This window comes from Alosa sapidissima, chromosome 12 (assembly GCF_018492685.1).
Source record: "Alosa sapidissima isolate fAloSap1 chromosome 12, fAloSap1.pri, whole genome shotgun sequence".
NCBI lineage: Eukaryota > Metazoa > Chordata > Actinopteri > Clupeiformes > Clupeidae > Alosa > Alosa sapidissima.
Genome location: NC_055968.1, coordinates 25,365,457 through 25,507,154, shown reverse-complemented (window position 1 = coordinate 25,507,154; position 141,698 = coordinate 25,365,457). Strand labels below are relative to the sequence as shown.

At 44.3% G+C, this 141,698-nt stretch overlaps 8 protein-coding genes, 1 long non-coding RNA gene and 2 other non-coding genes across 18 annotated transcripts in view; 5 read left to right on the top strand and 6 right to left on the bottom strand.

The window, feature by feature from the left end:
* fbn2b (fibrillin 2b) overlaps positions 1-17,119 on the bottom strand; it is a 64,655-nt gene extending 47,536 nt beyond the window's left edge. Inside the window, exons 1-6 of the mRNA XM_042056593.1 lie at positions 17,034-17,119; positions 14,980-15,387; positions 9,340-9,422; positions 8,520-8,621; positions 4,818-4,913; positions 4,212-4,307 (exon numbers count right to left, since the gene is read on the bottom strand). Coding sequence (XP_041912527.1) covers positions 4,212-4,307; positions 4,818-4,913; positions 8,520-8,621; positions 9,340-9,422; positions 14,980-15,194 — 592 coding nt within the window. The 5' untranslated portion in view covers positions 15,195-15,387; positions 17,034-17,119. The remainder of the gene's footprint in view (positions 1-4,211; positions 4,308-4,817; positions 4,914-8,519; positions 8,622-9,339; positions 9,423-14,979; positions 15,388-17,033) is intronic.
* Positions 17,120-38,340: 21,221 nt separating this feature from the next.
* Positions 38,341-50,699, top strand: cers4a (ceramide synthase 4a). Of its 4 annotated transcripts, none has more exons than XM_042057062.1 (11): positions 38,341-38,450; positions 40,519-40,704; positions 41,760-41,880; positions 42,982-43,100; positions 44,333-44,390; positions 44,603-44,653; positions 46,139-46,231; positions 47,550-47,678; positions 49,219-49,325; positions 49,713-49,869; positions 49,962-50,699. In XM_042057062.1, exons 1-11 carry the CDS (start codon positions 38,401-38,403, stop codon positions 50,151-50,153), a joined length of 1,263 nt encoding a protein of 420 aa, XP_041912996.1. In that variant the 5' UTR covers positions 38,341-38,400; the 3' UTR covers positions 50,154-50,699. The 4 variants fall into 4 exon arrangements, with proteins under 4 accessions (XP_041912996.1, XP_041912997.1, XP_041912998.1 ...); XM_042057063.1 differs by lacking the exon at positions 38,341-38,450 and adding an exon at positions 39,416-39,553; XM_042057061.1 differs by lacking the exon at positions 38,341-38,450 and adding an exon at positions 40,130-40,291.
* Positions 50,700-51,247: 548 nt separating this feature from the next.
* On the bottom strand, positions 51,248-60,711 carry LOC121677914 (kelch-like protein 23). The gene is made up of 3 exons (XM_042057066.1): positions 60,671-60,711; positions 52,544-52,952; positions 51,248-52,188 (listed from the first exon to the last, which is right to left on the bottom strand). The coding sequence occupies exons 2-3, from the start codon at positions 52,882-52,884 to the stop codon at positions 51,885-51,887; spliced, it is 645 nt and encodes a 214-aa protein (XP_041913000.1). The 5' UTR covers positions 52,885-52,952; positions 60,671-60,711; the 3' UTR covers positions 51,248-51,884.
* On the top strand, positions 54,285-56,560 carry lsm7 (LSM7 homolog, U6 small nuclear RNA and mRNA degradation associated). 3 transcript variants are annotated; one of them, XM_042057067.1, is made up of 4 exons: positions 54,285-54,419; positions 55,233-55,323; positions 55,653-55,724; positions 56,078-56,560. In XM_042057067.1, the coding sequence occupies exons 1-4, from the start codon at positions 54,300-54,302 to the stop codon at positions 56,218-56,220; spliced, it is 426 nt and encodes a 141-aa protein (XP_041913001.1). In that variant the 5' UTR covers positions 54,285-54,299; the 3' UTR covers positions 56,221-56,560. The 3 variants fall into 3 exon arrangements, with proteins under 3 accessions (XP_041913001.1, XP_041913002.1, XP_041913003.1); XM_042057068.1 differs by lacking the exon at positions 54,285-54,419 and adding an exon at positions 54,857-54,958; XM_042057069.1 differs by lacking the exon at positions 54,285-54,419 and adding an exon at positions 55,001-55,135.
* Positions 60,712-61,007: 296 nt separating the features above from the next.
* tmprss9 (transmembrane serine protease 9) lies at positions 61,008-69,018 on the top strand. The gene is made up of 16 exons (XM_042057636.1): positions 61,008-61,141; positions 61,737-61,869; positions 61,976-62,103; positions 62,205-62,272; positions 62,441-62,616; positions 62,725-62,766; positions 62,851-62,964; positions 63,327-63,492; positions 63,580-63,854; positions 64,052-64,194; positions 66,030-66,279; positions 66,610-66,723; positions 67,052-67,220; positions 67,677-67,942; positions 68,076-68,212; positions 68,522-69,018. Exons 2-16 carry the CDS (start codon positions 61,743-61,745, stop codon positions 68,681-68,683), a joined length of 2,337 nt encoding a protein of 778 aa, XP_041913570.1. The 5' UTR covers positions 61,008-61,141; positions 61,737-61,742; the 3' UTR covers positions 68,684-69,018.
* trnal-aag lies at positions 64,445-64,526 on the bottom strand. The gene has a single exon. It is a non-coding gene; the product is annotated as a tRNA-Leu (tRNA).
* trnal-aag lies at positions 65,508-65,589 on the bottom strand. The gene has a single exon. It is a non-coding gene; the product is annotated as a tRNA-Leu (tRNA).
* A 191-nt stretch (positions 69,019-69,209) lies between the features above and the next one.
* Positions 69,210-71,493, bottom strand: timm13 (translocase of inner mitochondrial membrane 13 homolog (yeast)). The gene is made up of 3 exons (XM_042057637.1): positions 71,268-71,493; positions 70,631-70,699; positions 69,210-70,163 (listed from the first exon to the last, which is right to left on the bottom strand). Exons 1-3 carry the CDS (start codon positions 71,385-71,387, stop codon positions 70,065-70,067), a joined length of 288 nt encoding a protein of 95 aa, XP_041913571.1. The 5' UTR covers positions 71,388-71,493; the 3' UTR covers positions 69,210-70,064.
* A 6,844-nt stretch (positions 71,494-78,337) lies between these two features.
* enc3 (ectodermal-neural cortex 3) lies at positions 78,338-85,962 on the top strand. Its single transcript, XM_042057453.1, has 3 exons — positions 78,338-78,534; positions 79,670-81,467; positions 85,858-85,962. The coding sequence occupies exon 2, from the start codon at positions 79,677-79,679 to the stop codon at positions 81,444-81,446; it is 1,770 nt and encodes a 589-aa protein (XP_041913387.1). The 5' UTR covers positions 78,338-78,534; positions 79,670-79,676; the 3' UTR covers positions 81,447-81,467; positions 85,858-85,962.
* Positions 85,963-96,613: 10,651 nt separating this feature from the next.
* arhgef18b (rho/rac guanine nucleotide exchange factor (GEF) 18b) lies at positions 96,614-140,494 on the bottom strand. 3 transcript variants are annotated; one of them, XM_042057421.1, is made up of 31 exons: positions 138,988-140,494; positions 135,560-135,681; positions 134,753-135,261; positions 133,799-133,922; positions 133,430-133,556; positions 132,883-132,934; positions 132,398-132,442; positions 131,929-132,003; positions 131,691-131,799; positions 131,199-131,400; positions 123,208-123,275; positions 122,850-122,886; positions 119,685-119,904; positions 119,347-119,450; positions 118,960-119,100; positions 114,814-115,055; positions 114,411-114,536; positions 113,962-114,079; positions 113,459-113,713; positions 112,417-112,493; positions 111,798-111,976; positions 111,538-111,611; positions 110,602-110,787; positions 110,247-110,387; positions 109,846-109,961; positions 109,170-109,247; positions 108,880-108,957; positions 107,996-108,481; positions 100,319-100,634; positions 99,772-99,885; positions 96,614-99,588 (listed from the first exon to the last, which is right to left on the bottom strand). In XM_042057421.1, exons 1-31 carry the CDS (start codon positions 139,061-139,063, stop codon positions 99,425-99,427), a joined length of 4,761 nt encoding a protein of 1,586 aa, XP_041913355.1. In that variant the 5' UTR covers positions 139,064-140,494; the 3' UTR covers positions 96,614-99,424. The 3 variants fall into 3 exon arrangements, with proteins under 3 accessions (XP_041913355.1, XP_041913357.1, XP_041913356.1); XM_042057423.1 differs by having other exon boundaries at positions 108,880-108,927; XM_042057422.1 differs by having other exon boundaries at positions 108,880-108,930; positions 138,988-140,493.
* On the top strand, positions 127,233-130,152 carry LOC121678154. Its single transcript, XR_006021172.1, has 3 exons — positions 127,233-127,352; positions 129,296-129,417; positions 129,738-130,152. It is a non-coding gene; the product is annotated as an uncharacterized LOC121678154 (long non-coding RNA).
* Positions 140,495-141,698: the final 1,204 nt, after the last annotated feature.

Sequence of the window (141,698 nt, the reverse complement as noted above, 5' to 3'; positions counted from 1 at the left end):
TCCAAGTCCCAATCTCTGATCACCGCCAGCGTCTTTTTTTTTTGTTTTTATTCCTCCACACCGCTGCTCCTCTTCATGCTCTCAGAGACTCCACTCACACTGTCCCATCAAGCTATGACAATCGTGTAGACAGGTCTGGCAGACAGGTCATTATTTCCCATCCATCATATCTCAATGGGGTGGGTTTCTTTGATCCATTGAGCAATAGCTGAGCAACAGAAACTCAACCGTGATCAGGGCAAAGCAACACTTTGCAATCACTTTTTTCCCCTCCCTCTCTCTCACTCTCTCTTCATTTTTCACCTTAATTGCTGATATGAACTTGGCCCAGTGGAGGCCGGAGGAAGTCGTTCATGCGGAAGGAATCGGTGAGAAAGCTCGACTGCAGGAGAGCGTTTTTTTGGGAGGCGCTCCAGCCTTGCACCGACAGCACCGCTTTGATGTTGCGGAGGGGGCCCTTGCAACTCGAGCGTCGGATCGCGGCCTTGGCAAAAATCGTTCAGGAGCCCGTGAGCCTCGCTTCTCTCCCGCACGGCGAGCCAAGTTCAGCAAGGACCGTCTGTGTGTGCAGCTCACGCCGGAGGGAAAACACTGCAGCGTACGAGAGAGGGGCCAAACTAAAGACTGGAGACATCACCCAGCACTTTTAATGGACTAAATAACACAGCACATGTAGAGCGATGGCCCCCTGGCTGGTAAGGTGACAGCCCTCACAAATAAAGACATTTGGAGTATGAGAAGCATGTGGTCGGTTTGGGCAGAGACTTTCTAATGAGGAGACACAGCACTCAAAAAACCCTCCATAGAAATGCATGGGGTTAGTTTGTAACGCCAAAAGGGCAGTTGTCTGCACCTATCCCACCCCTTCCACGGCAAAACGTCGACATGTGAATACATTGAGCCAATCATGTAGTATGTTGTGAATACATTGAGCCAATAATGTGGTGTGTTGTGAAGACATCATGCCAATCATGTGTTTTGATCTCACTACTGGAGCAAGATTGGTGTCGTGAAGCCTTGTGCACGCACATTTCTGCCGAAATAGATGCCCGATAAGTGCCCAAAAAGCGTTGCATTATGGCCGCCGAGTGCCTAAAAGGACTTTGGTTTGGGTCTCAAAATGTTGAGTGTTTGTGCTCTGTTACAGTATGTCTAATTTTGACTTGAATTTTGAAATGCTAAGCAGCACTCTCTCACAGCCTCCTGGCCTCCAGTATTCCTGTGAGAGAATGCAAAATGGGATGTCAGAACTAGTCAGCCCTTCCATCAATAAACAATTTTCGGGCCGTTGTGTGTGCAAATGCTGCATTGTGCTCTCACACTGGGAAAGTAGGCTAAGTGAGTTGGCAAGTCTTTGTCTGCATGATATCACAGTGGCCAAACGTGATGTGTTGCTATTGTGAGGATTGTTCTCCAAGAAAGAGACGATGAAAAATCAGCACGGTGATAGAGTGTGCCTAATCTTGTCTGGAATGCTCTTCCTTTGAGGAAACAGAGCAGAACCCAGATGAATTGTTAGCAGGGGAGAGGGTTGAGTCTGACCCATATTTATTCTATAGTCAATGATGGGGAAAACCGCTCTAATGTGAGCCAAACTTTAAGCGATAAATCAGCTCACAATGAGCATAAAGAAACACTGATGAAAAATATAATCTAAGCGACTCAAGCAGCTTGTTAAAAAAAGGTCAGCGTGCTCTCCTGACAACGAGGTCAAAAAAGACACCCCTGCTTTCCTGTCAAGAGGTTTGATATTTCCTGAATGGAAAAGCTGCAGGCGTTTTTGTGACTTACAGTAATTTTCAGATAGCACAGTTACAGTAAATAGCCCACTCCGCACCTCCTCATTCTCCACCTCTCATCCAGCTGGCCCTCACAGGACTCCTCCAGGCCCAGGTCCAACCATTCTTGCGTCCGTTTCAGCGGCTCTGCGTTTTGCATTGACGGGGACAGTGTCCAATAAATCACGCGTCAGCAAGGCTAGACCCTATCCAGCGGAGAGGAGACCTTACAATCGAACGCTTTCACAGTGGCGTTCAAAAGACATCATACGCTTTATCCATTTTCAACGAGTTTGCTTAGGTATGTTTAGAGAGTCGTAGAAATGCATGAAAGAGCAACGAGTCGGACAATACACCGCAGTCACGTGCCGAATTGGCACCAGAGACCTTTGCCTGCTAAATTAATAGGCAACGTTTCCTCAGCTGGAAACCACTGAGGACAATTATGCAGAGTGCACATGTCTGCTCAGAAAATGAACTTAACAGTCCTGCAGAGTGCACACTGTATTTTTAACCCTATATGGGCGCTACGTTGGGGAATAAACACTATGTTGTCTGGGAAGCGGCCCACATTTCAAGAGCTCCTCCTGCATTTTACCCTCTCTCCATTTTTTCGCACTTCATTAAAATGTCAAACTTCAGTTCCACTTCTAAATCCACTTAATGGCACATATAGCAAAACACAATCAAACTGTAGCTCCAGAGAAGAAATCATGGTGTCAGTGCTGTTTAAATCTATACTCAAAATGTCACGATTGGCCAGTCACATGATGGATAATTCCCCCAAACAGGATGCGCTGCTAGGAGAGCGGAGGAGGGCTGTGAAAGAGCAGAAACGGCTCGCTGTCAATCCCACCCTTCCACCAGAGAATTCGTTTTCACTGAAATAGCAGCATTCCCCTGTTTCCATCACCTCAATGTGGCCATTGTTGCCAGAGCTCTCACGCGTGACTCTGTTACTACTAACCTGGAAAATTGGTTTGGCCAACGCTGCTGGGCCCTCGAGCCATTCCTTGTACAACAGACATAAAACAGTGGACAAACAGACTTAAATCTCACTTCTTCCCACAACTTCTTTGTCCCAGTTGATACCGTAAGGATTTGGGGGTCATGTTAATATGTAGTGCTGACATGTACCAAGAGGAGACCTCCTGACACTAAGGATATCTGGGACCTTAGTACTGGATGCAAAGGTTTTGCTCCCTAAAGGTTAAACTAACCAAAAACCCAAGCAGCACTGCCTGTTCTTTATGAGCAACAGGTCCTCTCATTTGAGTGATGCCTCTTTATTTTGCTTAACACCACGTTGTTCGACAAATGCAGCGTGAGTGATTGGGGGGATCTGTGGAGAGGCATTTTTATTGCTCTCTCCAGACAAGGGGGCAGGGAGGTAAATCCCCCGACCGGTCCCCATCCAACTCCCCACCTCCCCAGCCCCGGTCCTGAGCTGTTTCTTGGGCACTGGAGGGGGGGGGGGGGGCGCTGGACAGGAAAGGGGGGGTGGGTGGAGGATTGGGGCTGGTGGGGTCCGGTGGCCAGCGCAGCCCCGGCCCTTAGCACGGAGAGCAGACTGTTTGTGCTAGCCTGGGCCTGGCTCTGTGTACACAGCTGTGGAGTCCATTTTTTACCCCCTCTCCCCAGCCACCCCTGCCTTTGCTTTTGCCCCACTCTCCTCTCCTGTCTCCTGTCTCCTCTCCTCTGCTCTGCTCCTCTCTGCTCTGCTCCGAGCTCCACTCCTCATCAGGAAATGTCCACTGTTCCACAAAGAAACGCTGTCATTCTGAAGGAGCTTTATTTATTGCCAGATGTCTCCCAGCCCAGCTCCCCCAGTGCTGTTGTGTTTTCGAAGAAAACAAGCCCAGAATTGTGTGTGTGTGTGTGTGTGTGTGTGTGTGTGTGTGTGTGTGCGTGTGTGTGTGTGTGTGTGTGTTTTGGGGTGGTGGTGGTCCAGGACAGAGCGGGTGGAGAGAGAGTGAGAGGAGGGTTAGTTAAGGGAAAAGGGTCAAGCTTCCTCTCTCTCTCTCTCTCTCTCTCTCTCTCTCTTTCTCTCTCTCTCTCCTGAGGCCTAATCTAAGCCCAGGCCCATTGAAAGCTCTGCTTATACTCACACATTCAGTCCCAGTGTCTAGTTTCTCAACCAGGCACTTTGCCCCTGTCAGAGTATTTAATTTTAAAATGATTACACTGTTGCTAGCACAACATGAAGAAAAATACCCTCTGCATGAAACAGCACTATAAAAACATTACAACTTAACGTGTGGAGAGGTTTTGGCCCACTTCATGTCCTGACTCCATAGCCCACATCCTAGTGTTAGTTGTTTGTGCCCATAAACACACAGTAGGTTGTTATTGCCATGGTGTATTGCAAACTTTGCAAACTCCATATGCTATGATCTAGACAAATAAATTGCAACAAGAAACAATAAGTCTTACCTCTCTCACACTGTGGACCAGTGAAACCGTAGACGCAAGCACATCTGTTGGGGCCGATGCATCGTCCTCCGTTCTGACAGCCACTCTCACACACGGCTGTGGACAGACCAGAGTGTGATATGAGAAAAAGAATAAGTCTGGTGTCTCAGCTCAGTTGTTTTTCAAAAATGAACCTGTTCTTTGTTAGAATTGGTCTGTCCCGTTCATCTTACAAATCAAGTTCTAAAAGCTGCTAGCAGAGCATTCACAAATGGATTTCATAAAGTGTCCTTCATAGGACGCATCTAAGTAGGACCTGGAAGGATTCCTCTATTCAAGCAGGCCAAAGTATCCTTAAGCGCTCTAGACTGACTCATTTCTTATATGAGCACAGAGTGGAGCTGGGTTGTGTACACTCACATCTCCCCCCTGTGTCCCATGTTACAAGCAGCATCTGCTAGGAATGAGTAATGACTAAGCTAAGTGTGTGTGTGTGTGTGTGTGTGTGTGTGTGTGTGTGTGTGTGCGTGCGTGTGCATGCGTGCGTGTGTGTGTGTGCATGCGTGCGTGTCTGCGTGTGTGTTTGAGTGTGCGTTGGGAGTTGGGGTTGCCGGGGGGAGTACTTACGCTGTCCACAGTGCATGCCTGTGTAGCCTTTCTGACATGAACAGGAATCCTCTTGGCAGCTGCCTCCGTTCATACACCTGACATTACAGGACTGCACTGTGGGAGACAGACAGACGAGTTCAATGCAACGTATAGACAGAACAAGCTATTCACACACGCGCACACACACACACACACACACACACACACACACACACACACACACACACACACAGATATGATACACATCACACAAACACACACACACACACACACACAGATATGATACACATCACACACACAAACACACACTAAGACAACACATGTACTAGCGCAGGAGGCCAACCATATGTGTCCTACAGCCAAGAATGTTTCCTGTCTGTTGGAATAGATGAGTCCTAACCATACATTTCATACAGACAGAAAACAACCCCAAAACCACACACACACACACACACTGAATACCCAATGCCATATCTGCCAGAGCCACCCACAACCTCACTCCTAATGTGTGTATGTGGGGAGGCTTTATCCCCCCTCTTAAATGCTCACTTCATAAGTGATCTAATTACACCTGGCAGAACCTCAGTCCAAGGAGACAGATTGCTGGACGGGCTTGAAATGACGCCCAAGACCTTGGAACACCCTCCATTCACTGCTGTCTTAAATCTTTTCAACATGCTACGGGAATTATAGATCGTCGTGGGGATGTGACTAGACTTGCTGGAATTTCGTCCTCAATTCAGTCCCTGTTCTGTGTTAAGTGTGTGTAATGCTCTCCCTGCAAGACCTACAGTAAGTGTAAACAACCCTTATCTTACTCACTGTTCCAGGAAACTGATGGTTTTAGGGTCTATTTCAATGGTTTCTGATTGCCTGTGTGTTTAAAGTATACAATCAGTTGAAGGCTTCTCTTCTTGTGCCTGGTCTGGCGTACCAAGCCAAAAAACATACAAACGCAGGGGAAAAGTTTCTCTTTGGCCAACAGAGAGAACTACAGCATAATATTCGTTTTGATGGATTTCACCCCTGTCTTTCGCTTAAATTGGATCAAATGCTCATCAAAGAAAATGTAAGTCTGCTGCAGATTAATCACATTTTTCCATTTTTCATTTTGTCTTTTTGAAAAAAAAAAAATGTTGGGTCTCTAAAAGCAAACCCAACAGTGAGAGAGCCAGAGAGAGGGAGTTTGGCAGGACATTAAACATGGCTCTTTTCTTTGCATGTTTAGTTTTGTGTTACAGGCTGCTTTTTCAGCGCGAGCGTGTTTTCCCTTCGACGGGCGGAAGAGTGATGATCTCACTGGCTAGACCCGCTGACAGCTCCGCTGCGGGAGGGGAGACGGTTCAGCTCCCTGACCTGCACGCCACAACACAACGCCACACGTGCAGAAAGAAGGGACACACTTTCAAAAAAAAAAAGAGAGAAAGATGGGGGTCTCTGCTGCTGGCCCCATAGCAGCCACAATGCCCCTTCTGTCTGTGTGTGTGTGTGTGTGTGTGTGTGTGTGTGTGTGTGTGTGTGTATGTGTGTGTATGCACACACCGGCTACATCTGTCCGCTTTTACGGGAGAGCAGGAAACATACGTGTGCCTGAGAACACAGGCTCCTCTTTATGGGCCCTGGGCTGCGATGCATACCTCAGCCATGGGAGTCATGTCATGCCACCATCCCACTCTGTGGACAGGGGTCTCATGTGCTGATATACTCTGAGTCATACTCTTTAACTGTAATTTGATACTTTGTACAACCAGATGTCAATTCATTTTTTTTCTTCACCTACAAAGCCAGATCCGAGGACAAGGCCTCCCTAGATGGTACTGGTGCGGTCTATGGTTTTATCTCAGTGCTGTTATAGGCATCCTGTTTGAAGGCAGACGGTTTTTTATCTCAGTGCTATGAGGTCCTGTTTCAGCACTGTGAGAGGTATATGGTCTTGCCTCGGGGAGACTGTTCATATTGCTAGCATAACGTTATCAAAGCTTAGAGAGGAGACACAGGGCCTCATCGTACTGTTTGAAGGCCACACCATCATCTCTACACACTAACACCAGTATTATGCACAGCACAGGTTACTGTCAATCCCTTAGCAATCATCTTCCCTCAAGCAACTCAATCTGGGCGCTGTCTGTCTCTCCACATCTGGTTTGAAGGAGGGAGGGCACGTCAAAGGCAGGCAGGCTGCAATTATGGTGAAGCAGGAGGCAAGAGGACTTGGGTCTCTTGGTTTTTCCCCCCTGAGGTACCACCGCTAGGCTTTTGGGCTTAAATTATGACAGCCTCTGAGCCACTTATGATTTATAGAGTAATTACAGATTTGTAACTTGACCATAAACATCGGAGCACTCCGTGTGACCACTGCAGTTGACATGGTGGACGCTAAGATGCTATTATTATTATGGGTGACTGAAGCGGTTTTGGAGCACCAGGGGTTTGTCAGTGCAAGTAAACGTTCGACTGCCCTCAACTGCATGATAAATCCTCCTCTACAGGAGGCTGGTTTGGAGCTCCTTAGAGATCACAGATTGGCTCACTAAGGTGCCATTACTTTTCTGTGTTTGTTTGTTTGTGTGTGAGACTACCTCTGACCTCACTTGAGAGGCATGCAGAGAGTTTAAACTGACCACTTGTGGAGGCAGGGAGAGTAAAAAAAACAAATCATCATAGCACTACTGGGACACATTCGAAACAAGAAACATTCCTGCTCCCAAGCAAAGGCATCATGGTCCAGACAAACAAAAATCACTCCAACTTTCCATTTCTCCAGGTAGTGTTAAGCCGGTCCAGAGGTTTTGGAAAAAAAAGACCACTAAGTGAGATGCCTGGGGAGGGGGGGTTCTGTGAGATCCGCCAACTGTCCACAATAAAAACAAAAAACGGTGAAAGTAAGTGTGACCATCAGTTTTCTATAGTTTTGTTGAGGGCCTGGTTGAGGGAGGTAGGCTCTCAGCATTCCTAGCGTTTAGCCACGGGCAGCCATGTCCGAGGAGACCCAGGGAATAAAGAGCTCCTTTGACTTTCCAGGGTTTAGGAGCTGCTTTCTCGGAACATTAAAACTGGCGTCAAGACCTGCTAGGACGTCCAAACAGGCGGGGGATGCGGGATTGTGCTCTACACTTCCAGGTCAAGCTAAGTGGTCTTGGACACTCTATCCCTCTCTTTCCCTTTTCCATAATTCTTCTCCTCTCTCTTGAAGAGTGACAGCGCTGGCTGAGCCCAGCGGGGAGAGTACCATACCTGTGCAGACTGCACATTAAGCCATAAACTAAACAGCAGGCCCCCGGGGGCAGAACTGGGCCAAAACCTCTCGACCGGAGGAGAGCTACAACATGAACACTAGTGACCATGAGCCACCTCCGCTGATTTAGTATTCCCTCAACTGCAGCGCAAATGGCAGAGCTACATATCCAACATCTGACAAACCGCACTTGTCGTGACCTCACCTTCGAGGGAACGTGGACTACAAGACGCCAGCAACATCTTTCTGGGTCAGTAGGGCTTTAAAAAAAAAAAATTGACCTGAATAGCTAACTATGTGAATTCTTTGCTTGTTTATTAATCTAGTGAGTAGGTTCCTACCTGAATCATGTGTTCTATTAATGCAAAGTAATGTGCCACTATCACAATACTATAATTGTTTTATGAATGTACTGTGTTGATGCTGCATCTTGTGAATGGTTATTGCGTGGGCTTTATGTGGGTCAATGGGATGCTGGAGCTCACCTCCGGCCCCCGCCCCACAGCTGGGGGCGAGGTGTCCGCTGGAACAGGTGCACATGTTGGGCCTGGAGCAGAAGCCGTCGCCGCAGGAGTTCCTACAGATGGCTGGAAACAGTGAGGCAGAGAGTCAGCATTGGGGTCAGGCGGGGGAGTTAGGAGTGGCACTCAACACTAAAGCTTTCTCTCACTGGGCTGATTAAGCATGCTGTCTTAAAGGAGGAAAGAGCTTCTTGAGGACTCCTTAAAGGAAATAAATGGCCCTTTCAGCTAAGGAGATCCCTCTGAGGTGCTTGAGAATCATTTTCACAACTCAAAACTAGGCTATTGCTTCTGAGCTGAAGTATCACCCTGGGTGCTGAAGTAATACCTTCAGTGTTTCAAATAGTGCCATTAAAAATAGAGCTAAAGATGGCTTGGTTTTATATCACTGATATGTTAAGTCACAAAATCGGCATAGAAATACTAATGTGGATGAGAAAGAGCAGTCAAATGTACCTTTTTCGGGAGTTTTATTTAGAGAAATCCGCACAAAAGTCTGGTAGAGCAATCAAATGTATCTTTTTGGGAGTTTTATTTAGAGAAATCAGCACAAAAATCTGGTAATCTCTAACCATGTTTTGACTCGAAACATGTTGACACTTCATTCTCAGTTCATTTACACTGCGACTGCAAAAGTCGAACAAGATAGCAATCTTAACTTTTCAATTGTCCGACTGGTTTAGACCTCACACGGGGCATAATCTATGTTAATGATGTCTGACTTCCCTTCTCACTCTCTCCCTCTCTCCTTTCTCACAGTCATTAGAGGGGCGGCCATACTTACGGACAATGCACTGATTTCCTCCAGGGAGAGTTTTCCACCCAGGGCAACAATAGGAATGAAAACGTGAGCCGCACACATTGGGCCTAATAGAAAAAGGCAGAGAAAATAAACATGGCATTTAGAGAGGCCAAATATCATTTACACAGATCCCTTTCACAAACACACACGGACATGGGGTTATTTAGGATATCATAAAAGCCTGGGTTCTTTGCTTTTGATATAAATATGGCTAATGTTGATCTGAGTCCTCCAAGGACAACACACATATTCAAAGGGGATGAGGGGTGGGAGGTTGTAGAAAAAAGACACACCCGTTTGTTTTCATACTGCTATGTTTCTAAACTCTTGGGACGGATATTTGTAGTATTCCTCCTTGAACCCTTTTTTCTGCAGTTTTTTCGCTTTTGTATAAGCCCTTCTCAGCTTCCTCCCGGTTCAGTAAGGAAAGGGAGTTGGCCTGACCCCCCCCCCCCTCCTGCCACATGTAAGAGTCATCACTGACTGGAGGGTTTATGTCTCTGCACTTCACCTGTGTTTCACAGTGTCATTTCAAAAGTGGCCTCTGGTTTAAGCATAACGCCGCTGTCCTGGAATTTCTTTGAGCCCCCGAGACATGTTCGCGAATGTAATTCGGATTAGCCGTCTCAGTTTAGCAGCCCATGTGATGCGCTCTCCTCTTCTCTGCGATGCTGCTTTTCTCATTTCGCTTCGAGCTCCATATGATGCATGACGGCAACAAGCCTGTGCATGAAAATGCGAAATCGACCATCTCCTTTATAACTACAGGTGACTTTATTTCCATCATCGCCTGCTTAGGCCTGGTGTAAATCCACCAGCCAATGACCACAGGGGTGTTTCGATCTCCAGTCCGTGACAGGGACTGCTTTTTTAAATAGAAAACAAATGAAGAAAATGTTACCTTCACCTGGGATGGCACAGCTGTGCATTGCATCTCATGACAGACTCTCAAACCACATAACCAGATGCCCGTCACTCCAGAGGTGGAAAAAAAACGCAAGATGGGGGGGGGTGGGGGGTGGGAAGGAAGGAGGGGCGACTAGAGGGAGATAGAGGAGAGAGTTAGGTGCAGGAAAAGGCAAAATGGTGGGAAAAGGACAAGAGCCAGTGGGAGGGAAAGAAAACAAGTTTGAGGGGAGAGGAAGGATAGGATGGGGGGGCCCAAGGAGGGGGAAAAAACAAAAGAGTGGAAACGAGAGCAGCGCATGATGGAACGTGAGCAAGGAGTGGCGAAAGCTGCGGAGGCCAGATCCTTTTTTTCCCTCTCCCACGGAGAGAGAGAGAGCGAACAAGCAAGCCAGCTCAGAGCTCGCGCTTGAAAAATGAAGACGCGCTCTGAAACAAGAGAGCAAGTGAGCACTGCAACACAACATCGCATGCTGGGGCTAAAAACAGCAGATTAATGGACCTCTGAAAACAGGCTCCTCTTGAAATCTGGATGCATTAATACTCTGGGTTTCTGGGGTGACCTTGGGTAGTGCCTGGGCTTTTGATGCCTCCTCTGTCCTTGGGGTTTCGACTGCTGTCCTTATGACTGGACTGGGATTAATATGACGGAGGAGATTCCTCTTTAAGTTGAAACTGAAGTGCAGCCCTTAGTGCTTTAAAAAGGGATTGGTTCAGTTTTACCACGGCACTTTGATGTTCAGCTTTGAAGGTCTCGTTCATTTAGATAATATTTAAGTACAGGAAAGAGTGGCCCACAAGAGAGAACGACACATTCTAAAAGTTCAGAGTCAAAGTAAACACATACAGAGACAAAAGATCCATCAGTGTTTACTAACTAACAGGCATAGTGTCATTTTTTAGGATACTAAACCTATGCAAAACCTTTAGAACTTGTGTGAGACATCAGTGAAGGCTAATGATTGATGTCTTTCGGGGCCAAAGAAGCTAGGGTGTTTGGGAATATGACACACGGCAGTGAAAATGTCTTAACCTGTTACATTTCTGTGGACAGAAAAGGTCAGGAACAAAGGATCAAGAGCAAAACCTCAGGAAATGAAATTAGGAGGATCTTCTGAAGCTTCTGAAGTCAAAAAAGACTGGAGGCAGGTCATTACAAAAAACGTTCGTCAATGAAAAAATTATTCTACAAGAAGGGCTACCACTCTTTGAGGTCATGGGTTACCGCTCTGGCATCTGACCCTGGTTAGTGAATTTGCTTTACCCAACTTCAGTCCGCATAAAATAAGCCCACTGTTTTATCAAGTGTGACATTAATGGGATAAGGTGCTTTAAGTCTCCAAATCTCCTCAAGACCTTTTTTTAGGTCCAACTTGGCCAGCTTCTACCCTCTGACTGCCCTGAACTCTGAGCTCATAGTTGTCTAGACGGGTCTCTCGCCCCCTCTCTCTTTTCATGGGACTGGGAGTTGGAAAGGGGGGAGTTCTACCTTGTGATCCAAGCTATAGCTTGGACCCTGGTGGGTTTGTCTTGTACCACTGCCAACATTTTTCATTTTACTGGGCACGCAACATTTATGGGTCAACATATGATGTCAGTGATTAACAAGAAAACAAAATGTGCTGTAAAAGACATCAAATAACATCAAATAAATTGTGCAACCAGCTAAACAATGGATTTCTCAATGCTGGACATATTGAAGCCTTTATTCACATTCTCACACAGACAGAGGTGCTGACCTACCCATATGTTGCATACATCTGAGCTCTTTTGGTTTCACAATATGTATTTAGTTCTGACATATAAAAAGACAGGAACTGGCAATCCTTTTTTCAGATTTCCCAGCCTTTTGCATTTCCAACAGGAAATACCAGCTAATGGATGTTTACCGCTGTTTAGGTATGATTCAGGTATGGAGATTCAGCTGGCCTGGACCTTTGGACTATAACTCTGATAGGGGGAGCAGAAACTGCTGGGGAGTCCCAGGAGATTCCCATTTCACTCCGTGGAGAGGAGCCGACACCGATCTGGAAGAAACCTGAGCAGTCAAATGGGATCTTCAGCTCTGAGGATTGGCGCCCAGCGAGCGAGGAAAAAAAAAATTCTCCCCTGAGTTCACCACTGGCCTTCGGAGCCAGGTCCCACAGGCCACATTATTCTGTGCCGCAGTTTTTTTGTGTTCTTTTGAGCTGGGCACGGGTGGACAGGTGCCATGAAACTGATTCCCAGTCAAGGCCCACCGGTTTACAAGGCTCTCCCAGGTTTCTCGGCATAATTTAGGGGCTCCCAAACCGCAATGTGATCAGATATCTCCCGTGTTCAGGGCCAAATTGTGTTTCGCTGTGAGCGCCAATAAATCAGACCAACTCAAAATCACCTCCAGCCCCCAAAAAAGTGAGTCTTAAAATGTATTGGGAAATCACACACTGCTGACCAGTGGAGGATCGAAAAAGGCAATGTCCAATTGCAGCCACATAATTACACTTAGTCTACACCACAGATATAAATTCAGTCATGTCCAGTCCACTAAGCAGCATGAGTGTCCTGACGATGCATTTGTGCGGGCTATGACAGGAATGCTTCTGCAGAGACATTTATGTCAATCCGCCGTCTTCAACTAGGCCATCAAATCTGGTCAACAACCTCAGTGTAACAGAATATAAAAAACATCCTTGATTTATGCACTGAAATACCATGACAAGGGAACGCATTAATGAAAACAATGTGTGGACTTGTGCAAGCCCTGGATCCCTCTTGGCTGTTCAGGCAATGGCCAAGTTTCTGAACAGCGCATATGTGGCATTATTTCACATTTCAGCGTTGAGCTCGTGCCATGCAGCAGGACCCTGCTTTCCAGACGAGATCAGATATTTATCTTCTTTAGTAATACTGCGCAATTGCCCAGACATATAATTTAGTACAGACCGGATGGCTCACAGGTCTAGCGTGAATGCCAGACTGCTGGATTCCATACTCAAGTGTGTTCAAACACAAGGGCCTATTGAGATGTTTGCTGTTCTCTAAAACATGGTAACATTCTTGCGCTGCCGCCTGAGCAGACCAAGTATTCGGTGAGTTAATCAAACTGACTGGCAACGTCTTCTGCTGGTCTGTTTATTTGACCCCATGCAAGCGGACTGGGGGAAATGTTGTTTCAGAAATCACTTTTGTTTGTGTGCCTGCGCTTCGTCACCCGGGCTCTCGAATGTGATTAAATACAATTTTGGTTTCAAATTGCAGGAACGTTTTCCCCCCTCTGGCCATACTGTGTCTGTTGCCTCATCACCTGCACTACTAAAACAAATGTCCCTTGTTGTGTCCCCCGAGCGATCGGAATACCTCATTTCCTCATTCAGTGAGGGGGGGGTTTGGGGGCTGAGTGTGAAGTCAACCCAGATGGAGACACAGATTGGAATAACTGATTCTGATATTTAAAACCACGCTGAACAAAACATCCTTTGTTTATCTAAAATTAGAAAATATACAGTATGCTGCCGACGTCGTCGTCGTGCACCAGTGACAACGCCCCCCACCCGCCCTGCCCCAGAAAACCCAGACTTTCTCACAAGCAGAATGGATGGTTTTCGCTGGGGCCACAGAAAAAGAAAACCTCCCCAATGTCAACTGGCCCCTGAGCCCAGACCAACTGCACTAACTTCAGTTTTCAGCAGCAGCTTCATCAGAGTTTCCTTGGAGCAGCGGAGCCGTCACATAAAACGAGCTCACTACACTGGCATGCCCCAATGGTCAGTACTCACTCTGGTAAGGCATTGCATCATCTGTGTATACAAACTGGTGTCATCGTGTAGTCATTAAAAAATATACTCACTGCCATTTCCCTCCATTTATAAAAACAATTCTCGGCTGTGAATATCCCCTGTATTTCATTTCTTTTTTTTTCATCCTGTGGAAAGCGTTTCTTCAGCTTTGCTTTGCGGCACATGACCTTCTTGAAAGGAACAATGACGTATTCATTGTGGTTTCTGCTCCAGTCCTGCTATGGCACTGGTCCAGGTCGCTGCCAGGCGTATTAATAGAATTACAATCTTGGGACTCCCCCCTAGTCCAGTCTGATGGCAAAACCTCATTTTGCAGTGGCACTAATCATGGACAATCCACAACACTTGCATTTAATAATTCTTCTAATTGCCCCTATTTCAGGCCTTCAAATGAAAATGTCACATACCATGGGAATTTGCATTTACCTTTATGTGTTTAGCAGCAGGCAAGTTGATCCAGGCAGGCTTACTGTACAGTTACTATGACCTCTGCCAAGGAGGTGGTGTTTCCATCAGACTTTGTTGTTTGCTTGTCTGACAGCAGGACAAAACACAAACCGACTGACGCAAACCGACTCCTTGTGAAAATTGATGGAGGGCTTAGCATGGGCCAAGGAAGAACCCATGGAATTTTGGAGTGGATCACGAAGTGGATCTTGTACTTTGTTCCACTTCGAGTTTGCCAGATAGGGCATTTGGTTGTGATAGGACAAAGGGCTGTGCTCTCCAAGTACTTGTCATAAATATTGCACAATGGCAATGACAATATCTCACCTAAATTCATCAGGACGTAAACCTCATTTTGCAGTGTATGTAATCATGCCAGCCATAATACCTCACAGTCATATCATCAACTCATCAAATGATCAAAAGCTGTAATGTAGATAAATGTAGATGTTTGTTAGAAAGGCACCACACAATACAACAGCAGACTTACCCCCTCAGAGTGTCCTGGCCTCGCCTGCGCACGCGGCTCTGCACATCATCAGGTTTTCCAGAGAAGCGGCTGGCCTGGTAGCCCCCGTCTCCCTGGCCTGGACTCTGCGCCTGGCTCTGGGCCTGCGGCTGGCCCTGGCCCTGTGCTGCCTGGAGGGAGGCCCAGAAGAGAGCGGCCCATCCCAGCACCAGCTTGGCCTGCTGCCACGCTCCCATTAGCCCCGACTAGTGCTGCGCGCCTTCGACTCGACTCAACTCGACTCCGTGAATCGCTCTGTTGCTGACGCGAGCGCACCGTCTCTCTCTCTCTCTCCGGATGTCACCCTGCCCCACGGATCACCTCAACTGCCCCGAGCAACACGTGGCTGAGCGGACCTGTTCCGTCCCGATGCACTCCAGGTTGGGGGGGCTGGAAAGGGAAAGGAAGAGAAAGGGAGAAGACTTAGGGCTGGGAGACAGAAGCCATTTGGAAGCAAGCTGTATTGTGTCTATGGCTACTTTCAACCTGCAAAACAGCCGGGTAGATATGTTACTTTTGTGAGTACAACCCTGAATCAGGACTCACAAATAAAAGATTTACTCCTGGGAGTTTTATTTAACTTTTTCTTTCTCAACCGGTATGTTTTACAGCCAAAATGGGATCCTTACAACATGGGATGTCTGAGCCAGCTGTTCATAAAAGGGGTCTTTTGTTTCAAACCATATTATCCACCTGGTTTCTGAAGCAAATTAATTCTGAATTACTTACCAGCAAACATAGTTTTTTTATGAGTCTATTCTGACTCCATTAGAATGTATTATATACACTGAAAGGACAGCCATTACGATTTCAATCTTTTTGTTCTCTCATAAAATCTCGGCTTTTAGTCTAAACTATGGGCCCCAAATGATTTATAACCAGGGCCGCAACGGGTTTCAACTTCAGGGGGGTTAAAAAACAGCTTGTTGAAACTGGGTGTTTTCTTTAGAGCTAGGACATATTGGTGTCTAGGAGAAAGGCAACAAAAATATCTTAAACTGTCTGACTGGAGATGAATGAGAAAGCACAGGCAGTGGCAGCCTACCACCCACTATGAGTTTAGATAAACACAGAGTGACCAATACATATTCCCAACATTGCTGTCAAATATTCAATTTAAGTTGTAAAGTTTCTATAAGTGCTTATATTTTTACAAGTTAAAAGGCTATTTATTCAAATATGCTCGTTTTTTTTAAATAATTCGTGACTGGCTAGTGATTGAATAGTTGGCACTGTTGCAGGGGCAGACATTGTAATTCAGTTAGAAAAACAAACACTACAAGTAGGCTACAAATAATAGTCGCCATAATGATACTGATACTGTAGCCTTGTCTATAGGAGGAATAAATGTGGGCGGGTCTAATTGAGAGAGCGAACAAAGAAAATGTCTGATCAATTACCTCCGCGTGCCTGTGGCATTTGGCATTCAAACATCCATTTCTCTCATGTCAACTAGTGTGTCATGGGAAGACAAAATCGTATAAAACGCTTGAATATGGATGATTGTTTCATATTTTTAAAGATAAAAATAACGAGTCACTTTCTCATGCTACAAGTTAGATGCATTCTCACGAGTAACGGTTCAGGGGAAATATTTGCAGAACTTTTCTACTGTCTTCTTTCTGAGAACTCACCGCGACTACTATGGGTAGACATAAAATAACATTCCCTGCAGTATCTAAAGAGTTATCCAACATTAAACTGTTATGCTAAACAATGCATTAGACATTGTGAAAACCAGAAGGCTTGACATCCAAACAAGTCTTTTTTTCTTCACTCAGGAATGTTTCACTTCCTATGATCACCTACGCGGCAACGAAGACTTCAGGAAAAGCCGGCATATGAATGTAGCAAAAAAAGTTAGAGACTACACTTCGCTAGACTTCATTTTACTGCCGTGTTTCTTGTGCATTGTTACAGTAACCGCAGCTTTTGTTACCTACTTAAAAAATCTAAGTATTCGCGCTAAGTATCATTTAAACCTGTGCATGTCAACCTTTTGAAATAAATCAATAATCAAAGTATTTGCACAATACCTTGCAACGATTGAAGTGGCCTGAGGTAGACGAGCCCAGGGTCCTTTTTTGTAATGGGATATGTGGCCCAGAATGGGAAATTGAACTCTACCCTTGAGAGAAAAAGAGAAAAGTTAGTGAATGACTCTGATTGGGAGAGGGGAGGTGCTTTTTTTAAGACACCGAGAAAGGGGGGTTTCTAACGGACTGCAGGACAAACCCACTACATTCCACATGCCTTGTCTATTATGTAGGGGGACAAAAATCTAACCTGTGAAATTTCTCTTCAACTACATCTGCACCAGAATGTCTCTTAGAATAGGCTACATCTTTTTTGCCTTTTGACATTTTAGGAGGACAAAGCTGGCTGTCTTGAAATGACAATTGAAAGAATATGCTTTAGACTAAACTGAAGATGCATGATCAAACACATCATGCATGGTTTTCATCTGAAATGCCCACATTTTTTCATTCTGCTCACCAATTTGATCTCATGCTAATGCAGGCTATATCTGTTCAAAAAGCAGACAAGTGATTTACACTCACTCATTTGTTCAGCTTATTGTTCTTGGAGACCATATACTGTAGGCCTACATATGTGGTTGATGAAATATCTGATATCTGAGCAGAATCATGCTGAACATAATGTAACTGACAATCTGCTTGAAAATCGCCACTGTATGAACCCAGGAGGACTTTTCCTGCTTTCCTCCCCCACACGCCTTTTCCTGGAGCCCCCTGTGAGGAGAAAGGCCATCTGGGGAGTCAATTGCAGGAGCAGCTGAGAACATCCCAAATACCTCCCCTGTTAAGTGCCAGTATATAGGTCCAGGCAACAGGTTTTGTAAACACAGCAAAAAAGCAACTTCAGCTCAAAATATCCACCCGGTCTTTCTTGGTCATGGATTATTCACACATCATGGCCACTTTCATGAAAGACATCAAAGTGCGCAGCTATTTTAGAGTGTGTAGTTTAATCAAAGTGGTTATTACTGCGGTTGTGAAATCTTGAATCTTGCTGATGCTCCATCTACTTCAATTACATTTAATCAGTGATCACATTGCATTTTAATAGGCAGATGGGTTGTAAGGACCATGTGTTTTTTTGCCTGTAGTTCACTATCCAGACACACATTGCAGATGTGATGTGGTCTTAGAGATGATTTGTTATCTCTTTTTGAAGCCTATAGACGCTCAGTGGCATGCAGTGGCCATTACTAAACGCAGGATAGGGGGTAAGGTTTAGACTGCACCCCAACCCTTCCCAAATCCACAACACCACTCCCCCCCCCGCCCCCCACCCCAAACGAGTTTTGCTCATCCTCCTCCTCTAAGCAGAACCACATTTTCTCCACTTCTTCCTCGTCCCCTCCCCATTTACTTCTCTGAGGATGATGAGGTACAGTAGTCCCAACCAGATTTTGCAGGTGAAGTTAAGGTAAAGGTACAGATTTTACAGGTGCAGATGTTTCTCCAACTCTCACCAAGTTAACCCTTCAAAGTCATCGGAGGCAGGTATGTTACATTTCATTCCATACAAAAGGACTTGGATATCGCTGCCGTTTAATCAAAATTAGATGTCCTTTTTAAATCACAAACAGTCATTTGGCATCTTGATAGTGCTTCACATTGATAAACGCTGGTTTGTTTATTGTAACTGCTTTACTGCCTGGGGACACAGATTTCACATGTGCGTGACATGAGAGCCCAAAGTGGGATGTCAGCCCTGTTGACTTGTGTTGAAACTGGGATCCCTCCCAGCTCCCTTTGTGTATGGAGGATGACAAGTCGTACAGAAAGCAGATGAGAGTACAGTTGGGGCCCATATGGGCCTAGCCTGGCCGTCTTTAGACCTCCACGCCAAGCCTCTTCCCTGGGTGTCACTATTGATTCCCTGTGTTGTGTGCTAGAGGGCAGATTCTTGGTCGCTTGCCCAGTCTGCTTGGCCTGCTGTAAGTGAGGTCGGACCACCTCAGGGGGCCCGAAGCGCCGATGAGGAGCGTGTCCCATTAGCTGCGCCTCATCCAGATGCCTCAGCTCTGCTCACCTCATCGGCAGGCCAGAGCAAGAGGAGCTCCATTAGCAATCAAACATGAAGGAGAGATGCTATCTGTCCACAGGCTGTTTATAACCCCCCTCACAGTCGCTAACCCAGATCCAGGTTTAGGCAAGTCTGTGTGTTTAAGAAAACAGAGCAGGCACGAAGGTTAAACATGTGAAGCATCTTGGCCTAGTTTCACCGGCAGACTTTCCAACTCTTTGTAATTCAACACATTTTCTGCACACTTTCTGAGAGGCTTCTACACACTTTTAAAGCAACACTAGTTAAAGCAAGACTGAGTTAATTTCAATGGAATGTGGTCATGTGAAGGACAGACGAACACACCTGTTATTCTCACTAGCCCAGGCTATACACTGTGTTCTGCAGTTCTGTAGAATCAAAAACACGAGCATGTACGAAAAGCCTTCAACATCACCAAAAGTATTGCTGTAAACATGACAGTTATCATGTTAACAAGCTTTTGTCAGTGCCAACTGGGCTGTTGATAGTATTTGCAAGGTTTAAGCAAGTAGGTAGCTGGATCAAAATTCCGATAAGATCAAAATTCCGATAACCTGCAACACATGCTTTTGTTGTTATTGTTTATTCTGGCTGACTATTTTTGAGCAAGTTGCAATGTTAGATGAGATGTATAACTTTGTAGTTTGATGGTTTGACTGTCATGCTCTCAGTGTGTCAGTGGTGCAATGCAAAGCTTACTCTGAAATGTGAGTATGATCTCTTTTTTTTACAAAAAACAATTTTTTACTATTGTACATTCAATCTCCTGTAGCTTGCCATCATGTGAGACAGTTGATCAGTGATTTACAGTGTAATGCATCCAGGCTAACCTATTGACATGCACTCTTTTTCTGGAGTTTGTAGATTTGAGACACATGGGGAACCTTGGCTGTTACACCGGCTTTGCGGGGAAAAAAAGAGTATGGTCTGTGTTTGTACAGGGCTCAATTCAAATATGTGTTTATGAAATCATCTGTGATGAAAAGTGAGTTGGAAATGGAAAGAGACTCACACCCTGCTTTTTTGAGTTCTTAGTGGAGACTGTTTTTTTCCCCATGTATCCTCAGTGTCAAGGAGAAGATTCTTGAAAGTTTTTTCTTTCTTTCTTTCTTTCTTTCTTTCTTTCTTTCTTTCCACGGGGCCCCAGAGCTCATGCACACATATATAAACAAGTGGCCATGTTTGGGAGAATGGTTGCCTTGTGGTGCGCGAGGCTGCGAGGTGTGGCTGTGGGGAGGTTTTGGAAGTGTCATCATGTAGACCGTGCGGTTGAGGAGGGCCATGGGGTCGGGCTGGAATGTGGCTTGTTGAACCTTGTGGTCTTGAGGTTTGTGGCCTCCAGAGGATTAAATAAGGACCTTCCCAATAGGGCAGAAAGCAGAACGCAAACGAGATCAGGGATTTTTAATTTGCCAGCACCTCTCCCTCTTCCTCTCCCTCTCTCTGAGTCATAGCGAATGTACTATGAGAAATCCTCTGCCCCAAGGGGTCAGCCACTGGAGAACATGAGCTCATCACCAGGGCAGATGATTCCCTGTGGAGGGCCTTGTGGTCAGTGGGGAGGGGAGAGGGTTTGGGGTTGAGGCGCATGTAGTGGAAAACTTTAGGAAGTGGCTTCGCCCGGGCCTCATGTTTTATGTCTTGTTTTTAGCACACACCTTTTTTTTTTCTCCCTTTATTTTTGGGAAATCAGTCCCATTGTTTCATCCTCCTCCTCCTCCTCCTCCTCCTGAATGCGGGCACTGTTGAAGCCTGAGGTGGGAGGTTATTTTTGGAGGCCCTTTTCTGACATCACCCCAGCTACGGCTGTACTTATGCTCCTAGAGCCCTTATCACAGGTCCACACCTCGGCGATGTTTACTCCCCTAAACACATTAACCTCACCTAAACCCAGCCGCGCTCCTCTGCATCCAGCTGCTCGGATGGGTATGATGCAGCGAACGAAGAATGTAGCACATCAAAGTTGGGACAAAGGAGAACTAGCGCTCGGGCTGCGCGCCTTTGTCATCTCATAAAAAAACACGCTAAACACACTGATCCACTTATGTTCACAGGAGACGGCCTCACATGTCTCGAGAACCGGTCGGAAAGCATCGGGGAAGAAACAAACACGTGAGATCCACCACTCACTCCCTCTCTCCCTCACTGATAGGGAGCTTTTGTGTGTTGCTTCTCATGCATGCTTTACCGCCTCTTAAAAACATACAGAGAGGGTGGAAGAGAGAAATAGAGAGAGGGTAAGAGAGAGAGAGAAAGCAAGAGAGAGCTGAATCTGTTTTTTTTTTTTTTTTTTTTGTGGGGTGATGTTTGTGGAGCTTTGGACTCATTGGACCATGCAATAAGACTTCCTGGAAAAGGACTCAGAAATTCCACAGTCCTTGTAACTGTTTTAAAAGACAAAAAAATGAAGATAGAATAGCGGGAAAAAAGCGAGAGGGAGAACAGTAATGCCGAAGGAATCCAAGAGAATGGAGGGATTCGTCCGCTTTGCTTACAGCCCCCTGCACTAATAGCTTTCAGATGTACGACGTCTTTCATTTTCAAAAGCACATAAAACATTCGATTGTCTCGGGAGAATCTGTGTTACGGTAGGAATTTACTGCCATGCCGTCGTCATTCAATTCAATTATGTTCTACCAGCTCACCTCTTGTCCAAAGTTGAGTTTTAACCAGCCCCCTATCTCTCTCTTGCCATATCTCAGGCGTGTCGCCCCCCCATATGCACTCCATGCTACTCTTCCTTGTGCATATTGCCAAGGGAGAGATAAAGTATGGAAGGAGTGAGATCATTTTTGTGTGCCGACATTTAATCCTCTGCAGCATCCCAAGGTGACAAGAATCTCCAGAGAAAAATCCCACTCTTACATCTGCAGAGCAGTTCCAGCAGTCAGTCTTGTTACTGTACTTTTTAAATCATTTCATTGTTTTTATTTCTTTCTTTCTTTGTCTAACTCTTACAGTGGAACATTTAGGAATCATTTATAATCATTTATAATCATAATCATATAATCATTTTCTCTTTCTGCTGAATGCACATGGCTTCACTTAAGTCTAAATGAAGACTTTAATTGCACCCTTACTTCCTGTCACCATATCGTAAATCTTCTCATCGGATACAGATTAATGTGGGAGGGCAACATTAAAATCCGTTCAACCATTTTTCCTCCGCAGTGGCTTTTGGCTTCAGGTCCTGAGTTGACTTATGTCTTTTTCAGATATAACTCAAATTACGATCATTATACTTAATAACTCGGCCATGGCCCCCCTGATACAATAAAAAAGAGAACTGGTGTCATTCACAGGTTAAGACTCCCAGGGATATTCTATACGTCACATGATTTCTGTACAGCAAGACAAGAGTGCCATGATACTCCATCCAGGTGGTAAGTCCTCACACGGTTCTTAGCTTTGCTTCTCATTTGCCTCCTGCCTCCGATCATGAGAAGGTCTTGTCATCAACACTGGAGACAAAGCTCCATGATTGAGCTTCCAAGAGAGAGGGGGAGAGCAGTGGTGTAGTCTACGTGATTCGCGGGACTACACAGTATACCCACTTAAAATAGGCAAGGATACATATTAACATTTTAGGGTTGATCACAGTATACCCACTACAGCTAACTAGACTACACCACTGGGGGAGAGAGAGTGTGTGTGTGTGTGTGAGAGAGAGAGAGAGAGACAGAGAGAAAGAGAGAGAGAGTGAGACGAGTCTGAGGCAAGTCAAAGGCTGTGTCCCAGGTCAGGGAGCTGGGAAGCTGGTTGGTTGTGAGTGAGAGGAGTGAGTAAGAATTAAGCTCGGGTTTCAACAAAAGCCTTGAGGTGTGTGCACAGCTCTCCGTTTCAATGAAATGCGCAGGGAATGGTGTGCCTCTGTTTTGACGTGATGGAGACGGGGGCCGTTCCGGACCATGACATTGACCTTGCACTCTGGCCCACAAGGACTCCATCTCTATCTGTTTATGCTGACCTCTCGGGGGCCCAGGCTCCAAATGGAAACCTCATGGGGACACAGATGTTTGGGAGAAGGGCCGGAGTGGTGGACTTAAGAGCCATTACGGTTCACATTAGTTTTCCAATCCCTCATCACCAGACAATTACTCTTGGAGGCCTGGCTATTTTTTTTTTTTTTATAGATTTCACTTAACAACCACCTATTATGTGTTACAAAGAAAGTACCATGTTAATAACATTCACTTTATAACTTAACCTCCTTGGATTCTGCATATTGAGACCTAGTGCTGGTGAATGTACAACTATCTGCAGGGAGTGTTCCAAATTTTAAAGGGTTGTCTGTCCGGTTATCAAGTTTGGCTTCTGAATGGCTGCGTCTTCCTGTCTGCCTGCTGGAGTCAGCAGAAGAAGATGGAGGGGCAGCTGGGAAATGAAGCCGCTGCTCGGCTCGGCCGGCTATGTTCTGGAGCGGTCATCTCATCTCGCCGCCTCACTGCCGTCTCCATGAGCAATAATAAAGCCCGGGCCGGTGCCAGCACTCCAGCGTGAGCTCTGATTATTTGCACAGCAGGGCTTCATCTCGCCCACTCCACCTCTAATTATTTACATTGAGAGTCTCCCAGTCAAGAGCAGTCACCCGCATGGACAGCAACCAGGTCACAATTACCAGGCACAGGGGGCATGGGGATGGTACCATAATCCACGGCCATTCTGATAGACTGATAGCATCTATGGTCCAGGGATCAGAATGAACAATAAACTCCATGAATTGTGAACATAAAGTCTAATCTTGCATGATAAATAAATGATTGAAGGCCCACATCATGAATATTTGCGAAGTTTTATAGAAAACAATTACACTAGTCAATAATATCCTTGTGAGATATGCATAACTTTGATGTGAAGCTCTGAGACCAGACCCATATAAACTGGGGCTAACAGCTGAGAAGATTGACCTGGAATGATGCATATGTTTATAAGTCTATCAACCTGCCCTTATTTTGTCCTATTATTTGTTTTACATGTCTCTTTAAAAAAATCAAAGACTGTTCTCAAAGTTTTCTAAGTGCTCTAAAAACCAGCGAGACCACAATTCCAGTCAAAGCTAATGTGGTGCACACTTTTTTACGAGTGTGAACCTCAAGTAAAGCAGGTGTACCTTTGACAAATGGATGGACAGCCTGGATGATCATTAAGGGGTTTAAACAACAGACGTTAAGATGCTTCATTCCAGAACACCCTACCTGCATCCAGTGTCTAGGACACTTCCTGCAGCTGTTTTCGCGGTGTTCCCAGAAGTGTGTGGATGTGATGCGATTGTTTGGAGCTGGAGGTAAATATAGGTCAAGCACACAAAGAATAAAAGAGGGAGATCTTGTATGTTTTCATGCAATAGTTTAATTATCTTATCTGAGTCCATTTCTGGTCAATCTCCAGAAGTACTTTTGTTTATGGTTCATGACTCTGGATTTTATGGAGCACGTGAGGATACATCATTGGACCACCCAGGAGTTATATACAAACCAACAGTGGTGGAATGAGAGGATAAGTACCAAAGCACAGCAGTGCACGCAGTGATACCAGAGATATGTCACACTGAGGATCTGATAGCTTTATCGGCTCAGTTGATTTTCACACATCTCATCTCTCTCTCACACACACACACACACACAGACACACACACACATATACACATACACACACAGACATACACACAAACACACAGTCCCTGGTTGGGAAGTGTCAAGAGGATCTTCCTCTCTCTCTGTGGTCACAGCCGTAAGGTCAGTTTGGGTTGAGTGCATCAGGTGGCCAGCTGTGTTTGCCTGTGTCCCTGACAGCAGGAGCAGGAAGTGGCACAGTATGCGTAACCACGATGACAAACACCTACAGACAAACATCTCATCTGCCCGGCGAGCTCGGCCAAGCCAGCAATAAAAGAAGACAAGAGACAAACTTTTTTCATTGAAGGGAAAAAAACAGTGACAGTGGAACAATGTGTGGAAAACTCATCAGGTCTCTCTCTCTCTCTCTCTCTCTCTCGCTCTCTCTCTCTCCGTGTGTCTCTGAGTAGCGAGTGGCAGGGTGTGAGGGAGGATTTGAGGTTTTGAGGTGGGACACGAGAGGTGGGACACGAGAGGCGCACCCTCTCCCCAGCACCTCGCCTCCAGGACTTGTTGCGCTTGGCGAGCATTAACAAGTGTAATCCTGTCAGATGGCCTCGGCAGCGGGGTGTCACCTCGACCTCTGTGGTGGCTTGGTGTGGCGTGTGGTGGGGAAGGGGCACTTGAGCGTGCCCAGCTGCTGGATGTTCATGTCCACAGTGATGGGTGAGAACAGGAGTCAATATTTATTCCTGAGACTATGTTATACTCCCACTCCCAGTGGCCCACTGGTTAGCACTCTGGACTTGTAACCGGAGGGTTGCTGTTTCAAGCCCCGACCAGTGGGCCGCGGCTGAAGTGTCCTTGAGCAAGGCACCTAACCCCTCACTGCTCCCCGAGCGCCGCCGTTGTAGCAGGCAGCTCACTGCGCTGGGATTAGTGTGTGCTTCACCTCACTGTGTGTTCACTGTGTGCTGTTTGTGTTTCACTAATTCACCGATTGGGTTAAATGCAGAGACCAAATTTCCCTCACGGGATAAAAAAAGTATATATACTTATACTTATACTACATACTTGGATGCAGGAGCGCTGCTAGATAATTTGGACCCGATGACAGATAATAATTTTGGGCCCCCCGATAATATATAGCATTATTTGGGGGGCTCTCTGGGGGCCCCCTGTCAGTGCTGGGCCCTTAGAATCGTCCTATAACCCCCTTTGATGGAATAATAGATCAGAGGAAGACAGGAAAAAGTATAACAGATAACATGTGAATGGCCATCACAGGACCAGACCTCTGCATCTGTCTGCTGGAAGACTGTTCTTTCTCCTTGAAAACAAAAAAAATGGATGAAGACAGAGATGGATGAAGTGACTGTTCAGCATTTGCTTACTGTAAGCCAACCAAAGGCCTGGCCTTAGCTTTCACTCCAGACAGAGTTGTAGGTGAAGACCCCCACAGCTCATACCTCGGAAGACTGATGCCTGAAACCCGGGCTACCTCGCCGGAGTTGCGGAGCAGAAGTACCCCCCTATGCTTTTCTGCTGCCCTCTCCTCCAGACAGTGTGTCTTCATTTAGCTTTCTCTCTCCCCCATCCCGATCATGTGATTTAGATCTTCCACTGTTCCTCTGGCGGGGGTGTTTGAGGGGTGGTACATTCCTTCCCCCCTGGATCAGTCAAGTTCTGGAGATAGCATAAGCACTGCCCCGGTGAATGGAGAGGGTGGTGCTGATGGTGGTGGTGGTGGAGTGGTCGGGGTTTGTGGGTGTGGAGGTGAGATTTTAGGTCAGAGGCTTGCAGCATGCAGCAGGATGTTCCTCTACTCTCCTTCCTCTTGTTTCAGTGTCTTATGGAGTTTGTTTCTGGGAGGGGTGCAGAATGGAGTGAAATGGATGAATGAAAATGATAAATGTGGGCTTCTCTCCAGTTAAGTTCTGAGTGGCATTGTCAGTGAAACTCCTGAGGGGAGTAAGTGTCTGGTTTGAATTAATCTAATTTCGGAGCCAATTAACGCCCCTTACAGAAGGTGGTTGCAACTCCGGTTTATTCCGAAGGGAAAGAGGAGATCTGGTGGCTGGCGTCCTCACGTGTAGGGCTGCTCCTGGTACTGGCGGGCTCCTGGCCAGCACATAAAGTTTCAGTTATGTCATGTCTCATTGTGAATTCAGAACTGTTTCATATTCTCGCTCACACTGTTTCACACACTCACTCTCTCCACTCAAACCAACAGCAGCTGGACGCTTTTCAAAAAGACACCCTTGTCTTCCAGCGCCAAAAGTGTTAAAGCTCCAAGTTGTTATAAATTACTCAGAGAGTGTTAAAAAGTGAGAAGTGATAATAAGATTAGACAGGAACACTAACAAGTTCTTGTGGCTTCTAATTTCAGTGCCTTGTGAATAGGTGCATTCAGGTGCTTTTACTACGACAGTAACACCAGTGGACCCCAGCATCTGCTCTGATGACATGGAAGCTGAGCACCAAACACACCTTTAGCCCTGGCGCCGGACATCAGCTCCGCCGATGCGTAGGTCCACAATGTGCTTATTAGCCACATGTGTTTCCACTTTGAGTCTCATCTCAGGGTTTTATTTCCAGGGTGTTCTCACGGTCGCAGGAAATTGGTAAAATATGATGCAGCACGAGGAGAATTAATAGTCTTCGATAATAATGATAATTAACCGAAATGACGAAACCCCAGTGATATCATATGGGGACAATGAAAGACTTCTAAACAAGCAGGCGAGTTGCAACATGTGTGTGAGTGGAGAACAAAACAGTCAGACAAGTGTGAGGCAAATGTGCTATCGCTGAATAAACAACAGCCACAGCAGTCGACATAATGTTTCTCCTTAATGTGGTCTGACCATTGTTCTGGTCATTACCACTCCAGGCCTAAAGGGATTGGGTAATCGTTTGACCGAACCTAAATGAAAAAGGTTCACAGTGCTTTTTATGGAAAGGAACAGAGCCCCCATTAATCACAAGTTTTTTCCTTTGACTACATTTTTGTTTTTTAGACAAATTAGTGTCTTTTCAGCGTACAACAGACAGGTACTTGATGATCATGTGTTTCATCATGCGTAACAAAACAAAAAGAAGTGTCTCTCTTACTCTCTCCAACACTCACACACGCACACAAGCACACACACAGACACACACACACAGACACATACACACACACAGACACATACTCACACACACACACACACACACACACTTTTTTTGCTCACTTTTCCTAAGCTTCTCTTTCTCTCCCTTTCTCTCTTTCCATCTCTTAGCTCTCTAGGCTTTTCTGCTTTATGCATCCTGACTCTTGAGGCCATAAATTCTGGAGGGCCAAACAAGTGATAGCATACTTTTGGTTTGTTTCCTGTGGCGTTAACATCGTCATGGATGTCTCATTATGCCGAGATTACAAAACTCTAAAAGCTGATATGGCACGGGGAATTGCCCACCCATTTCTCCCCTCTATTGTCTAACAGACATTGTAAATACTCTGTGGTGAGATTAGAGGTATCTTGTGTTTACCAAAGATTTTTATCTTTTTGTCGTATTTTCATTTCACTTGTCTCAGAGGACTTGCATACTTGTGTGAAGCCGCATCTTGTCTGGCCAAACACTCAGCTGCAAAGCCCTTCAACAGTAAAACCTCCTCAACATGGCTGGCCGTGGGTTTACGCAATGACGCCAGTGACCCGGGGTGAACAGGGCAGTCCCTTAAATGCTTGCAGAGTAGGAGTGCGTTTACGGCTCGACCCCCAGTACGTTTATGATGTCCTGACACCGGGGGATGACGTCAGTTCCATTTGAGCTTATCGCTTGCCCGTTAATTAATACCGTAAACAGGTGGGTGCTAGGGACTCTCCTGCCAAGGGTGCTCAAACGAAACAACCAAACAGGGAAGTCAGAATCACTTTAGGTGGGCAAACAAATAAACTTCAGAGGCGCATGTGCCTCAAGAGTGTGTGTGAGAGACAGCTGCAGGGAAGAGGGGCAGTAGGTGTATGTGTGTGTGTGTGTGTGTGTGTGTGTGTGAGAGAGAGTGTGTGTTTGTGTGTGTGTGTGTGTGTGTGTGTGAGAGAGAGTGTGTGTTTGTGTGTGTGTGTGTGTGTGTGTGTGTGTGTGTGTGTGAGAGAGAGAGAGTGTGTTTGTGTGTGTGTGTGTGTGTGTGTGTGTGTGAGAGAGTGTGTGTTTGTGTTTGTGTGTGTGTGTGTGTGTGTGTGTGTGTGTGTGTGTGTGTGTGTGAGAGAGAGTGTGTGTTTGTGTGTGTGAGTGTGTGTTTGTGTGTGTGTGTGTGTGTGTGTTTGTGTGTGTGTGTATGTGATTACAATGGGAATGGGGGTCAGGTCTTTCCCACCTCTCCCTGAGGGCGCTCCTTATGGAAGGAATTCTTTCATCACATTCTCTCCTCTGCCACAAGCAGAGACGCGGAATGCACACTCAAAAAAACTAGGCTACTCTCAAAACCCTTGACCTCCTCTGCTTCCTTCTTATGTATGTCAAATACACTAAAATCCTCCTCAATCCCCCATTTTGGTAACTGAACAGCCTACGGCCAAAAATGCATCAAACCACTCAATACAATGCAGACTATCATGAGAGAGAAGTGAAAGGAACAGTCTGAGAAGCATGAGTGTGCTGGCAGTGCCCCAGTTCATGATGGAGGGAGACCAGCGGAGAGGTGTGGGAGACTAATGGCTGCTTGGAGGAACGAGGAGATCAGGAATGTTGGCACACACAACTAATAAGCGGAATGCACAGGAAATGCAAAACAGACGGAGGCACACAATCAGAATGCTCAATGTAAAAAAAGAAAATAGAGAAAACAGATTATAGGGATGAGCATCCTCTCTATGTTTGTCTCTGACATTTTACATTCTGTTTATGATAGATAGATAGATAGATAGATAGATAGATAGATAGATAGATAGATAGATAGATACTTTATTGATCCCCATGGGGAAATTCAAGGGTCTCAGTAGCATACAGACATCACACACAACATGCACTTACAGCAGAAATGATAAACATAAGTATAAGTGTAAACATATAACTAAACTCCACTGTACAATACAGACAGTACAAGATAAGAAAGATAAGAAAACTAACAAAAACTAAATACTAAATACACTATATAAATTAAATTAAGAAAGTCCAATGTGCTTGAGGGTGATCAAGCATAAGACGCTTGTAGTGACAGGGCCGGGACAGGTAATGTAAGATACTGTTATGACACATACTTTTCAATAGTCAATGACTAGTAATTTTCTATAACTATAAATGACTACATCTAAAATGTAACTATGTATGTTACAGTGATTTTACTGTAGAAGGATGTCTCCACAGTGAATGGGTTTGGAAATAGAGAGCCACCTTTTGGCCAATCGGCAGCACTGCTCTTCTGGATATGGAACTGGGTCTATTACGTTGGCCTTATGTTCTGAAACTTGATACACACACATCCTTTGTGCCCATGTCGTAATGTGTAAAACACATTTGTGGTTTCACTAAACATATGGCCGACATATTTCTCTCTGTATCAGAGGCGTGTCTCAAATAGAGGCGCAAACACAGTATGCTGTGAAAGCTACGCTAGTATGTCCATTTTCACACTAGTGACTTTGCTGTTGCCGAGGCGTCTGCGGTCATAACCAGTTGCAGCCAATTTACTGTTCTCCAGTAGTTTCTGTAGAATTCCCTATAAAGAGTGAAGGGGAAGTTAGATCATTGACACATATGTAAATGTCAGATTAGGGGCTTTCTGGTGCTCGGAAACTCTTAAACCCTCCCCTTGCTGGGACCCTGCTGTTCCCCTCTCGTTCTAGATAGTAGATAAGGACCTGGAAACTAGTCCTTTGTTCCAAAAGCTTGAAACATGAAACTGAGTTGAACCCCAAAGACTGATAGGAAAGGTCACTTTTGGCCTCTGATGTATTGAACTTTCTTGCTACATGTGCACAGAAGTGAAGTTTTTTTTTTTTCTCTTTTTATCAGCTCCTTACGCCATAAACATCTTGCCATTTAACAAGGTGTTGATGACTTGAATTAAGAACAAGGATTTCATTCTCCCCATTGCCTCCATAAACAGTTTTATAGAGACAAGACAATAAATGCCGTCGTACAGACAGAGGAGAAATCCCTCTTGATGAACTTCGCTTGTGAAATATGTGTCTACTAAACTGTATCAAGTCTGTGCTCTGTCAGATTTGATTTGTGAGGGATTCAGCAGCTGCCCCCTGCTGATAGAAATACACAAGTGCACCCAGGGCTATGGTAGCTGGGGGGGGGGGGCATGGGGGATAGAGCAGGGAAAGTGTCAGCAAGTGAGTGAAATTTTCAATTATCTCGTGGCAATATTTACTGCCAGATGTTATCATTGCTTGTAAGCTGGACGGACATGGCAGTTAGATCTTCTTTCCCTTCCCCAGACACAAGGCCGTTCTGTTCAGGGCCAAGAGCAACAGGATAACAGCGGGTGGAAGCCGTGGCCGATTCAACACTGGGGCAGAATCTGTGAGCCCCCCCCCAAATAATTTTTCAGCGTCTCCTCTCTGGGTTAGAGATCTCCCCAGCAGTGTTTCTTTATTTGCCATGCAGTTGTGTGGCCACCCCACGGGAGCCATCCAGTGGGGGCCTGATAGTGCCTCTGGCTGGACTGGCCTGGGCTGTTGCTGCCTCTGTGGGGATTTGTAGTGGCCGCGGAGGAGCCCTGGGAGTGCGGAGTCACGTGGGCTCGGGCCCAGATTAGCTGGAGCCAGAGACCCGAGGGGGTCAGTGCTCCTGGACCTCGGGGAGCCTCCCGTGGGAAAGACCCGTGGCTTGTTTCCTGTGCAGGACCGCACTGGCAAAAAAAGGGACCACAGACCTAGTGCCCACAAGCTTCGCTCTCTCTCTCTCTCTCTCTTTCACCAGGTCCTCTACAGCTCAGAGAGATGTGAAATATTGGTTTCCTGTCCACATTCCCTACCTCCCTGGTCGTGTTTTTGTTGGCCAAGGGAGAGGTACCAGGCTGGGAGACTTTGGCCAAATGGGTGTCCCTCTGGAGCAAAATTGGCCGTCTGTTATATAGGTTATGCGGGGCCCAGACAACTGGCCGCCGTTTAAATCCACCTCTATATTATCTACCCTTTTTGACCCTGCACACACCCTCTGTTCGAATGCCCCAGGGGCAAAATATGTTGTGAGGGTGAGCCCAAGCATAGCTTTTTAATTGTTTTACAAGAAACACCATAATGTCTATCTCTATTAGTTGAATTTTTTATCGGTGACTCACTTGCAAATGTTTAAAATAATCACAGGCCCAAAACAATGTACTTTCCCTTAGAATGTTGCTCAGAGAAGAAAACCTCAGTGATGATACCTTGAGGTCCTGACTGCTAAATGCCATCTTTTTCCCTCCTTTGCTCCTCTATGGTAGATCATAAGATGAGGTTTCAATCCTGCTTGCACCTAAATGAGGTGTATGTACAGTATGACAGTTGAACGAGCATTACCAAGTGAATGCATATTACTGCTGAAAGCAGAAAAGTGTTCGAAAGTGATTATGGCAAACTTTCCCTTAATTCCCCCTGATTTTTTGCTTCGGTGTGGCCACATTTCTGACATGACAGTTGTTTTACAGGCACTCGGTTGTAGGACCACATTCCAGCACTGGCCTAATACAACTCTCTCTCCCTCTGAGTTTATCTGATGGCAGCAGTGAATGTAAATCACACTTTAAAAGGACAACTTCAAAAACATCTTATGATCACCTGACTGTCATGCTACCATGACACTGCCACAAAGAATGCAATAAATAATGTTCCTTTTCAAAGATCTACTATCAAAGTACTTTACTCACTCTACTAGTGAATATACTGTAAAGAGAGGAAATGGTGCTAATCTTTACATTTACATACATTTAGCTCACAATGTAAAAGACAGATATAATCAAATTCTTGGATGCAGATATAACTGTGAGCTGTTGTTGGAGTGCTTTGTTGGGTGTGTACAACGCAGTCAGTGTAAACAGTAATGTCTTTAAAAGTATATTAAGCTTGTTTTTGGCCATTTTAGGCACGTTTTTGTATATATATATATATTTTTTTTTTTATATGTGACCAGGGCCCATAGCAGTCCGAAATCATGCAAAGGAACCTGACTACGCCACCCAGAGGGAGACTAGGAAATGCACCCTACTCAATTATAAACACCTTAGACACAAGTTCTTAAATGGCCAGAGAGCAGAGACCAATTCTCAAGTTCATGCAAACTTTTATTGATATTTTTGGAAACAAATCCATTGCTGGAAGGGAAATTGTTAGTAAAATATATATGTATTTTATTAGATTTGTCACTATTGAGTTCACTAAATAGGTAGTTTACAATCAAGCACAATCACAACAGTTTACAGTCAGATATAAATATGTATGCATCTTGTGTAAAAAGGGGCAAGACATAATGTACCAGCTCGGAAAGTGTGTCAGGTGGGCCACTGGAGGGAGGAAAAGCACCCAGAAGAGACACTAATTTACCTGTGCAAAAATAGTCACACACACGCGGATAGCCACACTCACAGCAAAGGGTGGTGCAAACACGCAGTTAAGAGTGTACACAAACACGCTATACGCATGCAGGTAACCAATAAGGAGGAGAAAAGAGTAGGCCTACCCAACCACCAGTGGGTCCGACCAATCTCCAGCTGTGGCGATATACAGCCACTAAGGGTGATGCAGCTTAATTGTATCTACGAGACGAACACAGTTGGTCACAAACAAAACAATAAAATGATCAAGATACCAAGACACAAACCCCCCCCCCTCAAAGTACACGAACATGCAGGCGTAACGAGACAGATCACCCACAATCAGCAAGCCCGGACAGCCGCGTCTGTGTGCGGGATATAGTACACTTAAACAAAAACAAATTGTAGAAATCATAAATAAAATACAAGGCAAAAAAGCAATGGCATTAGGTAGCTCTTCCTTGCATCCACGCTAAACTGAGTGCCAATTCGACCAGTCGGGGGGGGGGGGGGGGGGGGGGGGGGTTATATTCCGAAAGAGCCGAGCAACACACCAACATCCAAACGCTGCTACTTATAGCGATTTAAGGCCTAGGCTAAATGAGGAAGTGATTTACGCCATGTGATGTAAATTATGGGGCCGGCCCATGTAATCAATTGGGGGCGTAGTCCCTGGCTACATATATATAACATCTTCAAATTAATTTTGAAGGAAGATGGTCATGAACACATCATGTTATTACACAGGCTACCAATGTATGACAGTTTTACATTATTACATTACATTTGGCTGACACATGTTTAAACCAAAGCGACTAACATCATGGTAACAGTTAAGTTTTAAAGAAATTTTCTCAACAATTTTATGACAATTTAAAAATGGTAGAGTACAGTAAGAATAAGTGCATCAGTGAGTGCTGTTTTTAAACAGTTGAGTCAGTTCAAGACGACTGGTAAGTGCTAGCATCAGCAAGACTTGTTGTAAGTGGTGCTATGAGAGGAGAGGATATGTGAGTTTTATAAGCTTGTACAGCTTGATGGTCAAGGTATTTAGCAGACACCTTTGTCCTTAGTGACAAGACATCCCAGACAAAGACATTCCAGTATTTTACATGAACATTCCAGATATGTTTATCATTAAAATCCATCGGATACCAAGCTTGCTCACTTGGTGCCCACTGTGCTGTGATAAGATAGATAGATAGATAGATAGATACTTTATTGATCCCTAAGGGGAAATTCAAGGGTCTCAGTAGCATACAGACATCACACACAACATGCACTTACAGCAGAAATGGTAAACATAAGTATAAGTATAAACATATAACAAGGATACAAGGATACAAGGAAGTTTATTGTCACATGCATATAGTTACTGGAAGTAAGAAATGCAGTGAAATTATGTCTGGTGTCAGCCTATTTGTGCATTAATGGGGGGGGGGGGGGGGGTAAAAAGTGCAGTAGAAGAGGGGTTTAGTAGATTAAGTGGCAAGGGCTGCATAAAAAAGGTGGGGGAGGATTGGGATTGGGTGGGGGGCACCAACAAGGAGCACCCAAGGCTAAAGGTAAAGGCTAGGCAATCAAGGACATGGGTAGATGGAGGAGAAATCAAAAATAATAAATAAAAAGTGTGCAAAAGTTGGAGAAAGTCAGATATGTGTGTGTGTGTGTGTGTGTGTGTGTGTGTGTGTGTGTTTTGACGTGTGATGAAATAAGAAAATAAATAAAAGGTCTGTAGCATAGGGAGAGGGATGTAAAAGTGCTAAAAGTCTTGTAGGTGTGTGTGGGTGTGTGTGTGTGTGGGGGGGGGGGTCATGAGTGCTGAGGAGTGAATGAGTGCAAAGTCAGTATAGTGTGAGTTCAGAGTTGGGAAATGTTTGAGAGTGCTGAGGAGTGAATGTGTGCAAAGTCAGTATAGTGTGAGTTCAGAGTTCGGATGGCCTGGGGATAAAAACTTCTCCTGAGTCTCTCAGTTCTGGCTTTGTGACTACATAGGCGTCTTCTGGATTTCAGCGGTAGGAATAATCCATTGTTAGGATGAGAAGAGTCCTTCAGAATCTTTTGGGCTCTTAGGAGTACTCTTCTGGAATAGATATCTTGTAGAGCAGGGAGTTGAGTTCTTATAGTACGTTCAGCTGAGCGCACTACTCTCTGCAGAGTACTACAATCTCTAACTGTGGAGTTCCCATACCAGGTGATGATGCTACCAGTTAGAACACTCTCAACCGCTGAAGTGTAGAAGGCCTTCATGATGGATGTAGAAACTTTGAATTTCCTTAGCTGATGAAGGAAGTAGAGTCGTTGTCTGGACTTCTTCAGAACATATTGAGTGTTAACAGTCCATGTTAAGTCTTCAGTAATGTGGACACCAAGGTATTTAAAACTTGTGACTCTCTCTACAGGTTGCCCGCTGATCATTAGTGGGGTGTAACTGTAGTTCTGCTGCTGCCTTCTGTAATCCACTACCATTTCCTTGGTTTTATTGATATTCAGTGTCAAGCTGTTAGATTGACACCACTGTGCCACCTCATCAACCTGATCCAAGTAGAACTGTTCATTGTTGTTACTAATCAGGCCCAAGATCACTGTGTCATCTGCAAACTTGATGATGGAGGTATTAACTAAACTCCACTGTACAATAAAGACAGTAGAAGATAAGAAAGAAAACTAACAAAGCTAAATACTAAATATATAAATTAAATTTAGAAAGTCCAATGTGCTTGAGGGTGATCAAGCATAAGACGCTTGTAGTGACAAGGCCGGGACTGGTAAGGGGAGTGAGTGTCATGATGAAGGTGCAAAAAGTAGTCCAACCATAGTCCTTTAGTTATGTGTGCATCGCAAGGTGCTCAAGAGAGTGAGTGTCATGGTGAAGGTGCAAAAAGTAGTCCAACATTAGTCCAACAGTGCAACAGTGCAAGAATAAGATCTAGAGACCAGCATAAATAATATGGACAAATAGGAGAGTAAAGTATAATGTAGACAAGGTAAAATAAAAAACTATGTCAGTGCAAGAACAGGTTGAGGTTATAGCCATTCATTCATTCAGTATTGTAGCAGAAGCCTGACCGCAGCCATTGATCATGTGTGCTAATATAGCATGAAAAACAGTCTAGCAGTAAAACAGTAGTGAAAACATTAGGCTGTGTACAATAGTAAAACAGTAGTAAAACAGTAGTAAAGCAGTAGTGGGCAGTCAGTACTCACATGGAGAGGGTGGAGAGGCAGACAGACTAAGCAGAGAAGTCTATCTCTCCTCTTCCCTTTAGTGAGGCATTGAAAAGTTCAATGGCCCTGGGGACAAATGACTTCCTCAGCCATAGTTGTGCATGGCAGTGAGCGAAGTCTCCAGCTGATCAAGCTCTTTTGCTTTTTGATAGTGCTGTAGAGTGGATGACATTCATTGTCCAAGATGTTGATCAGTTTGTTTAGGGTCCTTTTGTCAGATATTGAAGTGATGCACTCCAGTTCAGCTCCCACTACAGAGCCAGCCTTCCTTACCAGCCTGTCAAGTCGCCCAGCATCCTTCTTCTTCGTGCTTCCTCCCCAGCATACCACTGCATAGAAGAGGGCGCTGGCCACAACAGACTGGTAGAACATCCTGAGGAGCTTGCTGCACACATTGAAGGACCGCAGCCTCCTCAGGAAGTACAGCCTGCTCTGTCCTTTCTTGTAGAGTGCATCAGTGTTGGCTGACCAGTCCAGTTTATTGTCTAGGTGGAGACCTAGATACTTGTAGGTGCTTACCACCTCCACATTGACCCCATCAATGGAGACTGGTAGCAGAGCGGGCTTAGACCTGCGAAAATCCACCACCATCTCCTTGGTCTTTGAAGTGTTGAGTTGAAGGTGATTGAGTTTGTACCAATGCACAAAGTCCTCCACCAGGCTCCTGTAGTCCTCCTCTTGCTCGTCCCTGTAAATCTGTTGTTATTCTGCCAATCCTGCCTAACTGTTGCTTTAAGGTGCAATTCTTACGTGTTCGTTTTCATATCTTTCACCACTCCAGCTGTATGTTAGCACTTTGTAGAACATACTAAATGTGTTGCATTTTATTTTACTCCGTCTCCACAGATTTCAGTATTACACAATGATGGTATTCAAAATGTCTGTCATTGGGGTAGTCTCCCATGCTGACACACCCAGAGCATAAACAATGTCTGCCACAATCACTCACAAACTTATTTGCCAAAAGGAAGCTGGTGTTTTCTCCCCTTTGAATCCAAGGTGTTTTATGAGGCCACATAATTGAGATTTGACATTTGTGAACACATGGTAAAGTAGCTACACTATGCTAACAGCCTTAAGCAGGGTGACCTGTACTGTATACAAACATAACAAGGAGGTCACCAGAGATTTTCTCTTTCTCTCTCTCCCTCTTCTCTCTCAGGGAGTTGCTTACTCTGGCAAAGTGCCACTAGGCTAAGCAACTGAGCCTGCCAAAGCATACACACTGTAAAGGCCCTCCAAAGAGACAGCTGTAAACCCTTCAGAGTTTGCCTAAACATGAGCCCAATCAATCTGCTCCTGTATGGACTCCATCATACATAGTATCAAAGTTATTCCTCCAATTTACAAAATGTAGCCTATTCATTAATGAGGCTTAAATGAGCATTTTACATTGGAAAAAATGCACTTTTGTGTTGATTTTATAAATGAAAGACGCATAATGGTTTTATGGTCCAAGCCTCAGGCTACCTAACTACAAGCAAACACCACCGACCAGACCAGCTGGCACTGATAACATACTGAATGGTGTGTCGATGTTGTATAGCGTGGAGGATTTATGCATTCATGCATTTATGCATTTAAAGAATTTCTTTGCAGCACAAATCAAAGAAGTTAATGTATAACCTTGACGGCTAGAGGAAACAACAAGTGTGCTTACATGCCCTTTACTATTCCATGAAAATTAATTGATACCAAGAAGATCATACCAAAAGTTGTTGCTCAAGAGGAGGGGATTTTTTTCATAGTGCATTTTTAAATACAACTGTAATAATAATAATAAAACAAAAAAGACATGAATAAAACAAAACTTTTCCATTTTCTGGTTAGGAACAAGAGTCTGAACAAGAATTGTTAGATTTTTATCAGCATCTTTTACGTGAGTGGTGCTGTTCTGCCTGACAAGTAGACTCCACCTTCAGTCAGGTGAATAAGACTTGACATTTCCTCCTTTATCAGCCCTGCTTACTCTGTTCCCTCACTCCATGCCATGTGGTTCAAGGTTAAATAATTGCTCATTGCTAACTGTCAGATCAGATGGAGGCCTCTGTGATGAATCTCCTGCAGAGTGAGCGACACATGGTCAGGTAACAAGGGTACCACTCGTTTTGCTGTATATAACTTCCGTTCTTGCCTGGATGTGTGCTGCAATGTGACTAGGTTCGCCATGGTCTGAGTGTCTGGTTTTTTTTTTTATTACATGGGCTATAAAGATACAATGATAAATCAACACAGGGGTTATTCCCAGTATACTTATTTCTTTGTTTCTTGCAAAACCTCCATAAAACCTACACCTTCCAGGGAAATGTTTGCCTGCCAAGACAAATCTGGTTTTGCAACTCAGGTCCATCTATGGAATGTTCAGGAGGGCCAGTTTGTGATGAATTTGATAGTGGATCTCTTGCCACACGCGGAAAGCTCTTAACATTGCTTTTCTTACAGTGATTGACACTAAAGATGGTGTTGCTATTCTTTCAATAATTCTTTCTTGTTTTATAGAGAACTGAGTGAACTTTATTGGTTGTCCAGATGTATCAGATCTAGAGAGAAATTTACAGCTCAAGCTTTTTTACTCAGCTCACTCTCAGTCTGGTTACCTGACATAGGCTATTTCCTGAATGTGAAGTCGCAGTATACCAAATGTACAGCAGAGGGCGTTGATTCCCTATATATGATACAATAACAGAGCCCATGGTTCGTCAAAGGAATATTTTTTATATTACTTAACCATTACGTCTTACAGTCTGTGTTTTCAGATATGCCTATAACTGCATATTTAGACTATTTGTTAAAATTCCTGGTTTTGTCTAAATGTTGCACAGAGCGGATGTGTAAAGCATCTGGCTTGCACCACTCAGTAGGCCTATGTGGGACAGTCTCACACATCTGCATTCTGTATGTTCCCCATATTTTCTGAATTGCGCATAATGCTATGCACACGTTTGAACTAACATAGCCTAGGTTAACAGGATTTTTCATTGCGAATTCATTTTCGACGCCACCATCGATTTATCAACAAACCCCGCCCTCCTCCACGGTGACATAGCCTACTGCTGTCGTTCTGCAGTTTGACTTGGCGCCAAGAGTAGGCTACCTCCCATCCATCCTCCTTGTCTCTGCCCCCATCCTCTCATTTCTCCCTCCACACCTTTCTCCCCCATCATCGGACACCGGAGTATGCAGAGCAGAGGTAAAGATTATTATTTTCTGTATTTCTGCGTTATGGTGGCTACACTATTATCGGTTTAACTGTAAATTAACGCAAGTTTATGGGCTAGCCAGCTGGATAAATAACGGAAGTTATTGATGCGGTTTGAGTCGAAAGGCAGACAGATTAATTTGCTTAGCTTGGTATTTTGTCTAGCCATGAGCAGGTGACATTAGTTGGTTAGCTGAATTTCTCTTGTTTTAAAGAGGATTGGTTAGTTTGTGCTGAGCTGTGATTCTGGGCCTCTTATTCGGTTTTTGGGTAAGGGTGCTGATGCTGCTGTTTACATGGCGCGTGCAGTAACCCAAAGATATCGTAGGCTAATGCCCCTTACAATGAACCTGTTCGCGAGCGGTGGGGTAAGTTAACATCAGACGCTTCCGAACATCGTTCTTCTGCCGGGGACATATTTGTTGTCAAAATCAAAACAGCCAAAAGCTTTGGGAGTAGCCTGTGTGATAATCGCATTAGCAGACTGTTGTGGCAATCATGCGTCACAGCTTATAGATAGATGATTTTCTATCATTGTGTTGATAAAGTTTCAGTTTATTAAAATTCGAGAAATGAGAGAAAAGGTGGAAGGAGTAGGCCTAGCCTATTTCAGAATATGTTCTGAAATAGTCCCTGTTAGCGGCCAAACTACATCAAACACTCAGTTATGTCTGGATCCTTTTCTTCACAAAGCAGAAAGCCTCTGTTGATACTCAACGTGGAGGTTTGGTAAGCAAAGATTCATCAGTTGTCTCGTACCAGTTTGGTGTATCAGGATGAGTTCATACTTCATTCATAAACTAAATGTTTTATATTTACTGATGCCAGTGACACCTCATATTTCCATTGTGTTTCCCAGAGTTCTTTCTCACAACGTGTGCTTTTTAAAAAAATCATTTTTTGTTAAATCATGGATATTTGTTTTCAATTGTCTTTTTTCCCCTCTTTCTCTGTAGGATGGAGGGTCTACTGAACCAGTGGCTATGGCAACAGGAGTACTGGCTGCCCCCAGGCATTACGTGGAAAGACATGCGGATGGAGGAGAGGATGGAGAAAGGGAGTCGGTACCCTCGTCCCCGTGATCTGCTTCTCACTTTGCCTCTGGCACTAGGCTTCATTGCCCTCCGTTATGTCTTTGAAAGGTCAGTGGCCTTTGTTTTAAAAGCTCCTCTATAGACCACATTTTTTAGGCATAGCTTATCTTGTTCGTCGTGTTTGATGTCCCATTTTTGACTACACATAATCTTCCATCGGAGCGTCGCATTGTTCTCCGTTTGAAGTTTTTTCAGACCAGCCTCCAGTGCATGTGGTGAAGGTAGGCTACAGGGGCATGTTCCTTGACTGGACAGGCCAGTGCAACTGAGACAAGAAGACAAGTGGTGTAAACTAAATGTTTTAGCGACTGACTGGAAGGCTTATCATTCTTCTGAGACTGTAACTGTCAGACTGGGCAGGGTTAGGGAACAGATATCAGATGGCAACAGAATGCCATAGTGAATTATGGCATTCAGAAATGCACTGTTTTACAACAGCGGCTATTATAGTATTCCAGTTGAATATCTTCATCAACATCAAGGCTCAGAGATAAGATACCCTGGCTTATATTTTAACCACCATCATGTCGTGAACCGAACTATGTTTCCAGATAAAAAGTGGACCTTGCATCAGGGAAATGACACCATAATAATGCCACGATAAAGTATGCTAAACCACTACTACAAAGCAGTTAGATCAAGACTATTATGGACTCCTTTTACAGCGTTATTCTTCATGTCCGCATTGATAGCACCTAACCGGTTTGAGATGAGAAGGGCTAACTCTAGGGTCAGGATGGGGTCTGTTTACATCAGAACAGCAGGCTAGCCTGTGGGTGATGCTGGGAGGGCAGCTGTTGGTCTGTAACCTGAAGCCCTCCTCGGCTGCAACCCATCCCTGACCTTCTTTGACAGCCTGATTGCCTTGTCAGCTCACTCCTGTCTAATTAAGTCTCTAGAATTACACAAACATAGAAGACGCCCATAAACAAACATAGGTAGTCTTAAAAGTACTCAAAAGTCTCAAAATGATATAGCTGTGGCCTTAAAAGGGTGATTTTGTTTGTGGTTGTGGCTTAACAGTTGTGGTGATGATCTAACTGACATTGTACGTGTTAAAGGGAGGTGTGCTAGTGATATCACAAATTGCTTTTGTCCTGCAGGGTCATAGCTTTGCCACTCAGCAGACGTTTTGGTGTCCGGGACAGGCAACGGGTACGAGTTGCCTTTATCCCAAAACTGGAGGCGTTTTACTTAAAGAAAAGAAAGCAGCAGCCTTCACAGGTCAGTGTGCTGGATGCATGACCCTCCCAGAGGTGTGAAACGCTCTGCTGATGGGCTGTGTGTACACAAGTTGTTTTTCACCTCAGTAACATCTACAGTTCAATGGGTGCCAAAGCTGTGATGTCATTTCCTGTGGATCATTGATGATATGAGTGTTCACTGGTCAAACTATGATTGGAGTGTCAGTAAACTGGACGCGTAAACAGAAATGGGTTGTTCATATTGTGAGCGGAGCAGACAAAACAGTACAAACACAAATACCACTAAACCCCTTATTCCTCCTGGGTCTTCATGCAATCTGGTCTCCACCCTGCCCAGAGCACAAGTCAGGAGTGAGGTTATGAGGAAATACACCGACCTCAGTGAGCTGCACAGAATTTACAAGTACAGGCAGGAGTGAGTTTCTGTCAGGTGGAATTGCTTTCGCTTCAAAGAGGGCTTCACACAGTCTGCAAAAGGTTCTGCTGACTGCCGTGCTATTGACTTGTGTCTCTTATGTAGTAGGTTGCTACAAACGCAGGGTCGTCCAGTGGTCTTAGCCTACTTTTTTTCAGAGCAGTCTGATCTACTTGTAGTTCCTGGATCATTTGCAAACCACAAAGCCTATTGTGTCGGAGATGGTTTTAGTCAGTTGTATGTTCTATACTCACAGTACCTGCCAGACAGTACCAGTTTTTATGAGTCTACAACACCTTCATCCATTTAGATAAAGGAAACACTGATAATACTAGCTTATATGACTTGCCATGCAAAGGCCCAGTGGAAGTTAAGCTGAAGAAATTCAGATTTAAGATCTCCTCTATAAATGTAGGTGTGCCATGCCACTGCTTATCTGCATCACACTGAAAACCCTTTGCACACACGAGAAAGGTGTTCACATAAAGGTGTTCACATAAAACCCATGCACATACATGATATACATGTATGTAGTTGATGAATAAGCATATTTTGTTTTGTCAGCTGTTAGTTTGCCTGAAAGGTCAATCCACATGTACTACATTTTGTGTTTTAAAGGATACCTTTTGATGATCACATAGCTGTTTGGCATGGTGGTGAGTGTGGCGCAGGGCTCATGACTCCTCGTCTCTTGTTTGAGAGCAGAGTGACATCCTTGGCCTGGTGAAGCAGTGTGGTCTAACTCGGAGGCAAATTGAGACATGGTTCCGCCATCGCCGCAACCAGGATAAACCGAGCAACACCAAGAAGTTTTGTGAGGCCTCGTAAGTCATCAATGCTACCACTCTACATGACTTTTTAGAGAGACAATGGGCCCTATCATGACATTCTAAAGTGCATCGTCACTCGTCAAAAGTCTATTCAAATTTAGTAGGATGTCCAGTTCACATTGGGAGGGGTTTCGTTATCAAAAGTGGAACGCATGGCGCAACAAGGTGTTCCTAGGTTTTTTAATCAGTCATATGGGTGTGTTTGGGGCGTAACATCATTTTAAACCAATGAGAATGACATCTGTCATTCCCTTTAATGGCGCAAAGTGCGATATGTCAAATAAATGCATCGGTAATTTGGCATTCAACGGCGCAATTGAAGGAGGCTGCTCGCAAAACCGTATGGAATAGTCATTCTTAAACCATGCTTTACTAAAACCTAGCATAGCCTTCACGCATTTGCACTCGTCTATTATTTGAACTCATTGGCAAAGTGAAACTAATTTCACCAAGGAGTCAGTCAACGACAAGACAGTTATATGCAGTTACTTTCACTATTGACTGACAATGGGTTACCACTGAAAACATTTATCCTGCAGAGGAGTTGCTTATATCTCGTGACAGTGCGTCTTCAGCTGTGCTCCATACGTGTCTCTCGCCTCTCCCCTAATCACTTCTAACCATCATTACCAATTTGCAAATGATGGTGAATAACTACTCATCATGAGATGTACAGTATTTCGTAATATCTTTATTCTAATTATGTTTCCCATTGTAATCGTGCAATTTGTAATGCTTTGCATGGACGTGCGCTGGTGTGCGTTCATGAATGATAGAAGGATGGTGCGTGCACCTGCCAATATGACTGTTGACATGCGCTCTTAAAATAGCATATGAACAACTCGCCATTGACTTCTGACCAGGTTTAGGTGGTGTATGATAGCGATTTCTAGACAACGCGCCAGGCCCCTCCCTAGGTTGTTAATTGCCACACCCCTGGGCGCAATGTTTAAAAAATAAACATGCAAAATACCGAATTAAATTTTGCGCGGGTGGAAAATGAGTTTTACGCCATGCGCTGGTGCCCAAAATACAGCCCAATATGTAGCTCTTGTTTTGTAGACATTTTTTTCCAAGCCTGAAAGCAATGACAAGATAAAGAAAAAGCAGTTTTATCTTGTAATGGGTTATTAGTCTGCAAGATATAAAAAGAAATAATAATATTCAAATAATGAAAAAAAAATCTAGAGTTTGGGTTCAACCACAGCTGTCTGTCATATTTCCAGGTGGAGGTTTGTCTTCTACCTCATAGCATTCTCAGCAGGCCTTGCCTCTCTTATAGATGTGAGTACTGTGCACGCCCTCCCTCAGCCTCTTGTGTTCCGCTATGTCTACATGTGCCTTGCCTAAGTTGCTGTTAAAAATATGTGTTTAAATTATAAATGATTCTTGCATAGCTCGGCAGCTGCACGGCTACCATCTGTACTGATGTGGTCTCCTGCACGTGTAGCTGAACACTGACTACTGTGTGACTTGTTGTCTTTCTGCCCCTGCAGACCCCCTGGTTTTGGGAGCACAGGGAGTGTTGGCAAGGGTACCCCAAACAGGTGAGCTACTTGCCTTTTTACTTTCCCTTTGAATCACTTTGGGGCAGCAGGGCCTACTGGTTAGGGCTTCGGGCTTGTAACCGAAGGGTTGCCGGTTCGATCCCTGACCAGTAGGAAAAATGTGGGCTGGGGAAGTGGTTGAGCACTGCTCTCCTGGTTCGTTTCCCGACCAGTGGGAAAAATGTGGGCTGGGGAAGTGGTTGAGCACTGCTCTCCAATGCCCACATCCACAGCTGAAGTGCCCTTGAGTAAGGCACCTAACCCCTCACTGCTCCCCGAGCGCCGCTGTAGCAGGCAGCTCACTGCGTTGGGATTAGTGTGTGCTTCACCTCACGGTGTGTTCGCTGTGTGCTGAGTGTGTTTCACTAATTCACGGATTGGGAAAAATGCAGAGACCAAATTTCGGGTCTCGGGTCTCTGCACGGGATCAAAAGAGTATATATACTTATACTTATATATACATTACTATATACACAGGAAGCATAGTTTTTCTGCTCTCCCTAGGATTGCTGTGGAATTCCAAACCCCCCCCCCAACACACACACACACACACACACAGTCACACACGCAATTATTGTCTTTTGCACCTAACTCAACCCCACCCCTAACGTGAACAGGAAAATAAAAAACAATAACTTCTTCTACAGACTGCAGAGATTAATAGTATTGACTTTCTAAGCAAGATCGTAAACATTGTAGTGTTTTCTTCCCTCAGGGTTAAAGGATGTAACTTACGGGGGTGTAAGAGCTGTGTCAACTTCCCGCCATTGTAGGGTCAGTCCTGTTGAAATGTTGTTTTGTTTAGCACAGGCGTCTGTAACTAGACCCATCCACTGTTTGAGTTTGTGCTCCATACGAGTCAGGCCCTCTGCTGTTGGTCTTGTGCAGTGGTATTACAGATTACAGATTATCTGAATGTAAACTTCCTGTCAGGAAATCTCATCCCACTCATGCCCTCAGACAGCTGCTCCCTCCCTCCTCCCTCCCACCTCCACGCTTGACGAGTTATGATTGGCAGGCAGCAGTGGAGCAGGTGGAGACTCCTCTGGTCATCTCCTCATGAGGAGCCAGAGGTCAGAGCTCCATAGACAAGCATTACTCTCCAGGTGTGGCACATCACTCATTTATTTGAAATGGTCCTTTCCATTGATCCCACTCCCATCCTCTCACCCACTACATCCACCAAAACATACGCACATACTTGCAAAGTTAGAAACAGGTGCGGATTCTTAAATTGCATCCAGGGGTTGGGTTGCTCCCTCCAGTCTGTTTGTATGTTGAGGTAGGGCATGCATGGAAGGCTCCACAGAACTGGGATACCTATCTATGCAAAGAGAGTTAAAGGCTGCGTGCCTTTCAGGAAGTATTGCCCGTAGGTGGGCAGTCTTATCAGTGACATCAGCTTGTATGTGACTGTGACGTTTCCCATCCCCCCACAGTTACAGATAGCTGACTTCCATAATGTTTCCTATGTTTTCTCTGCAGCTGGTTGCCGAGGCTCACTACTGGTACTACATCCTGGAGTTGAGCTTCTACTGGTCCCTACTGCTCTGTGTGTCTGTAGATGTGAAGAGGAAGGTAAGTGTGATCTCTCTAGCCCTGTAAGCAAATCCTGAACCTGAACGCCCCATGCACATAAAGCCAGTGCTACTCCATCAGTGAATAGAGCTTGAGGAGGGCAAGAGAGAGTGAAGGGAAACTAATTGCAAGGAAAAAGCTATTCCTGCTAACTGACTAGTTTGTAAACTTTGTACATGAGTAGTTAAGTCACAAGATGGATGTTGAGTTGTGCAACACCAACTGTGTGTATCTGTTCACCTTCTCCCTTTCTTGTTCACATGTTTCCCAGGAGTCATTTTGTAACGAAAAAAAAAGTTAAATATCCTTCCACTTCTGTGAAGATTGACATGCAGGTTTTTGCAGGTCATGAACATGAGACAACCTGCACTGATTGCCTGGGAACTTTTCTAACCCATTGCTTACCAATTTCAGACTGGTTCTTAAAACTTGTTTGTTGTGGCATGACATTTACCTGAGGCTTTGATTCACTCTTCCTATGCCTTCTGTGATGTATTTGTTTTGTTTTTGAAGAGATTAATTAGCTAATGCTTTTTCTTCAAAAATCATTTAGTTTCTGGTCAGACATGTTCTGTCCCCGCCAGCTCCGCCATGCCACTATAACTCATTACAAAAGGGCCTGTCTTTGCTGATTTACATGAGGAGCGATGTCTGGCACTGCAGCAGACGTGCTGAGGGAAGGGTATTTGTGTGCTCCAGGAGAGGTGGTGCTCTGAGAGCTTGGGGAGTTTGGGGGAAAGAAACAGAAATGTGTCCCCATTCAGCAGGCTCTAGCTGCACCCTCTCAGGGGACCCAATCCTCCATTGTTTGCTCTGTTTGCACAGGGATGCGTTTTGTTCCTTTTTTGATGCTTGAGAGCCTTAGAAAAGCATTTAAATGTTCAAAGAGTTGATGTGAAGGCAGGGAAAGAGGAGATTAATGGACTGTGACATTACATCTCCTTAGCAATGAGGGTTCCACATTTAAGCATATAATTATAATCGGTGCTCTTGGAATGCATGGTCATTGAAGGTGTTCAAATGAATCATTTGCTGCTGTTTGATGGTAATAATATATCTACTACTAGGCCACTACATATATGATGTCAGATAACAATCCTCATATCTTCTTAGGGGAGAAAGTACAAAAATTGGGGTTTCTTTTTTTCTTGTACTCAATTAATATGTGGTGGTGACAGAATTGGTCGATAGACAACACAGGCCCATAACCACCACAGCAGCTAGTGTGTTTATGTGTGTGAGTAGGGTACTGATGACTGATGACTATATGTTAAAGCTGCCTGTATTGTTTCTGTGTCCGTACTTATTGTTCTTGCAGGATTTCAAGGAACAGATTATTCACCATATCGCCACCATCTTCCTCATCGGCTTCTCATACTGTTCTAACTATGTACGTGTGGGGACTCTAGTCATGTTAGTCCACGATTCCTCGGACTTCCTTCTGGAGGTGAGCACCAGGAGGGAAATATGACTGAAGGGGGTTTTGTGAGCATCCAGACCGGCTTTGTTGTGGAATGTTATTCCCCCAGGCCCGTTTTCAAGACATTTTGTTTCCTTTACTATTGTGTGATATTTCACTGATGCTGATCTGACTGTTTTAGAGTTTCTGAAATACTGTATGCATGACCTGTCTGGTGACATCAGACGGCATGGTTCTCTGGTAGATCTGAATGGTGCCAGATTTTTTTCTCCCACACTCTGTGGGAGAAAAAAATCTGGCAGCATTACAAAGCTCCAGGCCCAGACTGGCAACACATTCTCTCTCTCTCTCTCTGTCAGTTACAGAGCTCAAATCATTCAAATGTTTTAGATTAGCTAGATTAGCATTGGGCTCTGCATCACATGTATGATAGCTGAACTCAGGACTAAGGTTGTTTTTTAACTAAAGGGGCAGATGAGAGGGTTCACAGTAATTACAAGGTTAGAAGGAGGAAGTGACAGCGGCGGAAGACACACCCCCATGGGAGAGCTAAACCAGGTGCATCGTGCCAAGGGGGAACCGATGGAGTAAAGGTGATGAGGGTTGGGGAGAGACAAGGACAAAACCTGCCAGAGAAGGGGAAACCCCACAGCCTCTCTCCAAAAGGGGGATTTGGGGTTGATGATCAATGTGAGGACATATCTGAATGTGCGATGTGTACCTCTTTGAGAGAATTTATCAGGAGAATCTATAATATTTTTGACGTTTTGAAGTTCTTTATTGAGACAACTTATTACCAGTTATTACCAATTTTATTAAGGAACATTTCTTTCAGTGTTCCGATTAGAGGTCTGCAGAAAGGTTTCGTTTGACATTAGGGGACACACTTTTTAACAGAATTTCTTCCTCTATACAAGGTGTAGTAGATCAATATCTTGAAAGGAGGAAATATTACTTTTGAAACCGCTGCTCTGTTTTTTGTTTCCAGCTCTGGGACTCACAAAGCCTATTTTATTATTTCTCTAGACCAGTTTATGCTTCCTGCCAGAACAGGGAAGAAGGAAATGAGAAGCTTTCATCACTGACATTTTAGTGAGGAGTGTTGTTTACATTTGTATGAATCATCACATTATCTTCAGTATTTTATTTCCAAAGAGAAGGTTGAATGTCTTCAAATGAAATGATATGCTCAGTCTGTCCTTTAGGCTACGGTCAGATTACTGGAAGGATGTTGCCCAGTGCGTGTTTGCACGTAACTTGAAACATGCAGATGCGGGTCGTCTCGGGACAGAACTACATTCACAATAGTGAGAGACATGGATGGACATGGACTTGCATACTAGCAAAAATTGAGCTTTGTGCCTGGACAATGTCTTGGACTTGGCAACTTGTCACTGGCAACTTAGGTTCAACCTACCTGCGTCTTAAGCCCATCCATGATTCTGTGTCACTATTTAGTGTTAGTATGCAGATGTTTGAATGCTGCTTGCTCATTACAATACACTACTAATGAAGCATAGGGTTTGTCTCACAAGTATAACCGCAGGTTTATACTTTTCTATTGCAGTCCGCTAAGATGTTCAACTATGGTGGATGGAGAAAGACCTGTGACGTGCTGTTTGTCATGTTTGCAGTGATTTTCTTGGTGACTCGGCTAGTGGTCTTTCCAACTAGGTGAGATATTCATTTATGTGCTGATAACAAACATGGACAAGATCGGCCTATTTAATGAGAGTATAAGCTAAGATAAGATAACACTTTAATGTCCATTTACACAGAAATTTATCTTGCCTTACAGCTCAGCAATCAGCATAGAAAGACGTTAAAAATAACATTCAAGATCATAAAATCATTCACGTATGTAACAGGTGTAGCCTACACATAGTCAATGTCCATTAGACTAGGGATTAGGGATCTACTTTACTCTCCTCTGTTGATTGAGTAAAAACAGAGTGAGGGAGGAAAGAGTGTTTGTATTTATTTCTCCTCCTATGATGAGAGAATTATGTACTGTATGTAGGTTTATCAGTAGATCATTTTCTTTCTCTCTCTTTCTCGTAGAATTGTCTACACTACACTTGTGGATTCTCTAGATTTTTTCGCCCCATTCTTTGGCTACTACTTCTTCAATGCCCTTCTCCTGGTGTTACAAGCGCTGCATATCTTTTGGGCCTGGCTGATCCTGCGCATGGTCTACAAGTTTGTCTTCCTTGGCAAGGTGAGTCAGGTTCACAATCACAGTACCTCCATATGACATTAGTATTACATAGATACACAGAATCTTAAATCTATACCATGTCTCTTTGAAAGGTGGAGCGTGATGAGCGGAGCGATGAAGAGAGTGATGTTGAGGAAGAGGAGGAAGAGAAGGAGGAGTGTAGTTGGGAGCAAAAGAAAGGCACCCTGAACTCTAAACTTGCCTCACTGGCCAACAACTGTGTCCTCAATAACTTAACCCATCAAAGAAGAAATATGAGTTACCGGATGGCCAATACCAGATAGTACTAAGATCAAACAAGAGGTTGATATGTATTATCCTGGTTTCCTAGAGCTAACTTTGTGGTTTATGCATTACTACTGAAGTCCACTCATAATTTCACATTAGTTCACAGTCATATTGGGAAATAATACAAAAGAAAGACGTGTTCTAATTTCGTCACAGACTATTTGTTGTCACTCCACTGTTTCAAACACAATGGATTTGTTTTAAAATTGACAAAAGAGACATGGCAGGAATATCAGTTTTGTTTCATTTTCTGGTTACAGTAATTCTTTTTGGGCTCTTCACTCTTGTAATTACTTGCCTTTATTTGTCATTCAAGACCTGTAGATCTACTCAAAATGTAAAGGTGTATGTAGTGTATGTAATGTAGTGTGATGAAAAAGAAAAATTGAAACGCTTTTTTAAAGAATTGTACAATTACATTATGAGTGTCTGTGACGGACAGGTTGTACAGAACTGGAAGTTGTTAGGTGACTGTGAATTTGTTTAAAGTAATATACTGGTATTTTACATGTGAAAGATAAATAAACATACGTTGATTGAAATGGGGTGTTTTGGAAGTCTGCCTAGTCAGGGAAGCAATACACATTAAGATACGGTTGTTATGCATTTGCTGACAACTCAAAAGACAACTTTTTTTAATTATTTGAATAAGTGTTTGCATAGTTTTTTTCCCTTCCTACCTCACAACATAGAGCCTGCTAGACTTTGACATATTTTATTGCCATTACAAAGTCTTTTTTATGATAATTGGATGTTCAGTGCTTTTTACAACCACCTGTAACGTCTTCTTTTGGGTCGTTTTTATAAGTAAGTAAGTAAATAAATAAATCTGTTATATTTGTTTTAGTGATACACTGAAAACTGCTTTATTTTACTGTAAAATACACACAGGATACATTGTGCAATGTAAATATCCATTGATTTCAGCATTTTCAGTTTCTTGGATTATTATCACTTCTATTTTCTGCATTTGAGTGTCTTAAGTTCTAGTAAATACCATGGGTCGGTTCCACACGGTTAGCATTTGTGAGCTTTAATGTATCTCCTTATTTTCATTCAAAAATCATTCAGAAAATGATAATTCAGCGTATTTTCAATGTGAAGACAACACATATTTAATGTCACAATGTGTAGATTATCAACACCAATAAACTCAATAAATAAATTCAAAATAAAGTCATACTATATATGCACAGCTATGCTGTTTCTTAACTTTAATAGAAGGCCCAGACCTGCAGGCTCAGTAGCAGCAACAAGGCTAATGAACAATGGACAATGAGAGCCTGTTATGTGTCTGTGATCACACACAAACACCAAACATGCCAACACCCACCCCCATACAAACACTATCACTTACACAGATATATCAACTACAGCATCAGCACAACACCCACAACAAGCGCTTACATATTATACTCTTATTTTTTTTTTTATTGCTGCAGGAGAAGTCATAACACACCATTTTACTTTTCTTATGCATGTATAATGAAATGGAACAATAAACAAATCATGAATCAAAAAATTAACGGTTTAAATATTATTCAACATCCTTACCATCAACTTTGTATGAGTAGTACTTGACATCTTTTTACATTAATATGTGCCCAAAACTTGGTGCAGTGCAGTACAAAAAAGGAGTGGTAAAATGACATGACAAGATAAAAACATTTTTGAGTATAATCTGCCAGAGGCCACTAAAGTCAGAAAAACTATTCTGGGTTTGTGTTTTAGTAGTTTATCATACGGATGGAGACACATCCGTGTACAGGAACTGGACAGGGTATTGCATCATCTATCTCAATACAAGTGTCAATGTATGGATCAAAGAGAACCATGTTGGGAATGTTCCTCAGCCTTCGCTCACCCAATAGGTAGATTTGCCCACTGGCCGTGGCACATCCAGTGAAAAACCTCCTATCCAGACACTCCTCCTCCAGTAAGGTCCACTCATCTGTGTCTATGTCCAGCCGCAGGGCCTGTCCTCCGAAGAGATAGAGAGCACCATTCAGCTCTGTCGCCAGAAGGTCATAGCTGAAAGAGGAAGTACAGGACAGTCAACCATAAATCTAGGAGTTTTTCTGCCCACAGTCACACGGCCTTGACAACACTCGCTCTGAATGCAAAACATGATGGAGCTAGACTAACTGGTAGGGCCGCCTTGCTCATTGCACTTGTATTGAGCAATTTTGTAGTTAACATCTGATTCTAGAAAATTAAATCATTGCAAAATCAGAGCCCTTGGCCATCATTTATCCTGCCTTCTGAAATCAGCCACTCTGTGTAGTCTAAATGGAAAAGTACCAACTGTAACCAACTGAAATGGAGATGGTCCATAATTCTCTGGGGCCTCATCAACATTTTTATGAAACGGAAATGCTGTACATACCGTGGATGAGGGCAATGCAAGACGACGTCCCATTGGTCAGTCTTCATCTGGTAGCGCTGAATCCCACTGTACACCTCCCCGTTCTCATCCAGTCCACAAGCCACGTAGATGCAGGAGCCCATGGTGACCACGGCCGCTCTCTCCACCGCACACACCATGGGGCTGACCTCCTCCCAGGCGTCCGACCCCAGTACAAGCACCTCAACATTGTCCACAACTCCGTCGTCCATGCTGCCACCCAGCACATACAGCCTGTTGCCCACGCCGACAGAGCAGTGGCTGTGTCTGGACTTCTGCAGTGCCGGTCCGTCCACCCAGCGCTGGTTTCCGCACTGGTACATCAGCACCCAGTCCACACTGTACCACCCGATCTCACGGTAGTAGCCCCCTGTGACCACCACATTGTCCTCTAAAAGACAAAAGTGTTTATTAAAATGGATGTCATTAATTTTGCAATTAGTTAGAAGTGTAAAATAGATAGATAGATAGATAGATAGATAGATAGATAGATACTTTATTCCCAGGGGAAATTCAAGGTCTCAGTAGCATACAGACAACACACACACATTCACTAACAGCCGAAAAAGTAATTAAAAGTATATAATAAAAACACAACTAAGCAATAAGGACAGTAGAAGATAAAGAATATACTAAATATACTAAAATACAAATTATACTAACTAACACTTAATCTAAATCAGTTCTAAAAACAGTATCCACATAGTAGTGATTAATCAATCTAGAGGCGCTTGCAATGACTGAGGTAGGGACTGAGCCTGTGATTCTCTGTGCATAGTAAGGTAAGGTAAGGTGCTCTGTGTAAGTGAGTGTCATGGTGATAGCATATCAGAAATTCAACATATCTAATCTATCTAACCACTGTTCTTCTAGTCATGCGAATTAAATGAAGATGAAATGTATTCAGCTGAGTTTGGCTGAGTGGCTGTGTTTTCACCACCCATCTCCTTTCAGAGAAAGCAATTTACCTACTGCTGCGATTGAGTACTGGGTGAGGTTTTTTCTCTTCATTGGAGCGCAGCACTGCCACCTGCTGCTACGCGGGTTGAACTGGTACAGTGGCTGTGCATCAACGTCATGTGGCCCACCAATCATAAACAGGGATTCTCTTGAGCGTCCCCGAGGCATGGAGCGGCCAGCCGTCCAGCTGGCGGGGATGTTGTTGTTGAGTCTGCAGATGAGCTTGGCTCTCGGGTCAGAGCCTTTGAGCCGGGTCAGCAGGTCTGTGAGGTAGGGAAGAGTCAGGGACTCTGGACGCACTAGTCCAATCAGCTCCATGAAGTCATCCTCCCTGCTGGGGTCAAAGGTCGCCCAGCGCAAAGTCACTTCAAAGGCCAAGTCCTCTCTAGGTATGAACAGGTCATCACTAGCAAGCAGATCTGCCACGCTCTCCTTGGAGAGATACAGGAAGTCTTCGTCAGATGCTATGGCAGGTAGGTGGGTGAGGGCCACATCTCTGGCTGCAGCATATAGTCCTAGACAGCCTAACTGCCAAGCATATGCCATCATGCCCAAACAGTTGCTTAGGTGTAGCTCCCTCTCAAGGAACTTACAGCAAAGTAGTCTGGCCTTTTCCAGCTGAAGGAAGTCAGCTGCCTCCAAGATTCCCAGAACATTTTGTCTATTCAGAGGTAATTTAAGAGTCTTAGTGAAGTCCATGAGTATGCGGAACTGCTCTTCGTGTACTCCTTTAATCACAATTTGTCTTTTAGTGCTCTCTTTACCGCCACCATAGAACATGGCACGGAAGTATGGACTGAAGTCTGCCAGTTTTTTTCGGTTCACTAAGAAAGACTCTGTCTCCACAAGAAGGACTGTGTCAGGCACCACATCGTCCACTAATCCCACATCAGTCTTGGTATGTGCCACTAAAAGACCAACTACACTGAGTCCAGAGTTATCCCTTTCTTTCTCTTTGTAAGCCATATTAGAGGTCCACTTTCACAGACTGCAGGCAAAGGTATTTATACCACACGTGGTTGCCAACTTACTTGGCTGAGTAATGGGGTCACTGTGTTTGAAAACAAGAGCTAAATATAACCCCTCAGTTTGCTGTGCATAATTCTGTCATGAAAGGACATTCCTTGCACTTCACAAAAAATAAAATGCATGCAGTTTGAAGTTCAAGCAATCTTCTCACAACCTGAAAATCAAATGTATTCTACAATGTTCAGGTTACTGCGTTTTGTTTGGTACTACAGTAATGATAATGTCTACAGGATCACCAATGGCTATACTATATCGTCTTCAGTTTACACATATTAGCCAAATAAAATATATTAAAATCGCCAAATCTATGCTGGCCTATGAGACGGGTTTGAATTTCATGGCTGACAAGAACCGATGGGGTCAAAGTTGAATTCGCAAAAGGGGCGGTCTTACATTTTGAACATGGCGGTGAGTTCTGCGTCTGCTTAGCGTAGTTGAATGAATTCAATGAAATCACAACATTGTTTAAGATTTTTGTATTAAACACAAATTATTTGTAAACACACTCCGGGGTTACACAAATCTCGAGATTCAAAAGCATGTTTTACTGTGATGTGCAGTGGACTACTTCGAAGTGTTAAGCAAGTAAGCTAGCTAGCTAACTGGCTAGCAAGCATGCTAGTAATGTTGTTAACCGAACCTCAGCTTAATGAGAGTAAACAGACATGCATTCCTGTTGTAGGACAAAGAGAAGAAGAAGAAGGAAAGTATATTCGACCTGTCGAAATACATCGATAAGCCAATCAGAGTGAAATTCCAAGGTGGACGAGAAGGTAAGCGACTTGTGATGTAGAAAACTAGCCTTAACACAGCTTTAGCATCACTATGAAGTCCTGCATTTCCTTAGACTGTAGGCAGTTAGACTAGAAGCTTAAACTTCGGTGATATCATTTAGGTCTAAAGTAAATATGTTCAATGTGTCATGTTGTAAGCAAGCGTGTATAACAATAGCCAGTGTCAGTTTTGATTCCACGTGAAAGTCAATTCAGTTGTCTCGCTAATCTCTTTGTAGGTTACTGTAAATGCTTTCGGCTTGCTTAACAGTTATAGCCTATACGGTTAACACTTTTATAATCTAGTTTTCCTTCTTTTCTCATTCCAGCAAGTGGTGTCTTGAAAGGCTTCGACCCTTTGTTAAACCTCGTATTGGATGGCACTATCGAATACATGCGCGGTAAGTAGGATGGGCGACACATGACATTCAACTCGGGTTCTTCTCCAGCTGTTTTTAATTGAGCGTGTATCCATAGAACCTGAGTAGTTGAATACCGGTATGCTACAGTGCAGAGGAAACGTGGTTTTCAAACGTGTGTGTGTGTGTTCTTGGTCGTCAAATGTGCATTACAGGTTTTAACATGCATCAGAAATGGTGTGCTTTTTATATAGATATATATAGCAATAGTAATTTTCCTGTCAAAATCAAAAAAAATAAATCTGTTTGAAAATACCTCTTCCACTGGACTAGAAGCTCTACCTTTATCTTATAATGACTCTAACCCAATAACATTCCTTTGTCCTTTTATGCAGACCCTGATGACCAGTACAAATTGACTGAAGACACTCGGCAACTGGGCTTAGTGGTGTGTCGAGGGACTTCTGTGGTGCTCATCTGTCCTCAGGATGGCATGGAGGCCATTCCAAACCCTTTCATTCAACAACAGGATGGCTAGTCCTCTGCAAAACCTCATAGAGCTCATATGTACATTATTTGATTAGATTGAAGTTGTGGGTAACATTTGTTAGACAGACCTATTGAGTTGTGGCAGAAATCATGCTAGTGCTTAAGCCTTGGTTCAACTATTATTTTGTACCACACCACTTGAGTAAAAATGTGTTTGTTTCACTGTTTCACCATTTTTTTTTCTGTTGTGGCGCATTGAATCAGTTGGAAACGCGGCAGAGTTGTAACATCTTATTTCCCTCTTTGTCTTTTTTTTTATGAAGACGTTTTTGAAGTGTCCATATTTTTGGAACTGATGTTAGTTTACAATTAAATTGATATTTCATAAACTGCAGTCCTGGGAATTCTTTTGATGTGTGACTGAAAGTTTGCTGATTGTGAGAGTGTTGTGTGTGAGAAAGAGAGGGAGTGAAGTTTATGGGTTTTTCAGTAAAATATCAAATTTTACTCTGAGTACTGTGGTGTAATCATTTTATGTACTCACACTTTCTTTATATATGTGGAAACTTATTTCCTAATTCAAAACAATATTTATGAGAGCCTATCTTCAAATTCCAAAAAAGGTTGGTTGTCAGAAGTGCTTCGTCACCGATATCTCTCGAAAGCAGGTGCTCTTTGGTTTTACCATCAGTGCATGAAGACATGATTTGTCGAAACGCGTAAGCCCACCTAAATTAAAGGTTTTTTAACTATAAAAAGCAGTGTGCCTTTGGACTTTTTTGGTCAAACCAACTCTTTAAAGACAATATTTATGAGATTTTTTTTTTCCAATTAAGAGATTAGGCTTGCTGTAGGTGGTGTCTGTAGATCAGTGTTTCCGCAAGTGTGGTCTGCAAGCAGACGTAAAATAAAATATAGATGAGTTGGTTGCAATATTGAACCATCTTGTATGTAAATCCAAACAGTTCTGTTACACTGCCTATGTAAGCTACACTACTGTAGTTTAAATCATATGAATCCTCTGACACAATAAGCAAGGTGCAAACAATAAGTAAAAAAAAAGCTTCCATCCCTGAACGAACTCCATTAGAAGAGATGTTGGAGTAGGACTATCAGGATTTTAAAAAACACCTCCCACCCCGGCAGCAGCCTATTTCAGTTACTGAAATCAGGCAAGCGATTCAGGAGTATCATGTCTAACACAGAAAGACTCAGGAGGAGTTTTTATCCACAAGCTGTTAGGCTCCTGAATCAAACCATGACGTGCACCTCCCTCATGAACTGCACAATGCACCTTGCACTTTAAGCCCTGGTTCTACTTTTAGTGAGCTTTTAGTAGTACAAGGTTTTATTGTATTTATGGGTAGGAGTAGTCTGGGGGGTATATCTTTTTATCTTTATTTTAGTTTCTTATTTATTCATGTTTTAAACTGAACTTTTATTCTATAACTTATTATTACACTCGTATGTGATAGCACAGTTGGAGTGGAGTCAGGAGTTCATTTCACTGCTTGTTGTAGGTATAGTATAAGTATATATACTCTTTTGATCCCGTGAGGGAAATTTGGTCTCTGCATTTATCCCAATCTGTGAATTAGTGAAACAAACTCAGCACACAGTGAACACAGTGAGGTGAAGCACACACTAATCCCAGCGCAGTGAGCTGCCTGCTACAACAGCGGCGCTCGAGGAGCAGTGAGGGGTTAGGTGCCTTGCTCAAGGGCACTTCAGCCGTGCCTACTGGTCGGGGTTCAAACCGGAAACCCTCCGGTTACAAGTCCGAAGCGCTAACCAGTAGTCCAATACAGTCTCCAGCCGAATTTTTACAGTTTCATGCTAACTTAAGTTTAATTGTCCTTTCAAAGTGTCGTTAATTCGAAATATTTAAACACTGTTCATTGCCCCCCTTAATTTACTGTTCGCGGTCAAATTTGACCAGACAGTTTTAACTGCTCTTAAATACCAATACCATGACAAAAGGTATTATTTAATAGAACATTATTGTAAATAGACCCTTATTAGGACATTAACATCTACATCATGTGTGTGGGTGTGTGTGTTTCTGTATGTGCATGAATGTGTGCGAACACTGGTGGCTCACATGCACAGTGGCAACATGACAACATGAACTGTGTGTGTGCGTGTATGTGTGTGTGAGAGAGAGAGAGTGGGTGTAAATGTATGTGTGTGTGTTTTTTGTGTGTGTGTGTGTGTGGGGTGAGTGTTTCCATGTGTGTACATGCATGTGTGTGCAAACATTGGTGGTTTTCCTGCACATGTGGAAACATGACAACATGATCTGACAACATGAACTGTGTGTGTGTGTGTGTACGTGTGTACATGTGTGTGTATGTGTCTGTTTGTGTGTGTGTGGTGTGTGTGTTTCTTTGTGTGCGTGCATGCCTGTGTGTGCGAACATTGGTGGTTCACATGCACAAGTGGCAACATGACAACATGAACTGTGTGTGAGTGGGTGTACATGTGTGTGTGTGTGTCTGTTTTGTGTGTGTGTGGGTGGGTGTGTGCGAACATCGGTACAAGTGGCAACATGACAACATGAACTGACAACATGTACTGAGTGTGTGTGTGTGTATGTGTGTGTGTGTGTGTGTCTGAGTGGGTGTACATGTCATATGTAAGGATATATGGATAATTGTGGTCATTTGTGCATGGTGTGAAATGTGAATTTTTAGATAATGATTGCTGTGCTTTTTACTTTCTTATTTTATCTTGTGGTGTGCATTGATTGCTGTGTATTATTGTCTGACCGTAATTGCATGACTCGGGGCTACACCCTTTTCACCCCCTGCGCTGCAGGTAAGAGCTGAACAATGGCCTAATAGCTGATTAGGTTTACAGGTGTTATTGATTGCCGGCCTAGTAGTAACTTAGACTTATAGGGTGGACTGTTCAGATGAAGTGGTGCGGCCTGGCTTGCTGTTTGGTGTCTGCTGCTCTTTTTTGCTCTTTCCTCCGTTTTTGCTGTGGATAGTCCGTTTGGAGCTCCTGGCTTAAGCTGCGCCTGTGGTTCGCTGGATTGTTGAGCTGCGCTGATCTACGACTCCAGTTCCCGACGTTACGTTTTGGGCGAATGGTTTGCCACTCATCCCCGTGGGTTTCCTAAGGTGTGGAGGCCCAGTGTCTACAATCAACCAAGCTGCACCGGCGCAGTGACTGTGGGCTACGTGCAACCGGACTGGGAGTCAGATGCGTCTGCTCCTGCAATGCGGCTTCTCTTTTGTTGTGTGCATGTTGTGTGAGCGCGCGTGTGGGTTATAGGTGCGCCTTGGATACGCTGTTGTGAACTGGACTGATAAAGAGGGGATTCCCCATACGGACTGTGTGGACTTGCTGTAGCGTCTGCTGTGTGTGTGTGCCTGTATCGGATGGAACGTGGACTGGTTATTCGAATTGCCCCATACATGAACGAGTGCATGAATGGTGTACACTTTGAATTGAAAGCTTGTAATAAATATATATATTTTTATACGGATTTGCTGTTGTGGTAGTTCTGTTCTGTTGCTCCCACCAAATTAAAAGAACTTGCCGTTCATTGTTAGAGTTCCCAGCTCTTTAATTGGGTGGCGTAGTCGGGTAAACCAGTGCCAATTATATGTGCGTTATGTGTGTGTGTGTGGGTGTGCGTGCTTCTGTGTGTGCATGCATGCATGTGTGGGAACATTGGTGGTAAGTTGTAGTGTGTAAGATGTCTTTCATCTCCTGGATGAAAATTATATTCTTTCCCATTCATTTTCTATGGCGGTCATTAACATTGAATAAATCACTGAAAATTCGAAGAAAGTAGTTGAAATAAATTATGTGTTCAAAAGCCTTTTATGAAGGATATCATAAGATCTTGAGGCAATCTGTTGAAAAATGCCATTTATGGTACAGGGAATGTGTAAATCGGTCATTTTTGACCGGAACAGTGTTAGAAGGTTAAATGGGAATGCAGCTCTCCAGCGTCTGGTGAAAGAAGCAACAGGAGAAGAGAGAGCGGTGATGCTGTTAATTTATTCCTGATGTGGGACGTTGCAACCCATTCATTAGGACTGTGGCAATGCAATGTATCAATCTGCGCTTTGGATAATCTGATTTCATTCCTATATTTGAAGACACAAGTAGCCTACAATGGTGCGCTCTGGAGATATAAGTGAACAACATTTTTATTTAGTAATTTAGCTGAGACCGGGTATCTCACAGATTTCGTCTCTACATTGGGGTTTGCGGCTTGAGTAACGAAGTGCCCCGGAGGAGGTGTGCTGTGCACAAAGCAGAGCACTGTTACAGGAACTGATAAGAACGTTTAAAGCAATGCCTGCGATTTAATAGCCTCTCAGCTTCGACAAGGGCCATGAGGCAAATGTGGATAGTTCAAGTTTACAGTAGGCCTTTTGTGGAGAGGCCTAGCCTATTCTTTATAGTTCTACACAATTCTATGAAGGTAGCTAAGCTTAATATGATATATTGTATTTTTTTTTATACGTCTTGTGGCCTACCTTGAAACGTTTTCTTAACAGTGCACCGAATTCCTTTTATCTTTGGGTGTGTCGCCAAGCCTAAAGCGTTATTTAAAAGCCTTAACTGATGCCTTGCCCATTTGTTTGCCGGCTGGTAGCCCGAATTATGTACTCTAGGCCTAAAGTATTCAGTTAGCAATCAGGCGACACAAGTTGCTAAACAAAACAACCTTAACCTTTTACCTTAAATATCCAATATGTTCCAACTGTTCAAATAGTAGAGTTTACAGAGAAATGTTGCTAATCCGTAAAAAAACCCCATGATTGCTCAGAGTTGGAACAAGAAAGGGAGGGGTAGAGGCAACCTGAGAAGCCTTCGTCGTGTTCACAATTTAACGGCAGTGCACGCCCCATTGATGGGTAAGATAATAGCGGTGTTGAATTTTGAGTGGCCAGTGCGCCATGTGTATCATCTCTTGAATCTCGCCATCGACAGAGGGAATTCTGTAGGTAAGTATATTCAACAAAATGATTTAGTGACAAGTTTTATGTAACTGATTTGACTGCTGTGGCTTTTATGGTTTGCACGTCAGAGCACCTGTCCATCATCACAAATGTGTGACCATGTACACAGTAGGCCTAGCCTATTTTGATTATAAAGTGAAAATTATTTTGTAAATGGAGGTTTTGTTGATAGAGAACTCATATACATCTTTGCTGATATCAGGACTTCTTCAAATAGTTGCTTCTGTGAAGTTTAAGTGGGCATATACAGAAAGTTGTGGTAGTGTTAACATTTCACAAGCTGAATTCCTTGGTATGACACTGGAAAGTGAATATTGAACATAAAGGGAATGTTTACGCTTTTTGTGGGGCTCTGCCCAGTATTGGTGAAAGTACAGTGTTTGAAATAATACTAGCGTGTCACTATTCCCCCTGAGGTGATGGGGTCTGCAACAGAATCTGTGGCAGGCTATTTGTGTGTGTTTCTGTACTGTGATTTTTAAACCACATGCTCCGATTTCCTTTAGTGTAGCCTAGGTCTGATGCTCTTGAGCCTGACAGAAGGAAGATGATGGTTAATGCTGTAAAATTGTCCTCCTAGATTGATATGGATATGAAGAAGAATGAGGACAAAGACCATGTTGTTCCTTCACCCTTTACTCACCACAGATGGGTTGCATTGGCATTCATCTTTCTCTTTCTCTTATTGGGAGTGTTTGTAGGCCTTTTGATTGGTGAGTTATTGTTCAAACTGTTTATCTTCAGAACTGTATTTTACATATAGATTTTATAGAATATTCTTTTGAGCACTGTCAGACACTGGTTAATCCCATGTTTCAGCATATTTGGTGCAAGAGCAGCATTATTTCATGGAGACCGTGGAATTAAAAGGACTTGAATATGACTCAGATCTTAAAGATGGCTCATCAGCTTTCTCTATGGTGTTATCAGCCACCCTGAAAAGCAAGGTATAGCCTACCTATATTAACCGTACACACCAATTCTACATAATAGATTTATCTGAAATATTAAAATTGCTGGTTAAATATCCTAATTTTTTCACTTGCAGATAAAAAATGTTTTCCTGACCTCATCATTAGCAAATCATTTTATTGATTGTGAAATAGTTGCTTATGGGTAAGTCAAATAAGATATTTCATTCACATCCTCCCTGAAGTTTAACATCTTGGGAAATGTTTACAACATAGTTATGTATTCTGAATAATTTACGGTAATAACAAAGATTTAAACACAGCTATGTATGCATTTTAAGAGCTTCGCTAACTCAGGGTTCACCTTCCCCAGAAACATCAAGGGAAATGTGATGGCAACATTTCGGCTGGTCTTCCGCGTATCTAAGGTCCAGCAGTACTCTAACACATACATCCAGGAGTTGCTGAGAGCAGGCCTAGAAACTCTACTTAATGGGCAACCACTGTTAATTCCAAAGTTCGGAGAGATTCACACCATCACACTTCTAGGTCGGAATCTGCATTCTCTTGTGTAATGCATAGTTTTTACTCTTGATGTTTGTGTCCCTTTTCTCACTTTTCTATCAATTTGTTATCTGCCTTGGATGTATTTTTCAGGGGCCAGTGGAAAGTCATTTTACAACATTGGAGATGATACAGGTATGACTCCTTATTTAAATTTAATTGTAGGAGGTTTTATTTTACAGTGGCTGTCATTTGATTTTTCATATTTATTTTTTACAGACACCTGCCCTAGTAACACTTTTGTCTGTCTCAATGGGGAGTGTGTAACAAAGCTCAATCCAGAGTGTGATTCGATTAATGATTGTGCTGATGGTTCTGATGAAGTTGATTGCTGTGAGTATCCACTGGCCCCCTATACCAATGTGGCTTATTTATGTGCATGAATACAGTGAACATGTGAAATAATATGCTGTCATATAAAAGAAATATAATATTTTGTTCATGTAATCATTAGGAAAAAACTCAGTGGATGGGTTCTTGTTATTATTAGTTGTGGTGATGAAATGGCCATGGCAAACACTATTGTATACTAGTTTAGGCTGTTGTATAACTACATATTGCTGCAAATAAAGCAATACAAACAAAACAAACAAACATTTTCAACAGCTTTCCTCAACTATTCCACCATTTCTTTATAAAGACTGCAATAACAGATTGATTAAGTTCACTGTTTTACTTCTTCCTTACGTGTGTAGCCTGTGGTACCCGTCCTGCCATGGGCAGTCGTGTGGTTGGGGGTGAGGATGCTCGCCGCGGGGAGCTGCCCTGGCAGGTCAGTCTTCGGTTACATGGCCGCCACACCTGCGGGGCTTCCATCATCAACAGCCGCTGGCTCGTCAGCGCTGCCCACTGTTTTGAGAGGTGAGGGAATCTTTCAGAAACGATTAAGGCTTTTGTTGTGCTGTTGTATTCAGAGCCTTTCTCTGTTTCTCTTCTTTAACCACGCAGGCAGAATGACCCCAGTGTCTGGACCGCACTGATAGGGGCCAGCCGGGTGAGTGGAGAGGAGACCGAGGCAACCATGGTGAACATCAAGTCCCTTATTGTATCTCCAGATTACAATCCCATGACCACCAACAACGATGTGACGGTGTTGGAACTGGAGAACCCCATATCCTTCCACCAATATGTCCAGCCGGTCTGTCTGCCCTCCCCAGCACATGTCTTCAGCCCTGGGAAAAAATGTGTGGTGTCTGGCTGGGGCGCTCTCAACCAGTTCACCAGTGAGTGCTGATATAGTACCTAGGTGAAAGTAGAATAGTTTCATCCATAAAATATAGACATTACAGTTCAGTTCTCAATTTACTCCCAAACCAGCAAATAACCGAGCACAGGTCCCGAGCACAGATCTTTAGAGTGAAATTTGGCTGAACTAGCTTTTCCTGCCCTTTCAAAATGTATTTTCTTTCTCTTTGTGCAGGTGATATACCTCCTGTGCTTCAGAAGGCAGTGGTGAAAATCATTGATTCCAGGATGTGCAATCAATCATCTGTATACCAAGGGACTATCACACAGAACATGATGTGTGCTGGCTTTTTGCAAGGAAAAGTAGACTCTTGCCAAGTAAGTTGGAGTGCAACACACAACCCAATAGTACTTGGATTATACATTGTGCAGAAATATAACACATTGTAATGCAAATGTACACAAATTTGATGGAAACATTTTGAAAATAAAAAGCTATCTAGTAAGATACCTTTGCTTTATGCATACATACAAGCTGAAGCTAGACATTTGTATATGACAGCTCCCTGTCTGTCAAGGTTGTAACAAGACTCCGTCTGCCCTGACGGTAAGGTTGTTAAAACTATGCTGACAGCGGTGGGATTCGAACCCACGCCCCCGAAGAGACTGGAGCCTTAATCCAGCGCCTTAGACCGCTCGGCCACGCTATCCCTGTAGAGTTGGCTACCTCACGGCTGTTTCACTGCAGATATGTGAGGTGGTTTTTCCTGTTTTCTTTGCTCAGAGGATCCTGTGAATTGACACCGTCTTGTAACTAGAATGGCCATTCTAAAAATATAGCAGTCAGAAATAACTTAACAACATTGGGCACAGTGTAGTTGAGCTACAAGCAAATCTAATTGGCACATTTTCTGAACCCAATTTCCCTGCAGACTGTGGGCACAGTGTAGTTGAGCTACGGCATGTAGTTGCTGACCAGTTTGTTTGTGTGGTGTGGACTATGTCACTGTTGTGACAGTCCTGTGTGTAAAGGAAGAAGACATGGTGAAATTAATGATTACCACTGATGGACTATGGACAGCATTAGTGTTCTGCTAAAACAAAGCTGGCAGGGGTGGGATTCGAACCCACGCCCCCAAAGAGACTGGAGCCTTAAATTCAGTGCCTTAGACTGCTCGGCCACACTACCATGAAAGACATTGCGGCCTCAAGGTTGTCTCGCTGCAGATATGAGGGGTGTTTTCTCCAGTTAGAAGAATATATTTATTGACACTGTCTCGTAACTAGAATAGACATTCTGAAAATATATCAACTCAGTCAGTAATATGATCTGTGTATAGTGTAGTTGTCATGCATAATGAATGTGGGATGTAGTGTCATGGACAACTTGCCCACGCTACCTTGCACTCTTGATGCACTCATAGATAGATAGATAGATAGATAGATAGATAGATAGATAGATAGCAGAACACTAATGCTGTCCATAGTCCATCAGTGGTATAATAAAAATATAGAAAGGACAGTACCAGAGCTGGTAACATCTGGACTTGGTGTAGTGTTGGATCCAGTTGCATAGCTTAATAAGCCCCTGAGCACAGCCCACTCCCCAGCTCAGGAACCAATCGGGAGACTCACACCTCAGGGGTTCAGGGGCTGACAGCATGAGTTTTCTTGTGACATGAAAATCATGCTGGCAGCGGTGGGATTCGAACCCACGCCCCCGAAGAGACTGGAGCCTTAATCCAGCGCCTTAGACCGCTCGGCCACGCTACCCATGAGAAGAAGTGTCGCTCAAAGTTCTCTCAGTCCAGATATGAGAGGTGTCTTTTCCAGTTAGAGGATTCATTTATTGACATTGTCTTGTGACTAGAATAGCCATTTTGAAAATGTATCAACTCAGTCAGTAATATGTTGTGCCACAGACCACTCTCCCATGTTAACATGATATACCTAGGCCGTGATATATAATATAAAATTATTTTTAATACAACTTACCCCAGAAATCCAGTTTGCAGTGCAGCCACTAAAATATAATATCTGGAAGTAGGCTAATAGTTACCAGTACTTACCAGGGTGTAATAGAATAGTTAAAAGACAAGTATCTCTTGCTGTTGTCTTGTTCTAATCAGTGAACTACCAGTAATTTCATCAGGCTGTGACAACCTCCATCATTCCACCATTTTGTTTGTGAGTATGTAATGTCTTCTTTACAGGGGGACTCTGGAGGACCCCTGGTGTGTGAGGAATCTCCAGGGCGGTTCTTCCTGGCTGGTGTGGTGAGCTGGGGCGTAGGCTGTGCTCAGATCAACAAGCCAGGGGTTTACTCGCGCGTTACTAAGCTACGCAACTGGATCCTCCATTACACCAACCCAGGCCAAGTCCAGATGCCACCAGCTCTGCCCAATGCCACACATGTGCTTGACTACATGCTAAAAACACCGTCGTCACCTCTCATTATGACAGGTAATAGTTTTTCAAAGCTTATGTTCGGCAGTGAGTGAAATTGACTAACTTATGCATTTATCATGTATACAGACCTTACTGTTCTGTAACTGACCCTAGGCAGATGGGTCAGGCCCTTGAGTCGTGGATCTGCTCAAGGTTTCTTTCTATGTATCTCCAATTCTAGGGAGTTTTTCCTCGTCCCTGTTACCCATGGGCCGCCTTTTCTTCTCTTTGATTGTCTAACATTCTGTAAAGCGCCATGAGACATGTGTAATGTTTTAAAATTGAAATTATAACGTTTCCTCTCTTAAATGGTCACAAACCATATCAGTGGATCTGTCTTTACAGGAACCAGTTGTGCTGGTGCCTTCAGCTGTGGGTCTGGAAGCTGCGTTGCCAAAATAAACCCCGAGTGTGACAACATCCCTGACTGCCCGAATGAATCAGATGAAAAGCATTGTGGTGAGCAAGCAAAATTCTTAACATGATAAACTCTGGCCTAATTGAAACAAAGCCCATAATCTTGGAAATTCTTGGAACACTTCACATAACACTTGAGCTACAGCAGCACATGGTCTGTGTGGCCTGCCTTCCTCGAAACCCATCTGAGGCCTGTTGGTTTAACACATTTGTTCTGCTTCCTCTTTCAGCAGTTATGCTCATTTGCTAAATCTGCAGCTAATGAAACAGTTGTGCTGCAGCCTTTTAGGAAGCCTGTAAAAATTCCACCCAGTCTCTCCACAACAAGCAAATCTAATAAGCACATTTTCTGAACCCAATTTCCCTGCAGACTGTGGGCAGCGGCCTGCAGAGCAGCAGGAGAGGGCAGTGGGTGCGAGAGCTGCCCAGCGAGGAGAGTGGCCGTGGGTGGGCAGTCTACAGTACCAGCGCTCCTATCGCTGTGGAGCCACGCTCATTCACAGTAAATGGCTTCTGACCGCAGCGCAATGCTTCAACAGGTACTGTAGTTCTGTTGGTCATTAAACTTCACTCAACCCACAGGAAATACGATACAAGATGGCCAAGGAGATCAGGGGAGGTCACATGTTTAATGTGGGGTTAATGTTTAGTTCATGTTTTAATGGTAGGTTAATATTTACTTTTCACTGTGCAATTACCTAAGTAATGAATAAAACCATTATCCTGAAAATAAGTACACATTATTAAAAGTTCCGAGCAATTACCAGTGCAAATGGTACCCTAAGGACAGTTCATATTACATTTGATTCCTGCCTCCTATGTAGAGTGGCACCAACATACTGTCTTCATTAAGGTTCTATTAAATGCATATGAATAACAACTCACATTTAACCATTGTACATATTGTACAGATATATACGATGTGTATCTGTACCTCCTTTGAACTCCATACCCAGTTTAATTCAATTAAACAAGTTTACCCTGTTTATTTGTAGGGATTTGAGCCCAAATGACTGGTCTGTGAGTCTGGGCTCTGTGTTTCCTGTTGGACTGGGTGCCTTAGTAATACCTGTGCAGACGATCATCGTCCATCCTGGCTTCAACAGCACCAGTAAGGATTTTGATGTGGCTCTTGTACAGCTGTCCATCCCAGCACCGAGATCCTACACCATACAGCCTGTGTGCCTGCCATCATCTTTCCATGTCTTCAATGAGAACACAGAATGCTACATCACTGGGTGGGGACCAGTTAGTAATAAAGGTGAGAAGCAAAAAAAGTTTTGGGTCAGTATGTGAGTAGGTCAAAATGTGCAATTTTGTTGCACATTTATTCTGAAATGCAATGATTTCTGTAAAGATGCCGTTCTCTCTCTAACACAAACACCTACACACAGGCAAACAAGCCAATCTGTTGCAGAAAGCCAGAGTCAACATTATGAACCAGACAGAGTGCCAGGGGTCCTATGCTGAAGATCTGTCAGCGAGAAAGATGTGTGTTGTCTCCATGGATGGTGACACAGATATGTGTCTGGTGAGCAGTGAATTAATTCTTCGTTATTGCACTACTGGGTCACTCTTTTTTCAAGTGGAAAACAAACACTGTTATTGTACTGTTATCCTTTTTCACCAAATGTCATTCAGAACAACAAATGTGTGGGTATATTTGTGCCACTCTCACTATTTCAACTGTCAATATAAAATATGAATATATAATACCGTTAATACACTTTGATATAGTCCTCTGCCAGGGTTAAGTTTCAGTCATTTTCAGTCATACATGTCACTTTGACTGGGATGTGCACATACGATACACATACCATTTTCTTTTTTCCTCTTACAGGGAGGCCGTGGGAGTCCCCTTACATGCCGGGAGCATCATGGTCGCTGGTTTGCAGCGGGGGTGGCCAACTGGGGAAAAAGCTGTCGAGAGAATGGCCTCCCAAGTGTTTATATCCGTGTTACATCCATCAGGGAATGGATATCAAAATATCTTCCATTTTAAGGATGCATTAGAAAATACACTGCAGGATTACAAACTGCCATTATACTGTGAGAATTTCTTATTTAGCTCATTCACTGAATTTGTTCAGACTTCTGTGAATTAAATGTTTTTGCCTGGTTGTAATGCAGTCACAGAGCATCTACGATACTGTCAAGCATCTCTTATTTATTACCTCTACATAATGTATAAAGTGAGTTGTTTGAAACATGATCCACTCTGGGTATAAAGCATCTATATCAATACAACATCAGATTTGATACTTGGGATGCAGAAACCTTAGGGATTTGTGTGGTGCTCTCATAATAACCATCACTGTTGGTATTTGATGATTCAAAATTAGAATGTTTGTAATGAAAATGTTATTTATTAAACTATGGCATTACATCTTATTGCTCATGGAGCTTACAACACTACTACTAACATATTTTCATTCATTCTCAACAATTTTCAACAGACATGTTATGTTTTTTTTAAGTCTGTGATCTGCAGAAATAATTATCTTGCAAATTCAACCAGACAGACTGCATTTACTGAGACCTGTGTAAATAGATGTTTTTATTTTACTATTTCCACATCTCTAAGAAACTTCAGTCCATATATAGGCTCATACAACAATTAATATACAGATGCACATCACATTGTTAGATATTGCCACCTTGAGGATTTACAAAATCAGACCAGATCCTCTGAGCATCCATGTGTCACAATTCACACGCCATTTCTGTCCCCACAATCCCACAGAGATGAATGGGGGCGAGAGGTTCCCAGAAATCTGACTTGGACATAGACAAAGCCAGCCAGAGCCTGTGGGTACAGTAGTGTTTCCAAACAGACCCACTACTGTGGTGGGCAGATACTGTGACAGAGGGAGGAAACGAGTCTGACAATTAGAGTTTGTTCTACAAAGGTATCATGGCGTTGACCTGTTCAGTAGACACAGTTATGGAAACAAAGTTGTTCCTAAATAACTTCAGTGTAAATGAGAGCCGGTTTCTGAATACAGGAGGTAAGGTGAGCTCGTCAAGCGCCCTTGGGGAGAGGAGTTGCACCTGCAACACAATCAGTGGTGATCTAAATGAATAGGCACATGGAAATCCATATTAGAAATGGGATCAGTGCACAGGGCTAAACAGATGGATATAAGAGGTGATTTCAGAATTGTGTCTGAAAGACATGCAGTTTTTTTTCTTGGGGGGGGGGGGGCACTGGCAAACTTTTATGACTAAGATCTGCATTCTCCATCCATCCTTCGATGTTTTTTATTTCAGATTCTGGTCCAATGTGACAATGGCAAGTCATTTAGCACCTGCAGCCCAGGCATCTTCACCCACAGGTTTGGCAAGACTGAGATTTTGGCTGACTGGGGCCTGGTGGATGACCTTCACATGCGCGCCCTTTCCTTCTGTAGTCTGGAGTTATAGGTCCGGGATACCGTGTTCCATGCATCCATGTATCGGTCCATGCACATGGCTATACATTTCTGCCATAAGTAGGGAAAGAAATTTTTTTAAGTTTCACTGTTTGCATTATTCATTTTATTTGCACAATTATTTACTCACAAAGCACACATATTGCATAACATTAAATGGCGAAGGAGCTACTATGTCTAAACACTTTAATAATACTTTTATAATTCAACTTAAATAAACAATAGTACTTTAGTAAATCAACTGAAGTAAATTAACTGTATATTTACAGCATAAGACCGATCACAGGTTTGTTAAAAGTAAAGGAGTTACTAACATCAAATCAGACAGGAATAATAGAATCAACAATTCCTTTAACAGTAAGTTATGCTGGAACAATCATGGGCCAAATGGAAATCGATTCATTTAAAGGCTGTGTGAGTTTGCAAGATAATACATAATAATAGAAAAGGATGGGTCTTTTCTAGCTATGAGAACATAATACATCTTTTAACTTTACAGAAATGTATTGTAACATTACCTGTTCTGAATTATCCAAAGTCCCACCAGGTTTGCCTATGCATTTCTTGAAGCACTTGTCTGTCATTCTCTGGAATATAAAAAAAAATGTCAACCATCAACGTCATTTGTAGCATAGATTCTTCAGTCTCCTCAGTTTACAGCATGTGTGACATTAGACATTTCTGAAACTCAGGTGTACGCCTGCCCAGGTGCAAGTAGTACTCCTCACTGACTTGAGAACGATAGCCATTCTAATAATTCCTATTACCCGATAACATTCAATGATCTTGCATAAACACCTATCAAGTCGCGGCACAGTAGCGTTACTGTAGGCTACGTAGACACAATAGTAGTAGCAATCCAGAACACAATGTAACATAATGAACACAATGTAACCCAATGTCAGCTAGCATGTCAATAACAGCTAGCAACTCAGCTAGCTAGCTAACGGTGCTGGCTTCAAACAAAATTAAGTTCTGTGAATTAATCAGCCAGTCACTAATTCCGACCATACATCAAAACGACCAGTTATAACTTGGACTTCATGTATGTAATCTGTGTAGCTCAGAATGCTATATAACGTTAGTTTTGAAATAGCAGGCTAGTTATGCACTGTAAAGGAAAGCTAATTCAAGCTAGCTAGATGGGTACATTACCTGCAAGAGCTCTTGTGCATTAGCCACTGCAATCTGTACTTTCACTTGTTCCATAATGGTACCGGTATCCATTTTACCAGAACCAGCACCAGATGAAAAATCTGATCCAAAGCCGTCCATGTTAAAATTTGACACACACACGAGCACTACCCTTACGTCCACACGTGTAATAACTTCACTGTGCCCTTGACGCCGGCCACAGGAACCGGAGTAGTATGGGGGCTTCCTGTCAAGTCTGCTCGTCTTCATGGGAAATGTAGTTTGTAATAACAAAGGAAATTGATTCAGAAGTTGAGAAAGGTGGTCGTTTCGATGTATAGTCGGAATTAGTGACTGACTGTGGTTCATGATTATGATAAGGCCAACAGTAATATACCAGACCCTTCTGTTGTTATCCAGTTCCGGTCAAATCCCTCAACAACCCAGGTATGGCCTAAAGCAGAGACTTTCTAATGTGGAGACACAGCACTCAAAAAATACTCCATAGAAATGCATAGGGCTAGTTTGTCACGCCAATATGGCCGTTGTCTACACCAGTGTTTCTTAACTGGTGGGTCGGGACCCAAAAGTGGGTCGCGGAACCATTCTGGGTGGGTCGTACGTGGAGCTTGTGGGTAAAAAAATAAATAATCACCCATTTTAAGTGCTACTTTGTCAGATCTACAGTACTATCTTATATCCTGAAGACTTCACAAATGTAATGCCAAACATCAGCATGTTCTAAACAAGTAGGCCTATAGGCACTTTGCGTGTCCATGTACAGTAGCCTAGCTCACCTTATCTGTTGGCTTGAACACTAAAAAAAAAAAAAAATGGGCCGCGACTAAATTAACATGGGAAATTGTGGGTCCCAAAGCCAGACCAGTTAAGAACCACTGGTCTACACATATCCCACCCCTTCCTCGGCAAAACGTCGACATGTGAATAGTTGAGCCAATCATGTGGTGTGATGTGAATACATTGAGCCAATAATATGGTGTGTTGTGAAGACATCGTGCCAATGTGTTGTGATCTCGCCGCTGGAGCAAGATTGGTGTCGTGAAGCCTTGCGCACGCGCATTTCTGCCGAAATGGATGCCTGACGAGTGCCCAAAAAGCGTTGTCAAATGGCCGCCGAGTGGAGGGACTTGCCTAAAAGGACTTTGCCTAAAGGTAGGCTATGGAAGATGTTGCCTCCTCAGCCCACCCGCCATTCCATTAGGGAAAACATACAGTATATGAAGTTTCCCTGTAATTCCAAGGTATGCGAACATCCTGTAAACTATTGTATGGTGTAATGTACATTGTTTAACATAAGGTCACAAGTCCTCCCATGCAACATGTACTTTACTGGCAGGTCTCTCAAGTGCAGAAAGATTTGGTGAGGGAGGAGGAAGAATATCCACTACCTGTGGTCCCCCACCTCCTTTTACGTCATTTGGACCGGCCTCCTCTACCCCACCGAGCCATTATGCTGTGGAAAGACCACACAGCATGAGAATAAATCCTCTATTGATAAGGTGGCAAGAATCTCATCTTTTTTTCAGATGCATTTCGCTGTTAATTTTGTACAAAAGATCAAAGAATCAAATGCCTCTAAAATGACCAGCAGTACTCTATTCATAGGTGGTCTCTGTGGAGGATTTTGGAGTGGAACAGGTAGGGAAGGCCTCCAGTGATGGTCTGATTAAGGCCCTTGAGGTGGAGGACAGAGGGAGTGCAGCCTGCCTCTTCTGGTCACATGCCAGAGTCACCATGTTTGGAAGAAGCCACAGGGTGTAAGGCGAGCCTGCCATGATAAGGTATCATAAACTGTTCAACGCTTTAAAATATATTTGTTCGTTTTTGTTCTTTGAAATAAATGTATGGTGAAAAAAGTGACATCTTGTCTTTCTCAGGTCTGCAGGATGGAGACTTGAACAAACAGGCAGAGAAGACTCCAGGTCAAGGGGGCTTGAAGACAGCAAGACAGCAGTCTGTCCCTCTGAAGATGAGGATGAAACACCACAAAGTGTCTTCAACAAGGTCAGAGGAAAAGACTTGTAGAGGTAGGAATTTAATGAGTGTCTTTTTTTTTTAAGTATATTTTTTGGGCTTTTTATGCCTTTAATTAGATAGGACAGCGGAGATCGACAGGAAGCGAGTGAGGAGTACACAGGAGTACAGGAGTACACAGGAGAACACAGTAGTGGAGTCTGCCTCTCTGCTGACCAACCTGCCTCTTCCACTGTCTCTCCTATGAAAAAGCCTCAGGGTGTGAAAATATCCTGTCACACTTTACTTGACAGTATCGACATAAGAGTGACATGACACTGTCATGACACATGAATCCTAACCCTAACCATAATCCTAACCCTAACTTGTTATGACAAAAACCGAATGTCACTTAATAACAGAAGCGTTGTGTCATAAACGTTTATGACTTGTTTATGACACGTTCATGACAGTGTCATGTCACTCTTAGTTAGGGAAAGTTAGACTTTTTTTCTGCCATCTGCAAAAAAAATTCTTACCGATAGCTTTTTTTACTATGTGTTCCTATAGGTGTCTAGTAACACCTCCCAATTTATCCACGGCCAAATCCTCGGGGAAACACCTGGAGAGCCTATCAAGTTTGGGGTGCCCAGAGGGATGTTCTGGCAAGAGTTACCATGACAGTTCCAACAAGCAGAAATACACTTGACTCCTTGCTTTTTACAGCAGCACCTGAGAGTGTCACAGACGCCTGCACAGTTGCAGCTGACAAACTTCAGAAGGTAGTCTGGTGCAATGGGATCTGGTGTGACTGGTGCATAATCATGTTCTCCTTGTTTCTATCCACACTCTAGGATCTAGTGATGGATTTTGTAGCAGTAGCCAATCTCTGGTCTGGAGATATGCCCGCAGAGAGTGCTATGCTGCACCTCCTGTAGTCGGATTTAGTTTCTAAGGCTTGACACGAGTAATGTTGTCCTCATGAGTTTTACATGTTGCTCACTGTCCACCCTCAACGTTGGACACTCTTTTCTCTCTCTATCTATCTCTCTCTCTCACACACACACACACACACATTTATGCACATTGACTCTCTCACAAACACATTCACAACCACAAACCCACACATCTATGCAAATTGACTCTCTCACAAACACATTCACAACCACCCACCCACACAAACGCATATGCACACACTTACAAATAAAGTTCACACCTTCACTGATACTGTCTCTCTCTGTCTCTTTCTCTCTCTCTCTCTCACACACACACACACACACGCACAAATATACACACATGTAAAATGTCCTTTCTCACACACACCATGTTGAGACAAAACTATCTGTGATTATAGTACCAGTGTCTTACATGCAAAGTGTGTGAGTGTGTGTGAGAGAGAGAGAGAGAGAGTCCAATGCGGAGAGTGGACTGTGATCAACAAAATGTAAAACTCATGAGGATTAACTGAGTTAATATTTTTGTAAATATGTTATTATATCTTTTCATGGGACAACACTGAAGAGATGACGCTTTGCTAGAATTTAAAGTAGTCAGTGTACAGCTTGTATAACAGTGTACATTTACTGTGCCCTCAAAATAACACAACAAGCAGCCATTAATGTCTAAACCACTTGTGAGTACACCCCTGAAGTGAAAGTGAAAATGTCCAAATTGGGCCCAATTAGCCATTTTCCCTCCCCGGTGTCATGTGAGAAGTTCTCAGGTGTGAATGGGGAGCAGGTGTGTTAAATGTGGTGTTATCGCTCTCACACTCTCATACTGGTCACTGGAAATTCAACATGGCACCTCATGGCAAAGAACTCTCTGAGGTTCTGAAAAAAATAATTGTTGTTCTACATAAAGATGGCTAGGATATAAGAAGATTGCCAACACCCTGAAGCTGAGCTGCAGCACGGTGGCCAAGACCATACAGCGGTTTAACAGGACAGGTTCCACTCAGAACAGGCCTCGCCATGGCCGACCAAAGAAGTTGAGTGCACATGCTCAGGGTCATATCCAGCTGTTGTCTTTGGAAAATAGACATATGAGTGATGCCAGCATTGCTGCAGAGGTTGAAGGGGTGGGGGTCAGCCTGTCAGTGCTCAGATCATACACCGCACACTGCATCAAATTGGTCTGCATGGCTGTCGTCCCAGAAGGAAGCCTCTTCTAAAGATGATGCACAAGAAAGCCCGCAAACAGTTTGCTGAAGACAAGGAGACTAAGGACATGGATAACTGTAACCATGTTCTGTGGTCTGATGAGACCAAGATAAACTTATTTGATTCAGATGGTGTCAAGTGTGTGTGGCGGGAACCAAGTGAGGAGTACAAAGACAAGTGTGTCTTGCCTACAGTCAAGAATGGTGGTGGGAGTGTCATGGTCTGGGGCTGCATTAGTGCTGCACTGGGGAGCTACAGTTCATTGAGGGAACCATGAATGACAACATGTACTGTGACATACTGAAGCAGAACATGATCCCCTCCCTCGGAAACTGGGCCGTAGGGCAGTATTCCAGAATGATGACGACCATAAAAAAAACACACCTCCAAGACGACCACTGCCTCGCTAAAGAAGCTGAGGGTAAAGGTGATGGACTGGCCAAGCATTATTCCAGACCTAAACCCTATTGAGCATCTGTGGGGCATCCTCAAATTGAAGGTGGGGGAGTGCAAGGTCTCTAACATCCACCAGCTCCATGATGTCGCTATGGAGTGTAAGAGGATTCCAGTGGCAACCTGTGAAGCTCTGGTGAATTCCATGGCCAAGAGGGTTAAGGCACTGCTGGAAAATAATGGTGGCCACACACAATATTAACACTTTAGGCACAATTTGGACATTTTCACTTAGGGGTGTACTCACTTTTGGTGCCAGCGGTTTAGACATTAATGGCTGTGTGTTGAGTTATTTTGAGGGGACAGCACATGTACACTGTTATACAAGCTGTACACTCTCTACTTTACATTGTAGTAAAGTGTTATTTCTTCAGTGTTGGCCCTTGAAAAGATATAATAAAATATTTACAAAAATATTAACTCAGTTAATCCTCATGGGTCATTCCACGTCAATTCAACCAGGGTCCACGCACTTAGGTCTCAAAAAATTCTGAAAAAATTACCAGGTGTACCTATGTTACCCAGGAGACACACTGTAAAATTACTCTTATGTAAGATCAATACTTTCCAAGATACAGCCAGTTTTACAGGGGGAGGGGGTGTCGATTTTGTTCTGGCTCTTTTTTTTGTCAAAGTTCACAAGCCCACAGCGCAAGAACTAAACCATGTAGGAGGCTCAAATTTTGCATGCTGGTACATAAATAGGAATAGTATGTAGCAAAATCGTCACGTTTGGTCTGGATAATCCTGCATGGTCATAGCTGTCCCTCAAAGTTGATACAAATTTTATTGGAGTTTTTGGCTGGGCTCTGTTTAAGCCTTCAGAAGACATATTTGTACTCAACATAGGCTCTTGATTTATTTTCCTTACTGAGATAAGTAGAAACACTCTCACAAAAAGCAATGAACAGAAAATAAATTCCTTCAGGGTCTGAACAGCAGACCTTAGAAGTCTAAAAAATCATTTTGGTTCTCATTTTCAGAACACCTTGTGGGAATATACAAAGATGTTTTTAATATTTTTTTCTTTATTCTCCATGATCTTTTCTTTTTAAAAACACCAATTTGACTTGTCTTATGCAAATCTTTCTTTTTCACTTTCCACCCTGAACATGGGCAAAATGCACCATTGACATCAATATGTTTTGTCAACAAAATGTTTTCATTATTTTCGCCCAGTCCCTCTGGGCACCCCAAACTTGATGGGCTCTCCAGGTGTTTCCCCGAGGATTTGGCCATGGATAAATTGGGAGGTGTTACTAGACACCTATAGGAACACATAGTAAAAAAAGCTATTGGTAAGAAATTTTTTGCAGATTGGCGGAAAAAAAGTCTAACTTTCCCTAACTATATGTCGATACTGTCAAGTAAAGTGTAACCAAATGTCATGGTAAAAAAGAAACTCTTACCAGCAGAGGGTGGTAGAGGAGCGCAAACCGGCTGGCTGAGGAGCTGCCGGAAATCTGAGGTGTGCATGCAGAACTCCAGGTTGCCGTTGAGACAGAGATGGCCGAGACAAAGAAACTGTCCACCCGGCTGAGGGACTGGGACCATCGGCTCAACAACAAGACGGTGGAGGTGGAGGAAAGCAAGGGCGTTCAATTGGAGAGGTATGATAAGGGATCACACAGGGATGAGGAGGACCTGGAGGCCAAACTCACAGCCAAAGAAATGGAAGTGAAAAAGACCTGCTCCGTGACCATGACACAACTGGCTGTAAAAGGAGCCTGCATCACATCATCATCAATTCTGTGTTTATTATTAAACAAATGAGCTCTGTAAATGTTATGAACACACTGGAGACACAATGTCACAAATATAGACTACTATATGAGAAAGCATTCTTACCTTGGGTCAATTTTGAATTCAATTATTATTATAATTATATGCTTAATATGAATATTCTGTCATCTTTTATTTCCTTTTTCTTGATCATGTCAACACCAGATGGTGCTATATCATATTGAGTTAACTAGGAGTTGTACTTTATTATGCCACTAATATCATATACTGCAATAATGGCTTACAAAAGAATGTCAGGCTATACGTTTTTAGTCTACTGGTAAGCCTATTGACAGGATAGAAAACGGTATAGACCTACTGTAGGCCTACAGGTAGGCTATGGTGTGGTGTGTAGCCTAACCTGCGCCCACATTGTTTGGGTTTTAGGCTACTAGAAATTTCAAGGTTCTTTTGCACTTTTAAAACACGTTTGAAAGGTGTTTTAATGAAAAGAAAATTAGATGTTAAACCCTTAACAATGAAATAGGCTATAGCCCACACACTGTCAACCTGGCAGACTCAGACATCATCGGACTGGCAAATTAATTCAAATTTCCCAATGTGTGCAAGTTGTCGTTTGAATATAGCTCTTTTTAAAAACATGATCGGTATGGGCAGGGTGCTTTGATTCCAGCACTCTTCCTTGATTGGACACATCAAGAGTAGAGTAGGAGGAGCTCATTTAGTTGCTAGATAGACTACTACAGCAATGAGGAAAAATTCGCGAAGTTAGTGGAAGGACTGTGCAGTTTTGGAGAAGTACTATCGAACTAATAGGTAGCCTACTCTAGAAACGTATTTCTAAAAAGTTCTAGATGGATTTAAATTATGTCTCGGATATTTGTGGAATAGAAGACAATTATCCACTCCGACGCTGAGAAATTCGACAAAGAAACGTATACGAATACCACGGACCAGTAAGTAGCAACAAGGAAATATTTCTGTAGAGTTAATTGCGCTGACAAGTAATTTCACATATACAATTACATATATTTATGTATTGCCGAATTGTTCACCTTTAAAAATGACACAACATGTCAAAATAGCATGAATATTCAGTGCAGAAAGTGTTCTCTTCTGATGCATGCTGGAGTGTTCTCGACTGGGGGACGACGCGTGTTACCAGCATGTACATTTCATCCACTTCTGTTTCATCAGAACCTGGGACTGTCGAGCAGTCTTCTTGCTTAATTGAATTATTTGTATGCCTGACAACAATGTCGATATGAAATTTGGAGATCAGTTAAGCGATACTTATACCATCCAATGAAAAAACTAGAATAGTGGTCCTGATTAACATACGTTGTGTTAAAACATGTGTTAAATCTAGTGACTGTAGGCTATTATAAGGTTAAGTCATAGCCGATAATAGCATTATTTCAGTGAGGCTTATAAATGTGTAATTATTTGTTTTACTGCCGCTTATTAGGCTACATAAAAATGATCAAATATTAAATCTTAATAATAATAATCTTAATAACACCGCTTGGCTACATAGGCTACATTAAAAAAGAACCAGCTGAGCACATACATTAGCCTATATGAAACATAACTGGTGAATTATTAACGCATGTGGTGATAGGAGGAAGTCAGGTGCATACAGCCTGCTGCTTTGTTCGGTTATAGCCTATTAGTCATTGCACTGAAGTGTTTGCTATTTAATGTTGATCTATGCTGATTTGGGTGGAGAGGCACATTCGTCATTTGGATAGTATAAATTAAGAATAATCTGTATTGCAAATCTCAGAATATATGTCACAGCCTTGCTATGTCTATTTCTACCAAAACGGAGAATCATGGATTAGGTTTTGAGCACTCTGCCTTTGCCTGTGAGGTGCACATTCTTCTGGAGCTTTAAACTGTGTGTGAGGGAATATTTGATTTTCTCTGCTTGATTCCTTTGTTCTCTCTATGTGCTGCACCTGTGTCAAGTTTAATTGGATGTGCATGCTCTGTTATTGTTATTTTACTTGGTGGTTGGTTGTCATGGTGATTGTCAGAAATGTTTTCTCCTGGGGAAATAAAAAATGCTTTTTTATCTTTACTATCAAGGTCGAAGATGTCTGTGAGCAACCATGAGAACCGGAAGTCAAGGTCGAGCTCGGGCTCGATGAACATCCATCTCTTCCACAAGACGTCCCACGCCGACAGCCTGCTGACACACCTCAACCTGCTCCGCAAGCGGCGGGTCTTCACTGATGTGGTTCTGCGGGCGGGCCACCAGGCCTTCCCTTGCCACCGGGCCGTGCTGGCGGCGTGCAGCCGCTACTTCGAGGCCATGTTCAGTGGCGGCCTGAAGGAAAGCCGCGACGATGAGGTCAACTTCCACGACTCGCTTCACCCCGAAGTGCTGGAGCTTCTGCTGGACTACGCCTACTCCGCCCGCGTCATCATCAACGAGGAGAACGCCGAGTCACTGCTGGAGGCCAGTGACATGCTGCAGTTCCACGACATCCGCGAAGCCTCCGCCGAGTTCCTCGAGAAGAACCTGCACCCGTCCAACTGCCTGGGCATGATGCTGCTCTCCGACGCCCACCAGTGCCAGAGGCTGTACGAGCTCTCCTGGAGGATGTGCCTGGCCAACTTCGCCACGCTCTACAGGACGGAGGATTTCCTGAACCTGCCCAAAGACAAGATCCAGGAGCTGATATTCAGTGAGGAGCTGGAGGTGGAGGACGAGAGTTTGGTGTATGAGGCCGTCATCGACTGGGTGAAAGCGGACATGGACAGGAGGCATAGTGACCTGCCAGAACTGTTGCGCTGCGTGAGGCTGGCCTTGTTGCCGGAAACCTACCTGCTGAAAAATGTTGCGTCGGAGGAGCTTGTGATGGGACACAAGGTGGGCAGGGAGATTGTGGAAGATGCCGTCCGCTGCAAGATGAAGATCCTGCAGAACGACGGCGTGGTGACCGGCTTTTGTGCCCGCCCACGAAAGGTGAGCCAAGCGCTGCTCCTCTTGGGAGGCCAGACGTTCATGTGTGATAAGGTCTACATGATCGACCATAAGACCAAGGAGATCACCCCCAAAACAGACATCCCGAGCCCTCGGAAGGAGTGTAGCGCGTGTGCCATTGGCTGCAAGGTGTATGTCACGGGTGGGAGGGGGTCAGAAAACGGAGCGTCAAAGGATGTGTGGGTGTATGACACGCTCCACGACGAGTGGTCCAAAGCTGCTCCCATGATGGTGGCCAGGTTTGGACATGGCTCAGCAGAACTGGACCACAATTTATATGTAGTTGGGGGACACACGTCTTTAGCTGGGTCCTTTCCAGCTTCTCCGTCGGTCTCCCTGAAACAAGTGGAACAGTACGACCCACAGGCTAATAAATGGACGTTGGTGGCCCCTCTCCGTGAGGGGGTTAGCAATGCAGCCGTAGTCGGCGCCAAGAACAAACTCTTTGCTTTTGGAGGCACAAGTGTCAATAGAGAGAAATATCCCAAGGTGCAGTGCTTTGACCCGTGTGAGAACCGGTGGACTGTGCCTGCGATGTGCCCGCAGCTGTGGCGCTACACAGCCGCCGCCGTGGTCGGCAACCAGGTGGTGGTGATCGGCGGGGACACCGAGTTCTCGGCCAGCTCGGCGTACCGTTTCAACAGCGAGACGTACCAGTGGTCCAAGTTCGGGGACGTGACCGCCAAGAGGATCAGCTGCCACGCCGTGGCCTCGGGCAATCGCCTCTACGTGGTCGGGGGATACTGTGGGGTACAGAGGTGTAAGACACTGGACTGTTACGACCCCTCCACGGACACATGGGACAGCGTCACCAGTGTGCCCTACTCACTCATCCCCACAGCCTTTGTCAGCACCTGGAAGTACCTCTCAGCATAACACAGAGGATCCTTTGATCTGGTGAGTTATGTTCTCAGTTTTTCTTAAACACACATTTGCAAATGCCATTTTTCATTAAATTAGTATGGAACACTTCATAAACCTTAATATTTGGAGACTATCTGAATTTATGTGCGAAATGAAAGTGTAGTGTCTGGAAGTAAGCAGTGCTTGTTAGAGCAGATGAAAGACTTTTGGCACTCTGCACAGCGTTGTTTAATGTGAATGTTTAGCCTTACCATGGGGATCTCAGGTCTAAACAAACCCAAACATTTGGCAAGGGCATGGCGTTTTATTAGACAGCAAGGTCTGTGTTTGCCCCATAAATTGTTGAAAAATGTTCTAATGAGGCCTGTTGGGTGTCAAATGAGGTACTAAAGGAATGCTGAGACCTTAATTACAAAGCAGACGTGGAAGCCACAGGCCTCGGAACCCTCACATGGGGAAAAAATCACGTTTGTGCTTGTTTTGCTGCCCCTGGTAACAAGTGCACCCAGAATCTGTCAACCATTTCCACACACACACACAAAAGTCGATTTTCTCAGGAGCTACCAGGTGGCCATTTTCGGAGTCCAGCCATGTTGATGCAGGAGGGGGTAGCCATACCTTTTGATTGTTTCAGCGCTAGGTTGTTTAGGCGCTGATACCGCTCATTGTGTTCTGACAGACCAGTGACAAAGCAGCCGTCGATGGCCTTTATGACTTTGCATTTGCAATTTGCATTTGAAAGTGTCCACCGAGAAGAATGATTAAAGAGCGTCGTGACATCGCAGGGCAAAGCTGCCAAGTTTCTCATTTAATCATTAACCCTCAACATGCCTGAAATCATTAACCCAGACTTCCTGAAACCATATTTGTTTTCTGTACTAATTAACCCTGTACTTTGGCTCAGATCTATGACGGCAAACATCAAGTCAATGAGCCCTCAGCGGTTTTATTTCAAGCAGTTACAGCAGCCTAGTTTAAGGGCAGCTTACAGGAAGTATAGAATAGCCTCTGTTTGCTCTTACTCAACAGTAAACAGCTGGCTGGGGTGGAGACACATGTCTGGGCGAGAAAGGTAACACGGCTCTGAAGTCCCGACACTTCAGAGGGCCGCCGACGGCTCCCCATGCACTCTCATTTCTGGTTGCTTTCAAAGTTCTCAAAGGAGCGCTTGCTTGACAGTGTTTTTTAATCATCCTTAGACATGTCAAGATGCCTGAGAAGGAAGGACAGAGAGGAAGAGTGAGAGAGAAGAGGAGAGGGAAGGGGAGAGAGAAAGAGAGAGAGAGAGAGAGAGAGAGCGAAAGACACAAGCTATATTTTGCACAGTTTGGCAGCCAAGAGCTGGAAACTAATAATACCCGAGTGCTCCTGGAGTTGTCGGCTGTCGGCAGAGGTCAGAGAAACAAATAAAGAAAGTCCACATTTCTCTCTCGCTCTCTTTCCACTCCTCATGTTTACGAAGAGTCGAATGACAGCGTTCTGAAATACTTGACATGGCAATGAAAGGGTTTTTGTTTGTGCCCACATTAGGCATGCAATTCGTCCTGTGAATTAATCATCCACATTTAATTGGTGGTCTTTAAGGAATGAGGGTGTGTCATACCAACAGCATTCCTTATAGCATCTCACCAAGAGGAGCCACATATTTGATGTCAACATTAATGAAACTAACGATGCAAATGAGCCGGAGCACTTTTAGCCACGTCCCAAAGATACCATATCTACACAGGGTGGGACGTATGGAATGCCCTGTCTTAACCGTAGCATACACTCTCAGAAGAATTGGCTCTTTATTGGTTCTTTCAACGGAATAAAGGTTCTCCATAGAAGGTTCTCCATAGAACTTTTTTCCATATGAAGGAAGCCAGATTGCAGATAAAAAGGGTAGTGGAGCAAAAAACAGCTCATTTGTTTTGCATGCTGCCGACCAGACAGCATTTGTTTTTAACGAGAGAAGCAAAGCTGGGCATGACAAACAGGGCGCTCTCTTTGGCTGTGACATGGCGCACCTGGACAGGGTCAGAGGTGACGAGCCGTGCTCCAGCTTGTTTTCCTCGACAGCTGTCATTGGCTGAGAGGAGGAGAGGGGTGAGACGCTGGAGACGCACTCATTCAATACTAATGTTTTATTAATGCCTCTAAAGGCCAACCGAACTGCCCACTGAAAGAGGCATTCTTGGGACATCTGTGTGCTGTCCCCAGCCTTTAGAAACGCACAGACACGCACACACACAGAGAGAGAGAGCACGTGCTGCCACCCCGCTACTCCCCTCCCCCCCTTTCCAAATCTCCAGAGAGTTCGCCCCGTTGCGGTAGCCTGCACAATTGGATTTGCATTTGAACCTAATAGCGTTTTTATTGCTCTTTTCTGCGGGGCATGAAAGCGAGGAAACAGACTAAACCGGGTGGAAAATACGATGCCTGGAGTGACTTAATTGTGGTTAAGCCACAATTTGATTAGCAGTTATTAATATATCACCTGTCAAAGGGACCTTGTCAACAGCTCAGTTTACACCGGAAATCTGCTGAAATAACAACGAAAAAATTACTTAAATTGACAAGTTGTCAAGGGTGAAATTCTTCTTTGACTACATCTATTGTTAGATGCAAACATTTTTATAATATATCAATCATTACTGTCTATGCATGTTAAACATATTTTGTGTACTGTGCGTATGTCATGTCAAGTCAAAACAAGACAAATGTGAAGGCCGTTCAATGATTGATCCATTAGTCAATGGAGTATAATTATTTCTTCTCATTAGCAAACATTGTTGCACACGCCTGTGTGTATCACTGGGGAGAGGTCAATGTAAGGTCGATCCATGGTCCCTTGTGTTGACGGCCGTTGGTATTTTGAGGCCCCAGATGAACAGATGTGGTCGCCATAGCAGAATGTCCCACGTCTCCTGTGCAAACGAGCCGTCTGATCACCAGAATTTATGGACGCGCTGGCGATCTGACACCAATCACCTCTCAGCTCTCACCTCTCCCAAGGCCGAGCCATTTCCTTACTGAAGGGAGTCTTGTTGCCTTTCAAATTCAAGATAAGGCCTCTGATCAAAGGTTACTGACAGTGGCTTCCAGAGTCAGCACAAGGCACGGGCAGAAAAAAAAAGACTCTTTTTTTTAGCGGTCGGAAGAGTTTAAAGAAGGCAGACACAAAGAGTATCAGGAATCCAGCGCCGGGCTGGATAGTAGGGCCTTTGTGCCTCTTAAGCTCCTGTTGTCTCTTTCGGGTGTTTCAGAGAGGGGGAAGGCTGTAGTGGGCCGCGGCCTTTGCCGATTTGTGTACTCTGCTCGACGAACCCGAGGAACTGGTTTGGTCTGAAAACTGGGTGGAAGGTCAGCCTTTTGGCCGTGCTATAGTGGTGTGTCCCTTCCAGAGTGAGAAGAAGATAGAGGAGGGGAAGATATATAGAGAGTGAGATTCCGGAGGGCCCTGTATTGACTGCAAGACTAGTCACTGAAAATGCCCGTTATAGGCGAGTTATGTAACGACTCCTGGAGGTGGCACGGAAATAAACTCTTTGCGGTTTTTGCGCCTTGGCGATCACATGACCCGAGCTACCGCAGAGTGCTGAGTGGAACTCGTTACCTCAGAATAACACGGCCCAATTTGAAAACAAGCAGGAACGTTCACTTTCAATGCAGCCCTTTGAGAACAGGCCCCGGCTAAATTTAAAGCTGCTGCTCCGGTGAAACGATGATCTGCAGGGCGGCAGTATTTTTACTCACCTCCAGCGGAATGAGGCAAAACACAGGCACGAGGTTGGATGTGTGTGTGTGTGTGTGTATGGGGGGGGGGGGGGTAAACAGCACTCAGACCTGTGGACTGTTCCAGGCAGTGTGGAAACTTCAGAGTGCTACTGGCACGTGGAGCGTCCACAGCAGCGCCTGACTGGGCCGGGTTATCGGCCTCTCTCCCCACATGTCCTGCAACCTGCACATTACCGCGGGCGCGGATGCGCAGCGGGCTAAATATGGACTAGAGGCAGGAGACCAAAACCAAAAAGAGACCAAAAGGGAAAAAAACTCACCTCAGAACCATCTTCTATATTTGTCCAACAACTTTGCAACGTTGCTTATGTTGAGGCCTGAAGCACTGACTAATGGCATAATGCAATCATGTAATTTCCTATATCATTTAATTTCTACTAAGTGGTTGTGGCGTTTTAACAATACTTAGGGGTCATGCTCTTTTTAAATGAACAGTGTATGATTCTGAATGAATGAATAAATGCAATGATCATTTTTGGAAGGTTGGCTGACGATATTTTTAGATAGAAAGCTCTGGCTAAATAAGGATGTGGGCAGTTTTTACAAAAATGTGAGGATTTCTTAGTCCTTGAACCTTGAGTTCATTGAATGCCTTTCTAACTTCTCTCTCTCTCTCTCTCTCTCTCTCTCTGTCTCCCTCCAGATCGTCGGCCGTGATTGGAATGCTGGTGTGTGTCTCCCCTCGCCGACTGTGGAATGTCGAGGGGATTGCAGGGGGTGGCGCGAGGGGAAGGGGGAGGAGGAGGGGAGTGGAGGGGGGGGGGGGGGACTGTAAAAAAATCCTCCCCAGCAGTGGAACTCACATGGGCCTTACACCAGATCAGTGGAGGGATGAAGCAGGACTAATGACAGAGCCGTGTCGAGTGGAAAACCCCCAACACGTCCTTGAAGTTCCCTACTGACTGCTCCGCTGCCTCCTCTTAACTCAAACACTGGGCCCTGCGTCCTGGGCACCTCACTGTGGGCACGCCGCAGGGTGGACATGGCCTCGTGCCCCGCCATCTCCTGCATTACTAGCCAAATCTGGCAGCCCTTGAGCTGGCACGGAGCAGACTGGACCGGTCAAGTCTGCAGGTGCATCGCTGCAGGGGGAGCAGGACAGAGCTGCTCAGATGGACATACTTCCCCCAAGACTCTTTTTAAAAAAAATCATATCATCATATAAAAACCTTCATTTAGAAGATGCCTGGGTTCTGTGCATGGATATGTCTGTGGGATTTTTAGGCTTGTGGTTGAAATGCCTTAAATATCAGAAATCAGTAATCCCCTCCCTGTGTAACAAATGCTATGCAGAATGTTGCCAACGGCTTGTAATGGCTTAAAACCATATTTCAGAAGTTCTGTGACTGACTATTTGGGGTCTCACCATTTCAGTTTTGTTCATTTTTTCTGTTTTCTGTGTATATGTATGTGTTTGTGAACATGTATATAGATTTTGTTGATGTTTTTTTTTACATGTTTATGAAAATGCTTGTATAGATTCTTAATGTGCTGCCTAACTGATTGCTGTGAATGAATGTACCTTCTACCACTTTTCCACAACACTATTACACAAAGTCAACTCAGAACTCTGAGCAGGGTGGACCGAGCATGCTTGGTAGTCACTCGAGTCAGTTACACCTCACAGCTTTTCTCTGATTTTTACCTTTTTATCAAGTGGATATTGTTACCTTGCAACATTTTTGCCTTTTTTCCACTGTTAACGGCATGATTTAAGATGTGTTTACATAAACCTGTGACTTGGAAACAGTGACTTATCAAGGTGTGGGCCTTCTCACTCCACTGAAACCGTATAGGGGAACACAGCCACTGGACTCAGCAGGACAGTACTAAATGGTCTGGCTCCGCCAGTGGGGGGGTGGGGGGTTCAACAGGGTTCTGAGGACATTGTAAATGCCAAAACTATTGTGTCTGTTAGGTGAAACTGGATATAGTTCAAATATGCTCAAGTGTTCCCTTCAGTCTAGTCTCTCTGTCATAGATGCACCTGTTGTTTCTTGTAAATCTTGTCTGTATATGTTGTAGTTTTTGCACCTTAATTCGAGTTGTAAACTGAACATGTCTTAAATTATCACTGTTGTGTCTTTTGTTCTCTCTGAGCCATGTGGGAAACAGTCTGTTAACATGTTTATTTTCTACTTACTTTAATGTAGCTTAACTGGAATTAGAAAATAGATTTGCTTTATATTTTAAATGTTTCTCCACTTTATTTTCTCACATAAATGAATAAAACATCTGAAAAAAAAAAAAAAATTTTTTGAAGTAGTGGCTGTTTGGGAAGCTGGCGTCTCAAAATTAAACAATGTGCTTACATAATATTTATTACATTTAAAAGTCACTTTAAAAAACAGTTATAAACAGTGTGGTATTGGATCAGCTTTGATGAAGTTCATTAAGGTCTAGTCCAGTTCCAGTTAAAACTTGTGGCTATTTTCATGAGCATTAGGTAGGGTGATCTAGGTAGCAAAAATTAAAATGTAAACTTGTTTTCACCCACTTTGATATAAATGGGTGGCTTTTGGCATATGTTGCATTGCTTTGCTAATGTTTATTCACACTTTCTTACATTACATAGCCAGTCTCACCATGTCTGACACCACACCTTCTGGTTATATTGTGGTAATTCCATTAAATCGCTCTGCTTGTGCAATTATACCACATACAAAAACAAGAAATGACATTGCTTCAGGTCTGCCTCAGACATCTCTGCCCTGCTAATCGTTCTAAGTCATCCAGTATATACAGATCCAGCGTATAGCCCTTGTGTATATCTTATGATGCCTTTTTTTCAGACAATGAAGTGTAATCAGGGGTTGGCAAGGATGAATAGGCGCACCTGTGGCCTGTGTCGGCTGGGCAGGACGAGGGCACTGTCCCCGTACTGTTCATGCCTGGGCAGGGTTTGTTCATGCGAGCGCTTGTGGATGGCACTCACCACAAAGAGAGGAGGAGAGCTCCAGCTCCATGTATGAGCCGCACATTCCACAGGGCAGGCCTTGAGAAGGAGGGAGAGGGGGGGAGGGGGAGGGGAGCATACCTCTGGGTGCCTGTGGTTTGAAAAAAGGTTGCTGGGTGTGTCTAAAAGCGAGCTTGGTCGAAGGCGCTCATTTGCACTAAATGGTGACCTGGTTCAACATCTGCAGCTGAAATGCTGTCTCTTGAGCAGGCGCGGGGCAGCACATTTAGAGCCGTTGAGCCATCAGACAGTGGAGGGCAACAGGGATGCTGGTCAGACAGAACAGTGTGACCTTTTGTGAATCAGCTGTACTTTGGCTGTACTCTGCTGTCTGGCAGTGAATCACAACCTGCCTTGAATCAAATTAAGTAGCTCTTGAAACAAATTCAGAAAAAGCTCGGCGTCGCTACCTTCCTCAAAGACGATAAGTCCCGTCCCCCCTTCCTCCTCCTCATCTCGATCAACCCCAGACCAGAGTGACCCACAGCCCCTGGTCAGACAGGCTAGTCTGGTGGGCAGTAAGCCCCACTGGGTGCCTCCTCTGAGTGAGGGCGGCCAGTGGTCCAGTGCTGATGAATTAGCCTGGAGCGAAAGGGCACGCAGGGGCCAAGACTGGGGGCAGATGGCGGGTCTTCCTCAAACAGCTGGGGCCACTCCGGTGGGACGGACCAGAGGTTAACAAGCAGAACTCCAGTTAAGTGGAAACGGACATTTCTTGGTTTCTGGTCGCCTCCCCTCTGATTTACTCCTGCGGCACTTCAAAAGGCCCCACGGCTGCATTATTCTTTTGTGGCAGTAATGACAAATTATGACTACTCCATGATCGTAACCGAAAACAATCCCCCCGCCAATTATTTGGAAGCCGGTCTTTGTTTTTTCAAATTTTTACACGATTACACAACGGTTTTCATCATTTAACAAGCCCCACGCCTAAAAAAGCTCCAACTAAATCTGACATCATTATAAACAAAAGAGTCCCGCTCCAGCCATGCATGCCCGCACTGCAGGGAATATTGGTGGCAACATGAGAGGGGGAAAAGCCTTTAATTTATGTATTTCCAAACACAATACAAACATGCATAAGAAGATAAAACATCTTTCTCCACTGAAAGGGATTCTGGCAGGGGGAAACATGGCGGCAGGGGAGGAGTGGGGTGGGGTGGGAGCGCGCCGCTCGTCAATAGCGCCATTGTCATGCAAAAAGCGAAATGGAAAATTTCAAACAAGATTCCTCAGGGCCGACACAATCAAAACTGGCGTGCATAAATAGACGTTTGAAACTTGGCCGCAGACAAAAGACACACAAACAGGCCGCCAAAGGCAGAGGGGAGCGAGGGGAGGGGAGGAGGGACAGTGGAGGGAAGGAAGAGAGAGAGAGAGAGAGACAGAGAAACGGAGAGAGGAGATGAAGGAAGCTGTGCCGCGCCAATCTGGGCTCACAGGGCTGTGCGGTTGAGTCTGTGTGTGGCTGGGTGGCGATGGTCGTGACCCCGAGCAGAATGGGAGCAGTGGGCTGGAATGGACAATGGGGAGGCGGATGAAGGGGGTCGGGGGTGTGGGAGGGTGTTGCGGGGGTAAGTTCTGTGCTACCACTTCACCCAAACAGTGGCGTGTGTCTGCCAGGCCAGAGACCTACAGCTGGGCTGGCTCACACGGATGCAAAAAAAAAAAAAAAAAAAAGACGCCAAATTAGTGGAGAATTAACTTCGACTCCCCCAGAGACTTGCACCCGGGGGAGAAGGCCTGACTGCTCCACACCCCACCAACAGACAGCATGGTCCCTCAGGGAGAGCAGTGAAGGGGCCTGGGGACAGAAAACAAATTGTCCATCATATGAGAACAGAGTGGGCTCTTTTGGTGCAACATACAACAGACACCTTTGTGTCTAGCCAGTAGACACCATTGGAATTATATTACTGGCATCTATGTATGTGTACAGGGGGACATAATGTCACTTGAAAATTATAGATATAGAACTAACTTTATTTCAGCTGTTGAAGTGGCGCCTGTGAAGGAAGGCGCCTGCTTGATCTCCCCATGATTACACACCAAGGTTGCTCTATTGGTAATTCTGCTTTGGTTGCTTTGGTTCTTTGGCCATTTGGGCTACCATAAAACATGTAAACATTTCCTTTTATCCAAACCTAGTTAGACCCATTGCTTAGGGTCATGAGTGACTTACAAACGCAAAACAGCCCAAGGCACTGAGCTGGTCACCCACTTCAGTACCTCCAGGTTTCGAGACGAGCTCGTTAGAGGTTGTTAGGTGGATTCCAAGGTGCGTCTGCACTGTCTGCTGTCTGACTGGAGTCGCGGGGGAAGGGAGGGTGAGGATCCGGACCAGTGCAGACAAGGGCCCCATACTAATCCCAGCAGGCCGCTCTCTCCCTCCCTCCCTCCTTCCCTCCCTCCTTCACCTCATCACCCTGTCCAAGTCTCAACAGAGGCCAGGCCCGCAGCTCCATGCGCTCGAGACGAGTAAACATCTACCCAGACTGACCGCTGAAACAAAGCGAGGAGAGATGTCCGCCCAGGAGGTAGAAGAGACAGAGAAAGGGGGAGAGAGAAAGAGAGGAGAGAGAGGGAAAGAGAGAGAGAAAGCTAGATGCAGATAGAGAGACACAGAGAGAGAGAGAGAGAGAGAGAGAGAGAGAGAGAGAGAGAGAGAGAGAGAGCACAGGGTGTAAAGAGAGAGGAAAGAGATTGTCACCATGAGAACAAAGAGCTGCCGTGTGGTTTGCCGTCAGCTCCCCGGGCTCGTGGATTTAGGAGCTGTGTGAGAAGAGGATGAGCCCACAGACGTGCCGAGCAGCCCCACTGTCCTCCAGCCAGCTCTCAGCCGCCAGCTATCTCCACTTCACAGCCACTGAGACTATAAAAACGGCCAGCCAAACCGAACCGTCATCCTGTTTTCTTGTCATTTTTCTGCTTTTTTTTTGCCACAGTCATTTCTCAGCAGCAGTGCCCACACTGTGGGTATTAAATAAGCCGTCACTGACTGCTGGACTATCACTCACCACAGCAAAAGGCACTCGGAGACGCAGCCGGTCAGCATGGGCATGGGAGAGAGCTGGACATTCCTCTCATCGTCGGTTTTGATTAAACGGCCCGTCTTTGGCAGAGGCCAGCCGAGGCAGCTATTTTTAATGGTGTGTGTGTGTGTGTGTGTGTGTGTGTGTGGGTGTGTGTGGGTGTGGGTGTGTGTGTTTGTGTGCAAACTGGATGCTCGTCTTTGAAGGGGACGGCGAGCATTCCGATGGGGATGGCGCTCTCGGTTGCTGCTGAAGCCCTTGGTAGCGTAATCTCTGTTTACATAATAACCAAATAATTACAGCCAAACAGTGGGGGAGAGAGAGGGGCGCCGGTCCGAGCAAGGGGCTCCCCAGGCTCTGCAACGCTGACCAGCTCACCAGTGGCTGGGTCCGACAGTAACCCTTACTGTGTGGAGCCCCGGCGTTTGATGTTTCGCCTGACCGCTGATACACTCAGGTTAACGCTCCATTGTAAGATCAGGGGCCAGGGAAACACCATGAAGTAGCTGGACACCAAGTGCCTTCCTGCCTCTGTCATTGTCCTCACACGCACACCCGCACACACACACACACACACACGCACACACACACACACACACACACACACACACACACACACACACACACACACACACACACACACACACACACACACACACACACACACATCATGAATACATCAAGCATGAGATAGGCAGACTGGCAGAGGAACAGAAAGACACAGTCAATGAAATGCTGGGGTGGATGCGGCATTACTTATTCACTCACATTCTTAGGAGGCTTTGCATGGTTGGATGATTTCTGCACCCTGCAAAGCAGTCAGCAGTCATGTGCGAGTGAGGCAGTGGGTTTAATTGGAATCCACTGCACCACTCAAACCACCCCCCCCCCCCAAAAAAAAAATCCAGCACTGTATGGGAGATGGCGGGTGGGGGTGGCTTTGAAGGCTTCCGCCTCAGGATACAGTAGACAAAAGCCTGTGTCTTCAAGCCAAGCCAATGTTGATTGGGCCGCCGGATGTTTCAAAGGGATCTGCCGCTCGCTGGCTCAGAGATGAGCAGAGTGCAGCAGCTGTGCACCACAACCCGGACTTGTTAAGAGGAGTCTGTGCACCGGTAATTACCCCTCCAAAAAAGAAAATCTGCCCCCCTACCCCCTCTTCATCTCTCCCTCCTCGCCTCCCTGCCCACGCCTCACATGCTAACTGCCATCAGGATGAATAATACAACACAACGGTCACACAGCTTCTGCACAAATGTGTGTGCATCTGTCTCTCTCTGGGGTATAAGCGTGTCATCCTCTCTCTCTCCCCCTCTCTCTCCCCTTCTCTTTCTCTCTCTCTCTCTCTCCCTCTCTCAGCTCTGGGTTTTGCAGGCTTAATGAAGCAGAGACGTTAACAGTGGACGCTCAGTCCTTTGTTAACACTGCTGTTGCTCATCCTGTCACAGGCATGCATATCCAAAGCAGGGCCTGTCCACGGGGTACAGTACGGTACAGTACAGATAGCTCTGCAGGCTACCATGGGAATGAGAGGACAATTGGCTGTAAAAGAGGGGGGTCTTTAAAATATGCCTGCTGTCCAAACAATAGCATGTGCACCTGCTGGAACATGCCCCACTTACTGTCTATTGTAGAGTGTGTTAAATTGGTGTGAGCCAATTGTACCAAACAGGTTTCCAGTTAATGTGGAGTTATTATATATACATTAAAGTTATAAAATAACATATATATTTGCATGTTTCTTGTATTCCTGTGTATTTCGAGGATTGATCAGGATTTTGTAGCAAATGACAATTAATTAATAAGTAATTGAAATAGCTGCTGATAATGAACAGGAAATGACTCCAAATCTGAGGTTTCACAGTGTAACGCAAAACTGCCAAGATCCAATGCTTGAGAGAAAGACAAAAGGTTTCCAGGCAGTAGGCATAAAGGCCTAGCCGAGAGGAAGGGAGGAGAGGAGAGGTGGAGAGGAGAGGAGAGGTGGAGAGGAGAGGAGAAGAGGGGGTTTTATTCTTCCTGGTTGCATAAACCGGTGTGGCACTCCTCTGCTCTGAAGGGGATTGTGCGAACTTTATCAAAGACATGCGGCCTAAATGGCAGATAAACAGGCCCAGATAAGGGCAGGCTCTCGGGAGCTGTGCTCCAACTCCGCCGTGTAGAGAGCCGCCAGCTGGCCACGTTTCACCGCGCTGGGACTCGCTCTCCCAGTACATGTCTGGCACGAGGGCCAGGGCGGCAGCAGCAGCAGCACTTTTATCTGAGGCAGCCATGTGATAATTCATTCACCCCCACCACCTCACCCCTCCCCCCCACACACACGCACACACACACTGCCTGTGCTACCTCTCCCTACACCCCATACCCTGAGATGCACCCCTAAGCTCTCTCTGTTCGGCTCAACCCGGTCCAAAGTCTCAGACAAACCACCACACCATGATCCCCCACCCATACACACATACACACCACACACCTCTCAACAAACACACACGCACGCACGCACGCACGCACGCACGCACGCACGCACGCACACACGCACACAAAGACACAAACCAGATACCTCCCTCTCTAGTCTCCACAGAGACACACACTCCAGACATCCATCTCTCTCACACACTTACAAGGACAGGTCAGGTGGCCTTTATTTCCTGCGACTGCTATTACAGTTGGGGAGGGATGTCTCGGTCCTCTAAACTCTAAATCACAGGCCCCCTCCCTGCACTCCCGCCATCAGGGGGTCAGACCCCCCGTGGTTCCAGCCCTGCCTGAGACGGGAGCCTGATGTTTCCCAGTTACTCATGCCCCAGTTTGTCCATAGCACTACAACCTGCTTCATTTCCACGGGAGAGAGAGAGAGGCGCCTCACCAGGCCCACTGTGATAAAAAAGAGGATCTTGTTTCTGGATATATAACTTTTTTTTTTAGTGAAGTGTTTCTCAAAAGCCGTGAGGACAGTTTCTTATGAAGTAGGACGGTGACACAATAGAGGATAACAACAAATCAGACACTAAAGATAAATATCATGTGGCTGTTTGAAAAAAATAAAGTGTAAAGGAAAATAGAAAAATGGAAAAATGTGTAATTAAGAAAAGATGTGTGAGGGGAAAAACTCAATCACTTCAAAAGACTGCAGTGGGAATATAACTTACAAGAGTGTGGGTGCATGTTTCTTCCTAAGGAGAGGAAATAACAGAGACCAGATGGAGGAGTGAAATTCCCAGTAGTCAGAAGATGCTTATGGTTAGAGAAATTGGTCTTGAAAGAAGACCAAACAATGTCATAAGTCATTTCTGCAAATAACTTATTTTACTGTTCATACCCACTAAAAACAATTCACATGATCGTTTATTTAGTGCCAGGAACCCTAGAGGGCCCAGATTGTATGTAATCTTCTATCCTTGTTAGATGTTCTTTCTTACTAACGGACAAAGCTCAGCAAATATCCTGTGTGTGTTTGGAAAACTGATGTGACTCAATGAGCATGCAAACAGTGAAATCCAACTGGAAAGAACACAGCCATGAATTAGCCCAATCACACCTAAGGAGTTTAAAGGAGTTTTCCAGCCTGTCTGCCAACAAGGCAACTGTTGACTTTGGCAACCCTGGGGTTTTTTGGCTCAAAGCAGAAGGATCTTTAAAGGGAAGGGGAAAAAACATAGAAAAAGAGAGAATTCCAGCTCCGTTTCCTAATAATCGCAGGGACCTTTCCCCCAGTTCAAAAACTCTGCAGCGCGAGAGGAGTGAGAGGCGTACACACGTGTTGCCATGTAAAACAAGACACCTTAGTGGCGCCTTCAAAAATAAAAACGATTTAAATACAGAGGAGCAGCTCCATGAGAGGCCCTGTCTAAAGCGAGGCGCTGCAACCTGATTCTGACATGGCCCAGTATCAAAGGCTGGGGTTTGGCTCCTCGTCAGCCAAGACCAATGTCTCTAACCGTCCAATCTGTGTAGAACAGAAGGAAAAAACATGGTAAAGAGGACTGCAGGCATTTTATCGGTTTCTCTGTGAGAGACAAAGAGTTGTGGTCCTTTCAGCGATAAAGTATCTTTTATCTACATCTAAATGATGTCCAGGAGAGACAGAGCGGTCATTCATGCCCATGAGCTTTCAGTGAGCGCTTGGAATAGAGACCAGTTACACAAGAAGCCATAAAGACGACCATCCCATAAACTTGTTGCCAGGGATACCTTAGCCACCCAGTATGGACAGACTTGAGTGCACCGTACAGAGATCCTCAAAGCTCAGCAGACCGCTCCTCTGAGTGCTTACATAATCCTGGGTGTGTGTGCACTGCACGCCCTGCCTCCACACACACATTATTGCCACCAGAGAAGTTACTGGCGTGTTTTAAAGCATGTTATCACTTCATCACCTTCTGCGCTGCCTTAGAAGAAAGGAAGCTTTGTCTTGCAGGAAAATCATTCTTTATGATGGCAAGAGAGCAATGAAACTACAACCCACCATCAAGGATATGCTATTGCATTAGATTAAATTACTCTAATGTGAAGAAGGGGCCTTGCGGACCCAAATGCTTGCAGCATATACTGACTGCATGGAGCGAGTGACTGAAATCCATTTTCTCCACAGATGAGCACTTTGGGTTTCTCCATTTGTTTTTCTCCCCTTTGAAGCCTCAACACAAAATGACTACAATTGGAAAAAGAATAGTGTTGACATCCAGCACTTCCCCGCCTGGCTCACGCCGCCCAAGGGGGGCGGGGGGGGGGGGGCGGGATGGGGTTGGGTTTGGGGGGAGGAAAAGCAACTCCGCAAAGGGAAAGGCCCCAAGTATAGCCCAGCAGGAGACAAAAGAGGCCACAAAAAAATCACACAAGACACACAGTGGTGGCATCACCCTGCACTGAAGAGCACAGAAAAAAATAAGATGCAACGAGCTGGCCACTCGGTCTGTCCTGCAGGGATCGGCGGAGTGAAGCCGCACCACCTGAAAATAGCTCTTCCAGTCGCGAGCCTGTAATTAGGCCTGTCCCCAGAAATGGCCAACAGGTCCCAAGCAAGCTGGGCTTTGTGTCTCGGGGCCCCCAGGGCCCGGTGCCAGGAACAACAGCTCTGGAGCCAGATGTACAGTGATGGAGACTGGCTCGGAGACATAACATTACACTTGCTACGTTATATTGCCTCTACGGTAAAGAATATCAAATGTGACCGTCCACGATTTTATTTTCACTCGCTGCAGCAGGGTCGAGTTCTGAGTGTTTTTTTGAAGTGAAAAGAGAACCCGAGAGCTTCTGGAAGCTTCCACTGAAGTTGGCAGGCGATGTTGTGTATGAAAGTTGTGTTGGTCTGTGTTTTATGTGGCTAACACAATCACTTCTCTCTGTATCCTCCAGCACAGAACTTGGCACCATAAAACACACACATCCACACAAACACGCACACAGAGATAAAGTTTCTTGAAGACATTTTATTACTAAAATTATTTTTTTTCCTAAGGCAGCAATTGTGTGTCAACAGATCTCTATGTTTTGGAGTGATGCAAAATAACAATAGAAAACAAATCATTGCCCAGCGTGCTACAAACCTCAGTCAAATCACGACCAAAATACTTCATTATTAATATAGGCTTCTCCTTCAAGTTCGCTACTATCCAAAAAGTGACTAGTGTAAATTGGTGGTATGCAAAAACAAAGTGATATTTACACATTACACAAGGTCCTCAAAGCATACCTAGAGGTAAAACTAACACATTTCTACAGATAACCTTTCAACAAGCAATCTCCACTGACACAGACACAGTGGCAGACAGGAGGCTGCTACCAAATAATATAGTTTTTTTCTTCATAAGACATCAGAGATTCAAGTGGCCAGTGGCGGTACAATCACAGACAGGTTTAAATCTTCACCCAGCGTGCAGAATCTTCGGACTTGAAGGGTTGGGTGAGGTGGGGTTGGGGCATTCGGAAGGGGACTGGGGGCTCCTGGACACATCTAAAGTGCTCAGCTGCTCAATGCGCTGATCAAAGGGTCCATCTTGACTGGCATTTGAAAAGCACATTCTCCACCATCAGGGGCAGGAGGGGCTTTGTCCCCCTCCAGAGTCCAGCCGAGCTCCAGTGTTCTAATCCGACACTCCAATCCTGCTCACTCAGCCTCTCCTGCACCTGATGGGAGTCTCGGAGACAGAGCACAATGGTGTGTGCTGAAGGAGTGTTAAAACTCTTATCTAATGGAGGATTACCAGCAGGGTCGGGCACAGTGACTTTACATGACCAGGGCTTTAGGGTAGGTTTTTTTGTAATAATAGTATACTTTCACGGTAAGGGGGGGGGGTCAATTAGGTCTTGTGTGGTCTCTTTGGTCAGTCGACTGAAATGTGTGGAGAATCATTTTTTGATCAGTCAACATTAAAAATGTATGACAGGAGAAAGAACATCCAGAGTTCACAAGATAGCCCACTCTCGTCTCGAAATGTTATTAAGCGACATCAATGCACAGTCCTCTAAAAATAATCAAACATCAAAACAACCTAAAACACAGGATACAGTTCACTACACATAGCATAGTTTTCCTCTGACTTTAAAACAGACTTCAGACTTAAAACCTCTAACCAAAAATAGCTCTCACATACATTCCCCATCCCTTCATAAAAGGTAGCTTCACCACGTGACCATGCACTAAGGATGCATGAGGAGCTTACAAAGTATATATACATCACAGGGATACACAGTGATTTTCCCCCATAAAGACTTAATACACCATCACCACAGAGGATAGTTGTTCAGTGAAACCTGTCCATCCTGCTACTCACCTCTCAGCTAACGATCATGGCCTTCAGGCACTTATCTTAGCTTGGGAACGCTGACATGACAACACCTATACAACCACAGCAGAGCAGATCATTTATACAGTGCAACAGGTTTTGATCCACGAAGATGTTCAGTCTTGAGACTTGCTGTTGGTGCTTTTAGGAAACCCAGCATTAGAGAACATACAACTCTTCAGCAACAGTTTGAAGGTGTACCAGGAGTTTGTATGTCACGTGCTTGTCGTCATAAGGTTGATTATCCAGCTCTAGTACATATCTAAGCTCTGAATTTAGTCATTCATTACGGTCAGGGTCTCTGACATCTAGGTTCTTTGATGCTTACAGGCTTATAAAAACAGCCCCTCAGCCACTACTCGAGAGGATCTTCACAGCATAACCACAGAATTAAGAATTTGATCCTGTAGAGATTACAGCATTATGACGTTAATTAAACCATCACGTTAACCATCTTTCATACCTCAAGCCTTTGTTTGAAATGTGTGACCACTGAAGACAAACCACTGATCACCATCATGATCAAATGAGCCATTCACAAAACGGATGTATATTTCACAGAGAAAAGATGCTCCTTGAAGAGAGAAAACAAAATCCAACAGGCTCCATAGGGCGAGTGGCTGCTGTAGAATTTCCAGCAGTGGAATTGAAATGCATAAAACAGCATGCTGTGGTGTGCAAAGAAAGCTCCACAGTGTTCAGCGAATTAAAACCTCGAAAATACTTCATTCTTAACTTCAGTGTACTTTTTTTCCTCCTTTTTTTTTTTAAACAGCAGAGCGACACAGCTGCTTTTAAGCTTTGATTGGCATTGTACACGGCCCAGCTTAAAAAACAAAACAAAAGTAGACAGAAAGAAACAAATGAATAAGGACACCATATGTGCCATTAAATTACTATTTTGCAGAGTGCAAAGCTTCCACCTCAATGGCGTGAGGTAAAGTCACCCATTACGGAGGTTCACTCCTCCCTCTCACCTTCCTCTGAAACACTCTTGTCACACTCAAACTCAAGTAACACCTGCTCACAATGACAGTCTTCCTTCATCACCCTGCACCTTCATCATCGTGGTAGTCATCCTCCTCCTCCTCCTCAGGCTTGCCTTCCTTTTTTGTTGTTCCTTCATCACTTTTTTTTTTTTTTTAAGTCTTTGGATTCTGCCAGACATCATCTCTTATTAAACATCTACATCTAAAAATGTTTCTCTTTTTCTTCCTGCATCGTCTTCACACAAAATTCAACGTTTGATTTTAAAATGTTCTTTTTTTTCCCAAAGTCTGGTTTGTGGCATTAGTTGGGGGAGGAATAAAACTCTAGTTAAAAAAAAAAAAAGTTGTTCTTAAAAGAAATGTTGCATGTGCTTGTGTGCTTTACACGGCTCCGGGCCTCCCTTTGGTCCCAGGATGCATTGCAACAAGCACGAGGCTTGCAGGATCCTCAGAAGAAAATGACATCCTCCTTGGTGACATCCTCCGTGATTTTGTATGGGGGTGGGGGCAGATTCTGCAGTTGGCTGGGGGGTCTGTGTGTGATGCTGGGGTGGATCGGCTGTGGGGGAGGCGGTGGGGGCTCATAGTAGACTTCTGGAGGGTTCACTGGTTCTGTATGGACCACACACACACACACACACACACACACACACACACACACACACACACACACACACACAACAAAACAATGGGCTTTATGCATCAGACCTGGTTTCTTTAGTGTAAGTGTCGATGTGTATGTTTATTCTGTTGCTGTAGGTCTTATTGAGAGGAGCTCTGCTGTGTTTATGGTACCTGGAGGCTGGATGTGGATCTGGTGGCAGGGGCTGATGGAGCGCTTGGCTCTCAGAGAGCCATCGTCCCGCGCGGAGAGCTTCAGGGGCAGCATCTGCTTCATGTCCACGGAGGCTGTGCACATAAACAAAGCATGCGGTATTACTGTTATGAGGGAGTAGGAGCGTGCAACGTTTACATTTATTAATTCGGAAGAGGCTTTTATCCAAAGTGAGGCACAATAATCGAGCTATCCGATCTGATGAGAGCAGAGAGGCTTCTAAGAGTACGAGTCTGTGTCTCCTCACGCGAGCTGTAGAGCATTGTGAGGCTATATATGCAGATGTGAATGGATTCACATGATCACAGACAGTCACACATTCCTGTGAGAGAGTGTGGTGTGTCTGGGTGAGAGAGTGAGATAAAAAAAAAAGGTGTGTGTGTGTGTGTGTGTGTATGTGTGTGTGTGTGTGTGTGTATGTGTGTGTATGTGTGTGTGTATGTGTGTGTGTGTGTGTGTGTATGTGTGTGTGTGTGTGTGTGTGTGTGTGTGTGTGTGTTCCCTCACCTGAGCTCTCGGTGCGGTGCGAGCCCTTGCTCTTGCCTCCCTTCTCCTTGCCCTTGCTGAGGGCGGCCAGCTTGGTGGGGATCTGCTGCTGGACGGCGCCCTGCTTGTGCAGCTGGTTGGTGGTGCTGATCAAGTGGATGGGCACCTCCGAGCTTTTGCCCGCCGTCGTCGGCTTCAGCTCGGGCCGCTCAGGGTAGTCGGCCGGGGAGATGGACAGGCTGGAGCGCACCAGGGGCTTGGGCGGCAGTGCCGGGTCCACTGTCGTCCCCAGGCCTAGCAGCAGCTCCCCGTTAAAGCTGGACGACAGCGGGAGGTGCTGGAGAGGAGAAGGGGAGGACAGGGAAAAGGAACATTAGGAGAGATTGGGTTGTGTGCACTATCACACAGAGAGCATGAATCAACATTAGTACTCCAGGAGATTACTTCTTCTGCATACTCTCCTCTATATTAGTATGCTTTTGTGTGAAGAGACACAGCTATCTTTATAGATAAGATTCTTTTGCTGTGGATGTTGATTTTTGTCCATGAATTTTGGCAAAAATAGTAAAGCAAATCTCCACAAAGTCAATCTACATAACGTACAGAGCTAAAAATACATTTTCCCAACCTGTTGGCAACTGTGAAATTAACCGACGGTAAACAAACAGTTAATGGTGAACAGCAAGCACATCTGGCTTGACTGAGGCCTGCTGAACATGTTTTATATTTTCACGTCTCCAAGAGCCTGGGGGAGAGATGGTTCGACGAGGCCCTGACTGTTGCTCATTTTTGAAAGCGAAGCAGGCGGTCTCTTTGAACATGGCGACTAACGAGCGGGAGGGAAGACGCGTCGTCGACGCGTCGTTGGGGAAACAGAATCTGTTCGTGTGCCAGACGGATATTTATGGCCAGAGGGTGAAATGAGAAACACCAGCGGGCGGCACGGAGTGTGTGTTTGTGTGTGTGTGTGTGTGTGTGTGTGTATGAAGTTCTGCAGCTGATCTGAGTGCAGTTGCAACTTGCAAACGTGCCAGATGAACAATGGCCACAGCTGACATGATTACAGATTGGCCTCTGTATCAGAGAGGAGAGGGAGGCGGTAAGGCTGCCATCGCTCCGGCGAGTGCTCCAAATGACAGTGCTTATACTCCCTGCAATATATATTTAGACTAAACTCAGAAAACAGAGGTTTAGGAGTAGTACTGAATTAACTTCTGGTCCATCTGCCTGCAAAAGAAAGCACTAAAAACAGAGGTTTATCTTACTCTGACAATTCATGTCTTGAGAAAACCTACTCATTTTCTACATAGGGCACTATATAGTGCATAAGTACACATATAAGTATGTTTGAAGTACGCCTGAAAGACATCCAACAAGCTTGTTCTAAATCAAAAGCAGAATGTCTCTGTATGCGGAGCACCAGAAGGGTCTTCGGGTGCTGTGTGGGAGAGGCCGTCTTCTGTGTGACTCACAAGAACAGAGCTCCAGTCCGAGCTGGAGGAGGATGGGGGGGGGGGGGGGGACGACAGGGTGAGGAGCAGGGGAACAGGGTGGGAGGGTATCTCCCACAGGACCAGATGTCTCCAGCTGTGAGGAAGATCCTCCAACTCAACCTTCCAAGGCCAGAGGGTATGTGAGGGGTCATGCAAGCAGGCAACCGTTCATTCGGCACTTAGGCTTCCCTTCTGCAGCGCCGATGTCCCTGAGTACGTACTGTTTGAGGTGTGCTAGAACCTGGGAACAGCAACGACCACAGAACCGGTTCCAGAAGCTCACAGAGGAGTCTTTGTGGAACCCTGGGGAGTGGCAGAGGCTGCAGCTTTCCCAGCTCTGGCGTCCTCGGCACACAGGCGCTCCATTGTGTTTGCACCGCAGGAAAGGTGCCATCCATAAATGCAGGGACTTATCCGGGGCTTTTCAAAAAATAAAGACCTGGGCTCGGCTGTACCGATGCACATAAGCCTTGACTGACAACATATAAACAATCAGTCTTGGCCGAGCTCCAGCCGCACTTCAAATGAGAGGGTGCTTATAGATAATTACAGGTTGTGGCTTCAACCACCCCCCACCCCCCCCCCCCTTCCATCCTGCCTCGCCTGAGATACTCATCACTAAAGAGCCCTGACGTTTCTGCTGACGACGCAGGCGACCTAAACGTGAGACTCAGGTGCCCCCTGCCACCACCGCTCTCATAACTAGGTCACTCATCACAAGGGTGGTTGGCGGGTCTCATCTTTATTCACCAGGACCAGAGCAGGCAGGATCAGGTACATCTGGGGAGACCTGAGGCACCATGGTAATGGGGAGCAGGCTGCACATGCTCACCATCAGGGCATGATGGGTAATTACTCACAACACTCAAGAGTGCCTCAGCAACCACAGCCGCCAGGACTCTGATCCAAACACCAAAAAATCTTTTGTTGTTGCTGTTGCCCTTGTTTACGACCTGTGTCAGCATTTTGTTCCACCACAGTGGTGCTCATGTTATGTTACATGAGTACTTGAGAATAAAGATATAGGCTGGTGTTTACGAACCAAGCTTCAAGCGCCAGACGAGTGAACCGAACAAAACAGATCCAGGCAAGGGATGAGCACTTTGATTAGTCACGACACTTAGCCGTGCCAGAGCAACCGCAACACGCTCTCTCAATCTGACTTAGCGAGAGAGAGGTGAGCAAGCTTTGCATCTATAAGGCTTCCACTTAAGGCCATCAATTTTGTAGTGATCCACAGGACAAATTCTCTCCATTCATTCTGAATGCTAGTAAGAGACTATCCTCACAGCTCTCAGAAGACTGCCATATCTCTTCCTAGCCAGGGTGTCACCAGACAGCAGAGGGCGAAATCTCGGTGCTGTGGGTTAGCCAGAGGGAACGGAGCAGAGAGGGGATATCCAGAGGCCCGAGGCCAGGGAGCGTCCAGCGTGACAGCCTGACCTCATCGCAGAAATTAGATGCCTGGAGCCAGACAAAGGATGAGCACTTTGATTAGTCACGACACTTAGCAACGCCAGAGCAACCGCAACACACTCTCAACCTGACTCAGCGAGAGAAATGCATCGACATGACCTCCACTTAAAGCCATCAATTAATGTCAACGTCCTGCTCATTCATGTTGACTCATGTATGTGAAGCATCACATGAACAATGTTTGACAAGGAGCAATGCGTACTTCCCTGTGCAAATGAAAGGATGTGTACCAGACCAATTCCCAAGTGTTAGCAAGTCAAGCCTGAATTCTGCACCCAACGAGATACTGGAAGAGACAGAGAGAGCGAGAGAGAGAGAGAGAGAGAGAGAGAGAGAGAGAGAGAGAGAGAGAGAGAGCGAGAGCGCGAGAGAGAGAGAGCGAGGGAGAATTGAGAGGAAAAATAGAAGGAGAGATATGGAGCCCTGAGGACACTGAAGTCCACAGGAGGAGTGAAGCACCTGGCCCTGTTCCAGAACACAGTGTTGTGAACCCTGGAGTGAGGAAGTGACTAAGACAAGGAGGGAGGGAGAGAGAAAGAAACAGAAAGAAAGAAAGAGAGCAAGAGAGAGTGAGAGAGAGTGAGAAACAAAAAGAGAAAGAGAGAGAGAGAAAAAGAGAGGACTCAACTGGCCCAGGGCTAACAGCCATGGTTCAGGAATGCTGGGGTGGAGGCGGATGCTCCAGGGCAGATTTTCATGTCCGTGCCATGGGCAAGGGCAACTCAAGCTGCAGAACATGACACTAATGCTCAATGACCAAATTAGGTATTATACAACAGTCGAATGGAACAGTTTTTAACATTTCTGATTGAAAGAGAGACATTTGATGAGTCGCGATATCCCGGCACAACCCACTTGGAGTCTTTATCGCCAGTAATCTGTGTTCGATGTACTTTATCCATGAATTGAATGCAGTCCAACCAAATGTATGAACAATCTATTTATTCAAGGTGAGCGAGCGGAATGGTAGGCAGAGACTTTGTATCTCTGCCTACCATTCCGCCAACATTTGACAGCTTCCCAGTAAGAAAACAAAATGACTGGAGCAGATCCTCCGCCTTGCGTCTACAGCTGAGTCACAGGCGTGGGGATATCCTTTACCAACCACACACTCACCCGTGTCATATATCTGGATTAACACAGACCCTTAATCTCATAATCTCTTACCTATGTATCGAAGAGCAAATTAGGGAATGCATCTTTTGGTGAGGATTTCGGTCTCGTGATATTGGTGATACATGTTGCTATTTGTGTTCATATTGCACTCTTCAGTGCTCCTGTAGCACGTGTGTTGACTGGCAGGGACTGTTCATGGCTCAGGCCCAGCCACTCTGTTTATTTTCCAGTTCCAGAGCCAGGACAGTGTACAAACACTAGAGTTGTTTTGAGCACAAACACTGAAGAGACAGCTAGACTGAAACGAGCAATTAGCCATTCAAATTTGCCAAAAAAGAGCCATGGACTGTACTTTTACCTTTCATTTTTAGATGTTAAAGCCACGTCTGCCTAAAAGCATAGCCTACCAGAAAGATGCAATGCTTGCCATTAAAGGCACCCTATAACAAGATTTGCTCTCAGGGTCCCCCCGAGAGCAAAGTTGAGAAGCACAATAATAAACAAACTCAATACGCATCTTTTGCAACAAAGTATAAATAGAACTCCGATAGAAGGAATGCACCGACAGCAGTCTGTAGAAAAATATCTCTGAATTCCTGTAGCATAGCAGCTCTTTTCTGTTTCCTAACCGAAACTAGAAAGTTGCTAGGTCGGTAATCGCCTACAGAGGGCCGAATGGCAGAACAATGGCAGAAAAATGGCAGAAGTGCCGTTTGTCATGTTATGAGGTAATCTGCCATCAAAATGGTTTTGGAAACTTTATGTTAAGGTCAAGAAACAGATAAGGGTGCCTTTAATAAACAATTTATTTTTGCAAAGGGTCAGCTATGTTAATGTCACCCAACAGACTGGACTGGACTGAACTGAACTGGTGATCACACCGCAGAACTCTCATCGGTAAATGATGATCTCTCAAGAACGTCCTGTGCTGCTGAACAATCTCTTTGGTTTCTATTTTAAGTTGGAGAGGTTATGGCTGCCAAATTTACAGTATATTTCATCAGATTCAGTTATTGTTAGTCAAATCATCAGTCACCACTGAAGCCAGGTAGATGTCTTAATGTTTATCAGGCGTGTAATGTACCTTTGGTGAAATATACACAATCCCCAATTCCTCAACGCATAACCAAGGCAGATGTTTCCTGTCTGTTCCAGAAACACATGTAGCAATCAGATGAAATGCCTCACTCTCTCTCTTTCATAACACTCATTCTAGGCGTCCTGAGGGCAAACTGATTGTACACATTGATAACAGTGCCAAGGTGTGCCGGACGGCGCAGAGATACCACCGGCAGCTGCCTCGGCCCCGGGGGCATGTCCAGACGTGTTGCCAGAGACAACCGGAGAGGAATAAACGATGGTTACGAAATAGCCGAGCGCCCGCGGCGTCTCAACATCAGCGCTGTCGATTCTCTAATGATTGGTTTTGATGAAAACTCCCAGGAGGCGTTGCCTTGGAACGAAGCCCAAAAAAAAAAAAAAAGCAAAAAGCGGAGGCGGAGGTTACTTTAGACAAGAAGATAGCGTTTAATGGCTGCCATGCCAAAATAAACAAAGAGAAAAAGCAAGAGGGTTTGGGATTCTGCTATAAAAATAGCTGTCTGAAATATGCAGCGATGAGCAACTGCCAACATATGACAGCTACACCAAAATGCACAAATTCAATAGTGATCCACAGTAGAGCCTACAATTCTATCCATTCATTCTGAAGACTACAAAGTGACTTTCTTCACAGCTCACAGACGGCCATATCCTTCTCTCTTTATCCAGGGTGTCACAAGGCAGCAGAGGGTGAATCTCAGTGCTGCGTGTTAGCCAAAGGGCACAGGGAGATGACCAGAGACCCGAGGCCAGGAAGCGTCCGGCGTGACAGCCTGACCTCATAGCAGAAATTAGATGCCTGGAGCACAGATAATTCCTGTCAGCTGCACAAGTTTCAGACAGGCTGCATCAGTGAGTGATTTGTGTGTGTGTATGTGTGAGTGAGTGAGTGACAGAGAGGGACAGAGAGTGTGTTTGTTTGTTCGTGTGCGTGCGTGATGTTGATGAGCTACGACTTAACCGAAGAGGAGCCAGGCAAGTCAAGGATACTTCGAAAATATCTCCTCCAAGCCTTAACTCGATCAATGCGTGACGTTTGCAGGGTGTGTGAGTGGGGGAGGGTGCAAGTGTGGGGGGTGTCATGAATGGTGGACTTGTGTCAGGCACGTCAGAGTCCGAGACGGATTCTTGATTCTGGCCCCAAAAACATCTTTGCCAATCAAGAACGTCTGTCTGGCTGGCCGTGAAATTAATCTAGCCGGGCCAGTGGCTGGTGACGTACGTGTGTGTGTGTGTGTGTGTGTGTGTGTGAGGCAACTGATGTCCATCGACCCTATGATAGCAAGGGGTGGGGTGGTCGGCAAGCTTCAACTCCTATCGGCTGATGTGGGGTGTTGGGGACACTGCAGCTTGTTCTGGCAGGAACAGGATACCTGTGCACTAGCAAAAGGAAGCAAAACCCAAATCTTAGGATCCCAGACCCAAGCAACATGCCGTTGAAGAGGAGGCTTAAGTTACGGCATCGCCAACGCCTGGCAGGGCAACACAATATGAGGCATTGTGACGGAGCTGGGAGTAGAGGCAGAAAGGTGGAGCAACCAGGGTGGAGGAGGGGAGGGGTGGAGGAGGGGTGGAGGAGGGGAGGGGAGGGGAGGGGAGGGGGGACCCGCTCCTGTGGGGGTGGGTGACAGGTTATAACTTTGGTTCAAATACCACAGTGCTTTTTTCCCCCCCGTTCATTTGTAAGTTCTTGTTCTTGATTTTCCTTCACTCTTTCTCATGGCATTGCCTTTCCTATCCTGCATGCCATCAGTAAACAGCCTGGCTTTGGTGGAAGATAAACCAGCCTTCCCCACACAGAGCCATATTGTTCCAGGCTGCCAGGTTCAGACAGCTGATGTCTCATAGGCCGGTGGCAGGCAGGCAGGAGAACGGATGAGCCTTGTGTGTGCTGCTAGAGTGAAAGCTTATATTGAGACCACACAGATATATCTCAAGGCGGACGCACTGAATCATGTCATACGACATGTCCTCACCATCACAACATCTCTGGGTTAGCCAAGTGTTTTTGACTCGAAATCGACACTGTGGTGTGACTACCATCAGACTGAGAACACTAAACCGGTTAAAGCAGGTATGACTGACAGACTGACTGATTGATTTCATGTGCTTCTCTCGGTGGGTTGTGGTTGCAGTGTTCCCTTGAAAACGGACCTTCAAGTTTAAGGTGCCCATTTATTGACTGATCAAGTCTCCCAGCAAGGGCATCCTATTTCTGTGTGCAGATATGGGTTTTTAATGTGTGTGTGTGTGTGTGTGTATGCGTGTCTGTGTGTGCGTGCATATGTGTGTGTGCATGTGTGTGTGTGCGGACAGTAAGAAGAGAGGAAGGTAGAATTGTGTAGGTGTGTAGGCATGAATATCTGACTCACTACCCTGTCTTCATACTGATCTGGGGATGGGTTGTGGGTGTGGATTCCCGAGAAAAGCACCAAGACAGCTCTTATTTATAGATCGGTCACGTCTCTAGCGCAGTGACCCAAGGTGGGCACTCTTAGCTCCGTGTGCCTACCTGTCCTGTCTCCTGTCCGGCGAACAGGCCGGCGCTGGGCACGCTGGGCAGCGTGTTGTGCTTCTTGAGCTTCTTCTGCTGCTCTAGGCGCTCCTTCTCGCGCTCGACGGCGCGCGTGGACTCGCGCAGGCGCTCCAGGTCCTCCTGGTAGGTCTGGCGCTGACGCTCCAGCTCCTCGCGCTCCTCGGCCAGCCGCGCCTCTAGCCGCCGGCACTCGTCCTCACGGCGCTGCAGCCGCGCCTCGGCGTCAGCCTCGCGGCGCCGGTGCCGCTCGCGCTCTCGCTCCCAGCTGGCCTGCTCCTTGCGGTGCTGGCTCTGCAGCTTGTGGAAGTGGGCCAGCTCCTCGCGCTGCTTCTCCAGGTTGCGCTGCTTCTCCTGCTCCAGCAGGACGTTGACCAGGCGGTGGCGCCCGCCCCCGGGGCGCTCGCGCTCGCTCAGCGAGGCCCGCTGCAGCTCCAGGTGGCTGTCCTGCTGCGCCACGATCGCCTGGGAGACGGGGAATGAGAAGCACATTTGATATTTGGAACGGAAGTATTTAGATTGGTATTTAGTAGTGGATTGGTATTTTGAGCTGAAGCACGTTTGGTATGCCTGTGCAAAGCAGACACACAGACATGTACACACATCCTGACTCCCATGCACAGATACACCCAAACATGCAATACCGATCAGAATGTGACTAATCTTAGAGTGATGTTCTTAGAGAAGGTATTTTACTGAACTCTGGGGCTTGTGGGCTTCAATGTCTGGCGAGCACCATTAAATCCACTGCCCCTACTCTCTGTTTAATGCCTAAAAGAACTTAAGGGCATCGAACCTTCATTTTAATGGACAGCAAGAGAGTAGCTTTTGGGGGAAAAACACACACTCAAGACATGTTTTACCTGCAGACTGTATAGCCTCTGGGACAGATGAAGCACTTTGTGGAGGAACTGCTGCAAGAGAGATGAAGAGGCATCATGAGAGAGAGAGAGAGAGAGAGAGAGAGAGAGAGAGAGAGAGAGAGAGAGGGTTGGGTGGGTGCTGGTGGGCAGTGAGTGCTCATTCTGACTTACGCAACACCACATATGAGCACAGCTACTGGGACTCCACTTATATAACAACACCTTTATCCATTATTTAACTGCACAGTAATTTGGAAAGAAACAAAATGGCCGCTTCTTTAAAGCCCTACCTCAGCCTCGGGAAAGGAGCTGGTCCACGATGGGTTCCAGCTGGCTGGAGAGGACCCATCTACCTGTGAGAGGGGGGGCTGGGGGCAGAGAGAGGGAAAATATGAGCCAGGCTTTCCAGAGGCCTTTTAACAGCCAGCTCACTTTTTAAGAGCTTTAAATGTCAGCCCATGGCTCATGGACACCGGGGACGAATAAAGAGGCCAACCAAGTGAACTGTTTTTTTTTTTTTTTTTTTTTTCAGACGTCAGACGGACAATGACGGCATGGAAAGCTTTGGATTGAGTCATCCGATTCTTCCTGGTGCTGTTTACTAAACATTGGCTGGAGTCAATTGTTGTGGAAATCACAGAGCGCTTTCACAGGACAGAGACGACATGTGCGTCAACGAGGCTGAACTTTGGCAGAGCTGGAACATCTCGGAAGTCTGTGTCTGTTCGTTTGAGTGAGTGCAGGAAATGGTGTATACATTGATGGGTAATTGGGAGCGAGCTCAAGCATGTGTTTGTTGTGTGTGGTATGTGGAGATTACATGAGTGTTTATCCTAAAATGTATGTGAGCATCCGTATGGAATGAGAGCCTCACAGTCCTCCTGTGTGAGCGAATGTCTGTCACAGTCACTGTGTGTGTGTGTGTGTGTGTGTGTGTGTGTGTGTGTGTGTGTGTGTAAAACTCACAGAAGACTCCTCCAGGCCCTGGCTGCCACAGAGCTCCTTGAGCAGGGGGTCAGAGCTGGCCCTCTGACTCCTTTCTCTGGACTTCAGGCCTCCACTGGTCTTCTTCACGCTGCCGTCTGCATCACATAAGCACAAGCCTGTCTCAGCACTGTGTCTGCACACACACATATATGTGGTTCTGTGTGTGTGTGTGTGTGTGTGAGTGTGCTTTTAAGGGAGTGTACACATACTTTTGTGTCTACACCACACATCCTCAACCTTCTATCCAATGAACATGGGTTAAGAGGAATCACATGGATGCATTCTGCATCAAACAAATGATATGCTGGCAGGTTGGACACAGACCAGTTCGGTGGAGATCACCCTGACCGTCTTTCCCCTGGGTTGGTGGTCAGACTTACTCTTCTGCAGGATGGTGGGGCTGCTGTCGTAGCCCCCAAACGTGTCCGCCCTCTTGGGGAGGACGCCCGAGCTCTGGCTCTCTTCTGACCGTGGAGCAGGTTCTCTCACGCGGGACAGCAGCAGGTTCTGCAGGTTCTCCACTAGAACACAAGACACTCAACAAGTCAGTACCTTTGGCTGTAAAACTCCAAGGCCACTAATGTCTGACCGGGAGTCATTGACCTTTAACCACATGCTCCAAAAACATGAGACGAGTATTAACAACTAGCAAAACAATTAACAACTGAACGGCTTTACATCAAATCTGGTCCTAAACTAGCGGTCTGCCTCTGGTGTGTCATGTGTGAGCCTTGCCTTCAGTGATTGCTCCCTTGAGCAGCTGCTCCCCCTGCTGGAGGTCGGAGGTATCGCCGCGCAGCAGCAGGCGGGAGCGCGAGCCAGCGTCCTCCACAGTTCCCACTGACGCGGCCATGTCCGCAAACAGCTCCAGCTTCTCCGTCAGGATCTGGCTGATCTGTGAGTCTTTAGCGTTCAGACGCTCTGCATGAACAAGCGGAAGAAGGAAGAGAAAGTCAGACTAAAAAAAAAAACACCCCCGCAGAGAGGAAGAGAAGAGTAACTTCAGTGGTCAATGTGATGTAAATGGGGCCTGTTGTGTGATCAGTTCTGTCTGCATCCATGCTAAAAATATACGCTAAAAAGAATTCTGAGAAATTGTAACATACAAGAGAAGTGCTGTGTGAAAGCACTGGGGCATGTGACATTCTTTGAGAACAAGATATTATGTTCCCATCATGCATAATTAATAGTGATGCATAATACAAAGTTATAATTAAAGGTGCTCTAAGCGATGTCACACGTTTTTTAGGCTAAAACATTTTGTCACATACAGCAAACAGTTCCTCACTATCCGCTAGCTGCCTGTCCCCTGAACACACCGTAAAAAAACGTGGTCTCTGTAGACAGCCCAGGCTCCGCAAACGGCAACAAAAACAAACTGGTGCAACCTGCACCACGAAACATAACAGTGTTCCAGCCAATAACTGACGAGATGCGCATTTAGGAGAGTTTCAATTGCACAGGAGGGAGGGGGGTGGTGTAGTGAGCTAGCTCTCTGTTTTGTTTGAACGTCAACAGAAGTGACGTTGCCCAACATCGCTTAGAGCACCTTTAAGAATAACATTTTATTTACTTTAGTTGTAATGTGCCGTACTGAGCTAAACCAACAATGTCAAGAATGTCTAAGGCTTTACTAAAGGAGCTCCATGGATGGGTGAGGTGGGAACTGACCTTGGAACTCTTTGAATCTGACAGCTCGGGCCTCCTCTTCCTCGCTGAAGAGACGCTCCTCGGTGGTAGGGCAACTGAGGAGGAACAAAAAGGTGAGACACACACACACACACACACACACACACACACACACACACACACACACACAGTAAATCATCTTACACAAGGCATTCTACAGGTTCGGATATGAACACATACAAACAAACAAAACACAAAAGATGCAGACACACACACACATAACAGTGTGCTGGACAGCATACCTCTCCACAGCCTGTCTGATGTGAGTCATCCAGGTGTTGCGCTCCTCTTTGGAGGCGGTGTGGATCTCGTACATCTCGGGCTCATTGGAGGAGGCGCAGATGAGGAACATGGCCTTCTCCTCGTGCGCCACCTCCCGCACAATCAGCTTCTGCAGTGAGATCACCGACGGCTTGTTGTCCTGGGCCAGACAAAACAACAACAACACACGCATGAACACTGCAGCCTCAAAATACACATGCAGATTCAGCTGTGGTGAAACCCGAATCCAGCTGCATTCTTGGAGTGTAGCTCCTGTACAAGCTATCTATATTGTGTCATTTTTCTTTTGTACAACATATGTTTTACTATGTATTTAAATATTATGACACAATTGTAAAAGAATGGCAGAAAAAAAATAAAACCAAAATAAAACCAGTAACAACAACTAATGACTTGGAAAAAGGTGTAAATAGGGATTAATTGGGATCAAATGCATCATTCACAAATAAACTGCCTAGACAATAAACAACTATTGTTGTGACTGCTGTCAGTTACAAGAGGACTGATCTACTGATTGATTATAGCCTAAAGGATGTTTAACCCTAATGTTTACAAACAGAAAAGGCAGCCAAAACTCACCACAGTGGAGAAGACAAATCTCTGGTCCTTCTCTTGTAGCAGTAACAAGACATCTGTCAACAGGACTGCCAAAATGTCTGAAGGGAGTTCAAGAGCACATCAAGTTAGAGTGTGAGGAATGTGTGTGTGTGTGTGTGTGTGTGTGTGTGTGTGTGTGTGTATACAGCTTGTTTGTGTGCCTTGATATCAGACCTTATGGTGACCTTCTATCTTTGTATAAAAGGCTGCATACTACCTTGTGTGCGTGTGCGTGTGCGTGCCTGTGTGGTTAGGAGCTTATGTCAAAGAGAAGGCGAGAGTGTGTGTCTATGAGCATGAAGGTATGAGTGAGTGAGTGTGAGTGTCTGTGTGTGATTATGCGGTTTGATTATGCAAGGGTGTGAGAAACAGACAGGATATGTCTTCATGAGGTGACATATCCTCCGTAAAGTGCAGCATATACAAATGTGTGCATTTGTTTATAGGTGTGTATATGCATATGTACAGTGCTGTGCATAAGTTAAGACACCCATGCTAAAGTTGACTAAAAAGAGGAACAAAAAAATCTTCTTTTGGAAATTGATCTTAATGCCTTAATTAAAAAATGAGAAAAAAATCCAACCTTTAAGGACAACAATTTTCTTTGTGAATGAATCATGTATCGTAAATAAATAAATGTTATTCCTTAAAATACAGGGGGAACATAGGAACCCCCTATGTTATTTTTAAAAGGCCAGTTATTTCATGGATGGCCAAGAGAATTTTATCAGGATGCATAGTATCCTGAATCCATGAAATAACTGGCTTTAAAAATAAAAATGTGCCTACTGGAATTTAACATAGGGGTTTCCTTACTTGTATTATAAGGAATAACATTTATTTATTTACGATACAAGAAAATTGGTGTCTTTAAAGGTTAGATTTTTCCTCATTTTATTTAATTAAGGCATTAAGATTAAGATCATTTTTTATTCCTCTTTTCAGTCAACTTTAGCATGGGTGTCTTAACTTATGCATAGCACTGTATGTGTGTGTGTGTGTGTGTGTGTGTGTGTGAGTTTACCTTTAAGCCTCCCAGAGGCAGCCTTCCAGTTGACGGTGGCCTCATGCAGGAGCCTGCGGCGGCCTTGGCACAGGTCCTCACGGCGAAACACGCGCCCATCTTTGATCTTGCCGTGTGACTTGGGCTCCAGTTTGGTGGCAATGTCCCGCAGCCGTGACGCCTTCTCGTAGTCGCTGACCTGCGTGTCCACTTGCGTGATCACCTCCTTGATCAGGCCCAGGGCCCGCGTCAGCTCCTCGTGCTCCTCAGTGCTCGCTGTGGACACACGCACACACACGCACACACACACACACACACACACACACACACACGCACGCATGCACGCATGCACGCACACACAACCTGGTGAGTGCCCATGACCTCAACAACCAACCTACAGGCTGCCATCTAAAGCACCTTTACCAGTAAGAAGGAAATGTAAGTGAATATTAGTACTGTAAATGAGAAAATGCAAATAAGTAGTAGTCTAAATGCAATAAGTAGTTGCATTTAGACAACATTACCTTCTGTGTTTTGCAGAATGCGCTCCACCAGTACTGGGTATTTAGTGATCCGCTGTGTGACCAGCAGGATGCATTCTGGGACTCCTAACCGACGGACGATGGACAAGTTTCCAATTTTCTGCCACGAAAAAAGGGGAAGATGCATTACATTACACTCAAATGCTGACAGGGTCCTTCTTACCCACAACACTCTCCAGACAAACCCCACTCACTCCAACACAGGAAGTGAGTGTGCTGACTCTCAGCGCCTCTCACATCTGGTTCTTTGGACATCTGATTTCAGCACAAATCTTCTCATTTAAATGTTTCTTTTTACAGCGTTATTTCTACATCAGTATCCACTTGAACACCAGGTTGTTGTACCACATGCAATTTGTCCCCATGTCCATCAATACAACAGCTGGAGTAAAAGGAAACCCCCTTTGAGTTTGGTGTGTGGATGTTCTCACCCGTATCTGGTTCTGGAACTTCTTGTTGCTCTGCAGCTGCTCTTTGTAGAAGCTGACGGCCTCGCTGTGGTGGCTGCAGAAATCACCGTAGCACTCCTTCATCCTCTCCCCACTCTCACCAGAAAACTGCAGCAGGACCAACACATACAGCAGTGGAGTAATGAAAACACATAACCAAATCTAACTCTTATTGCACCAAAATACTGATAATGACTCACTGACACCGAGATTGTCAATGTGAAACACTAAAGGGGCTTCCTGCACAAATACAGTATGCATAATTGACGTTAATTGTTCACATAGGCTTTAGTCTCGAGTAACTACAGTACATATCCACCTTCAACCGTTAGTATGGAGCAGCAGCCGGTGTAGGTTTGACTGAATGAGTGTGCATGTACAGTACCTGAGACACGAGGATGTCTCCCAGTCGGGCTATGGTGTAGTTTAGGTCGCTGCCTGGCTGCAGCGATTGGCTGCGGCGCTCCTTGAGGCGGGACAGGAAGTGCGTGTGCAGCTCCAGCAGCCCTTCCAGTCGAGGGAAGAGACGGCGCTCCTGTGAATGCAGTGCGTCCCTCAGCTCGTGCAGGTACACACGCAGCATCGTCTTCAGCGTCCGTACGTGGTGCACCTCTGTCTGGATCAGCTCTGCATGGATGGAGAGAGAGAGAGAGAGAGAGTGAGGGAGATAGAGAAAGAAAGAAAGAAAAAAGAGAAAAAAAAAAGAGAAAGAAAAACAGACATGCATAAATAAATTACAGAGAGACAAAAGACAAAGGACAAATGTGCAACATATGCAACATATATAATGCCAATTGAATGCATACACCTGCTGGCACTCACACATCTACAGACACGCCCACACACATATTACCAGAACCAAGCGTGTTCACTATACACATTTGCAAATCAAAATACACAAATAAATACATGCACACACCCACACAAACCATCCATACATATTCACAATGCATATTTGCAAATCAAAATACACACAAACAAATCTATCCAAATAAAAAACTATCCAAATACACATACACTCATCACCATGGGTACCACCTGACATTTACTGAGGACTGCACTCAACACGCACAGAACATTACTCAATGAATAATAATTCCTACAGAATCTATTTAAACAATAATAATAATAATAATCCTTACAAATACAATATGGATGCAGTAGCTTTCCTGCTTGGACCCCTAAATATCTCATCTGCATCACATCAGCATCAGACAAGACCTACATTAGATGAGGTGAGAGCATGACAGACGTCCCTTACCATCAGGGATGGGCACAAATACATCAAAATGTATTTCCAAATAAAATACAAAATACCCACCTTAAAAATGTATCAAAATAAGCTACAAAATACAGCAGCCAAAAAATGTATCAAAATAAAATACTGTATTTTTGTATTTTCAAAATACTACAAAATACTGTACTTTTTTCTAAAAGCCTTTTTCGTCTATCCCTTCACTTGTACACTACCTGGAAAAACATCTGAAAGCAAGAGACTCCTTCCATAATCAGTCAACAGATTAGATATGCTGACCCCTCATGTTAGACATCCCAATATAAACCTCTGCCCTGAGAAATGTTCGGTAACTCAAGGAACTCTTCCTTTAAAGGTGCCCTGCCACACGTATTTCATTACTTTTTGGTAATGTGGTAAGTTTTACCATGGACTCTGTAACATTTTTTTGTGGAAAAAATGCCTTGGTTACCTTGTTTCAATCCATTCTAGCTGGTATAGAAAGCCTGCAGGAAGACACAGCTCGATTTGCGACAGTTCTCATTAATATTCAACAAGCTAAGCTGCTTGACTCTGATTGGCTAACAGCTAGTCAGTTTCGTCCATAACATGACAGCTGTTATCAACTCATTTTAGCTTCATGGCATGAACTTAGCTTGGCTTGCAAGTGCTAGCAATGTCCGAATGGGCATAAAACCTGCTAAGCTAGCGAGTGCATTAAACCTGTATAACACAGCACTTCCTTGAGTTGACAATAACGTTTTACTTACGGACTGGGCACTGGTTAGCCTGGAGGACCAGACCCAATTTGAAAGATTAAGGGTCTGGCCACGAATAACGTAATGGCCCAACTCGAGCGGCGGCACCAAGCACGGATTTGAAAATCTCACTGCACGCAATTGGATAACACTATACGACCAATGATCAACGCCTCTGGCCCGTCTATATCAGATACACAGATATGATTGGTTCCCCGCGATGCAAGGGACAAAAGTTACGTGCATCATTACTCGTTGCCAGAGTCTCTCGCTAAGCAAATGCTTCCGCAAGAACTCTGGATTCCAAGGGTAGGCACTGGTCTTAGACTGCCGCGATGGTAGCCTACTGCTCCAGGCTTCAACCTTTTTGCGAAGCCTGTGGCATTGTTCCGAAAACTAAACTGGAGCCATTTGATCCTCAACTCTGGGTTTGTAGGCAACATGCATTGTTGACGTTCAGCCATCCTTGCATACGAAAACTGTCACTGAGCTAGACGAATTTTGTGGGCGCAGTCTCAACTGGGCGAGCTCATGAATAGTAATGAGCCCAGTCAATTCCACGTCAGACTGACCAGCTTTGTAATAGGCCTGATTTCTCCGCTTATTTCTTTGCGGTGGCTAGAGCAGTTCATTTTCACATTCACTACATTACAAACACATATGGACCTAACATATTTTACAAAATACAAGTAAAAACTGTTTGTGTGCCAGGGCCTTTAAGACCTTTAAAGGAATTATCCAGAGTAAAATGCACTTTAGATCGATTTACGGATGATTTAAAAAAAAAAAAAAAAAAAAAAAAAATACATAGTCCAGTATTTCTTTTGAAATTGAAATGAAGTTGTATGGACTGGACTATGTTTTTTTTTTTTTTTTTTTTTAAACGGCGACGAAATTGTGAATTTCCAAAGCACACTTGGCAATCGACTCCTACAGCAGCAAAGATGGCAACATTTCCGGAAAGGTACTGGCTTGATGAAATTCATTATCTATCCGACCACATAAAGACCTCGGGATACTTCGGTTTGGCTTTAGGGACCCTCTACTCACTACCACGTAAGTACAATGTTGTTTGGAACTGTAGAAGAGGTATAAAAATAGCGTTTTGTAGCGGCGAAATAATATGCCCTTCTCACTTCCACGCTAACGAGCTTTGACTAAAAACGGTAACATCGAACTTTCTCAAAACACATCCGAATGACATGATTTGGATGTCAACTCAACGTATGTACTCCCAATCATCCGTAAATCGATCTAAAGTGCATTTTACTCCGGATAATTCCTTTAAGTATACTTATTTACTCTATTGGTGTAATAGCTTGCCCACTATGAATCAGTGACAATAATTCAAAGACAAACAATCCAAACAGATGATTTATTTAGAAATTTAAACTAGGTAGCATTTTAACCTTTTAAGTTATTTAACACCATCACTACCACACTTATGGTGAGTTTCATCACAGTTGAATGTATTGGTAACACTTTACATGACAGGTGAGTTCATAACACATTCATAGCAGCATAGTAAAGTGTTACCAATAAGGTAGTATACACCTGAAACTGGTGTGTGCACAACCTATAGACCCTTTCAAGAAAGTTCCATTATCAGCATCATAGTTGGCCCCACAAGGCTTCCGTTTTAACATTCCATATGTAAGGGATAATGTATTGTCCGCCGGTAATTATCAGAAAATAAGTCCCGACAGGGAGAACAGAACCCCGACGCGCAGCGGAGAATCTTTAAAAATCTTTAAAAATGATTTTGCTACCGTTTCGTGTCTTCCGCTGACAAAATAAATAGTTTGCCATACAGATAGAACTTGACAGTTTCAGGTGTTGCGTGGCAACGTCTTACTAGCTTACTTTCCCTTTCAATGAAATTCCATTGCAATAAGCGAACGGAATTCTTGCGGAGGGATATGAAAGACGTTAATCAACCCGTTGCAATTGACAGCGGTGATTATATACTTTGCCGGTGATTTATATAGATTTAACATACTGTAGGCCCGAACGTTGGGAAGGCCCATTCATGTGAATGGAACTTTCTGCAGCACTCTGAAGAGCCGTGTACTAAGTTATCTTAATGCAGAGGAAGTACATTGGGAACCAAATAGAACGTTCAAGCATTGTTTTTGTTTTTATTGTTGAAAGGGTCTATATCAATGTAAATACAAAAAAGTGTGAGTTTTGTGTTGTGATGACTAGTGCAATGTGCATGCCCATGGCAAGTGTGAAACAGCCTCAAAATTCCCTAGTAGCCGAGAACGGTATCACAGGGGCTTGACCATGCGAGGGTGCCACAGACAGACAGAGACATAGATTTCGTGCTTTATAGATAAATAGATGTCATCACAGTGTTTCACAGAAAGTATTTTACAGTATTTTGAAAATACAAAAATACACAACACTAAAGTATTTTGATACAAAATACAAAGGCATTTTCATCATCTCAATAAAATACAAATTACAAAATAGTATTTTGTATTTTAAATACGTATTTTAAATACATGTATTAGAAATACTGCCCATCCCTGCTTACCATATATGACATCCTGCCGTTTGATAGCCTCTTTGGAATGGGTCTTGAGATACTGCTGATCCATGGCCCGGCTCCACGACTCCAGCTCATAGTCCTGTGCGTCAGCCTCCAGGTCCAGTCGCACCCCAGCAAAGTAGTCTTCTACAGACAGAGAAAAAGAGAGATAGAGAGAGAGAGAGAGAGAGAGAAAGAGAGAGAGAGAGAGGGGGGGGTGGGGGGTAAAAGATGGGGAAATGAAAGAGAGAAGAGACAAAGCGAGTGAGAGGAAGACTGACTGAGGGATGTAGGATAGGAGAGTGACTGGCTACACCATCACCCACTGCCAACAGGGCGAGCTGTGGAGCAAATGCTCATTTTCCCCCCACAAAGCTCAGTGTGCTCCCTCACCGTCTACGATGATGGACTCGGTGGTGGAGGGGGCCAGGGACACTGCGTCCTCGGCGAATCGCTTAATTCTGCCTTCCGTTTCATCCATCTCTCCTGGAAGAGATCTGAGAGAGGAAACGCTTTCAGTCAAGACATCCAAACAAAAAACACATCCAGCACTGAGCACTGGTTATCTTACCAAAAAAAAAAAAAAAAAAAAAAATTAAACAATGCTTTCAACAAAAATACTATGCATCAAATAGCTCTGGCCTCCACATTCTAAAGGCACGAGTAGTTAAATCTCAATTATTCTGGCAGGCTCAGGGCTCCCTGTGGAAGGATGCTGGGTCTTCACTGACCCTGAGCTGCTGCAGTGGCTGAGGGAGGAGTTGCTGGCAGTGGCGCTCGGTCCTCGCGGGGTGATGGTCATGCCTGGGGCGCGTGGAGGCCGGCAGGAGCCATCGGCGGCCCAGGGATGCAGAGTCGTCGTCGTCTGCTGCTGCTGGGGAGACGGCTGGTGGTGGTGGTGGTGGTGGTGCTGGTGGGATGCGGTCCCGGAGCAGGGCTGGTCCTTGATGGCTGTTGTGGAGGGAGAGGAGGACGATGGGTGAGACTGCTGGTAGCGCTGCAGCCAGGCGGGCGGGAGGGAGCTCAGCAGGCTGCAGCGGAGCAGGTTCCCGTGCAGGAGCATCCGCATGCCCATGCGCCGCGAGAGGCCTCGGGAAGCGCGGGCGACTCGCCGCTGCGCCGCCCGATTTGACCCGCCGCTGACCGCCAGTTCCATGGACGGACGAGGAGAGATCTGGAGCCAATGTGTTAATGCAAAAAGTCGAACAGCCAGTCGAGAATTGGCCACCCAACGAAGTCTGAGGCGGCCTTTTATATAAGTCCACACCCACCTCCTTGCATGGAAGCTTCTAGAAATCACACATCTCTAACTGTCTATAGTTAACACTCTGCCCTCCTCCTAGACCACTCCTGCAGGGTGGCTATGGTTAGCCAGCCAGAGTGAGAAAGTCTGATTAGAGAGAGAGGGCAGGGGGGCTCGGAGACAGGAGGAGGAGGGCACTTATACTGGGGGCTCAGGCACCGAGCCTCTCCAGAGATCACTTGTGGAGCTTAATTCACACAAGGAGGGGAGCAGGCATGAGCACCATAATCAGGGAAACAAACAAGCCCCATCACCTGGGGATAAGAAAGCGTCTCGCAGACACTGCTTAATCTGCAGCAGTGTGTTTAACAGGGAGCATTGAAACAGGCCAGGCTTTCGCCAAGGCTTTTCTGTAACAAGCACTCAATTCACCTAAATAAACGGACCATGCATGGGAAAAGAGCCAGTTAACACTTCAACTCCATATGAATAACACAAACATAGCATTTCCAAAAGCACTACCTATGGAAAAAAACTAAAAAGATTTGTTCTGGCTTGATGGATAATAAAAAGGAAGTTAAAAATACAAAAATAAAATGGCTTGTTCTAGCTTCATATGGAATGTTCCAGACCATGGGGCAGATATTGGTACCACCCAAGGCGGCAAAATTTAAAAGATACATGTGCATCATCTGCAAACAAACTGCAATACACACAGCATTGTAAAAGTAATATGAATCCTGGCCAATCTTTTACAATCTTCCTCATATAGTAATGTGTAGAACTGTGCAGCTGAAATCAATGCCACACAGGAACAGTGGTAGCACACTGGATTACCTACAAAAGCGTGTTGCTTGCTCAAAAGAAACTCAGCTTATGTGAAAAGCAAATATTTAATTAACATGTCAGTTCCATCAGAATGACAAGTCATTTTTCCACTGTTTACCAACAAGATCAAGTCAAAATGCTTAGCCATGATGTCACTGTAACAGTTCACTCTGGAAGTATTTTCTTGAGCAAGCTATGGACAATTAGTGAAAATGCATAACGAGGTTACTCTTTTCAATTTCAACAATACAATGCTACACCATATTGTATGTGAGAGATTGGCTAGGATTCATATGTATAGTAAACATTTAGAATATTGTTTGAATTGCAGTTTGTTGCCAAATCATGTCATTCGATGGAGGCCCAGACTTCTTTACAGTACTGCAGTGCTTCCAGAAAGGATAAAATGCATTGGAATACATACAAAACATAGGAAACATCCCTTCGGCAAAACTATGTGCACAGTGCTCTTCTTTATGTACCAAGTGTAGAGGTGGCACATTTTTGCCTCTACCATTAAGGGAAAGGTAATTTAGCTACATAAACTATATTCTAAAAGCCCATGCCCTCCAGATGTGATATAACATGATTAAAGACATCTCCCACCTTCCTACATACTTTGACTTACCATTACCTGTTCATAGTCATATATTGTATGGCCTAATACTAATAGATAAGGGTATAAAAGCCATGGTAAATACACTTTAGCTACCACTTTGCAGAGGTAATTATATCAGAATATGTCCCTTTCACAGATGGAAGATTGCAAAAATCATTGCTAGACTTTTCCACCTCAGAAGGTACCAATAGCGATTTCTTTTTTTGCCTGAGGCCCATGGACTACTTGCATCAAGTTATCAATTTGCACCTCTGTTGCCCCTCACAATTCCTGCTGAGCTGTGGAAAACCTGGCTTCTCCATCCACTAGAATCTGATCACAGAAACGCCAATTAATCACCTGAAGCCTCAGGGGTGGACACTAATGAGCACTGCTGAGGGAACGGAAGGGAAGGACGAGACATAGCCTCCCCATTTCAACCACTTCCTAATCTCACCTTTATGTGGCCAGAGGACAACCAGATAAACTATACACTGACCGGTAAACATACACACAGTTACATTTAGTTTCAGGGTATGAGGGTCATCCAAACAAGTCTTGTATAGAAAAAACACATTAAGGGTCCTTAATTAATTCATTTGTGGGATGTGAAGCTAATCCTTTAGGTGAGGGAGGCTGATTTAATTTGCCACGGAGGGACCCTTGTGATCCTTTCCTGCCAGGAGTGCACGCCTTGAGCTTAATTGACCAATCGAATGGCAAGGAGGCCAGAAAAACAATAACAACGTCAATAACAGCTATCACCTATCACAACAACGGCAACAACAACCATGACCCATTACAGTATGGAATACTACTACGGATCAGTGATAGAGATGCTTAAGGTGTTTAACAACCTCCAATGTTAAATGGAAACTTCACTCAGTCTCTACTAATTCATTCAATTGATTGAGTCAATCAATCAGAATGTGACCCCCTTGTGATAATTGACTAGTTGTGACTGAATGAGATGTATAGATGTAAACAGACACAGGTGTATCTCTGTGGGGATGTTCTCCATGCAGTGGAGTACACTTGTAATGCCATTTTTAGCCTAGTCAGTGGTGAAACAAAGCATTATGTTCATATCCAGCCATAGTGAAAATTCAGACTCAGAAACAGTGTAAAAATAGGGCCCAGGTTGAAAACTCCTGCAGTTCCCTTGTGTGAGCACACCAACACTTTTAATTGGTCATGTGTGCTTGCTTGGATGTCTTAGCCACTTACTTTGTGCTGAGCCACTGGTCTTCACAGATTCCCTGAACTGTTGAGAAAAAACAAGGTAACTGTAAACTTCTATAGCTAGGAAGAATTTCTTCTAATCGTTTAAAAAGTGCTCTTGACACAGGGTACAGGACACCCCTACAGAAGAGCCACACACCAAATCTAATCTGCAGTTGAGCTTGAAGAACTATTACAAGACCCATTGGTACTACACCTCCTCCACCATTACTAAACATCTACTGAGCATTAGTTAATAAAAATATATGCAGACTGTCTAACAAATATATAACATATATCTCTAGACATTTCTATGGGCCAATGTATGAATGTACTGTTAAACCCAGTGATGGGAAACACTTACCTTGTGTTTATTGCTGCTACACTCTGCCAGCAGACTCTTGCAGCTCTTGTGGACGTTCACAGCACAGTCTGTCAGGCAGAGACAGAACAGAGGTACATCAGTGATGCCAACCCCCAAGTCAGGCCACAGCGGTCTCAATGGTGCGGATTTGCTTGATTAGCAGTGCACCTCAAAGCAGCGGTAAGCTGTTTTTGTCACACACTAGCTAAAATCCAAGTCTTGCCTGGCAAACATCAACAACAGCGCAGCTGCCACTGATAAAAACTAGGTAGCTCGCTAACTGATGTATTGTGGCATGGGTATGTATGTTTGGCGACATCAAACTTGAAAAGCTGTAATGGGGTTTTGGACCTGAATCACAAAACTACATCATGAACAGCCTAGGTGACTGTGGGGAAGAACAGCAGGTGTAGTCATCTGTTATAACCACACAAGGCTCTACACTATCTATCAACTAAAAAATACCTAAAATAAAATGTGCCTAAAGAATGGTCAATGTGTGAACTTCGCAAGCTCCTCTGAAGTTTAAGCATGGCTTATGCCTCTCCTTCCAAAATATTGGTCAATCACTAATGGATTTATGGCTATAGGCGTAGTGTGAGGCCAGGTTTCTGGACTAAGGTTGAAACCTTTCCTGCGAATCCACCCTTCCCCCACTCAACATCACACACAGCTGATTAAAAAGATTTAAACATTCAACGGCAATGCTAGACTAAGCTGTGTCATATGATAGACAGGGCTGTCATATTCAAGATTATCATGAGTTAGGTCAGGCTCTTTGAGGGTGGGTGGAGGTACTTAACGTTCCCAGACATCAACAGCAGAATATAAACCGCGGCAGTGGAGACACATGAAACCAAATCAAACATTTGCAGTCAGATAATAAGGCCAACACGAAAAAGGCAACAGACACTTGATTCATAACAAAAGTGAAAAACACAAATGAGAGAGCAATCTTGTTATCCAACCACAAAAACAACTGTCAGTATGCTGGCAGAAAGGCACAGTCTACATACAACACTGGAACTCCAATGGTGCATTACTGGGGATGTGGGGTTTGCAAGGCCAATGGTGGCCAGATGGAGCCAGGTGAAACGATGCTATTAATCTATTATAGGACTTGTGCAGGGCTAGATGAAGAACCAAGCTTACAGGTGAACACCCACAAGGTTTGGCTCTAACAGCAAGGAACCCAGCCAATCCATAATGGCTTCAGTTAGGCCTAATAATGGACTGCCAATTGCTTGTAAATATTTTTGACTCTCCATGATAAACAGAGCTTTCCTTAATGCTTTAAAATGGCATGCTGAATATTTAGCTGGATTTAAGTGGCTGCAACGACCTGAACGAAAAAAAATGCATGCTGTGGCTAAGAGCTAATCATTTTGGTGTGATGTGCACGTCTGATAGAAAGCTACAGCCAGACGGCGTCGGCAAATGTTCTCTGGTTGCTGACGCACACACAAAATATATGGTACTATACCCTGTACCTGCTACATGGCCTAAAAAAGCAGCTTGTTGTGGTATATTTCTGCAAGCCATTCGTGCACGAGACAGTGTGGTTGCTTGACTCTGCTGTAATTATCTGTCCAGAGAATCAAAGACAGGGAGCTGGAAGGCTGTGTTCTGAACAGAGAGAATGTTCTGTGATGGGGTTTTAACAGCAAATAAGCCACAAATAGATGACCTTGCTTGCTAAAACTCACTCATGCATTTTCAATGTGAAGCCAGAAATCAGCACACTATTGCAAATACCTCATCTGCAGCCACATTAACTACTATTATTGATTATGAGCTGGGACTGTTACTGAGGCTAGAGAATGTCAATGCTGTGCAAATGCACACACCACAACTGCAAACTGAAGCCATCAAGCCTATGCACTGACACACACCTTGCGCCTTGTGCACCCGTTTAGCATTTTGACTTCTGCAGGACTTCATGCAACTGGACGCAATCGTCAAGTGGCTCTTTAAGTTATGGCGTGTACTTTTCTAATAACCATTGAACTATCCTGGCTATCCTGGAGATTTTGGTGTGTTGTTCTTTACACCATTACACAATGTTTAATGTTAAGATAATTGAAGATAAGAGATAGAAATTTGCAATTGTCTGATAAGACTGATTACAAAGGTCTGAAACTGGGTTAAGTGTGTGGTTGTAGCCACAGGGATGGGCTTTGATTGTGCCCATGTAAGGGGTGGGTGTGATGTTTTACCAGAAGCACAGCAAAGCAACATCCACTGTCAACCCTACAGGCATTTTCCCACTTTTCATCAAGCCAAAGCCAGACTTCCAGCACATTTTGGATGGTCTATGTCAGCAGAGACCAGCTCATGAACAACATGAACCTGACTATGTCAGCCCCATAAGAGGAAAGATTATGGGACAAAATGCACCTGTTCGAGAATAAGCCACACTATAGACCTGTGACACTGCTTATCTTTTATTTTTTACAAAGAACAAAAAATCTTAAGCATAATCAACTGCATCAACAACAATCATGTCCACAATATACCAATAATAGGCACTTTGACAGTACAGAACAACCATATGTTGAATAACAGCTTGAATTGTATTAAAAACAAACATTGCTTTTGGCAACAATAACATAAAAAAAAAGTATCACATCTGGTAGTGGTGCATAATGTTTGTGTTTCTGTGTGCATATAGTATATGTACTTGTGTGTGTGTGTGTGTGTGTGTGTGTGTGTGTGTGTGTGTGTGTGTGTATGTTTCCCGAGGCAATCCCAAGCCTCTTCCTGCACCTGCTCACTAAAACAGCAGACATCAAGGGTGTGCCCTGCAGCGGCAGGTGCTCTCTCTCCACAACGCCACCACAGAGAGAGAGATAGAGAGAGAGAGAGAATAAGTGAGTGAAAAGCCAAGAGAAAGTAAATGCCTGAGAAATAAGAGTATACTGGAAGAGATAGACCCACCAGCCAAAGCAAGAATCCCTCTGCACCTTTGTACAGTAGTACACAACCACAGTATGATTCATCTCCAGTTGCCAAACATTCAAGGTAACAGACTCATCTTATCCAATTGTCACAGGCGGAGAATACCATATGCAAACAATCTTAGCAAGGAAAAAAATACTGACATGGACATTGTGCAACACCAATTAAACCGTCAAACCCTTTAAAATAGAGGGCAGGCTATCTATCCTACTCTCTATCCATACTGCAATGTTAAGCTGTTTCCTCATAGAAGGGTACAGCTATACCGGTACTTTAGTCTAAGGGGTGAGGGCATTTGAAACTATCTAAGCGCACTCACTGATAATGGAACCTTAACACCTAATTGACACTGAGCCACTTATCTACAGCACTAACAATCATTTACTTGCTCGCTAAGAGCCCAATGGAAACCTACCTTTCCACAGTCCTGTCCCTTGCATGGACAAGGCTACATCTGATCCATCAGCACACAGCAGTTGTAAATAACGCTACCGTTCATAAAGTCCTCAGCCGTCAAGGTCAACTTCACAGTTGGATTATAACAATTTGGGACATTATATTTCTGCCTTAATTTCTCTTACACTGTAGGTAAATAAAGGAACAGAGTGGCCAAGGACACATTTCCCCACACAGACTTCCTTATAATGTTGAATAATGCTACATCACAAGTCATTTGAAGACATGACCATCTAGGCCTTGCTGAACAGATTTCATCACACTTCCTACCAAGGAATAATAATAATAATAATAATAATAATATTTAAAAAAAATCACACAATCTATCTGTGCTCAAAACAAGGCGCCTCACCTACGAGGTCTCTGCAGAGGGCATGACTGTCCAGTCTAGTTGGTGTTGGTGGTGAGAGGGGAGGAACTGTAGACCAGAAGACTGAGGGGCAGCCAAGCGTGCAGAAACAAAACTAAACTAAAGTGAGTACCGATGCTCTAGTAAGCAGGTCTGCCAAGCCCAATCAACTACATGTGACCATTCCCACGAACAAATTCAGGGGCTTCCAGAACTCAGCAGCCTGACGGCAGAGGTTCGAGTGTCAATCACTCGAAAGAAACCTATTCTGACACTGCCTCAATACACCGTGAGACGACGAGACCTCTAAAACCCTTTAATTTAATGAGGCATCTAAAGCACTTCAATTTGTGTATCAACTTAACAAAGTGATAATATAAAGGTAGGCTAGCATTTGCTTCTTCCAAAAAAGACCAACCAAATTTGTGATTAACATGACCTGACAGTCATCTGGTCCACGAGATTTTTTAATTAGCTTAACAGTAACGTTAACCTTATCTAAAATGTTTTAGCCTACATTGTTAGAGAGTTCGTGCATTAGAAATGAGTCATATCTTGTCTAAGTCTGTGACAACGTTAACTTTTACATGGAGTCTAAACGTTAAACTGTGAACGTAGGAGTACATGTTTAACTGTTTAACATTTTTTTCCGAACAAAAGCATCCACTGAAGCCCATATGATGCGGCCCTAACATTAGAAATGTTTAAGTTGCTATCTACATGGCGTTAACTGCCATGCTCAACAACTGAGAGGCGCACAGACCGTTAACGATACTTAGTAACTTATCTTGACAAGACAGCTAGCATGTTCTAGTTAAGAGGTTCAGATCCTACAAATTGTAACAAACTAACTACCACGTTCCATTCAGTGTAAGCTGAAAGCAACACCAAGCAGCTAACGATGATCACAAGGGCAGTCAAGAGGGGATGTGTCCTCTAACGTTGTTTGAATAGGAAGGATGAGACAATCAGCTACCCAACTGTCCATTATTTGACACTGGAACAGCAGTTAAATTTAATTCCATGCACTTTCCGAGAGTTTATGTTTGTTTTTACAAAAAACACAGTTCTTACTAAACGATAACGTTTTATCTTACATTTGTGCTGCTAACTAACACTAGCTACGTAGCGATAGTTGGCTACCCGTTGCTGGCAACCAAACCAAACATTAACGTTGAGCTAGACCTAGAACTACATCTCTATCAACCGAACACTTAAAAATATCCAAATAATATTTTCACTCTAAAATGTTATCGCAAAGTTGGGCGAAAATGATCTCTGTATGTAAATAGGTTGTTGTATGTAAACAACAGGTTGTTGCTAGCTAATCACTTGCAGTAGCTCTCTGGCTATGGTAGAATACATTGGTTATCCAGCTGGCTTCAGGCTAACGGTACGAATTAGCCAAGTCAAACAAGGTAGCTAGCTAGCTGGCTGGCTAGCTCACTTGTTATGTTGGTTGGATCAAATGCACCTGATGCGTCTGAACATCGGCTTACCGTTTTGTTTCTGTCAAGACTTCTGGATTCTGATTACAGTCTCTCGTCAGTTCTCAGGTAATCGAACTACACATCGGTTGCTCCAGTGCAAAACCATAAAAATATATTTATTGCCAGCATAGTTTGTCGGATGCTGAGTTTAGTCCGCTTCTTGGATTCTCAAGGCATTGTGGGAACAATCACAGGCACACAATCCAGACCAAGCATTCCAAAGCCGATTCACTGGGTTGGGGCCCGATTTAAAGAGACAACAAACAGTTATAACATTTCAAGCCAAGTAGCCTAAGGTGCAACTTATCAGAAATTTAAAACAAGAATGAAGTTGGCACTTTGAAATCTCAAATGAAGAATGACAGGCTAGTCTACATGCTGTAAGTGCTTTGTAAATGCCCTGGTAGGCTACGAGATCCTTAAATAGCCTATTTACACCCAAATCTGCCGTCTCATAGAATTATAGGGTCACAAAACGCTAGATAACCTATAGCCTATTATTACGAGAAAGTTTGTTTAGAAAACAAAACCACAATAAAAACACTCTCAAATGTTTTCTCACATTAGTTGGACCTTCATTAGACTTTTCTTTAATGTTCAGTGCACATATCTATGTGAGACTCCTCCAAAACAAATTCATCCACTTCAAAGCTTTCCACTCATGGTGTTCCCTTTTCAACACATCTCTGCAGCGGCACTAGTCTGGACAGTGTAAAACAATCGGGGGACAGGGTTCTCGGATGTTCTGAATGCATGCAGCTTTGAGAGATATATCAGGGCGACTTGTTTGGTAAGCAGTCCAGTTTAAACATTCATACATCATATTTCCCAACAGTGCTGTGACAGCTCGGGAGTTATGTGTGCTCTGAGAGTGTGTTTCATCACCTTGTATGACTGAAGACACATGAACTGCTCGATGCAGAGGAAGCTTAGCCTAATGGATTATCATGCCATGATGTGAGTACATAAACTATATTGAAAAATGTATTATGGGGTCATCATGGTCCACAGTAACCAAAAATGTAATATAGTCTATATGGTATACCATACATTTCTAATTATTTATTTATTATTAAAATATAATTGTTTATTGGTTTTGCCACATAGAAATGTACAACCCATGTATCCATTTATTAAAATATTCTGAAGCTATGTACAAGAACAGACCTATCCAAAAGCAACCAAATTGGCTATAGGCCTATTTTTTTATTTTTTTTTATTAATAATCATGTAAATCATTGTGTTATGATGACACTACAACATTTTTTGTTTTTAAGGATGTTTTAAGAAAAGCATAAGTGGAAGAAGAGGGCATTAGGAGAGTCTCTCCCTCTTTACAGCGGACTCCTTGAGTTTGCTGTCTGGTGAGTGGGTGAAATAAACACATCTCACTCGGGATGCACCATATTGAATGTCTGCTGATATTCGATATGCGGATATTTGGCCAATGCCAATACTGATATACACATCTTTTTTACACCTATATTACAACTAACCTATTGCCCTCATTGTGATAAGGCCTAGTTGTTGCAGACACGGACATTACACTTTTATTGCCATTCATTATACCCTAAATGTATAGCCTACTTTCCCATCATATCACAGTTTCTCAAAACAGAAAATGTCAGTGGAATGGTCACAATTCTACAAACAAAACAGGTTATTTGAACCCGCATGTATGTGCATGCAGGATAGTGAATGCAAAGACAATTTTTAGGATATTTGTGCCTGAAGGCAACAAATAAGTTTACATAGAGCCAGCTGCTCTCAGAGCTATGTTTTAGAGCCTCTTTCTTTATGACCACGGGACACAAGGGTCACAACCGATCTTTTTAGCATTCCAGAGACTTCACATCATGTGACTGAAATCAAATTCTCCATTCTCCTTCGCTAGCCCCTCTTAGTTATGTAATAGTGAGAGAACACCCATGCTGAAAGAATCATAGTTAATTGATGCTTTCTATTATACCTCAAGTCATACAGCACATGAAATGCACTGGTCAAATGACAAATGCCACCTAAAGCAGTGATAACATCTACAGACACCTGTCCAACTAAAAGCCTGGTCAGACACCCAAGGCTGATGACAGTGTGCCCTAAAATTGTGTAAGAGAGTAGCAAAAGATCATACAGTGATCCAAACACTTTCTTTGAAGCACACAGTTAATTTCCATGCAATCAATTCAGCTGGATGCAAAAGAAATTGCAATGAAGTAATAGTGAACAAATAAGATGGTAAAGATCATGTAAGCATTTTTTTTTACAAAGCAGTGAGTTTGATTGGCAGATTTGATCTGTTGCTGGTGAAGGTCAGGTGAGACGGTCTAAGGTTTTAATTGACATGTGACTGTGGTACCATATATAGACCTTTGTTCAGAAAGCAAAATTCTTCCCATTCAGAGCCATACAGAACCATACACATTCCTTTGTTCAGAAAGCAAAATTCTTCCCATTCAGAGCCATACAGAACCATACACATTTGTAATTTCTGAAGCAGGAAGTATGTGATTGAGTATCAACTACTAACTAAATGTCTTTGTACAATAAAACCATGGCAGGCTTTGTGCTCTCTGAAAGTGATCCACTCTGTCTGATAATATCCTTACAAAGAACCAGTTATATCACCATACTTCATGCAATCATACTTCTTAGTACACTACAAGTTCAGCAAGTGCATAGTGGGGAGGAATGCTGAGGTGAGCCAGCGTGAGGGTTGGCATGCGGGTTGTGGTACTCACTCAGACACTGCATGCCATGCTTCCCCTGCAGAGTCTTGCTGCACAGTGAGCAGGTGGCCCAGTTGGAGAAAGAGCCAGGCACAAGCTGGTGGCCACTAGTGCTGCCTCGGCGCCCTTTCCCCCTTTCTTTCTCTTCTCTGTCTTTTTCCCTCTCTTTCCCCCTCTCTTTCTGCTGCTCTCTCTCTTTCTCCCGATTCTTACCCTGTAGAAAAAAAAGAGAGCAAAAGAGAGAACATTACTATTTTCTTTCAAAATGGAATTGTGCTTTGTCGAGTTATGTTGTACACAAATATATGGAAAACAAAGATGAAGCTAGATAGTGTCACCTAATGACATAAGGTGAGGTTGATGGATAAAGGAACAACAATGTGAACTTTAGTAAGTTCCTAACATGAGCTTTAGAGATGACTATTTCACACAGGAAGTGAGGTCAGTGTGTCAGAACAGCCACGCAATAATGCCTCATGGTCTGTAATAATACTGGTTTCTCACCTTGTCTTTGTTGAAGGAGCCGGTCACTCGGTTCCTCAGCGAGCTCAGTGTCCGCTTGACTTTTGTACCCTTCTCGGATTTCTCGGTCTTTTCTTCTTCCTCTTCAGGTCTGTGGGAGAGTTGGGCAGATTGATGTTTTCTCGAGACAGGCACAAAACCACGAATAATCCCTCAAGGGAAGTGGGGGAAAAAACGTCAAAATCTCCCGTTACAGACTTTTAATTCATAACTGACTTACTCATTTGAGAGGAATTCATACCAGGTGACACTTCCACACTGTTTCTGGTCAGAGCTCCTATTCTTGGACTTGGCACTGCAGAAAAGACAAGAGGGAACTCTACTTACTTCAGAGGCCTTATGTGAAACATAGTTTTATCAGCATCTTTCAGGTGGCAAGTCTGACAGGAATTCACACCCTAATTCAGAGTAATTGACAGTGTAAGTACAAGCTCTCTTCCATAAAATCACACAGCATGCTGAAGAGCTGAACCCTCAAATTGTTCTTAAATGTCGTTTCAAATACTTCTGTAATAGATTTGTCAAAAATAACACAAGTAGAGCCATTTGGGACTTCAGCCTTCAAATAGTCAGTGTTGCTCACACCAGTGCTGAGTATTGCCCATGCCAGCAAGTCAGTTGGGAGTGGAAAGGGGGTTTGGCACTGCAACAGCAAGCAAGCTCTCCTCCCCTCGTCTACATGTACTTACCCATGGTACTGCTTAAGCTCTTGGAGAACTTTCTGTACCATCAGCCTAAGACAAACAAGACAGGGAGACAGAGTGGCTGTAGGAGGATGCACTGCCGGGCTGCTGTCTGAGGAGGGGTGGGGGGATGGGGACGGAGGTGTGTGTGTGTGTGTGTGTGTGTGTGTGTGTGTGTGTGTGTGTGTGTGTGTGTGTGTGTGTGTGTGTGTGTGTGTGTGTGTGTGTTGAGGGGAGGGGGGTACTGACTCACAGGAGAGTTTTCCTTGGACATAGTTGGGTTTTAAACATTACAGGGTTGCTCCTTTTGGACTCTTTGAGAAGCTGATAAAGCCACTAAGGAGACAGACTGGGCTGTTTAGGTGGGAATGAATCGGGTGTCTTCATTATGCCATGGACATGAAAAAGGGCGCAGGGTCATCATCCAAGACAACAAACACATTTTCAGCATTTCAGTGATTTATGCTCCTCTGTGTTTTCACGTGACTTACAGATGACTTTGTCCCTCTTCAGACTGGAGACGGTCCTCTAAGTCCTGCTCCTCTGAATATCATTGGCACAGACAAAGAGAGAGTAATGGAATAGTTCAGAAAAACAATCATAGCACATTCCATGTCTGTACAGCATAAAACACGTTTCTCTGTGACAGGTAAACACCACCTGAACAGTACCGCTTAAGCTGAGTCCTGACAGAAATCTTTATCTTAAATCCACATTGTCAGTGAGACCCAATTTATGGGTTCAAAGTTCTTCTGGGGTGTTTTTACTATGGTCTCATAATAGAATAGAATAGCTGTAGAATCATGATCATCACAGTGTATTAAAAATAAAATTCATGAATACTTAATACTTAATTACTACTTAGTTAATACATTTAGCGTGAACAATTTAAAAATGTAGAAGTGGATACAATGATAAATATGATTCAGATTTGCATATTTTTACAAGCTGAGGTCCAGGGGCCAGGGACCTAGGTCCAGTTGTATGGTGCCTTCAGTCCTCTGGGCTGGCGTGAGGAAGCTTGCGGTGAGAACTAACCTCCAGAGGCCTTGGCAGCCTGGCTTGAAGTTTCCAGGATTCGGGACACACGTGCTGCCCTAGACCTCTCATCTGATGCCAGCATGTCAGATTTTGCACACAGGGTCCTCCCAGTACTGTCAGATTCCTACAACAACAATAAATCCATTGGACAGCGCCGAAGATTTAATTTGCAGATTGTACCTCAAAAACAAAAGACCTCTAAGATGGTGGATTTTATGGCTTTTATACTGACTCATAGGAGCCTGGATGAATTTTGGAATCTGGTTGCTTCTTTTAAATTATTTGTCTAGAATATCTAGTACATTTGATTAATTTGAACATGAATCATGAAAAAAAAACAAGTGGTCGACATCTCTAACCACTAACCGTTTGAAATTCAGCGTCATTTCCAACGTTGTCCTCAGAGCATTCTGGGTAAACAAATAGCTGCTGGTGTGTTGACTCTTCTCTTTCCGCATCACTGTCTATTCCGGCGGTGTCGAGACTAAGTCTAAAATCCAAAGAAATATCATGTGAATACAACAGCTAAAGAAACAAATACTGTACATGAACCAGAAATCAATCATTTCAAATGAATCCAGTTAATAAACCCATTACACCTCTATTACAGATTCACACTGTGTTAACATTGTGTGAATCTGAACCACATGAATTTGAACATGAATTCACATTTTTTTTATACCTTAACCCTCCTGTTGTGTTTGTTTAATGTTTACTAGTTTTGTGTTCCCGGTCAAAAATGACTGCTGCATTAAAACTTGTAGACCTTTGTATCAACTTGTGTTCTATTAGATATAACCAGATTTGAACTTCCATTTGCTATTTATATTTATTATATTTAAATCTATAGCTATTATATTTAAAGTGTCAATCGGTCACATTTGACCGTGAACAAAACAGGAGGGTTACCTTTGGGCTTGATATGTGAGTGTAATTTCGAGGTGTGTCTGTCATGTGGAGGAGGAGACAACTTTAGCTGCAACCATCTTGTTTTAGCAACTTTATGTACAAGTAGCAGACCACAGCTTCTGTGTCGCATTTGCTTCTGACACGGCAATAAAAAAGGAAGCTCTTTGGCCTCACAGATGAGGTCTAATAATAGCTCTGTGCCTGTGTCTTCACCCGAGACTCACACAGATGTAAACAAGCCATAACCACCCTCACTGCTATCTGCCAATCGGAAAATGCTGGGCCCCAACACCCTCAACGAACGAATAACATTCTGCCATTCTCATAAATTTGTGTGAGCGAAACGTCACTGTGTCAATGAGGGCTGTAAATAAGCTCTAGAGCATTACATGAAAACAAGACCAGCCTCACCTTCTGCCGAAGTCTATGGGGGAAATCGGCATATCCCAGCTGTGTCTGCGGGACGTGGACATGGAGCGCACCAGCATGGGGATGTTGTCTGAGTCTGAGCAGTCCTGGGGCTCAGGGGCCTCAGGAGCCTCACGAGCCTCGGGGTCCCCCAGCTGCACTGTGGTGTTGACCGTGACGGTGGGCTGCTCCGAGTCGCTGTGCTGTGGCTCCATTCTGCTGCTGAACTTCCAGGGGAGCTGGCTGTAGCTGGACACTGCAGGGTCTGTCGTATGAGAGCCCTGATCTACTATCTGGTACACGTGCAGTGTCGGGCTGAGCGTGTGCTCGCCTACGGGGGTGATGACGATGGACAGAGCTGTGGGCGGCGTCTGGCTGGTCACAGGCTCGGGCTGAAGGTCCCTGAAGAACTCAGAGTCTCTTAGAGACGCGTCGAGATTGAGGAGGTCCTCTGTGCTGCTGTCCACGTCCTGCCCTGGGTTCTCATAGTCACTCTCTGTTGAGCTGGGACTCTGTCACAGAGGGGAAAGATACACTTATCCACCATGTCAGCTTAGAGATTCATCACAGGTTGTTAGGTTTTTGTAGTGCAGGACTAACTCAAACATAAGATGAACCATGTATGGAAGGGTCTTTTTGTGGTTCATTAAAAAGGAATAATTTCAGGGGACAATATTACGGTGGAAATACTATTGACAAGAAATAGAGTCCATGCAAATACAGTGTTTTATAGTGCTTCATTGACAAGAAATAGAGTCCATGCAAATACAGTGTTTTATAGTGCTTCATAGAGATAAATTGTCTTCTTACCTGCTCCTCTGTCAGGCTAGTGAAGAAAACATCCTCTGCGACGGATGAAGGAGAGAGGGAAGAGGAAGACTCTGTCCCCGAGCCCAGGGTTGCAGGTGGGGCACATGGCTTACCTTCTGACCCTGCCAAACAAAACACCACACCAGAGCCTGATCAATAAACACACTCAGATTTGCACACTAACCTTACTGTAAACTCACCAGTACTGTGGTTGCCAAGTGTAAATAACATTAGCATCTGCTCTTGATTTTAAGGTCACAGCACGGCAGTAGTTTGCTACTCAGCCATACTCAGATTGTAAAGGCTGGTAAGATCATGCATTAAAGGTAGAGTCCACAATTTTATAAGACGGTACACTTTGTTGACAAATTCAGTAAAAATGGCTCCTCACGGAACACAATCTTCCAGTTGTGTGTTCTGTGTGTACACTCAAAAAACCTCAAGTCTCCCTCCGCTGCCCTGGCGCTGACTAGATGGGAAATAAGGTGGCTCGTGCCGAGTCATAAACATTTCCAACCAATCAATACATTGCCTCAGGAGCACGGAAGGGAGGGGTGTAATTTGATTGGTTGTTTTGCTCAAATATCAACAACCTTTTCAGAATCGCATTCTACCCTTAAGCTTTCAATCAGCGTACATTTTGGCTGGCATCTAGGCCATAACAGTGTATGTTGCTCATCAGATGGTTTTTGTTTTTGGGCCACTTGTAACCACACGCTAGCAGATGGACACTGTTAGTCACACTCTAACAGTAAATGGAAATCAGATGATGTATTTTGTGTGCAGTCTGAAACAGACTGATGCTTACTCAGGGTTACTTGGGTTTGTCGTTAGAAATGGTAGCTAGTATGTTGCCTGTTTGTCTAGCATGGGAAGCTGGATTCAGCATTGACCTCTGCATATCTAAGGGGGAGGGGGCTTGTTTATAGAATAAGCGCACAAAAAGCTCCTTATTGCCACCATCGCATTAATAGATTCTGCAGTTCACATGACGTCAGAAATGGCAGAATGGCAGTTGTCCCTGACAACTAAATTGAAAAAAGGTCCAAATTAACCCCATCATTTTAAAGAGAAATGAAAAGCTCCAAATTGTGCTTGAATATGAAAATGAAATCCTTCTCTAATCATAAGTTCTTTTTGGTTGCATCTGTTGGGACACACAACATAATCTTTATGAATCCATTTTTTTAAGGTCTGTGTCAGACTTAAGGGATTGCAGGAAATACTCAATCTAATATTTGTAATTAAGTGTTACTTAATAACGGTAACAAATTATTACTAATTGTTAAAATAACAATGAACTAATAACAAAATAAAATAATACAAAACAAAACAAAATAACAAAAGAAACTATTACTCATTGTTAAAATGAAAACTACACATCATCTCTTCCAGTAACACAGTGGGATTAGCTTGAGGTGCCCTCTGTGTCATGTACAGCAAGTGCCAAGAGGAATCCTAGACCCAGAGCCCAGTGTTGTGCGAGAGACATGTAGGGCTGTGGGGTGGGAGGGAGCCATGAGTTCAGCTTGGGATTATACCCATTCAGAGGAGGCCAGCCGGGATGGAAAGCAGACTTCCAAGGATCAGCGGCTGTTATAAACCAGGGCCTGTGCCTCGCACCCCCAAGCCAGACCGTCAAAGATGCTCTTCTCTAAACAATACGCAGACAGTAGCTCCGCCGCCGTATTTTCAGATGTAAATCACGTGTGCGCTGCTGAAGCGGCCGTGTCCAAGTACAGGCAGATTGTTTGTGTCCAAACTGCATTAGTTATACAGTTTGTAAACCCATAACGCCAAGATGCTTGTTATGCTTGGGCCTCCTTTTATGGTCGGCCTGCCGCACTTTATAGTGGCGGGCTGAAAGTTAAACAGAGAGCCTCCCAAGCTGTCTTCAGTGTAGGGCCAGGCCGCTGCGCTGCAGACTCTCCGCCTGGACCGTGGCTGCCCACACAGGCCCGGAGAGGACGTCAGGTCCCGGCTGTTTAAACCCCACAGGTTAGCAAACTGGCCACACAAATCATTAAGTTATGTGAGTCAGAAGCTTATTTAACAGGATTACAAGGGGCAACGGGCAGACTGCACAGGCTGTTCCTGAGTCAACCTCAGGGGCTGTGTAACACGGCTCCACTATTTCATCCTTGAGGCATTCATGTAACCATATTATAAAATAAACTGAAAGGCAGGTGAACTACGTTTCAAAAAAGTAAAAAATGAAACATGGTAAAGCCTGGCGAATAGTCAATATAATAATATAATGAGATCTTCATGTGAGCATAGATACAGTATGTCTTCTCACAATATAGACTTTAAAGTTTGCAATCACAGGAGGACACGGACGAGTTTTACAACATTTGGATTGCCGGTACATAAATGGTTGACAAAGATTCCACTGCCATCCTGTTATAGCAAAAACATGCGGAGGCCTTTCTCATAACACAACAACTGTCAGTTACCTCTGAATGCCACTTCCTCTTTGAGGTCTGTCAGGGAAATCCAACACACACACACACACACACACACACACACACACACACACCCACACACACGTGGGCTGTGTCAGTGTGAAGCTCACATGAGTGCCCAGCCGGGTGACTTAAGGACTGACCCAGGAGGGCAAGCCACACAAGACCCAGCTGTTCCTATGCCACATATACTGTATCTGTCATAGGATCTGCTATCTCCTCCACATGCACCACCACAACTCACGCTCAAGTCACACAGGGCCTCCCAGAGTCCTTCCATCTGTCATGTATGTTCAGTGAAGCACAGCAGAGGAGGAAACCCACACAATGTAATGACCAGCGCGTGCTGGGAATCAAATGGCTTGGCCATGACATCACAGAAAGCAACAGTCTTTGAGACCTTGTTCTGGTCTAATACTGGTCAGCAAGTACCTTTTTCAAAAGTAGAGAAAAATAATTCTTGTGTCAGTCATTTAAATGGCTAGATGACTGATAACATACCATGCAATTTCAGACTAACTTTGCTCAACATGCTGACGTCTTCTCTGACGTGCTAAAATAACCTCATTTATGATACCACTCATGCAAGTGGGTTGTTGTAAACAAATAAACATAGTAAAAAAAATAAATGAAACAAGAATTTATAAATACAAAACAGTTTGAATCCTATTTTGAATCCAAAAGATTCAATACTTAAGATATTCAAAGACACTGAAAATTCCTATAAAAAGAATATACACTGTGCCTATTTAGAACACAATATGTCAGAGGACAACAGGGAAATGTGATAATAGCATATCTGTGACTCTGTTATAAAAAATACCATAAAGATCAAAAAAATAGAGAACTGACTTTTTACATTGGCACTGTCTGGAATGTTCAGCAGCAATAGCAAATACCAGAGAAGTGTGTTCAAAACAAAACAAAAACAAATAGCAGAACAGAAAGGCTAGCGCAATATACCTCTTTTGAAGGACCATCGTTTCATCCAGAGCTTGGAGAAAGAGGGCCAGGAGTTGTTCAGGGGGGAGTCCGCCATGGCCGCTGAACTCGCCGAGAGCAACTTGAGCGAGCACAAGGCAGAGAGAGTCCCAGTGCGGGGTCAGGCAAGCAGTGAGGGATTATCTAACATATGATACAAACCCAGAGCCCCATAGCTCAGGCTGACAGCAACGATGGAAGGCAAGTGAGAGGGAGGGATGGAAAAGCAGTGGAGAGAGGGAGAGTGGAAGAGTGAGAGAGGGAGAGAAAGGGAAGAGGTGTGGCAGGAGGGTGGACTTAAGAAGTACAGAAGGGAAAACACCAGTCAAGCAGTCAAGACTGAGGAGGCACAGATGATGGCAGCAAACTTTCTATATGGTTCCTTTGTGATGTACTGTCGTTAGCAGGAGCATGAATGTCTCATTGCTGGCAAGTACTTGCCCATTGTATTATGTTGTGTCATATACAGTATAGAGTGTGTGACATTTCATGAGAACGGATGTAGTAGAACAGGCCTGCTGAGGAAGGTAGTGGTTTTATTTCATTCAGCATGGTCCGTATGACCTAGTTTGCAGGGAGCTCCCTGGATGTAACTCTCTGTATGAAAATATGCTTACATTTTTGCACAAACATTGTAACACTTTCATAACATAAGTGTTTTTTTCCCCCAAAAAGTACTCTTGATAATTCCATCATTATTCAACCGATTAAATCCTTTGACAGCAGAGAAAAAAAATATCCTGTTGTGTTATACATACAGTAAGACTCGTCACACTACATACGTTCAGGTTCTTGTCTTTTGCTTGTTACAAATAGCTGCTGTAACAGAAACCATTTTGACATGTTTGTACAACACACAACCTTGTGAACAGCAGAAAGTACAGCACCTTAACCACAACACAGCACACCATAAGCAAGAGATGCATCTATAAAACCTGCCTTGCAGTTAGGACTGTTACAACTGTGACTGTATTTTACAAAGAAAAATAAAACACAACCCCAACATTAAAACACAACACATAAATATCCTCTCACAAACGACAAGGTAAATAAATACCAGAGTCATACCATATTCCACAAAAATACATTTCACTATTGCAAATGTAGGGTACTCTCTATGCCAGCTTTTGAACCTTTTGAACCGATTCTGTTTAGTCAGTTCCTCATTGCATGGCAAGACCGGAATTGAAGAAACAGGCTTATGAAGTCAAATGACTGTGTGTGAAGTTGAAATCTATTCTGGATGTTCTCTGTTGGCTTTTCATGTTACTGTTTCTAGAATGCAGTAACACTTAAGTGATAGTGTTCACAATCTGTCAAATCTTATCACCGAAGCCTGAATACTTTTTTGAGACAATAACAAGTGTGGTCAGGCAGTCTTTCCACCAAATGAACTATCTTCATGCCTTATGAGCTGTTGCAGATATGTTTAATGGAAATTGATGTGTTTATCTTATGCAACTGAACTGATATGCCAATTTAAAAAACAAAAGGAGGGGGAAAAAAAACTCACCGTTTTTCGTCAAGAATAACTGGCTGAAGACAGAGAACTCAAAGTTTTCCAGATACAAATCAAGTGGTGAATGGATGCTCTCCTGGTCCAATATCAGTATCTCAGTACACACACACAGAGCAACCTCACAGAAGGTGTTTAATAGTCCTCCACTAAATACAAACTGCAAAGAAAAGGGTACGCTACAACGGCACAGCAGAGCTGTGAGCTTCCTCTTTTAAGAGGCCTCTCTCTCTCCGTAACTGCAGCCGAGGGCGTTCTGCTGAGTGTGTGAGTGTGCAGGCTCTGAGCGGTGTGAGACACACGCCAATGTGAAAATGAAAGGTGAACGGTGTGCCTAAAGGGTCACATCACCAGAGACGGCATGTGCACCACCCTAACACTGAAATTCAGAACATAACATTTAGAACATAACAGAGCATAAAAAAAAGTCTGTGAAATGGTACCTGAGATCACCCTGGCACAGAATCTTGCACCAGTGAGTTTGTTTGTAGCTGACTGTCTTGTCCCTTTCTAAAGACCGAAGTCTGCTGGCACAGTGGTGTTTATGACAAAAAAAAGTGGGTTAAGCAGACCTTGTTTCCGTGCCTGGCGGTTGCAGTGGTGGTAGAAGTCAGAGTAGTTTCACCTCTCTGTAGTGGCAGCCCTGCAGAATGTGCACTGATGGACAGATAGTACCTCTTGCCTCACAGCTTTGGTCGCCTCTGCATTGTTACAGGCACAGTGAAAAGGCGCAAGACACTGTTTTGGTGAGAACATGCAGTTAGGATCAAATATGTCTGGACTTATCTCTAAGTCTTGTGGTGGTGAATGAACAGAAGTCAAGGATATAGACTGCTTGGCGTGAAGTAACATCCGGCAGCCTTGACTTCTCATGAAACTGACAACAGTACCTTCATAGAACAGTGACTATTACAGAAAAGAGAGGTGGCTGTGCAAAAATACTAGCTCCAAAGTATCTTTCTATCTATTAATATTACATAAGTTATAAATTGAGCCAAATTATTTTAATTTTACACAGACCGCTGTGGCAGGGCACCCAGTACAGCACATTAGTTTTTCTTTTCTGTGAAACACTGTCAGAAAAAACAACAGTGTGTCATCTAAGTGCTGCACTTCCCCTCCATGTGATGAAAGTGGTCAGTTCTCTTAGGTCAGTGTCATAGGTCTGGGTATTTCC

Excerpts from the sequence above, each read along its gene's own strand:
- cers4a (XM_042057061.1), top strand. The coding sequence starts at position 40,230 with ATGTCTGGATCCTTTTCTTCACAAAGCAGAAAGCCTCTGTTGATACTC. Across the intron at positions 44,391-44,602 it reads GCCTTGCCTCTCTTATAGAT|ACCCCCTGGTTTTGGGAGCA; the intron begins GTGAGTACTGTG and ends CTGCCCCTGCAG. Across the intron at positions 46,232-47,549 it reads CTGTAGATGTGAAGAGGAAG|GATTTCAAGGAACAGATTAT; the intron begins GTAAGTGTGATC and ends TTGTTCTTGCAG.
- LOC121677914 (XM_042057066.1), bottom strand. The coding sequence starts at position 52,884 with ATGTACCAGTGCGGAAACCAGCGCTGGGTGGACGGACCGGCACTGCAG. Across the intron at positions 52,189-52,543 it reads TTGCATTGCCCTCATCCACG|CTATGACCTTCTGGCGACAG; the intron begins GTATGTACAGCA and ends TTCCTCTTTCAG.
- lsm7 (XM_042057067.1), top strand. The coding sequence starts at position 54,300 with ATGGCACGGAAGTATGGACTGAAGTCTGCCAGTTTTTTTCGGTTCACT. Across the intron at positions 55,324-55,652 it reads ATTCCAAGGTGGACGAGAAG|CAAGTGGTGTCTTGAAAGGC; the intron begins GTAAGCGACTTG and ends TTCTCATTCCAG. Across the intron at positions 55,725-56,077 it reads CACTATCGAATACATGCGCG|ACCCTGATGACCAGTACAAA; the intron begins GTAAGTAGGATG and ends CCTTTTATGCAG.
- tmprss9 (XM_042057636.1), top strand. The coding sequence starts at position 61,743 with ATGGATATGAAGAAGAATGAGGACAAAGACCATGTTGTTCCTTCACCC. Across the intron at positions 61,870-61,975 it reads GTTTGTAGGCCTTTTGATTG|CATATTTGGTGCAAGAGCAG; the intron begins GTGAGTTATTGT and ends CCCATGTTTCAG. Across the intron at positions 62,965-63,326 it reads TTCTGATGAAGTTGATTGCT|CCTGTGGTACCCGTCCTGCC; the intron begins GTGAGTATCCAC and ends TTACGTGTGTAG.
- timm13 (XM_042057637.1), bottom strand. The coding sequence starts at position 71,387 with ATGGACGGCTTTGGATCAGATTTTTCATCTGGTGCTGGTTCTGGTAAA. Across the intron at positions 70,700-71,267 it reads ATGCACAAGAGCTCTTGCAG|AGAATGACAGACAAGTGCTT; the intron begins GTAATGTACCCA and ends TTTATATTCCAG. Across the intron at positions 70,164-70,630 it reads CTTTGGATAATTCAGAACAG|AAATGTATAGCCATGTGCAT; the intron begins GTAATGTTACAA and ends TACTTATGGCAG.
- enc3 (XM_042057453.1), top strand. The coding sequence starts at position 79,677 with ATGTCTGTGAGCAACCATGAGAACCGGAAGTCAAGGTCGAGCTCGGGC.
- arhgef18b (XM_042057421.1), bottom strand. The coding sequence starts at position 139,063 with ATGGCGGACTCCCCCCTGAACAACTCCTGGCCCTCTTTCTCCAAGCTC. Across the intron at positions 133,557-133,798 it reads ATGACGCTGAATTTCAAACG|GAATCTGACAGTACTGGGAG; the intron begins GTTAGTGGTTAG and ends TTGTTGTTGTAG. Across the intron at positions 108,958-109,169 it reads GCTCCTTTCCCGAGGCTGAG|CATGATGCCTCTTCATCTCT; the intron begins GTAGGGCTTTAA and ends CTCTCTCTCTCT.